This window comes from Mya arenaria, chromosome 13, assembly GCF_026914265.1.
Source record: "Mya arenaria isolate MELC-2E11 chromosome 13, ASM2691426v1".
NCBI classification, from domain to species: Eukaryota; Metazoa; Mollusca; class Bivalvia; order Myida; family Myidae; genus Mya; species Mya arenaria.
The window spans coordinates 37,563,559-37,707,737 of NC_069134.1; the positions used below are offsets into that span (position 1 = coordinate 37,563,559).

The following is a 144,179-nucleotide window of genomic DNA, read 5'->3' on the forward strand; positions in this document are numbered from 1 at the left end:
ATCCCTGGTATACCCCCGGACATGGGGGCCGTGGCTACAATTGACTGGGGCATTACAATATAAGAAAGGAATTGATCAAACCATTTGATATTTTAAACCAAAGTATGTACAAGTTTATTGAATTAATGATATCGCAACACATCGTCATAACAAGAAATATGTAAAGATAATCTATAAACCAATCATTTCTTCTAAGAAATTCTATGACAAATACTATCATTTAGACTATAAAGTAATATAAAATATTAGGCTCCAAAACTCCCTTTTATATTGTTATTTCAGATATCTACCATTAAATTTTATGTTTTGACTTCGATATTCATTTGTATTTTTTATTCATTTTTTCTGTGTCTATACTTTTTTCCTTGCAGTATGCCATGTATCACTGTGACCATATTAATTACTTTCTGATGCATATCACTTTTAAGAGATTGTTATTAACACGTTTGACATTACAGAATTCTGTCTGTCTGTCATAATTAAGATTCGCATAACAAGGGCCATAATTAAAGCTGCACTCTCACAGATTGAACGTTTTGACAACTTTTTATTATTTTTTTGTCTTGGAACGAGCCAATTTTTGCGAAAATCCATGGAAACCAGTTATATAAGACTGCTGACAAAAAAATAGATCGCAGATTTTTATATTTATGTTCAAAAATTGATGTTTTATGCATTTTTCTTAAACCGTTAGTAAACGGTTTAAGCCATAAAACACTAATTTCCGAACGGATATATGAAAATCTACGATCGGATTTTTTGTCAGCAATCTTAAATCATTGGTTTGCAGAATTTTATGCAAAAAATTGCTCTTTCAAAGACAAAAAATAACAAGTTGTAAAAACGGCATATCTGTGAGAGTGCAGCTTTAAGCTTTGCATAACATTCGGCCAGAACAGGACATAAAATGTATTTTGACTTCAGCATGAACAGATGAACGTCACATAACACTACTACAAAATACACATACGCATACAATAAACGCATGCATAATTACATTATTATTCGTATTTAATGTGTTTTTTATACGATGTATTTTCGGGATTTTTTTAAACATAATATCAATGCAATTATTAATCCATCAACAAAACATATAATTACAATAAGATACGAAACACAGCAAACGTGGCGGATATGTGTTCTTGTGGAAACATACTTGACTGCCAATCCAGGGGTAGCAAGTTCGATTCGCACCACTAAAACTACTGATCGTCTTTTAGGAGGGACGTTAAGGGGGGGGGGTACATTCTCTGTTCACTATGGTCCCAAAAACCTAAAATGACTAACAATCTTATCGGTACATTCTCTGTTCACTATGGTCCACAAAACCTAAAATTACTAACAATCTTATCGGTACATTCTCTGTTCACTATGGTCCACAAAACCTAAAATGACTAACAATCTTATCGGTACATTCTCTGTTCACTATGGTCCACAAAACCTAAAATGACTAACAATCTTATCGGTACATTCTCTGTTCACTATGGTCCCAAAAACCTAAAATGACTAACAATCTTATCGGTACATTCTCTGTTCACTATGGTCCCAAAAACCTAAAATGACTAAAAATCTTATCGGACCACTCGCCAAATGGGAAAGGCCCGAGTGAGAGTATAAATTAGCTTACACTACACCATCCTCATCCCGTAAATAATGCAATTATTATATGGACACTTAAAGGGACATGTCAGTTTTGAGCCACAACATTAACAGGCATCCGAGTGACACAAAATGTCACATGATAAATACACAGATAACTTGAAAAGTAAAAGATGCACTCTTACTCCGAAATAAGATTACCACAATTAATAATATTGTTTTAATATTTCAAACAGGATGAATAGATGTCGAAAACAACAGTTCTTTTGAAGGATACCGAGTTGAATTTGAAAGAAATGAGCATAAAACACAGTATTTCTACCTTTTGAGACTATAGTAGATCACAGTAAATCTTTTAGCATTCACCAATCATTTAATATTTTTGCGCTTTCTGCTTTTAAATATACAGTTACAATCTTGTTTTCAGTAATTAATATGTTCCATAAATGTATTATTTAGTTAAGTAGTAAAAGGTTTATCAGTTAAAATTTCTGTTTGTTATACATGTGTTATGTATTGATTTTGAATAAGAGAGTCTCTTTAAAGCAAGTATAATAATCACTGTTACCGCCTAGTCCTGGCAAAAGATCTATATAGTTCATTTGCTTCTTTTCCTGGGCCGGTATTTATAAAAAATGGTAAGTCCCTTCTTAACTCAATTCACGTTCTTAAGGTAAGTATCTCGCTGGTTTTAATAATATCATAACCTAATAATGTCTGAAATATCTTATATTCATTTATTTTATCGAAATTACATTTTTTATGTTAAAACAACTATAAACTTTTCTTTTAAAATGACTTCGGACATGTTAAAAAAATGGTCTGAAGTTAAGCTGCACCCTACCAGATTAACCAATATGACACTTTTTTCATTTTTTTTTATCTCAGAATCAGCTGATTTTGGCAACAATGCTTTTAAAACAGTCATATTAGATCACTCATAATAGAGCAGATATCAATTGTTTGGAAAACTGTCGATTTTTTTAAAAGCGTAAGTAACCCTTTTAGCCATAAAACATCAAATTTCGAGCGTAAATATTAAAAACTGCGATATGAATTTTTATCAGCATTCTTATATTACTGGTTTTCAGACATTTACGCAAAATTTGGTTCATTTCAAGACAACAAAATAATGAGTTGTCAAGACGGTAAACCTATGAGAGTGCAGCTTTAAGAAATGACCTAAGAAGTTTTATTGATACTGCCCCAGCTGATCTGTCCAAACACGTATCTTACAATATAACCTTAATTACCCCTGACTTAACAAGGGTTGTATGACACCATATCAAACAACAAGGCAATATGCATTTAATGATATTCACGTGAGGGAAGGTAATGTGTTCAGTATTCATGGTTGAAATCTCACCGCGACAGACTAAAGGCGACACTCCATTCTTTATCCACCTGTCATTTGCATACATATCGCATATATATAAGCGATCCCACTGTCTGCAGAAGGATTTTGTCAACATAACTTTGTACGGTTAACGGTGCGTCATTAGTTTTTCAACTGAATTTTTCGGACATTATCTTATACGTACATAAACACATGTTCAGTTTAAGTTGTTGGTGTAAATAAGACAGGAGGACATTCGGTGAATGAACATTATTTTTGTATTTTCATTGTTATAATGGAAAATGGACGTTACGCTAGGCGTGTAGATGGAAAACTTTATTGTATACACATACTTGGGTTCAGATATTTGGGATAAAAACACTTTGTGAATACATTTTGACACTTTTATAACATCGTAGTGGGACTTCTGATGAAAATGAGAGCCCGAAACAAAATCCAATTTTCTACTGTGAAATTAGTATTCTTCACAGTCTTGTGTATGGAGATTATAACACCAATCCTAGGAATGAACATGTGGACTTCGTTAGAGAATAGGCCATCCAAAAAACAGTGTGTTTCCCCGTGTAAAATATTCCACACTTGGTGCAAGAACAATGGCAGATGTAGGGAGAAGGGTGCAGATTGTACGTGGTACTGTGAATGTCCAGAAAATTGTAATGGATTTTTCTGTGAAAAGATTCTTACTAATGGGACTGACTCGGGTGTCCCCGCGGGCGGGGAGACATTTGAAGTAAACGTGCTCGTCGAAAAGGAGAAGAAGAAAAAGGTGTCCACATTTGACAAATCAAAATTAGCGCAGGCGCTAGCAGGAATCATACTTGACAGAGATGCACCGCCAAGTAAGTCTGGAGAGTCGAAGGCGGAATCGCCGACAATTGACAGAATTGACACTGGCGGTGAAATTTCGGTGAAGGAAAATATAACTAAAACTATTATCGTTAACTGCACACCAAGCAACGACACAAATATAATGACTGACAAATCAGGGGACAAACAAAATGTCAACACGTCAACTGTCTTACCGCCGACGTTAATTGAAACTACACAAGCGTCTAACGGTTCAAAAAGCACCCTGTTAACAACAACACTTGCGTCATCTACGGCTTCTATGACGTCAGACACGTCAACTGATGCAACAGTTATGTCAGAAGGATCAAACAACAATAACCCAATCACTGCACATGGCATAAGTGCGGGTAAAACGTCTGAGCTCCTTGAAATTATAGAAAAGGCTTTGCAAGTGGAAAAAATTACGACTCCACCTAGTTCTTCATCGACACCAACAACATTAACTCCATCTCAATCATCAGACACAACAACAACAACAACCATAACAACCGCTTCCTCAGAACAAGTGACAACAACAACAGCAACCACAAAGACGACGGCATCTTCCGGTGAAAAAATCAGTTCAGCCTTGAACACAGAAAACAATAAAAACAAATCGCCATCAATGGGCACTTCGCCGAGTGAAAGTATGTCCTCTAGTGTCATAAATAATGATAATCTTGCACGATCGGCCATAAATATGACAGCCGGTGCAAATGAGAGTCACGGGCATGTGTCAAAATTAGCAACATCGTTATCTAAGATGGACGGCAAAATTCGGACAGCTGAGTCCGAACCACATCTAGAAGTGTCATCGGCTCCTATTATCGTAGACAAAGTTCCAAAACAAAACACAGAGAAAAAGGAACAAGCAATCGTTAGCACAAAAACAGATAGCGAAAAAACGCCGACCAGTAAACAGACTTCGACAGAAGGTCTAGACGTTGCGAAAAATGACATTGCAATGAAAGACACTGAAAAAAGCGATACAAATGTGCGCGAAACTCACACTGAAGGATCGGGTTTTCCACCAAAAGATATTGAGAGTCCCTCTGCCCCATCAACACCTTTAACATCGCCAGATACTCTGGTCTCATCTACGTCAACGCAAAAACATGAATCTTCCACTCAACAAGCGACAAGTAAGCCTAAGGAAACAATGGTAAAATCTCAACCGAAATCTAACGCCGTTCAAGATGAAATTCGGAAACTTTCTGAAACGTCGACATCACAGATGATATCATCAACAACGTTACTGCAAAAACCTGATGCAGATATCACAAAGGAACCACAAACGACCACACATTCAGCATCAATACCAACAACCAAAGCATCAATTTCAACTTCTACACAAAAGCTAACGACACCTACTACGTCGGCAGAAAGTACATCTTCGGCCATGAGTAGCTCGCCATCATCAACAACAGCAACGGTCGTTGCGATACAAACAACACCAGCATCAACTAGTGCTTTAGATATCCCGGATGTAGAAAAAGCAAATTCAAATAAGATATCTCAAATCCAGCATGGAGCATCCGATTCGGCCCCGACAGACATAATCTCATCGCTGAAACCCGAACAAAGCGCTTCCACTACACAAACCGAATCAACAATTACAACCACAGCTACAACATCTCCTACAGAATTATCTACTACCACGGCGAAAAATACAGAAACATCAACGAACACCCTAAAACCAAGTTCTGCTGCAACAACTACGCTAGAAACGCAAAAGTCGACCACTGCTACATCTACTACCGAAACAACACAGAAATTGAATTCAACATCTACTGCAACAACAGCAACGTCGAGCGCTACCGAATCTGAACGATCTGTACCAAGAAATGCTGGCTCTGGAGTAGATATGGGCATTAAGCCAATCGTTGCTGGCGCTGCTGATCTAAGCGCTGGGAGTGCAGAGCATTTCAAGGACTTTCACGAACTCAGTGGTCTTACAAATAAACTAAGTGAGTCTGTAAAGGATATAAAGTTAGACCAAATTAAACAAGAACTTCTTCACAAAAACATTCCTTTAAATGAGCTGAACAATATTTTGTGACAGTGAACACGTTGGTTATTGTAATGTAAAGACAATGCGTTATTCACGGACAATGTCACAAAAACGATGAATAAAACCGCAATGTGGCAATTTAAACCTTTTCAAAGGAAAACTTGAATAAAATTGACATAATGCTTGGAGAAAGTGATGCCTTTATTGAAGTTTTCTGACTGTTATTTATGGCTTATACATTATATTAAGCCATAAATATATAGGAAATGGGTGTATCCAAAAATAAGCGAAACATTGACAGCTAGTTAGCTAATCATGAATACTTCCAGTGTGTTAAGACAATGAAGTGATTTAGATTCAACGACAAGTGCGGGATGATTAAGAATGTAGAAACATTTGGCATGCCATAAAGCTTAGCAGGAAACGCTCAAACGGGACATCTAACACTCGCACAAGTAAATCAGCGTTTATAACCATTTATGTGCATATGAATGGTTAATGGTTTTCAGAGGTATGCAGATGAATCAAAAGGAATCTGCGACTATTTCGAATTATGAAGATTAAGTAACATTGTGTATGGAAGAATGTTTTATCTTGTGAACAGATTTTAGTGTAATTGTTCACTTTTTGTACCAAATATTAGTCGTGACTAGTAAGTCATAAATTTTAAGGCCACAACGGGCGAACTTTGCAATTAATTGTGTGTTAATGTCCGTCGGTGATAAGTTTATTATTTAAAGTAGACATTTTGACAAAAATAGTAATGAGAGCGACGAAATGGGACACAAAATAATTATTGTGTTGCTTAATTTGCATAATATAACATGCCTGTGTTTACAAGTATGTTGCTATAGTAATATATTGCTGTATATATTTGTGGGCAAATTATTCATAATTTCTCTAACAAGTTGTTGTTGTTGTTGAGAAATAAATTCTTTGCGCGTGTGTCAAAGGTAGCCGAAAATTAAACACTTATGTCATGCTTTCAAATACGAAGTGTACTGTAAAAGGAATAAATACTATTTTTTATCTTATACATAATCAGTTATACTGCATGGTATTTCATATCTGTTAAATATACGTCTAAAATACTGTATGACTTAAACAGATAACATGGAAACCGTGTTTTACTGTGTGATTATTCCGTATCACATTGTAGCCTAGTGCGCACGCGCAAACGTACTTCCGCAAATCTACTCGAAATAAATTTAAATACTTTTATACAGGAAACTCATTCGGAGCTCCTCGGCCATTTTATCGAAAACAACCTCGGATGTATTTGGACGGTTTACATACTCAAAAAGTGGTACGTTTAAGTCCGCTGCAAGTAGATCGCGTAGTAATTTTATTTAGCAGTTAAACTTTGTGACATTACTCTTGGGATTCTTCAGTATGTTTGCAATAATACAATTCAATGGCAATCAATTTAAACTTAGATCAATAAATACAACTCTAAAACACTACATTTAATAAATGATATAATTCAAAATTTTACGAACTACTTCAACTGATGTACCTGCATACATCCGAGGTTGTTTTTAAAAAAAATGGCCGAGAAGTTCCGAATGACAGGAAACTATAATTATTTTCATTTCAAAAGCGTCACTTTGCATAGATTGATTATTTTGACCTTTTTTTAGTTTTTGTCTAAGAATCAGCTGTTTGAATCAATGCCTTTAGTTCAGCCATATAAGATATCTCACAAAAGCACAGATTTTAATTGTTTGAAAAAAACTGCTGAAAAAATCATTTTTCTTAAAGCGTTGGAAAGACTTTGGGCCAAAAAACATCTCATTTCGAACGTAAATATGAAAAACTGTGATTTGATCTTTTGTCAGCAGTCTTGTATCACAAGTGTCCAGACATTTATGCTCCAACTGGCTCATTTGAAGACAAAAATAAAAACGGTGTAAAAACGGTCAATCTATGAGAGTGCAGCTTTAAGATATATCACACTGAACCTTCGGTGGTCGGAACATTACGCAGGCAAGTCGAAGTTATTCAAGTCCATAGATCAACCGACAACCATCCTTCTTTAAAGCTGCACTCTCACAGATTTAGCGTTTTGACACCTTTTTTTAGTTTTTGTCTTGGAATTAGCCAATTTTTGCGTAAATATCAGCAAACCAATGATATAAGACTGCTGACAAAATATCAGATCGCAGATTTTCCGTTCGAAAATTGATGTTTTATGGCTAAAAGCGTTACTAACGGTTTAAGAAAAATGCATAAAACATTAATATTTGAAATTAGATATGAAAATCTGCAATCTGAATTTTTGTCAGCAGTCTTATATGACTGGTTTACGTGCATTTTCGCATAAATTGGCTATTCCATGACGATTTTTTTAAAGTTGTCAAAACGTTCAATCTGTGAGAATGCAGCTTAAAGACAGAATATAAACAAAGCGTACCTCGCTGAGTTTGTGGTTTGCCGAATTATATTAAATTGTTGTTGTTGTTGTTGTTTTAGATGATGTGCCATTATATATAACTATTTTAGATTATAATTATTTGAATAATTTCAATGGAACTTTAGGGATATTTTTTTATAAATATAGCTTTGCATTTGAAATAAACGTTATAAATTGTTATAGTATCTGATGTTCATGGATAATCTTTTAAAAAGGCGTTTTTTTAGTATTTGATTGATTAAAATGCTTTAAAATGCTTTAAATAAAACACTTTTTTGCTACAATTTTGCACGGCTGAATGTTAATTTTAACCGCAGCAGCGAATCATATAAAATTACCATTATTTATTAACTATGTCTATATATATCTTACCACTTTGAATGTTTTCGAATTAATGTTTAAAATGTAGCATTATCATATATCTTTTTCTCATGAAGGCAAATTAAAAATAAAAAACACACACCATTGTTTTGAACGATGATGAATATATTTGACGGTAAAAAGCTACCATAGCGTGATTGTACAACAGAAATCCAGTCATTAAAATTGTTAAAAACAACGATACATTGTTTGTGCTGTGTTTTTATAAGTTATAAGTTACTTTTGAAAACGCGCGGTATAATGATAATCTATCTTTCAATAAATTAAGTTTAATAATATCTAAATACTTTTATGTTAATTTGATTAAATTTAATTATAAACGACCGAATTTTACAACCAGTTAAGTCCGTTTAATTCATGGTATGTCGAATGACAATGTTCAGGATTTATGAGTTTAATTTAAAAAAAAATCGCATGATTTGCAGTTAAATAACAGTTAACTTATTCATTGCGACATGGTGAAACTTTAACTATATATGCGTACAAGCCTAAATTTCAGACGAGTATGTTTAGGGCTTGTTTAATTGCCAAGAACAAGTAATGAACAAAAAAAAATGTGAATAGTTTATTTCATTATTATTTCAAGTAGGATATCATGGTCATCGATCAATCTTTTTTTGCGTGTGGTTACAAGCATAAAGCGTTGCATCTTATATTTTTTTAGATAGTTGTATTAAAAAAATGCAAGTTTGCTAAACAATTGATATATTTTCGCAAACTTAATTGTTTGGTATATTTGCGAGTAATTATAGATGTATTTCGTAGCTCTATTTCGAAATGTATTGCATCTTAAATTTGCGTTGTAGATAGACGTTTTGTTAAGTTTGTCAAACATTTCGTATTTATGTTATCTTATTAGAGGGTAGACATTTTATGTTTTCCTTTGTTATGTATACTACTGAGTATTTGCTCATTAAAGTTACAAAAATTATCTTCTGTCTTCGATACATACTATTCTTCGTTCCTATACTTAATTGTTTGTCTTAGAAATGAAAAAAAAATACGACAAAAGATGGCGTAGTACTTAGAACTGTGTGTTCAATATTCGGTAATGTACTGACATGGATATCGCAATTCGAAGCTTACTCGATATTTGCCTTGGGTACTTGGCCCTCACACGCCCACGGATGTCTGATGGCTGTACATTGCCAAATAATGAACTCCCGGCTCGATATTCGCAGCTAGCTCGATATTCACATTGGGTACTAAGCCCCCACAAGCCCACGGATGTCTGATAACTGTACATTGCCGAACAATGAACTCACGGCTCGATATTCGCCTTGGCTACTTAGCCCTCACAAGCCCATGGATGTCTGGTTTCTGTACATTGCCGAATATTGATCTCACGGCTCGATATTGAACTTGGGTACTAGGCCCTCACAAGCCTATGTATGTATGATTTCTCTACATTGCCGAATATTGAACCCACAGCGCGATATTCACGTTGGGTACTATGACCTCAAAAGCCCATGGATGTCTGGTTCCTTTCACATTGCCGAAAATTGAACTCACGGCTCGATATTCACCTTGAATACTAACCCACACAATCCCATGGATGTCTGGTGGCTGTACATTGCCGACTATTGAACTCACGGCTCGATTTTGGCCTTGGGTACTAGGCCCTCACAAACCCATGGATGTCTGGTGGCTGTACATTGCCGAATATTGAACTCACGGCTCCATATTCACATTGAATACTAACCCCCACAAGCCCATGGATGTCTTGTTTCTGTACATTGCCGAATATTGAAATCACGGCTCGATTTTGGCCTTGGGTACTAGGCCCTCACACACCCATGGATGTCTGGTGGCTGTGCATTGCCGAATATTGAACTCATGGCTCGATATTCACCTTGAATACTAACCCCCACAAACCCATTGATGTCTGGTGGCTGTACATTGCCGAATATTAAACTCACGGCTCGATTTTGGCCTTGGGTACTAGGCCCTCACAAACCCATGGATGTCTGATTGTTGTACATTGTCGAATATTGAACTCACTGCTCGATATTTATCTTTGGTACTAAGCCCTAACACGCCCATGGATGTCTGGTGGCTGTACATTGCCGAATATAGAACTCACGGCTCGATATTCACATCATTAAAAGCACTCAGCCTCACGGATAACGATTTCAGCGTTGACACTGTGTGGAAAGTCATTAAGTTTGATTGCTAAACTGAATTTATTACTCGATCTACTTGCAGCGTAGTTATTTGTAAAGATTTCTGACATTGTTAACCGTCCATATATATCCGACGTTGTTGAAGATGGAAGATGGCGTTCCCAATGCATACTCTTTGATGATTACGTTAGTGAGCGATTAACAAGGGAAACAAATACGTATGTCTTAAATGAACCTTATACTGAGACTGAGGTGTCGGATAGTATTAAAAGTTTGAACGGAAATTGTGCATCAGGGGCCGATGGACTGAGTATGGAGATGTTTAAAATCACTTCAAATAAAACTGTGCCATTTTTGACAAAACTGTTTAATGCTATTTTTGAAAAGGGTATATATCCTGATGGGTGGGGAGAGAGTCTTATATGCCCCATTCACAAAAAAGGATCAAAACTAGAGCCAAATAAATATAGGGCTATATCATTATCGAGTAGCCTTAGTAAAATATTCTTGCAAATTCTTTCCAAAAGACTCATGAACTGGTCCGATGATAACTCGATTATCGACGAATCGCAAGCAGGCTTCAGAAAAGGATACTCGACGTTTGACAATATTTTCAATTTACAGTCTGTTATTCAGAAATATACTACTCGCCAACGTGGGCGGTTTTATGTATTTTACGTGGACCTGTTCAAGGCTTTTGACAGCTGTAAACACCAAAAGATCTTCGAATGTTTGTCCAGGAACACTATAAATGGCCCGTTCTTGCAAATATTTCGCTCAATGTATAGTAAACTGAAAGCAACTGTTAAACTCAAACATGGACTGACAGATATCTTCCAGTGTGAATTAGGAACAAAGCAGGGCTGTTTGAGTTCACCAATAATTTTTGCCCTCTTCATAAGCGATCTTATTGGTTACTTAAGACTAAAAATGAACAATGGTGTGGTAATAGCAAATGATATTGATCAAGTATATGCCTTTATGTACGCAGATGACGTGTCTGGGTTTTCAGAAACCGCCATAGGCTTACAGAGACTTATAAACAATATATCCCAATTTTGTGACGAAGTAGGTATGCAAGTTAATACAGATAAATCAAAGGTGATGGTTTTTAGAAACGGTGGGCCACTAAGAGCTTATGAACCATGGTATTATAAGGGGAAATTACTTGAAGTTGTGTCCTTTTATAAGTATTTGGCTGCATACTTCACTCCAAAACTAAGTTGGTCAATGACAAAAGATATGCTGTGTAAACAAGCTTCAAAAGCACTCATTACAATATATAAATATGAAAAATACTTTGGACGTTTCAAACCCTCGCAATCTTTTAAATTATTTGATGCAATGGTTGTGCCGATCCTTTGTTATTCATCCGAAATATGGGGCTATGAACTTTCCATAAACACAGAAAGAGTGCAAATAAACTTTTGTAAGAGAATATGTGCAGTGCATACAAATACAGCAAACTTCTTCGCACTTAGCGAATGTGGACGATTACCGTTATTTGTCAATTATATGACAAGATGTATTAAGTACTGGACGAGACTTCTACAGATGTCACCACAACGATACCCACGCCAATGTTACCTGATGTTGCGTAGACAGTCAGAAGCAGGAAGAACCAACTGGACGTCCCATGTTAAACAGCTACTGTTTCAACATGGTTTCGGTTACGCGTATTGCAGACGAAATCGGGGATGTTAAGACATTTATGGCTGCATTCACTCGAAGACTGAAAGACTATGCTTTACAGAAACTTAATGCTGACATAAACTCATCGGCAAAAGCAATATATTATTAAATTATTATTTAAATCATTACTTGACATTGAAAAATATCTAACACTTAATATGCCATATTCACATAGAAAGGCCCTTTCGAACTTTCGATGCTCGTGCCATAAATTGATGGTAGAAAAGGGGAGACATGTGAATATAGAACGACAGTATAGATTTTGCCCATTTTGCTGAAGTCGAAATGTGTACACTGTCGAAGATGAATTACATATGCTGTTAATTTGTCCACTTTATAACGACTTGAGAAATGAACATTTTATGCCACAATGGCTAAATACATTTGTGAGTGTTACTCTATTTAATGCTATCACGTCGTGTGATCAGGAAGAACATATACGTTGTTTGGCAAACTTTTTACTAAATGCATTTTCTTTAAGAAATGCAACTATTCAAGTTTAAACAACGTTCAATTACGAACATAATTATATGTTACAAACATGTTTAAATATTGCCTATATACTTATTTATGCACCAATGTTATCGTTTCATAACCATTATATGTGTCACTGTACATACATGTGCATGTCTATTTATTATTTAAATTATGAATATGTCATCTATATAACAAATGTGATACTGTGTATTTTGGGCTGGAGACCTTGTAGTACGTAATAAACTATTCAATTCAATTCAATTCTTAGTGTTCGAAAATATAGTTTGTCCAATTGGGTGTTTGTATTATTCAAATCTGCCGTAAAATTATGTAGGTAAATCAGCCGTTATTTAATTTAATTAGTAGAATCGGTAGATTTAAACAGAGGCTAACTAATACATCAAACGATAAGTCGGGTAATCTTTGTCTATATGCATTAAATCATGTACAGTTGTCGCCCAGCACTGCCAGGCCGGATCGAAATAAACAGCGCTGAAAGCGTTACAAGGCTGAAGGCGCGACAAGCGTGATTTTTCTTGTAAACAATTACATGTTCACAGGCAATACAAATCCAATCCAAAAATTATTTTGGGTGACCCCAAACTGTAACCGATACCAAAGAACACATAATTTTAATTGATGAATTATTGATACAATTAGCGAGTTTCACAACAGGGAAATACTGATAAGCCTATACGTACTGGACTATACGAATATAGCTTTAATTTCGCAGGTATAATGCTAGTGTCACATATTAAAGCGACTCGCTCATGGTTTGTAAAATGCACTTTTTTGTAATTACGAAATAAAGTGGTGGCAAATCATAAGGAGTGTTAAAACAAACATGCCAAAAGCTGGAACCCTTCAGCAAATGTTGATATTTGCTCAAATATCGTCTTTTAAGACCACAATTTTCATTAATATTTATAATTACGACAGGTAAACATATCCAAAACTTTTGTTAAAGTCGCGGTGGCCGTGAAAACTAACCGGGGTTTTTTTCTCGACTCTACCGGCGTGGGCTCGAACTCCACGAAAACCAAAATACTTGATATGCTGCAACTACATATAGTACACTAGGGTAAGACGTACATTTAGTGCACTTTAGTGCACTTGGGTGCACTAGTGCTATTTATTTAAAGGAGTATTTGCTTCTAAATGTTTAAATCGTATATATGTGTGTATAATTTATGTACGGCAACTTACTGGCGATTGGTGCTGGTCTGCGCGTATTGTCAGTCTGCAAGAGACGACGACAATGCCATTTGGTTATACGGGGGAAAAGTTCACTGCACTCATTTATTTTATAGCATTGCGCCGTATCTAAAATGAAATACGACAATTTTACTGAAAACTAGTCTTTGGTTTGATTTTGAACTTTGTCATTGATCATGCAATGTAAAATGACACTTCATATTTCATATTTGGAGAGTTTACCAGTAAAATAACTTTCTTGGACAAAAAAACAGTGAGAAATAGCAAAATGCACTGCACTTTACAATGTATTTTATAGCACAGCGCCGTACCAAAAATGAAATACGACAATTTTACTGAAAACTAGTCTTTTATTTGATTTTGGACAAAAAGGAGTGAGAAATAGCAAAATGCACTGCACTTTACCCTGTCAAATCGAGTCATATCACGTCCATTCAATTTCCCATGCACATGTAAATTTTGTTATAAAATGAGTTTCTACCCGACGTATAGGTACCGGAATAAGTTGAAAAGTGAGGAGCAGGTTCATAACTTTATTTCTGCATCAAAGCTATTCTTAAAACGGAGAAATAGTTAAAAACTTACCTTTTTACCTCCAAGATGGCCGGTTTTTGTTTACATTTGGAATGGTACGGTGCAGGACGATTACCCGCCCTGGAAGTTGCGTCCATATTTAAACATCCGCAAGTTCTCTTTTTTTAAGGCAACGAGAGAACAATTATCAGTTTGGGCGAGGAGGACAACATGGAGAACTTCAAGACACACGGCTTTCCGGATGGCATGACAATCGACACGGAGGGGAAACTGTGGGTGGCATGCTTCTTTTCGAGCAGCGTCATGCGGTACGATCTGGAAACAGATACGCGGATTTTTTCAAATCGAGGGATGAAAGTGAATACATTCTTAATGCTGTTTGTTTTGGTTATTTACTGTCTATAAATAGCCGAGGAGTTCCGAATGAGGTTGTTTTCTATAAAAATAACCGAGGAGTTCCGAATGAGGCTGTTTTTCTATAAAAGGTTACACACCACCATTGTTATTCCCTATATAATTCAATGTAAAATTATAATTTTTAGACAACATTTAAAGGCATTTCGAGCGAATGCAGGGTATGATAACCACATATATTCTTAAAGTACAAGCTTTAAATTACCTTTTAAGCCAATAAAAAAGGGGGGTCAAGTTATTCCTAAGAAAAATCACTCCACTTGAAAAACAAACTCTAAAAATTGCACCGTCCGCCATGACAGATCTTCCAAAATGACCTTTCAACTATAGGGCAGCGGTTTATGCTTTAATCTCTACTCTAAAAGATAGATCAAGCAAGAATAGATACTTATATAAGGTATAAAAGTTTCAGGAATAATGATAGTTTTGATTTACAGTGTATTGAGCATGTGAAAACATGTCTATCAATCATAAGAACATTTTTTTTATTGAGAATTTTCCACACAACGGAAGTACATTTGACGTAATGGTGACGTCATTCCTAAAAATGGCATTCTGAACTCTTCGGCCATTTTTATCGAAAGCAACCTCGAATGAATTTGGACGGTTTACATACTCAAAAAGTGGTACGCTTAAGTCCGCTGCAAGTAGATCGTGTAGTAATTTTATTTAGCAATTAAACAATATGACTTAACATTTGGGAATCTTAATTATGTTTGCAATATTACACTTCACTGGCGATCAATTTAAACTTAGATCAATAAATACATCTACATTTAATTAGTGATATTCTTCAAAAAATTACGAACTACTTCAACTGATGTACCGGCACACATCCGAGGTTGATTTCGATAAAAATGGCCGAGGATCTCCGAATGATAAAAATGGCCGAGGAGTCCCGAATGGGGTTGTTTTCGATAAAAATGGCCGAGGAGTTCCAAACGACTGTCTATTTTCAAGGTATTCGGAAATCCTCGGCCATTTTCTACTTAAACAACATCGGATGTATAGGACGGTTTAGAATGTCAGAAATCGGTACTCTTTAACTACGCTGCAAGTAGATTTAGCAGTTAACAGTGTGTGTATACCACGTGATAAATTGCGTCATAAATGCTACGTCGGAAGACAATATTTTGATTTAAAAAGACTTTAAACAAAGATAACTTCACTATTTCTTTACCATTTTAAATGAAATATAGCGCAGTCTACGCCGCTTACGGAGCCCCACCTTCGGTCTTTTACCAGAATTTGATTGCGAGTTTAGTTTCTTAAAACACTTCGACAAACCTTTTCACTATACGGCCGTCTGACGGAGCACTGTCAAAACATTATTTTGGAAACAGGTTGTCGAAGTGTTTGATGAAACTAATGACGTCATCAAATTTCGGAAATGATACAAATGCGGGGCTCTTTAAGCGGCATAGACTGCCCTTTGTTTCATTTAAAATGGTGTTGTATATGAAAAGTTATCTTTGATATAAGTCTTCATTTTAAGCAAATTTATGCCTTCCGACGTAGCATATATGACGTAATTTATCACGTGGTATACACACACTGGTTAAACTTAATGACTTATCTCTTCCGAATTATAATTATTTTTGCAATGATACACATCACTGGCAATAGATTTCATCTTTGATCTACAAATACAAGCTAAGAAACTACATTTAATGAATAATTTAATTCAAAATTTTATGAACTACTTTTACTGATGTACCGGTATACATTCGGGTTGATTTCGTAGAAAATGGCCAAGTAGCTTCGAATGGGGATCAAGGCTGCGATATTATTTGTATGTTTATCTTTTTCGTATAGATTACCTACACGTAGACATAGGCGTGCCTCTGTGCCGTGGCACTTAAAAATCCTCGCCACGTGCAAGTTCAAGTGTATACACGTATATAAGTTATTAACGTACAACTTGTGTTCCGTAACCCTGTTATTTCCAAAAGTTCGGAAAACATACATGTTATAAGAGAGTGTATTTTGAAAAGATTGGAAAAGCTGCAAGAATTGAATCAATTTCCGAAATGAAGTATGAGCACTCAGAATAAAAACAAACACACTTTATTATGGAGTATTGATATAAAATGAAAGCTTGAGGAAATACGATTACACAAAAAAAATTGTATCAAACATTATGCTTAATACGTTATTAATTTGTTTTCAGGAAAGGAACTATTCCGCGTTCCGATTCCAGCAGAACGCTGCACTTCGTGCTGTTTTGGCGGGAAAAAAATACACGAACTCTTTATCACGTGCTCCGCATACGGGATTACAGACGAAGAGTAAAAAAAGACGCCCTTGGCGGGGTCGGTGTTCCGGGCTACTGGGTTAGGAGCCCGTGGAAAGCTCGCCGCTGTATATGAGGAATAACACGCCCGTTCAGATGCACAATCTTTGTAAAGCAAATATTAGCTTTATTAAGTATATACATATTTTTAGAAAGTGTTCGTGCAAACCAGTATTCACAATTATATTTTTAAGCATTCCATAACAAACTATGCAAATTCAAGCTAATGGAATACTTTTTAAGTATTAATATGTGACGTAGACTTTCAGTATTAAAAACCTTGCACATTGTTAGCCTGAAACAGTCATTTTTAATTCATGTTTCATGACATTCGGCCTCATTTAAAGTTCCGAATTCTGAATGTTTTCGCTAAATAAATTGAAATGATTGTAAAGTCGTTCCGTCCTCATTTTCCCGTCATGCACAGATACGGTTCCAAGAATTGACGTAAGAGGGGGCGTAAATTGGGGGCGCAACCTTTTGACATGCTCCACTCCCTCAGCACCAAAAGTATATGGCATAAACTGTTTGCATAGGGAGTTGGGGTTACTTCCTCAAGAAAATTTTAACAATTTGCAGTCGGAAATGGTGCATAATGAGCGTATTTTATTGCTTTTATCCCCCATACTGTAATATAAAGTAAACTTGGACCGTTTAAGAGGGGGCGCGCGTGCATCCGCTAGTGATGAATTAAACCTAGAATACTTGATCCTCAATGGAACAATACATACCGAAATGATAACGGACAACGAATCAAGCAACACATTCTTGAAAGGTTAATTGCGTGCCAAAACAGGTTTCAATGCAGTTATACAAAGTGTTGCTCCCTGACCTTTTGGGTAAAATCCTTCAAGCACCCTGGAGACTATCAATTGGACCCTTCTGCCCGAATGGAGACCATCATTTGCGCCCTTCTGTCCAAATGGAGTTCATCCGTAGCACCCTTCTGTCAAAATGGAGACCATCCATGGCACCCTTTTGCCGAATGGAGACCATCCATGGCAATCTTCTGCCCGCATGGAGACCATCCATGACACCCTTCTGTCCGAATGGAGACCATCCGTTTAACCCTTCTGTCCGAATGGAGACCATCCGTAGCACCCTTCTGTCCAAATGGAGACCATCCATGGCACCCTTTTGCCGAATGGAGACCATCCATGGCATCCTTCTGCCCGACTGGAGACCATCCATGGCACACTTCTGCCCGACTGGAGACGATCCATGGCACCCTTCTGTCCGCATGGAGACCATCCATCGCACCCTTCTGTCCGTATGTAGACCATTCATTACACCCTTCTGCCCGACTGGAAACCATCCATGGCAACATTCTGTCCGCATGGAGACCATCCATCATCCATTGCACCCTTCTGTCCGCGTGGAGATCAATCATGGAACCCTTTTGTCCGACTGGAGACCATCCATGGCACCCTTCTGTCCACATGGAGACCATCCATGGCACCCTTCTGCCCGCATGGAGACCAATCATTGCACCCTTCTGTCCGACTGGAGACCATCTATAGCAAACTTTTGGCAGCATGATAACAAACAGTTTCACCCTTCTGCCCCCATGGAGACCATCTGTCCTCGTCGAGGCCATCATTTGCGCCCTTCTGTCCGCATGGAGACCATCATTTTAACCCTTCTGCCCGCATGGAAACCATCATTTAAAACCTTCTGTCCGCATGGAGACCATCATTTGCACCCTTCTGTCCATATGTAGACCATCCATTGCGCTATTCTGTCCGCTTGGAGACCATCCATTTCGCCCTTTTGCCCGCATGGAAACCATCACTTTACGCCCTTCTGTCCGAATGGAGACCATCCATGACACCCTTCTTACCGCATGGAGACCATCCATGGCACCCTTCTGCCCGCACGGAGACCATCCATGACACCCTTCTGTCCGCTTGGAGACCATCCAAGGCACCCTTCTGTCCGAATTGAAACTATCCATTGCACCCTTCTGCCCGCAAGGAAACCATTCATGGCACCTTTCTGTCCAAATGGAGACCATCCCTAGCACCCTTCCATCCGAATGGAGATAATCCATTGCACCCATCAGCTCGAATGGAGACCATCCGTAGCACCCTTCTGTCCGAATGGAGACCATCCGTAGCACCCTTCCGTCCGAATGGAGACCATCCATTGCACCCTTTTGTCCGAATGGAAACCATCCATAGCACCCGTCTGCCCGCATGGAGACCATTATGTTCACCCTCGGCCCGAAAAGAGACCATCATTTGCATCCTTTGCACGAATAAAGCCATCCAAGATCCCTTCTATCCGAATGGAAATCATCATTTTAACCCTTCTGCCCGCATAAAGACAACCATTGCACCCTTCTTCCCGCATTGAGACCATCCAATGCACCCTTCTGCCCGAATGGAGACCATCCAATGCACCCTTCTGTCCGAATGGAGACCATCATTTGTGCCCTTCTGTCCGAATGGAGACCATCATTTGCGCCCTTCTGTCCGAATGGAGACCATCATTTGCACCCTTCTGTCCGAATAGAGACCATCATTTGCGCCTTTCTGTCCGCATGGAGACCATCATTTGCGCCCTTCTGTCCGAATTGAGACCATCATTTGAGCCCTTCTGTCCGAATGGAGACCACCATTTGCGCTCTTCTGTCCGCATGGAGACCATCATTGCGCCCTTCTGTCCGAATAGAGACCATTCTTTATAACCTTCTGCCTTTACACATTTGTCTGCCTATGACAATAAAATACATTTGTATTACAATTCTTTTGTTTAAAAAACGCTTTGCATAAGTTTAAATACATACGAACTTATTTGCTAGTTGAGACTTAAAACTAACTTGACAAAACACAAGCTTAGCAAGCTTAGCAAATACGGTTCCGGGGGAGAGAACGCTCGTCCCTAGTTGCGCCTTACGGCTAATGTGAACTTCTGGTTCAACACCAGATTATGAAACACTTCGGCCCATATGGTGTCAAATATGCCAACGTATAGCACTTCAATATTTGAAAATTTGGATATCTTATTAGCTTTACTGTTACTAGCGTATTATTAAGATGTTAAATTCGGCGGTTATATTACGAAGTTTCGTCAGTGTACTAGTATATCATAGGTAGAGCAAGTTGGTACCTATTTCGGTATGACCCACGATTTGCCGTGAGTTGTGGCGAAACCTGAGAGGGAGGGGGGACCGACAAATACTGGCCGTATATTAATGTGGTAAGAGGGGCAGATGGGCAAGAGAAAAACATTGCTAATTAATTATTAACACCGTATTTCGCTTGAGCCGACGTAAATTAATATACTGTATAATATATATTCGTTCGTCCCTGTGCATGTACAAACTCCTCGCTGATTTTAAGACCGGTGGCATATAGAATTATGGGTGTTATGATACGTTTAAATCCGAAAGGGAGGCTACACACGTAAACAAATAAATTGTGTTTCCCTTCTTATTATTTCCGTTTTGTTTTATTCCGCAATTTCCTTCAGTATTTACGGTGTAAGATTTTGTAACGAGCTTTACTATAATCTTATGACGTCATATAATATACATGAAGTATTTCCGTCATGCGCAAAGAATAAAATCAACAATGGCATCGGGAGAAAGAGAATCAATCCTTGCGGACTTTCAGGTATGATTTCTCAGAGAAATTACAATTACTAATGTAAAGAAATTGTCTTTTGAATCACAAATATATAATGAAAATTGCGAGACACTAAAATACGCTGATTCTCCTTCCAGTTTTACGTGACAGACATTTACGCAACAACAACCTACTGTTTTTGTTTTGACATGTCAACCATGAATCAGCTGTTCCCCACTACGCAGGCCCATATTTGGCAAACACAAAAAGTTCGGAAACGGCATGAAATTAAATTCGTCAACTATGGTCTCTTGAACTGTCCTGGACAGACCAGACAATTATAATTGTGTATTTGGTGCAAAGACAGATATCATCAACTGATCAAGAAAATTTTGGAAAAAAAATCAAAATCATGTAAATGTTGAATACAGTAGTCGGTTAATTTAATAAAGAACTTTTTGGTCAGGTACCAAGTTGCGCAATGACACCCCGAACCATCATGTTTTTATGGGATACTTGTTCAATCAGGTGATATTGCTTAAACGGGCAATATGTCCTGATTGCGCAATATTTCAAGTCGGGACAAAGTGACTTAATTAGTCTTTTAAGTTATTAAAGCTTTATCTTGCTTTTAAAAAATGAATAATACCAGACATTTTGTCTAAAGGGGTTGGGTATAAAAGACTGGCCGGAGAGGACCAAATCTGGACAAACTGAAATCTCCGAACTGTTACGGAAAACGTTCGGAAGTTTACCTAATTTTGGGACCAAATTAATATACGCATTGCTATGTGTCATAGATATTTTATTTATTAATTAATATATTTTATTATGTCAGCAGTGTTCCCGCTGGTGATGGCCATTGTCGCCATTTGCGACAAAATCGCAAAAGTGGCAACAACTTTTCAATTTTGGCGAATTTATGGCGACAACGATTTTTTGAAAATATTTTCTTGAAATGACATAAGCGGTGCCCTTGCGGTCTGTATGATAATCGATTCTGTCACTCTCATAAATCAAGCGCATCTGCTGGTGCGACAACAAAAATTAATCAGATAATTAGGGTAAGCAGTCATGGCCCAGTCAACACCTCGCTAATTATTGCAGAATTTTATTGCTTTCACGGATAAACAATGACATCCTTTAACTGTTATGTCTCTTATTAGCAAACAATTTTAATATTTAGCTCAACGGCTTTGTTGCGTAATTATTGTGTTAGTTTTAAAAATGCAAATCATATAATTTTAGGTTGTCGGAAAGTCATGTGATATGCAAATTTCGTAATGACGTGTACGCGCTAAAAATAGATTTGCTTTCGGTTTTGTCGCAATTTGTAATTGATAAAAATGCAGCATTCTAAGGGTTCAAAAAGGTTAACAGAAATCATTGGGTATGCTTACAAATAAATTACACCCAATTTAATAAGGCTTCCAATAAGTTGGCTGGAGTAAAGAGTTGGTAGACAAATTTCTATTAGGAAAGTTATGGCCCTAGTTTGACAATGTATATTTCCTTGAGTTTCCATTTATTTTAAATTTATCTCATAATTTCATAATGGTATTCTTTAATGCTATGACACTTTTGTATGCAGGCATTAGAATGAAATCAACATATTGATGTTTGTCACATTTTTTGCAATATTTTCATATTTTTTTATTTATATACTAGTCATTTTGTCAATATGAAGTGCAGTCAAAAGGTTCCCGGACTGCCTTTGTACTGTTGTCATTTTTGGGATTTGAAAAAATAGAATGGCATCAAACTAAAGCAGAAACTATATTCTACATGACTGTACATATATCAACTTTTAATCACACATAAAACAATCATTTTTTACATCGCAAATAAACATAACTCACACTGTACGGATCACTTCGTACGGAAATGACATACTGTTGACGTTCACTAATGAAAATAAGTCAATGTAGGCGCTTGTATGCTAGTCAATGTGTATCAAAGTATATTGCCCTTGAAATTTTTGGGATTTGAAAAAATAGAATGGCATCAAACTAAAGCAGAAACTATATTCTACATGACTGTACATATATCAACTTTTAATCACACATAAAACAATCATTTTTTACATCGCAAATAAACATAACTCACACTGTACGGATCACTTCGTACGGAAATGACATACTGTTGACGTTCACTAATGATAATAAGTCAATGTAGGCGCTTGTATGCTAGTCAATGTGTATCAAAGTATATTGCCCTTGAAATTCAATAAATTTTCTGTGCCAATCTACCCACTTATCAAAAATGTCTGCATACCACCCCTTTTCGCAGTTGCTTACCGACCTGACGCCAAATTCCATTTTTTCTGCCGATTCAAATCTGCAACCTCGTAAGTCGGCTTTTAATCTTGGAAATACACAGTAGTCCAAAGGCGCTAGGTCAACACTATTAGTCGGATAATGCAGTCTTGGAAAATCTATTGTTAGTAATAAGTCTTCAGCCAGAAGTGCAGGAGGGTTGTCTTGATGAAAGATCCATTTTCCGGACGTTTCTTTCTCAATGAGTTTGTGTGATGACTCTGCACGTCTTAAATGTCACAAACATATGTTAACTCAATGTGAACCCAATTCATATCATAAGAAATGCCTGGAATCAATTATAAATAAATAATTGTCAAGATGTTGTGTATATTCCCGTGGCTAAATCCGACACATCAGCTATTTCATCGATCGATATCTGCCGATCTACGGAAATGACATGCTGCATTTTGTCGAAACTGCCACTATCCTGTTCCATTATTGTCAGTTATGTTGTTACGGCCGTCCCGGAAATGGTTGTGCCAATCCAATATGAGTGTCCGGGAACATATACGTGAAACATCTACCAGATTTATAAATTACAATGCTTCCTTTGATGTCATTCCGCTCTCGCAGAGTTGTTAATGACTGTCCATTGCTCGGTTCGCTCAAATGACGTTGACGTTTCTTCACCGGCGATATCTTCCATGGCTTCAGACAATGCATACTAATTCAATATTTTTGCGATGATGTTTGTTTTGGACGTGTGTTTAGAAATGACATTAATGAGACGTCATGAAATTAACATGATAAAACGGCGCCAAAATATTGCATATCTAGCGTTAATAACAGTGAAAACAATTTCGTAATCGTTAATAATTCAAAGTGATCCGTAGCGTAGGTTATATACTACAATGAACACATTTTTCTATCAAAATATGGATGCTATGTAATTAATTCTGCTTACAAAATGTAAACATGTTGTTAGGATTTATGTGTGACAAGTATTGTCATAGTCAGACGTCAAAAGTGTGCAATATATAACCAGTCCATGAACTTTTTGACTGCACCTCTTGGAATAACAATTTGCTAATATCTTGTGCTTCATGTACAACAAAATGTTATGTTTTTGCACGACAATGTGCTAAGTAAATTCAATTTAAGGCTCTTAAAATTCTAAAACCCCATGAGCTTCAGGGGGCCCCCACAAGGGCGCTGCCCTGGACCCGTAAGGGGGCCTTTCGCGACCCCCCCGCGTAAAAGTGGCGACAACTTTTTAGAACCCAGGGGAAACCCTGTGTCAGGTTACAATAATAATAATAATAATAATAATAATAATAACATTATTAATAATTATAACAACAACAAAAATTAACAGCTTGTTACATAGTATTTTTAAATACATACATGATACATAAGTGAATTTAATCTTAGAAAATGATTCCGTGTGAACAATATACTCATATGCATACATACAAACAGACAGACAAACATACATACAGACGCACAAACAGACAGACGTACATACATACCGACAGCCATTCAGACAGACATACATACAGACAGACATATATAAACAGACAAACATACAGACGCACATACTGACCCACATAAAGCCACACATACAGATGCACGTACAGGCGCACAAACAGGCGCACAGACAGACATAATAAAATATAATTTTAATAAATAAAATATCTATAAAACATAGCAGGAAAATTCCGAACGAATTCCGTAACAGTTCGGAGATTTCCCTTGGTCTGGATTTGGTCCGGTCCGGCCAGTCTTAAACCCAACCTCTAAAGCTGTCTATGCCACTTGACTGAATGGGTGCTACTCCAGTACAACACCAAATGATGGTTTCTTGAGTTTGAAGTCAAATTCTGCTTGTACAATGTGAATAAACTGCATAGTTTGTCTGTGTGAAAACAGGAGACATTGTATAACATATTATATAGATATTATACATGATATATAATATCTGCCTTCTTAAATGTGAACTATGGAAACCTATTTAGAACAAAAAGGGCTGCCACTAAAAAGACAACACATGTGGGTATTTGCTGAAAGAAAATTTCATAAAAGACAGAGACAGTTGATAATATTTGGAGCCATTGGTCTTCACCCTGACTTATCTTCTTTGTTGCTGTCTTTTCAATAAGTTTACAATATGCAATTGAGACAAACATTGCCAGTGATCGAAATTAGCACAAGCCCGCAAGCCCTGCACTGGTAAAATGTCTTTCGGGCTTGCTCAAATTCTGAATTTTATATAGCAGGCCGAGGGCTTGTTCTAAAATTTGAGGCTGAAGCAATAGTATAAGAATTCGGGCTTGTTCATCCAAAAGTCTAATTTCGATGACTGCATTGCGAGTTAATACCTTGGTACTTGGTATACATGAGTACTTGTAATTTAACAAAATGTGTACCAGACATGGTGACAGTCATATTTACAAAGTGAAAAACACAGAAAATAAATAAACATAATTTTGATTAATATTGACATACCAAAGTAAATAATAACTAATAAAGTATATCATGAAATAATGTTGTTGTTTTTTATCATTTCAGGCATGCACGCAATTAGATGATATTGAAACATCAATTGCAATTTTGGACCAAAATGATTGGAACCTTATGGTAAAAAAATGTTATTATACTCTGCTATAATGGAATGGACCTAATTTATGATCTAGTTATACTTATATTGTTTTTTTTTCTTTACGAAACAAACAATTTATTTTTCAGTAGTGCTGACTGCTAAGCCCCCCAAAATGGATTATTTATTCTATATTCTTATGGTAATCCCTTCCAGTATAGAGATACTTCTAAGCAGTAATCCGATAACTCTAAACCACTGCACTGGGCTACCATTAAGTATAAACTTCCTTACCATCAATATTGGAAGTTTTTCACTGAAATGTGGAAGTTTAGTCTCTTGAACACAGCAATTTTGTCCACTATTTTAAAAAACAACTATAAATAAATTATCTTGCCAACTTCACAATTTTTATATTATAATGATTCATGTTACTTCAAGACTGATTTTAAATGTCACCATAAAAGTAACATTGACACCAGGCTTTGATATTATGACTTTCCAAACCTAACTTATTATAGAATAGAATAAATTATAGAAGTTTTTGTACCAAACTTCCAAGGCATCAATTATGGAAGTTTTAGCCCATTTCTAGGGAGTAAAATACTTCCAAATCTCCTTTATCGGAAGCCCTGCTGCAATGAATCTTAATAATGAAGGTTAACTAAGGCATTAGACGTTTAACATCGGTAGTGGAAAAAAGCCCAAGCCCGCAAGCCCTGCACTGGTAAAATGTCATCCAGGCTTGCTTAAATTCTGAATTTTATAAAGCAGCAGCCAGCAGGGCTTGTTAAAAAAATTGATGCCAAACAATAGTAAAACAATTCGGGCTTGTTCATCCAAAAGTCTAATTTTGATGACTGTAACTTATATACATGTACTAATCCAAGTTTATATTTTTGCTTTTTGCACAGCAAGCAGTACAGAGTGTGCTCAGTAGTGCAGACTCCCCAACAGGTCCTGGGTTTGCCACACCACCTCAAGCTAAACCCCCGGGGGAGGACCAGTTCTTCAGCTCTGGTATATTTAGCGACCCAGTTCCCTGGAGATCTGAGGCCAACGTTATGGACTCAGCCTCGAGTTACGACCCAGGGTCAGCCTCTGGCGCTGGGCTTGGAACTTCCTCCGGGGCGGGGCTAAGTTCCAGGGGGACGGACAAGAGGATGCTGCATTTCAATGTGGAGTACAGGAACAGAAATGTGGACGTATTTATGCAAGACACAGACACAGTTGGTATGCTATGTTTATTTCTGTCTATTTGATAAATCCTATTTCTCAATATACAAAAACCTGTTTCCCAAAATACAATCTCATCTTGTTGAACAGGTCAAGCTAGTTCATTAAGTGATGCTAATCTTTTGTAAAGTTGTTTTGCAAGTTGAGAAGTTATTAAGTTTTGAGCATCTTAAGAAATAGTAAAGTGTGACCTTGTACATCGTCGGATATCCCGATACGCTATGCTTCATTGTGTACCGTTGGCAATTTGGCCAGGAAAATCTCGTAATCATGAATAATTAATGAGGCAGTTTCATTGATTCCGCAAAGTACCAGATGCTTTACGTCTGAAAAATATTCTGGCGATTGCCGGAATTGAACCAGGTCTGCCTTCTCAGTACAGTAATATTTGACGGTAGTCAAGACCACAAGTCAACGGAAGCTACTGACACCAAACAGTTATTGAACAATATTTGAGTATATCATGCGAATTCATTGGAAGAAGAATGGTCTGTCCTGCCCCATGCATATTCATTAAAACGAGATTTTGTCAGTCAATTGTCCCACGGTATGTGTGAAGTGTAACGGAAGAAAGTACCTAGGTTGCTGACAATGGACCTTGCTATACTTCAATTGACTATCCATTGATAAGAAATCATGGTAGGCTGATTAAGGTCTAAAAAAGGAGGTTTGCTTGTGGTCACACAACTGATCGTTTTTTTACTGCCAAAAGAATGTTTTTTTCACCAAAAACGTGATTCAGACGAATCCAAAGAGATATGCAGCCTATAATCTAAATAAGATTGTGAAGGTTGCCTGAAATGAGACAAACTATAAAGTAAGAAATTCCTTACTGACCTATTTTTTTCCCACAAACATTAAGATGCTTTTTACCTGCGTCAAGTGTGTTGTCATGGATACCAGAAATCTAGATGTAGCAGTTGAGAAAATATGCCAATGTTCACCCATCAATTGTAGATTGCATTAAACATCATTTGTACTATTGTCCAGTTTATAAACATTTTAAACAACATTTATTATTTTCTGCTAACTTTCCTAAAAACTCTCAGACATTGCCTGTTTTTTCCTTGCAGCCCAGATCAAAGAGGCACTGAGTCAAGACTTAGGAATACCTGTCGGCAAACAGGAACTGAAAGGCTGGGCCAACCGGAAAGTTACAGACAATGTAAGGACTGAATACATGTTGTAATAAAACAGTTGATGTCCATTTTAAAGATTTTGCAAACTTCATGTAAATATATCTGGTGAATCCCTTATTGTTATAATGTAACAATATGCAAATTAGGAAAACTATGAACTCTTTTTATTAAATTTACAAAGCTTATTTTTTGTTAGTATACAATGAATTGATATAACAAATGGGGTTATTTTAGCTTAAGTTTGCAATATATAGTGGCTCTTAAACAAGAATCCAGTTATTGGCCTTGTGCCACCCTTGATGAAAAGGGGGATATTCAATATGGCGTCCAAAATGTCCGCCAGTAGATTCAAATGTACAATAACTGGCTGTTCAGTAAGCGCAGTGGTTAGTGCACTCGCTTGTCACCAAGGCGACCCGGGTTAGATTTCCAGCCCTGTTCCGAGTTTTTGAGTTTTGTCAGTGATCACCAAGCCAGACAAGTGGGTTTTCTCTGGGTACACTAATATCCCCCACATCACAAGACCTTATTCTTGCGCAACATTGTGCCAACAGGTGTGACTTTTAGTATAGGTTATCATAACTTTTTTCGTTGGTAAATATATAATGTTTAAACTAAATGTACAATATTATGTACAAATACATGTATATGTATGTTCATGAACCTTTACATTAGTAAATAGTCATTCCTTTTTAAGAACTTTTTAAATGAAAAGCTTGAAGGCTGGACACTTTCTGTGCCAGACTTTTATAATTTAATAGCAATACAAGATACTGTTAATACAGAATATTTTTGCTTTTAGTTCATATTAAAACTAATTTATATCGAAGAATTATTGTGAAGAAAGCATAAAGCTAATATGAACCACACTTGATATGATTTCCTTGGTAGAAAGCAGTACTTGTATCCCTTTTTGAAATGACAAGATAACATGCCTTTGGTGGGGCTTTAAAGCTTCACTCTCAGATTGATAACTTTTTTATCTTGGAATGAGCCATCTTTTGCGTAAATGTCTGAAAAGCATTGATATAAGACTGCTTTCAAAAGATCAAATCGCAGACTTTCATAATTCCGTACCAAAATTAATGTTTTATGGCTACTAACTGTTTAAGAAAAATGCATAAAACATCAATTTTTTTTAACATAAATATGAAAATCTGCAATCTGATTTTTTGTCAGCAGTCTTATATCACTGGTTTCCATGCGTTTTCGCAAAAATTGGCCCGTTCCAAGACTAAAAATAAAAAGTTGTTGAAACGTTTAATATGTGAGAGTGCAGCTTTATCCATTGGTGTAACATTTACTTATCATATACTATACATGTATAAGATGCGTAATGTAGTTGTAGGCAATACAGCAGCACAAATGCTTTTACATATTTTCCCCACCCCCAGGCCGTATTACGAGACCTTCATCTGCCAAAAGAGAACACCCTATTCCTGTTGACACCAGATCTCAACAGCCCAGAAACATCTGCAGGCCCATCTGCTAGGTAAGTCCACCTGAATACTTGAAGTTACAGCATACCAAGTCATAAGCTGAGATTAAGTGGTTGTTTGTTCTTCATATGAAATTGGTATATTGCGATTGCCTTTAATAATTGCCTTTTTATTTGACAAAAGAATATACTGGTATTGAATCCATGTCTGCATGCATTTGTTTGTCCAGATTTGTTACATAACTAGTTAATCTTAAAGCTGCACTCTCACAGATTGACCGTTTTAACAACTTTTTATTTTTTGTCTTGGAATGAACCATTTTTTGCGCAAATGTTTGGAAACCAGTGATATAAGAGTTTGATTGCTGACTAAAGATCTGATCACAGTTTTTCTTATTTACGTTCGAAAATTGATCTTTTATAGCTAAAAGCAAATTACTAACATTTTAAGAAAAATGAAATTTTCGGCGGTTTTCTCAACAATTGAGATTTATTCTATTGTGAGTTATCTTAGGTGACTGAATCAAAGTTATTGATGCCAATATTTGTTGATTCTGAGACAAAAACTAAAAGAATGTCAAAACTGTCAACCTGCTGTCAGAGAATGCAGCTTTAAGATTGGTTTTAATATCAAAATTGAGGTAGTATTGGGTTGTCAAAATAGTAAAATGTTTTAGCTGAAGGGTCATTGGAGGGTGTTGCACACTGTCCTTTTTTGGTAGCACCCTTCTGCCCTCATGGATACCAGCATAGGCATCCTTCTGCCTTCATAGAATTAAATGCTCACCAGGCTTTCAAATATTCCTTTTGTTTTGTTAAAACATTTATTCCGATTATGAATACATACACACTTAACATATCTGGCAGTTGATACCTAATATTACAATGTACCTCAATTTAACTCAATTTCTAACATTTCCTGCCATTTTCCAGCCTCATTCAATGTGCCCTTTTTACCCTTAGCACCTGGTCCCTTTTCTGCAGCACCCTGACCTTTTTAAACCCTAAAGTGTATCACATCAGTATGAGACTGTGCGTTACTTATGCCCAGTACAGGCCTTTCTCTGCCCATTTTACGGAAAAAGGCTCTAGACACTATGGGAAAATTTGCCTCGTGAAATATGCCGTTTTGAGAAAAAATAATTGCTTTACATAAAAAATGGGAAATTAACTGTTAAAAGAACAAGATATTTGCCTCCTGAAAATGAGGAAATAATTATAATATTAGTTTCTTTTTTCTTTCAAAAGATCTGAAATGGCTGAAATATGAATCTGTCTGAGTATAAATATCTGTTGTAATCTCAACTATTTCTGAATTCAATAATCCCCAAAGCTTTACACCAAACAATTCATTAGGATGTTGAATGAACCATTACAGGTAAAAAGGCTTTCATAAAAGATTTTTTTTAATACTTTTGATTGTTTTTTTTCCCAAACTGGGAAAAATATCATATAATTTGCCAGGGTAATGGGTTCGATAGTCTGACCCGTGGGAATTTAGAAAAAGGCCTGCATTGAGTCCAGTAAAGTTGTTCGAGGCGAGCATTTGCTGTTTGGTTCCCTGTTTGCAGTTTATGTGCTGCATTGAAACAGGGGTACAAAACAAAATGTTTGCGATCATTTTGTTAACGCTCGCCTAACTGAATGCACTGCTGACATATGATCAGAAACTGATTTGCGTGTTGTCAGGCCAACCATGATCTTTAATTTTGTGATTTTTACTTCAGCATGGTAGACAACCTCAATCGCACCTACAATCTCAAGATCACTAATCGTGACAATGGTCAATACAACCAGATCACCCTGAAGTTTTCCGGCACAAAGACGGTAAAGGAGGTTAAACAGGACGTGTTTAGCATCTGTGATATCCCAGTACGACACCAGGTCTGGACAGGGTGGCCAGAGAATGCTACAGATCCTGTAAGGAACACTCAGACATGTTTTTGTTTCTTTATTCAAATACTCTTTGCAAGATAAAGAGGATATTTGTTTGATTCGGTGTATGATCGCAATATATTTCACAGAGTGAGCACCAGAATCTTTATTAACATTTGGTGTTCACGAGGTGAAATATTTTGCGATGGTACACTGAAACAATCAATTTTTCATTTTATTATCTGTTAGAAAGGACAGATTTTTGTCTGTGAAAGTTCCTCCAGAGCTTCAGCAACCAGGCTGGCTATAGAAAAAAGAAACGATACATTTGTGTTTTTACATAATGTTAAGATGTATTTAGGTGTATTGAGAGAAAAGGTAGTACTCTTAATGGAAAACAAAAACAAAAAAAAACTTAATAAATGATTGAAAATGAATGAATGAGTGAGTAAGGTGAGTGAATGAGTGAGTTGTAGTATTACTTTAGAATAGGATTATACTTTTATTTTGTTGCAATGATTGTTGAAGTAGATGTTTTCTTGTTCACTAGCTGAACTCACTAAAATAAATCTGCATCAGAAATGAAGAAGTTTTGTTTAACAGCTTGTCAAAATCTGTGAGAGTGCAGCTTTAAGTGAAAAACACACACAAAAAAATCTTTCTAGTTAAAACATGATAATTTTATGCTCACTAACAGAATATTCTCTGTTTGTTTTACAGAAGCAGATAGGAGTGATCGGCCTGTCATACCCCAGTCACATGTTGGAGCTCACACGATCCAACTTGGCCAGTAAACCAAGAACTGCTCAGGTCAGTTCACTTACTTTTTTAATAATTTTGAGTCTGTTTTCAAAGTACAATAAGATATTTCATATAAGATATTTACATGAAATTTGGTACATATGTTAATATGACATTAAACTTTTAAGTTGAGCAAGTCCAATGGCAAAATAATTTTTCAAGCCATGTACCTTGATCCCTTAAAAGTTATAATATCTGTCAGGTGTTTCCAGTCCAGATAAATAAATCCGACCTGAGGGCACCTGTGTTGCCAGGTAACGAGGCTTGCCGAGTTACCGGCTGAGCAGCATGTCCAAGGGTTAGATTTTTCTTTCAGGACGAGACAAACATGATTGATATTTTTTCTAGCATATCTTAAATTACTTTTTTGTGAAGAAATTGACTGAGCATTTTTGTACATTTCTTGAAAAAGCATGTGGTATGATGTTTACTCAATTACTCACAGTAATTTTATTCACTGCTGACATGAAGAATTTCCTTTTTAAGGGTAATTTTGTTATGTTTTCAAGCTATTCGTTTGGTTAATAATTAATTTTTATGGAAATCATGTATTAAAATATCATAATTATGCTTATTTTAAAAGAAATAAAAAGTATTGCGTCATAGTGCATGAATCATCTAGCATGGGGGTGCCAGATAGAGTTTTCCAGCACGGCTAAAATCTCTGGAAATGCCTTTCCAATTTGCTAAAAAACTGATAAATGTTTGGGGTGCTCTTGTTTTCAGCTTGCAGTGTTTTTAATCTTTGTGCCTTTCCAATTTGCTAAAAAAACTGATATGAGTTAAGGGTGCTCTTGTTTTCAGCTTGCAGTGTTTTTAATCTTCGTAAGGCATTACAATTTTGTGGAATTATCGATTTTGCATTTCCATGCTGTATTAGTCACCTGATCATAGCATTGTATATGTGAACAATATTTTGTCTTGTAGTTAATGGCCATAGTCTGTTGAAAATTGGAATATCAATATTTGTTTTCCATCCTAGCAACCCTGATAATAAAAGTGCTGCTGCTTTTCCCCAAAGATAAATAACATCTGCATATAGAAACAGGAACAATATACCATACACACTATAAAGAAATAAACAAGTTTGAAAATCCATGTCTAATGGGCTGCTTTTGTATATTATCCATTTTATTGAAGATAGAAAAGCATAAAGTTTAATTACAGAAAATTGCCATAGAAATTTAAGTGAGGAAATTAAATTCAGGAAAGATCTGATAAATTTGAAGAATACAATTAACTTAATTTTTATCAACTTTCGGATAAGATATTTATATTTTTTAGCTCATGCTTTTAGCTTCATAATTTTGCCAGTCTCTTGATGAATAAATCTACAATTTACCCAGAAGTTTTCAAATTAGTTTTGATTTCGATATTCATTGAAAAAAAAATGCACAGAAGAAATAGAAATGCATGAAATTTAGATTATAATTTTCCCAAAAAATCTCCAATTAAATTAGAGCCTATTTTTTTTCTCCTGCGGGGAGTGTTATCCAAATTTTGCGTCCCCTATAATACCAAAACCTGCTTTGGCCCCTTGAATTAGCTCATCAAGTTTGAGGAAAATTGACAGAGCCATGAAAAGAAACTATGTTGATAAAAGGCATCCCTTTTATTTGAATACAGCTGCATTTCTATATTTTTTTAAAAACTGGCAAATAAAAATGACCAATAATGCCTGTATCTTTTCGTGCTCATTTTGTCTTACATTTATGTATAAACTTCCATGAAATAAAGAAAGAAACAAATATTATTTTTGCTATTAAATATTGCATGGTTTATATTGACCTTTGGCATTTTCACGATGCAAAAATAAATCATTAAAACAAATATGATCGCTGCTGATTTTTCATCTCTGATTTTGACATTTTTCCACTGCGTCTTACATGCATCTATCAGGTATTAAGGGTTTTTACCTGTTTTTTTCACCATGTTTTTTGTCTGCGTTCTATCTATGCTAGTGTCCTATACACAGTATAATACAGTAAATTAAAATGACCAATCATACCTGTTGCAGGAGGTTGCTATGGAGATAGAAGTAAGCGAGAGTGAAGAAGAAGATGGTAGTCATGACTGGCATGACAGCGATGGCGAGATTTTCTCAATAAACGATGAACACGTTGCAACCAGTCGGAAGCAGACACCCCTTAGTATGTACAATACTGTACATGTAGAACTAATAATAGTTACCAGACACCAAATGTTACAGTTGCAAGACTAAAACGAAACATTTTTGACAATATTTGGGTATCCATAACAAAGATTAGTATTGAAAGTAGTCACAACACATACATGATATGAATTGTATTAATCATTGACACATCCTCCCCCCCATATTAGAAATATTAGGTTTTAATTATAAATATGTATTTAGTTTGTTCGAATTCATAATCATATTTCAAGTATTAACTAAAAAACAAAGAAATATTTGATAATCTTAAGCATTAAATTCTATGAAGGCAGGAGGATGCACATTCTGGTCACCATGAAGGCAGATGGGTGCCTTCCAAAACCGAACAGGGTGCAGCACCCTCCAATTACCCTCTAGCTAAAAAACTATAATAGTTTTTATGCCCCCACAAAGTGGCGGCATATAGGGTTGCCCTTGTCCGTACGTACGTCTGTCTGTCTGTACGTACGTACGTCCCGAAGATTGTTTCCGATCTAATTCTTGAAAACTGTTTGTCCAATCCTCACCAAACTTTAAACACATGTTTGTGACCATAATATCTTGATCAAGTTCGATAGTCATGGAAATCGCTTTAGTCATTTAGGAGTTACGGCCATTTTTTGCCAAAAATACTTCAAAAATATATGTTTCCAATCTAATTCTTGAAAAGTATGTGTCCAATCCTCACCAAACTTTACATACATGATTGTGACCATAATATCTTGATCAAGTTCGATAGCCATGGAAATCGCTTTTGTCATTTAGGAGTTACGGCCCTTTATTTGCAAAAAAAGACTTGAAAAATACGTCCCGAAGATTGTTTCCGATCTAATTCTTAAAAACTGTTTGTCCAATCCTCACCAAACTTTTAACACATGTTTGTGACCATAATACCTTGATCAAGTTCGATAGCCATGGAAATCGCTTTAATCATTTAGGAGTTAGGGCCCTTTATTTCCCAACAATACTTAAAAATATCTTATCCGATCTAATTTTTGAAAAGGATTTGCCCTTGTGCAGATTATCCTGAATAATCATTATGGCTTATTTTCTGTGACAAAAAATCGAAGTGGGGGCATCCGTGTCCTATGGACACATTTCTAGTTATCTTTACCTCTTTAGTGGAGCGCTTAAATGTTCCATGTTATATCTATTTCCAGTGCCAGAATCAGTAAAAGATGAAACAGAGGCTTTGGAGCACTTCACACGAGAGTTCAGAGAAAGGTAGGTCTATACCTAATATTAATTGAAGATTAATTGCTTTATTTTATATTCGAAATATATAATTATTTTTGTGAAATGATTACTTTCCCTTTCTCTTCATATTTGCCGCTGGAAAGTGTTAAGGGTCACTGATTTGGCTGCTCCTTTGGGGTTTGGAGTTTGGGAAATATAAACTATATTTCGCGGTTCTTCATTTGAACTTATTGCGTCAAGTTGCAATTTTGTGATTGAAAATTGAAAAGTAAACAAGAAGAACAATAACAACCATAATTTTATGGACTATCATTAATTGCATGTGGAAGCAGAGGCTTCAATGGAAAACTATCGCAAAACAAGTAATTGTTAGTTTTGTTTGGTTTTGTGAAAATAATTCCTTTCTTGTCCTTTCTCAGATATGGAGAATGTCACCCTGTGTTCTACGTAGGGTCATTAGATAACACAATCAAAGATGCCCTGCTGTGCAAAGCTACAGAGGTAACAACTGTTACACTTATTTATAAGGTGTAAACCGTTAAGGATTGAAAATCTAACCATAATCAATTATCGTCAATAGGTGGAGAGGTCATTACGATCAATCATCAATGTCATAATCGAGAATAAATCATGTAGAACGTATGGAATAGCTCATGCAAATGCAAACTTAGATGTTACTGACAGATGTAAATGCATGGATGTATGGAAAAATGCAAAAATGGGCTTATTCCAAGACAAAATAATAAAAAGAGTTGTCAAAACGGTCAATCTGTGAGAGTATGTCCTATAGAACACAATTTCTTTCACTGAGTTCAGGAAATCAGGTTAGTAAACAAGCCTTTTGTAAAAAAATGTATGAAAACAGGAACATGGTTTAGCTTATGAAATACATGTGATCCTTGCTCTAATTCAGGGATGCCAATGTTCTTTTCAGCTGATTTTCATTTTTTGGCCACAAATATTCAAAATCAAAATTTTTGCCTTTTTCCTGATCTACACAAAAATTGATTCTTTCTATATATAATGTGATAGAGATACTCCTATTTTACGATGGTTTCCTATTTTTCTTTTAAAGATTTGTATTGGCATTCCTGACCTATGAAAAATACTGAAATGACTGATGTTCCATTTCAGCGGAAATTACTAGCCATCTACCTTCACCACGATAACAGTATCCTGGCCAATGTGTTTTGCTCACAAATCTTGTGTAGTGAGGGAATAGTTAACTTTATGACCACCAATTTCATTACCTGGGCGTGGGATATGACCCTGGAAACTAATGCTTCAAGGTAATGCCATTCAATATCTCAGGGTTCACAAAGACTTGAAAAGTATTTGTATTTTAGGCTGCTGGATGAAAAGTCCTTGAATTTGCAAAAAAACTCCTTAACACTACTTGAATTTTTATTTTTGCCTTGAAAACTGCTTGAAAAGTGATTGTTTATTCAGAAATAATCCTTAAATTTTCTTGTCCTGCTCCAAATGAAGTGTCTGTAGTAAAAGTTCCATCTTTACAAAAAGATTTTGATCTTTGTCAACCCTTCGCTTGAGGCTTTTTTATCCCCCGCCGAATCCAAGATTTTGGGAAGGGGATATTGTTTTGGCGTTGTCCGTCCGTCATTTCGTCTGTCCGGTACCATATCTTGTTAGGCATTGATCAGAAAATGTTCAAACTTGGTCAGAATGTTCCCCCTGATCATATCTCGACCTATTTTAAAAGTGGGTCACATGGGGTCAAAAACTAGGTCACTAGGTCAAATCTTAGAAAATATTTTGAACATACTAGAGGCATTATACATGGTCAAATATTCATGAAACTTTATCAGAATGTTTTCCTTGTTGAACTCTTGGTCGTAAGTAAAACTGGGTCACATATGATCGGAAAATAGGTCACTAGGTCAAATCTTAGAAAAATCTTGTCCAGAACCATATCATGGTAATGATTGGTCAAGTTATGTTCAAAATTAGTCATGATGTACCCCTTGAACAAATATGGACCACTAAAAAAAGTGGGTCACATGGGGTCAAAAATTAGGTCACTAGGTCAAATCTTAGAAAAATCTTTGAAACACATTAGAGGCAATATGTATGGTCTTATATTCATTAAACTTGATCAGAATGTTTTCCTTGATGAACTCTTCGACATATTTTAAACTGGTTCACATGTGATAAGAAATTAGGTCACCAGGTCAAATCTTTCAAAAATCTTGTCTGAAACTATTTTATGGTGGTGATTGGTCTGATGAAGTTCAAACATGGTCAGAATGTTCACTTGGGTTAAATTTTGACTGCACTTTAAAAGTGGGGAATATGGGTCTAAAACTAGGTCACTAGGTCATATCTTACAGAAATCTTGGGAACACTCTAGAGGCAATACATCTGCTCTAATTTCCATGAAACTTAATCAAAATGCCTCAATGAAATCTTGGAATAGTTTGAAACTATTAGGTCATGTGGGGTCAAAAATGAGGTCACTGAGTCAAATCTTAAAAAAAACGTGTGGACACTCTTGAGGCTATATGTTTTGCAATATATCTGGACCAATCTTCATGAAACTTGATCAGAATGTTTGCCTTGATGAAATCTTAGATTAGTTTGGAACTGGGTAACATGGAGTCATAAACTAGGTTTCTTGGTCAATTCTAAATGTTACATTATATACAATTTTTTTTTTTTTATTTCAAACAGTTGCAATCAAATTCAAACTCATATATATATATTTCATCAACAATTGATTTCCATTCCTTGACTTAGCCCAGGCAGGGGATATCAATTCAACGAATTTGCTTGTTGCAACTCTTTATTGGCTGGTTGACCTCGAACATAAACACAAAAATATGTGTAAACAACAAGTCTGCCCAGAAATCTGGTGCAAATTTGGAAAAAGGCAAGCTGAATCCCCCTACCAGTATCACGAGTTATATCGTGAAAATTGAATAAAGGTCCTTAAAATCTCCTTGAAAACTCCTTGATTATTTTGCCAGTCTGGCTGTTTGAACTCTGTATCAACACTGTAACATTACATGTATATTTATCCAAATAACTAAATAATTTACTGCAAAATTCTTATAATTTTAATTGTATTGTTAACTTATCTTAATTATTGCGATGTGTCAGACTACTGTTGTTATGGCATTAGGATTTGGTAGGCTTGAATTTTCAAAAGAGGATATTGCAGTTGAATTAAAAAAGTCCAGAAAAAGTGCTCATTCTACTACTTATCAGTAAATCCATCTATGAACAGCAATTTTACTGATCCCTCAATTAGGAATTTTACTGATTCACGTTTTATTCGCAAAGTCTTTAAGATAGCAACAAATTTGGTATGAACCCTCAGATATGTTTTATGGTTATATATAGTAATGATATAAACATTTCAATAAGTGATCTGTAAATTAACTAATTAACAATAAACAGCACTTTCCTGGACCTGCATTGTCAGCTATGGTTCATCATGCCATTACATACCGTGGGAAAACTGACTCAATATGCATGAGGCAGAGGAGACAACTCTTCTTCTAATGAAATCGCATGTTTACAATTAAATACTCTTCAATAACCCTGTATTGTCATTTGTCTCTACAGGCCTTAGTCTAAGTAGCAGTTTTAAAATTTGCATTGACAAAGCGGACCTAGTTCATATCAAGCTCTGCCAGAATGCTTTTTCTATGGGAAAACATAAGTATGACTGTATGTGCTTATTTCTGCATTGGTACCTTGCTGAACCAATCAAACTGCCTCATTTTGAGATTTTCCCTCAACCCAAATGCGCAAGGTACACAATGAAGCATAGCGCAGTTGTGTATAAGTTTTTTGACGATGTTGGACCTGTTGATTACGTAATTGTTTGTCAACTCTGGAAAAATGCAATCAATTAAACTGTTTTGAATATTCATTTCAAGGTATTTAGCTTTTTTGCAATGCAATTAACACATGTTGCATTGGATTTCTTTCACAGGTTAATCACTATGGCAACCCGTCATTTCGGCAGTGTTGCAGCCAATCAGATACGGTCTTACAAACCAGACAATCTCCCAGTACTGCTCATCATATCTCGTGCTAGGGCTACAAATGAAGTTGTGGATGTTATCAGAGGTTTGTGGGAAGGTTATATAGCCTTTAGGTTTATGGAATAACTACTTTTTTGGCATCATTCAATGAACATTTGAATGGATAGGTCTTTAAAATTTCACATTACTTAAAGCAATGGTCGAAATTAACACAAGCCCGCAAGTCGTGCACTGGTAGAATGTCTTCCGGGATTGGTCAAATTCTGAATTGTATATAGCAGGGCTTGTTAAAAAATGTAATGCCGAGTGATAGGATAAGAATTTGGGCTTGTACATCCAAAAGTCTAATTTCAATGGCTGTACTTAAATAAAATTAATAAACTCTTTAGAAATAAGTGTTGCAGCTTTTTAAAGTTTGTTGCTGGTTTGTTGTTGGCAAATATATGGTAAAAAATCATAGGGGAAGAATAAGGTTTATTTTAAAAAATTTAGGCAAAACTTTATTGCCACATTGACAATATGCTGTGAATAACCCATATCTCTGGCTTTGATAATTTTTTTTAGATAAGCTTTTATAAATCGAAAAAAACACATAAATTAGATAAGCTTTTATAAGTCGAAAAAAACACATGAAGGTCGATGCACTTATTATTTCTATGCTTTTAAAAATACATTAAATGCAACAAAATTTTAGTCCCTTTTTATATGGTTGTGCACAGGAGATGTTACTGTAGATGAGCTGATGTCTAAACTCCTTAGTTGCCATGATGGTTTCACTCAGCAGCAACAGAAAGACATCGTTGAGGAGGTATGGGAATAATTATATCTGTCATGTGTTTCTGGTTCGGATAGAAAAATCCGACCCGAGGGCCCTGCGTTGCCAGGGAATGAAGCTTAGTTTTTACAATGTAATTTCTACTATTTCAATCTTAGTAAGATTATTAATAATGACCTGTAGATGTCACCTATTGAAGTTCAGGTCAAAGGTCAAGGTCATGATGTTGGAATTGCTATTAAATTAGGTCCAGTGACATTCTGTGCTGTCGACAGGTGACCCGTCCAATTCTGGTCTCCAAAAAATGTAATAGATCACATGATAGTCTAATAGTGAGTTAATGCTAGTGACGTCATTTAAATATGTATACCAGATGAAATAAATTTATGACATCAAACATGATACTATGATTGTTGATAAATTGATTAATATGACTGTTCAGAGATCCCTGTTGATACCGAATAATAGATAAAAAAAATGCTTTAATTTCGTTGGTTGTTTAGGCTGAACGAGATGCACGGGAAAGTATTCGAACACAGCAGGATGTAGCGTACCAGGAGTCATTGGAGGTTGACAGGAAAAAGGTACGCTTAAGTGTAACATTGAACATTCCTGAAAGTTATCTGTCCTGGTACACAAAACTGTGGATTATTCTAAAATATACTTTGACAATGCTCCGTCTTGTAATGCTGTCGTAAAACTGGTTGTCCATTATGTTTTTAGTTTTTATACAACCTCTTTATACTAGCATTTACATTAAGTTTGATGAAACTCTGGTTATTTGAAGCTTTGGTGAAAATTAAAGTTAACATTCTAAAATCTAGCAAGATCTAAGTAGGGGTTGACACTTTAACCATTTTTCCAAGGGATCCGGAAGGGACATCAACTTTTGAAATCGAGTGTCCCTTTCTGAAATCAGTAGTTTCTTCCACTTTTTACAAGTTTACAACTCAAAGGTCGTATCATTAATTTGTCAAAGTTGGTAAGAATTGATATAATTAGGCAACTTTTTAGGGCGGTTCTGACACATAAGCAAGATAATTCCACATATTTTATGGATAAAAAATCTCAACTTCATACTGCAATGTCATCCTTCAGGGATGCCAATTTTCCTCTTTTCAGCTGATTTCCTCTTTTTTGGTCACATTTATTACACTTTAAATGAAAAAAGTGTGATGAGTATACTCCTATTTCGTACTAGTTTCCACTTTTGTTACAAATATGTGTTGGCATCCCTGATCCTTCTTTCTAAAACCTTCAATATTTGTGGTGCCAAGGAAAGAGAAGAGTGTTAACTTCAATTTCTTGTTTTTTAACAATTACTCAAGTATATTTTTTGCTCTTGAATTAAATTTCTTTGAGATATTGACAAAATAACTTTATCAACAAATTACGTGAGAAAAAAACATTTTTAAAAAGTATAAGACATGCAAGATTTAAAATCATACCATGCTTTTATATAGTAAATTGAGTTGAGATTGAGAATGAGATTTGACTTGAGTATTTTTGTGAGGCCTTGACATACTGCAGCAAGAATTGATCATAGAAGCTAACAAGCCTTGATCTTTCTCTTCTTATCTGATGTTTATTTCTTTGCTTTCCCCCCACAGTGCGAGGCCAAGGAGACTGAAGAGCGTGGACTTGCGGAGATACAGCAGCGCAAACTAAACATAGAAGCTAACAAACCTTGAATTTCTCTTCGTATCTGATGTTGATTTCTTTGCTTTTCCCTTCAGCGCGAGGCCAAGGAGGCTGAAGAGCGTGAACTTGCGGAGATACAGCAGCGAGAACTGATGAGACAGGCTGAGGAGGAGAGCAAGCGTATGGAGGAAGAGGCACTCAAGCAGGTTAGTTCAGTCTGTTGCTGGGCCTTCATGAGGATTGGCGCTAGGACAGGTTGGTAAGAAAGAGGCTCTGAAACATGTTGCTTAAGAGTGTTCAAACTTGTATGAATGAGGGAAGTACTGTCATAGCCTTGGTGTCAGTGTGGGTCATGCAAAAAAATAAAATAACCAAGCCTTTAATGGCTTTTATAATTGTTAAGTTATACCCCTTTTTTATAAAAAAAACAACAACATTGGCTTCGACTTCGCAACACTCTTGTTAATAAAAAGATTTACTCCTGCATCTGTTTATAGCTGGAAACAGAGATAGAGTCAATAAAGAATGGCAATGACAGAGCGTTGATGCTTTCATGCTCCTTGCTTATCTTTTGCAAAATTAATATGTTCCTTTTCCTTTAAACTATAATAACATTTCAATAACATTTAACATGATGGCTATAATAATTGGACAAAAACGTTCCTCGGTATTAGTCATTAACAGGGGTTTTAAAGAGCTTTTAAACTGAAGACTATTGTACTGTTAAAAAGACTGCTGTTTTGATTGGACATTTGCAACATCAATATTAAAGTGATACTCATATTTGAAATCAATACATACACATATATAACAAACATAAATTTTGAGTGATAAACCTTTAACTACTAACTAAATAATGCATTTAAAAAAATATTAGTTATTATGAACAAGATTGTAACCGTTTTATTAATAGCTGGAAGCGCTCAAATATTAAATGACTGGTGGGTCCTGAAAGCTTATCATCTCATAAGGTAGAAAAAGGTGATTTCTGCACCTTTCTTTAAAATTAAACACGGTATCCCTCGAAAGAACCATTGTTCATCATTTTTGGTAAATTAAAGCAATTTCATTAATCATGGTACATCTTATTTGGGCGTTAGAGTGCATCTTTAAGAAGTACTTTGAAATGAAAATAATTGACTTTGGAAACAACTTTATAAGGGGTCTAAGCCCTTCTACCCTTCTTCAGGTGTGAATCCCTCATACCTAAACAGACCCCCGCTATATTTTTCAGGATTGACATTTATCAGCTGTAAGAACCTCTGGCCCCAATATCACAAAAAGCCCAATCTCATTATCTACTCATTTTACCACATAAAAGCAATCTAAAATCTTGCCAATTTTTATACTGTTTTAAAACATATTTTCTCATAGAATTTGTTGATAAAAAGATTTTGTCAATATTTCTAAGAAACTTAATTCCACAGCAAAAAATAAACTTGAGTATTTGTTGGCTGTAGAATATTATTCCCTTGGAATCTTGACCAAAGGCCTTAATCAACATAATCTTTAATAGAATGCCTTTTCAAAGGTGTAAAATCATATGTTACTTTTAATAACTGTTGATGCTTTGTGGAAAAATGAGTTGAGACTGCGATTGAGATTTGACTTAAGTATTTTTGTGAAATCAGGGCCTGGTTACAGCTGTGAACTTCAAAGCTACAAACTGTCATTACCACACTTATACATGTTTTAAGGATAATGCGTTTTTTATTTTATATATATATATAGTTACATATATTTTCTATTTGTCAGGCAATAGAAGAATCTTTGGCACGAGAAATTCCTGATGAACCCCCAGAGGGCTGTAAAGAGGTCACGTGCATGCTGAGAATACGTGCACCTGAGCAAGAAATGTTGATGCGCAAGTTCTATGGCAAAAACAAGCTACAAGTGGTCATAAACTACATCACATCGAAAGGTTTCCATCTATCAGAGTATAAGCTGTTGACAACATTTCCACGTAGAGATGTAAGTAAAATACCTTTTATTTCTATTAATGGAAAGATATCAACACATTACAGGAGGATTTAATTATACTGGAGTAAAAATTACAACATTGTACATAATTGTCAGGGATGCGATTTGTCCGCGGATTCGCGGAATTCCGCGGATCATATTGCCCCAGGAACCCCCCCCCCCTTTTTTTTTTAAATTAAATATTTTTTTATTTTTTTTAATTGATTTAAAAAGTTACTAGAGTGCTTTTGGTTGTTGAGTTGATATATCAGTTTTCTTCAAATTTTAAGTCAGAAGAACCCTCAAAGGAGCTTCTAAAAAGCCAGTTTTTCTTCTTCGGCAGTGTGCTTTTGACCCCAATAGTGCCCCAAGAACCCATGACCGAAATGGTTTCAGCCCTCCAGCTGCCAGGTCAATCACATCTTTGAATTGTGTTCAGCACTTCTCAAGCAAAAAGTAACATTCAATTTAATAGGATAATAGTTTTTATATTTTTTTTTTGGTCTAAATGCATTTCATTGTAATGTTTCGAAGTATGAAATAGTCTACTTATAGCTACAGATAGATAATTTTTAGGGGCTACGTATATATGAGCTGCTTATGTCTCTTCCCATACTGCCACAAATTCTTGTCGCATAGAGCTCCACTACTCAAGTATTGCACTTACACTTATGAAACTTTATAGGAATGTTGGACAGCATATGTAACTTCATAGGAATATTGGTCAGAATGGAATATTGTGCATCCATCATTATTATGACATTTCACTCCGACTAACAAGAGTTATGGTCCTTTAATCAGTAGCAAATAGTCAAATAGTAAATTGTCACTTTAGCTCCAAATGTACTGCAACTACACTTAATTTTTCATAGGAATATTGGTCAGCATGAATCTGTTGTGCATCCGTCATTTTTTTCACATTTCGTTTTGTCCCAAAAAGAGTTATGGCCCTTGACTTAGTAAATAGTGGACTGAAAGATATTTTGTCCCATGTATAACCTAAAGTATTCCACCTTCAATCACAAAAGTCAAAGGAATGTTGGTCAATATAGGTTGTTGTGCATCTGTCATTTTTTTCACATTTAGTTTTGTCCAAAAAGAGTTATGGCCCTGGACTTAGTTAACAGTCATCTGAAAGATGTTGTGTCTCATGTATAACCTAAAGTATTCCACCTTCACTCATGAAATGTCAAAGGAATGTTTGTCAGCGTAGGCCATTTTTTTCACATTTCACTTGTTAATTTCACATCTTGGCGTTTAACCATTTCTGTGTCCAAGCAGTGTCTGTGGTAAATCATCTCAATCCTGATAGCTTTAGTTTTTTTATATGTAATTCACCAAACCAATGAACCAAAATTCCAAAGATTGAGTACCGGTATGTTGCCTGCTTGCGCCCTCTTCTTAAAATGAAAAAAATATTTTCTATCACAGAAGTAATGAATATTCCCTGACACCACCTAAAAATTAAGAACTATGTTTGTTTTCACATGTCCTTGCTATTTATTTCAGTTATCAAGTGAAGATATCACAAGAACTTTAGAAGACCTGAGATTGTGTCCACAAGAGACTTTGATCTTGGAAGAGAGAACATAAAAATTGTAGAATTAGTTAGTGTTTGTGTCACTGAGTATCATTGTAAATCATTAGGTGTGTTTAGAGGTCTGCTAATGTTTACCATTGCTCAGTATGGTGCCCCGGTGGTACCAATATTCCCTTAAGTCTGGCTTCAATGCTGTAGATTGTTAAAACTTTGTCAGGGTTTTATTTTCTGGTGCTACCAATAATCCGATAAGTGATGGCTTCAAAGCTGTAGATTGTTAAAACTTTGTGAGGGTTTTATTTTTCCGGTTGTTCTACCGATAATATTCCAGTGAGTCGTGGCTTCAGAGCTGTATATTGTTAAATTTTTGTGAGGGTTTATTTTTTCCGGATCTACCAATACGACAAGTCATGGCTTAAGTGCTGTAGATCGTGTAAACTTTTGTGAGCGTTTAAAGCTGCACTCTCACAGTTTGAACGATTTGACATTTTTTTTTATTTTTTTGTCTAGGAACGAGCCAATTTTTGCGAAAACCAATGGAATCCAGCTTCTTAAGACTGCTGACAAAAATTAAGATCACAGATTTTTATATTTAAGTTAAGAAACTGATGTTTTATGCATTTTTCTTACACCGTTAGTAACGGTTAATTCTAACTTAATTTTTGATCAGAAATATAAGAATCTGTGATCTGATCTTTTTTCAGCAATCTTTTATCAATATTTGCAAATATTAACGCAAAAAATTGCTCGTTCCAAGACAAAAATAAAAAAGTTGTAAAAATGATAAAACTGTGAGAGTGCAGCTTTAAGTCTTCAATGAAGTTCATGGATAAAAATCTAGCAAATATTTATTTATTGATGATTGCCCATGACTAATGTCATTGAGAATTTTAAATGTTACAATGGAAACGGAGGGACAAGCCTTGATTAAAAGAATGAGGCAACTTAAAAAGATCTACGGTTTTAAAATGTGGTGAATTAGATTATCCCTTATAACCCATGGTAAGGAATGGCAGAACTCTGAACACATCAATTAAATGTGATTGTGTCGTAAAAATGATTAAGTATACAGCATAGACTGTCTAAACAATCACAATGTCATTGAGGGAGAGATAATGTGTTACATTACACTCATTGGTGAAAATTTATTATGGACGATCGTGGCTATTTACATGCTCGTACATTACATTGTTTTGTTAAGCTCTGATATTAATTCTATGTTTAAAAAGTGATAATGTCGAGTATGGAAAATAGAATGTCAGTTCTCTTTCATGTTGAATTAAAATAATGTAGATTGTTTTCATTTTGTTTGGTCCTTTTTACGAATTAAGTTCAGTTTAAAGATACATTCTCACAGATTGGCCATTTTGACATTTTTTTTATTTTTTTCTTGAAATGAGCAACATTTGGGGTAAATGTCTAAATAACCAGTAATACAAGATTGCTGACAAAAGATCTGATCGTTTTTCATATTTACATTCAGAAATTGATGTTTAATAGCTATAAGCGTTACTATCGCTTTAAGAAGAATCATTTTTTGGCACTGTTTTCTAAACAATTGAGATCTGTTCTATTGTGAGTTATCTTATATGACTGAATTAAAAACATTGATACCAAAATTAGAGACAAAAACTAAAAAAAATGTCAAAACTGTCAATCTGCTAGAGTGCAGCTTTAAAATCAAAAGTCCCAAAGCCATTGTTTTATGTTGGCAAATTTCTGAAAAATGACCTTTTAACTTAATTTGAATTTGTGGCCTTAATTGATTTGTAAAAATCATGATTATTAAACTCACCATTCACAAAATTCAACCAATGTACAATTGTTTAAATGATGTTTTCTTTTCTGTAAATCTATGGCCAGTTAAAATCGACAAATTCATTTCTGTTTGTTTTGAATCTTCAACTCCGACATAGAAAAGATATTTTCACAATTCTTTCAATTTTCTGAAAGAAATCATCAGGGTTGAACAAATACCTTGATTATTCACATGGAAAGCAAACTAACTACTTTCCCATGTTCTTGTACATAAAAATCAGTGATGATCTTTATTATGTGAAATTTGTAATATTTCAATGCAATTATTATGAAATGAAATAGTCTCGTTTTTTCATAAACAAATAGTTCAAATGTTAAGACCACTTAAATCCACAATAGCATTAGATTAGCTAGTTATTGGGCAGTTTGTTCAAAATTTTGTTAAAGTTAACAACATGATTTATGACATCGTTGTTAACTTGTTAAATGTAAAATATTTTATGGTGTGCTCATATTTTTAAATAAAACTTGTACTGCTAAAACAGTTATCTTCAGTATTGCGAATCAGAAGTTGATCCATGAGAATCACGGAGCTTCGAAAGGTTTGAAAGTTAACGACGATGATGTTAACAAAGTTGTGAACAGTCATCCCATTGAGTGATAACGGATAATTTATTTTGTTGTATTTTTTGTTGTGTTACCTTGTTATCCAATATTGGATTTGTTAGTTATTAACAGTGCCCTGTAAATAGAACCCATAAGCTATGGAGACCCCCGTTATGATAGCCAAGTTCCATGCATTTAACAATTGTCATGATGCTTATTCCGATTAAAGCTGCACTTTCACAGATTGACAGTTTTGACTTCTTTTTGTCTTATCTGATTTTTGTATCATTGCCTTCAATTCAGTCATTTATGATAACTCGCAATAGAGCAGACCGCAATAGTTCAGAAAACTGCCGAAAAACTCTTCTTAAAACCTTAGACACAAAACATCAATTTTCGATTGTAATTATAAAAAACTGCAATCTGATATTTTGTCAGCAGTCTTATATCACGTTTTTAGATATTTGCACTAAAATTGGCTCTTTCCAAGACAAAAAAATAAAAGTTGTCAAAACGGTCAATCTGTGAAAAAGCGGCTTTAAAACCGTACTTGATAATATCCTATTTTGTTTAACACAAATATACTGAATCTAACTCCAGGCTTCACTTTTTGTTCAAGTTTATCACATGACCATAAATCTCTCAATCAGTTTAAAAGTTATGAATATTTATGGTGGCTTTGGCGTCATGTCGTGTCAGGTCAGTTTGACTTGTTGGAACTCACTTTAAGATCCCCATTTGCCAGTATTTTGTTACAGCTCTAAGTGAATACTTTTTTAGCATTTATGCATGCAAATAGTAAAATACATTCGCATGGTATTGTTGAAAACTTCCCTAGACTAATGGCTGTTTTTTTACTCAATGCTGCGCCATATCTCAGGACTTGAATGCAAATACAACTTATCTTAGATCCTCGTTTTATGATAAGTATGTGATGTTGTGATGACAGAGGTTACCGCATAAGCGCCTTTCTTAAAGCTGCACTCTCACAGATTGACTATTAAGACTATTTTGACAACTTGTTATTTCTTTATTGTGGAATTAGCCAATTTTTGCGTAAATGTCTGGTGATAAAAGATTGTTGACAATTAATATCATATTGCAGTGTTTCATATTTATGTTCAAAAAATTAATATTTAATTACTTACGCAGCTTTCCAAAAATTGAGATCTGTTCTGTTGTGAATTATCCTATATGAATGCATTGAAGGCATTGATGCCCAAAACAGCTGATACAAAAACTAAAAAAATTGTCAAAACTTTCAATCTGTTAGAGTGCAGCTTTAAGCAATGGCTTGATTTTCAATAGCTCTTTGGTTAAAAATATAATAAGTTAACAAATAGAAAAAGAGCAGCAGCAATTGTATAATAGTTGGATAAGTTGTCCACAGGTTATGTTTTCACTAGTTGATTCATTAAAACAATCTGATTGGTTAGTAGTTATCATTGGATAAATATTGACCAATCAATCATTTTTTGGATAACTTTGACCAAACCAAACATTTAACCAGTTTTATACAAATGACTGCAGGGAAGTTAATGCTTGGGTCCAGAATGTCCATAAGGCTTACTAGTAAAGTAGCTGGCTATAATTGTACCTAGTCAAGAAAGAAAGTAATGAAACTTGGTCTACTCATTGAGATTTCACTTCTTAAAATGCTTAGTTTGAAGTCACTAAATTGATGATGTTATTTCTTGATGAATATGTGATTTGTATGTGTGTTTCATTCAATGCAGATCTTTTATATGTCTCCTTTCATTTACGAAAATGTAAACGCCATGAAATGTGTATTAATACTAGACCTTTTTTATAATAAAATTGTTGAAGCACTTTGGTTTTTTTTTTTTATGAACGTGGCCCCATTTTTTTGAAACAGCTTAAACCCCTTATAACAGGTTTAAGCTAAACACACTATTTATTGTGTTAAGGATTGCACAATAATGATATTCTTAAGAGTTTTGGACTTAAAATGAAAATTGTCTTGATGATAATCACGATCAACTATTTTTTTTTATTTAGTAAAAGCGAAACTAAGTAAGAAATTTTGCGGAATAAAATAAGCCACTAAAATAATAAGCTTGTTGTGCTTAAGAATTTTTGAGAATTGAGGGCCTGAGGAAGTGTATTACAGACAATGGAGTCTGGATAAAAGGTCAAGGTTGCAGTGACACTCACTGTGAAGTGCTATTATTGCTCACGAGTTAAAGGGGCTAGACACCAGATGGTCTCAAAGTTGGCAAATACGGTAGTTTCTCAAAACAATTCTAGGATTGTCAATGCAAGCAAGTAGAAGGCCGGTAATACGTCAAGTTACATGAATAAAATAATAAACATATCAGTCATGTTGCTGTCTATACATGGTAGACAACCCCGGTAAATTTCAAACAGGAAAAAGGCGCAAAAATCTGCGAAAGATGTAAGTGTCGTAAGCGTTGTGATACATCAGTAAGTAAGATTTAATGTTTTGTACAAGACGATGTAATTTTTATGTTAGTTTTTGACAATTTTCTTTTTCTTACAATTGTATCATCTGGTGTCTAGTCCCTTTAAATTCATGATCGTCATATGCATAGCATATATAAGCAATATGTACAACGAGAGATTTTTGTTAAACATGCACACCGAGTGCCGCATTGTCAGAAAGATATGCTAGACTACGTATTTAGGGTTTAAAGAGATCAAATGAATTGACCATATTAGTCATGTTTTGGTGGAGTACAATATTCTGTGAAGCCATTCTCAATCAGTCAACTGTCAATGTTGTCCAAACAGCATTTGCCTTGACCTTTGACCAAACACTGAAATCTGGTCACAACAATCTACCAATGAAGTTTCATGGCTTTGGGTGAAAGCATTCTAAAAAAGTTCTCAAACTTGTTGTGGGACAGAGTTAACATAACACTGTTGACCATGATCTTGACCTGAGCCCATAATCAACAGGGGTCATGTTCTGGTCAAGGGCAAACCTACATGTTGTACCACTGAAGTTCCATGGTCTTTGGACTAATGTGGTATTGTTTTCCAGTTATGCTTAAAAAATGTTCATAACATTGTTCACTGTGACCTTGACCATCTGACCCTTGAACAAATGGAGTAATTCACTGGTTAAAGGCAACCAAATATTCCTATATCAAACTGTTCACAAGTTTTTGTTTGCTGGTCCAAACAAGATGTAGTCGAAATGCCTGACAAACCTCAGTTACCAACATGCCTGTTTAAGGAGGCCAATATTGAATTATTGCTGATGCAACAAGAGAATGGTTATATAGTATCATGGCAAATTATTTGGTTGACCATCATAGTCAATTACCAATTTGTTTGTTATGTCTCCCTTATAAATGGGGAGACTTTGCTTTTATCGATTTGTCTGTCCGCCACATACCGTGTCCACTCCATATCTCTTAAACCACAAAGGTTTTTGAAATAGCTCAGTCTCTAAAAATGAGATGCGCCGAGCACATGTTAAAACCACCTCTGCTCAAGATCAAGGTCGCACTTAGAGGTCAAAGGTTAATTTTTAAATGACTTCATTTAGTGCCCGCTTCATATCTCTTGAGCCTATTGGTGGATTTGAAATAACTTGCCACAAATGTTCACCATATTGAGATGATGTGCAGAGGGAAAGACATCAGGTTTTTGATTACTAAAATAACCGTTAAGTGTCTAATTGAATTTGGTGTTGACAGAGACAGATTACGGCCACCATTATTTGAATTAACATAATTGCATTGTAAAATGGAAAGGAAACTTAGCACATGTATTTATGTTGTCAATCATTAGCAGATCTATATATTTAAATTGAGAAACTTAGCCTAAAGTCAAGGTCACCTCCATTACCATAATGAAAATACTGACCATATATCTATGGAACGGTAGGTCATAGGCTCATGAAACTTAGAGGGTAGGAACCCCTTGCAGCAAAACTTAGCCTAAAGTCAAGGTCACCTCCATTACCATAATGAAAATACTGACCATATATCTATGGAACGGTAGGTCATAGGCTCATGAAACTTAGAGGGTAGGAACCCCTTGCAGCATATCTATGGAACGGTAGGTCATAGGCTCATGAAACTTAGAGGGTAGGAACCCCTTGCAGCTGTAACCTTGAAATAGGACAGCTACGGGTCATGTTGATGTTAATCAAGGAATATGACATAATAACAGTAGATCATTATCTTGAAGAATAATGAGTGCAAAACATATATATGTTTTCTTTATTTTTCTATTTCAATGGACTACCGTACTTGTTATAAAAACTAGAGTGTCTGTGTAAAAAATACATGTTATGACATCAAAGATATCAAAAACAATTTCTATTCTACTAGAAATATCACAGTTTTTTTATTTGGTCATCATACACGTATAGCAGGCCATAATACCGTAAACAAGATATGATATTGACAAAGTGGATTATCATGAAACAATATATTATTTTTGCAAACAGAGCATTGACGCAAACATTTTCACCACACAACCTGCAACTTACTGCCTATGGTAAACAGTACCAAAATCATCACTGTTCAAAGCTTTTGTATACAACAGCCTGACACTCACATTCTTGCCTTCAAAACAAAAAAGCAGACGATTTAACTACAGATAAATAACTTTAGCCTTATAAATGTGTTTTTTTGAAGTAATAGCTACTTGACACAAATCCCCAGTAAAAAAAGAACCAAGACATTGCTAATATATTTTATAACTGTACCTTAATCATATGCATTTTTTTGTTTTCAACATAAAAGTCAAATCAGTAGAACACACTAATGCATTAAAATTTGAAAAAAATGTTTTGGGCATCAGCCTATATTGTGCGCCTTTAAAAAACACACAGCAAACACAGGAAAAACAAACCTTTCAAGTAAAATCAAGGTGATATAATACCATTACACCAGGACTCTTACACCAGACAGATTGCATAAGCTGCGAGTCTAAAGCTGACAGAATTGAATATAACTAGACAGCTTTTTCCATACAGGTATATAAGTATCTATCATGTGTTTCCGTTACGGATAGAAAAATCCAACCCGAGGGCACGCGCGTAAGCCGGTAACGAGGCTTGCCAATTTACTGGTCATGCAGCATGCCCAAGGGTCGGATTTTTTTTTATCCGGACCGGAAAAACATGATTGATATTTTTTCTTGCATACCTAAAATTATGAATTTGTGGAAAAATTGACGTAGAAAACGCACTTTTGTACATTTCACTAAAAAGCGCGTGCGATGTTGTGTACTGACGTCATAAAGCGCAGTAATTTTAAATCACTATCACCGTCAAATAGTTCCTTTAAAATCACGCTTTTATGAGTATTTATTTTCAATTTTAATTAAAAGTATTGTATACTTATATTTTTGATCCCGCTTTATTGAAATTGCATAATATACTTTTCATAAAATACACAATAAAAGAAATAAGAAGTGGCGCGTTGTTGCGTGACTCATCTTACATGGGGGGTGTAAGATGAGTTTTTCCAGCACCGGTCACATGACCGGAAACACACGTCCGGTATGCAAGAATGTCCATTATAGGAGTGTGAATGCTACTTCATCATCCTAGCCTATAACAAAATAAATCAAAATTTGAATCCATTTCAATGACTTTGAGAGACATCAGGATCGCTTGCCTTGCCGTGCTGTGTCCATATCCACAAGTCTGAGGGCTTCTTTAAAGGAAAGCTTCTTTTTCTTGTGCTGTTTGATATACTGAAATGAAACAAAGGACTTGGAATTGACTAGAAAGTTCAAGTGTAACAGAATAATATAAAACAGCAAGTGGTTCTGTTAGCCCGCTTGCTTCTCAACAAGGCCACCCGGGCTCGATTCCCAGCCTGAGTTTGGCTAGTGGACACCAAGCCAGACAAGTGGGTTTTTTACGGGCACTCCAGTTTCCCCAACAATACATTTTAGACCACACTCTTGCGCAACATTGAGCCAATGACAGTGTCTTAGTATAAATCATGACTTACTTCACAATTGTTGTATAATATATAATGTTTAAAGTTTAAACTAAAAGCAAGTCACGTAGTGATCTGTAAGCAGATGCAAACGCTCACTGTTGTTGTTTTATTCGTCAAATAGTGGCATCACACCTCAATAATTAAAGCAAGAGTTAAGGGCCTTTTTACTCATTTGAGTCGTGTCACTGGCAACATGCATACAAAGTTTCATGGGAATTTTGTAAACAGCTTTTGTGTTTAAACCAAGGTAAAAACAAAATCATATTGCAGATGGAAAGACACCACAACTTTCAAAATACATCAACCTTTTGGCTTCCAAGAACAAATGAAAAAAATACAAATGATAAATTACGTCTACCATGCGGAAAGCAATATTTTGCTTCAAATGAAGACTTTAAACAAAAATAACTACTATTTATTCAGCCCCGCCTTCATTCTTTTACTAGAGTTTGATTGAATGTTTAGTTATCTTAAAATGCTTCAAGAAACCTTTTCACAAAACCGCCAGTTATTTTGTAAACAGGTTTCTCAAAGTGTTTGAGGAAACTAATCACCTAATCAAACTTCGGTAATAAAACGAATGCAGGGCTCTCTGAGCAGCATAGACCCTTTGTTTGATTTAAATGGTGAAGAAAAAGAAAAGTTATCTTTGTTTGAAGTCATCATTCAAAGCACAATGTTGCCATCCGATTTAGCATTTATGACATTATTTATCACGTGGTATACACACATGGAAGGTCTCAATTTAAACCACTATAACAAGCCTAAATATTGGTGACTACCAGTATTTCAATCACAATCTTGGATCCCGGTACAACTGTACTTATTTTTGACAGGCAAACATGAAACTTCACTATGAAAACATAACAACTACTTTATTTAAAGTGACAAAAATAATCAGAACACAACAAATTACGTTTTATAAATAGTTTTGAGTATCGTACACAATGGTCGAATGTTCGGAACTTTGTTTAAGTTAACAACGTGAATACCTGTAACAAGACTATTGTTAACTTTTATATGTGAATAATTTCATGATAAGCTCATTAATTAAATAAAACAGGTACAGCTGTCAGAAATAGTTGTCTAAAGTTTTGTTAGAAATACTTCAGATCACAAGTGTATCCATTAACTTCCAGAACAGTAAAAAAATTAAAGTTAACATCAATGACGTTAACAATGATGTCAACTTTAACAAAGTTTTGAACAATTAGCCCTGTGACAAGTATGTATGCATTTTCAATTCAAAACTGAATAATAATTTTTTATGGCATTGTCATTCAATAGATCTAAGATTTAAAATCATGGACATCATGTAAATGTATATATTATTTCTTATAAATTATAAAAACAAAATTCAATCACAATTAGTCTATGTATTTCTACCTCGTTGTCCAGTTAGCGCATTTGTTAGCGCACTCGCTTCTCACCTAGGCGATTGGGTTCTATTCCCGACCTGGGCGCATGAAAGTTTGGTTTGTGGTTTCCAAGCAGGACAAGTGGGTTACCTCCGGGTACTCCAGTTTCCCCCACAACACAAGACCACACTCTCACATTACATAGTGCCAGCAAGAATGATTAATAAAATGTTGTAATAACTTGTTTCACAATTGTTTAAAAAATATTTCTACCTTTTTAGTATCTTCGAGTGTAGTATACTGGTACCGAGGCTGGATTTTTTCTGTCGTCTGGGTTTGTATGTGTTTCTGCATGGCAATAAATTCCCTCGTTAGGTCCAGCTGTGACTTTAACATGTCATGGAGGGCTAACATGGCTGGGCTATATGACGTCATGGCTGTAACAGAAGGATTTCAAATACTTTAACCACAGCTTCTGAAAATCAACAATTTGCTGGTCTAGACCGATTTGACTTTGCTGGACAAATTTTGGTAACAGAAAAGTTCATAAATTATTACCATACATTAAGTTATATTTCAACATACTTTTAAACAAAATGTTTTTTTTTTCTGATTTATTTTTATAACTAAAATCACAAAGCCTTGTGATTTTAAACACGTATCTATGTTCATAAATTATTATGTATACATTTGGGTATATTTCAACATACTTTTAAACAAAATGTTATTTTTTTCTGATTTTTTTATAATAAAAATCAAACAGCCTTATGCCTTTTAATCTTTTAAAACTTACTTTAAACCTTTACTAAACTTTAAATCTTTGCTAAATCCACTCACCTTCAAGTGCATCGGCTGAGACCATGTGTGCTGCTATGGGTGTGGGGTCTACGAAGCCAAGCCCATAGGGCGCACCTGGAAATGACAGCCCAGTCCCTTGCGGGTTCCAAGAGAACAATAGCCCCTCTAGAGAGGTCTGGACTCCCTCTGTGGCCATCCCATGAGGTGGTCTGGGGGTGACGTCAGATCGTGTGGTGTTCGAGGGCACCAGGCTTAAAAAAACAACCACATAAGTTAGAAAATGTTAGCTTGATCAATGATAGTGTAGTTTAATGCTAAAGGAACATGTATATATATATATATATATATGAAATGCAAGTTTTACTATCAATTGATCATGTTTTGACATATTCATCTATACCTACTGTTAACCATCCGCTTTTAAGTCTGTTATACCAGGATTAAGCTTAGCTCACTATTTTTGTTCTTCTTCAATTCGTGAAATATTTACTTTTTTTGAATTTTTTATGACTGTTTATTAAAGTTATCTGTCTGATAATCATAAAGAACATAAAGCTTTATTTATCAAAATCAGGTAAAAGATAGAAATTTCACTGAATAGAATAAGCCACTTAAGTCTGTTAGGCTTAATTTTTTTTGAGGAATCAGGGCCTTGGGGTTTCTGTCTGAAATTTCATAAGGCATGTAGGGAGTGGAGGGTTTGAAGGGATGTCCACTCATGCCAGCTATTATTTTTTCAATTTAAGCTAACGCTATCAAAGTGGTGAAATTTCCTGTATTTTAAACAAGTTTGCAGTTCTGTTGCTTTGATTAAGAATTACCCACTAAAATCTGATTAAAATAAAAAATATTTGCGAAAAGGTTTAATCTCTACTCATTTATTTTTTGTATTCCTCAAGTATTCTGACAATCAAATATGAACAATCTTATTGACTCACCTTTAAAACTTATAGCATGTACATTGGTTTCTTTGACATCAGCAATATTTGATGCCAATAGTACCCGGTAGACGTTTTTTACAAAACATGTGTAAGACAGATAAAAGATCAGTCTTATATTTAGCCTACAAGTTTTAAATGAAGCTAACCTTTTAGTAAAGTCCTCAGAATATGAATCATATTCTGACTGCTCTGATTTTGACCTTGTCTCTGTGTAGGTCTCGGTATCTGATTCCGTACTGTACTCCGTATAACTGGCCACCGAATCCTCCCCACTGTATCGAGTTTTCACTTCCGACGCCGAAGAGTAACGCCTATCACTGCTGTAACCTATCCGTTCAGAGACACTGTCAAAATCATCAGTGTATGTTGCCACAGTTGGTCGAACATCTTCGATTTCTGACGGTATTTCAGTTGCACTGTCATCATATCTGATGTTAGTTTTAGTATGCTCAGTGTGTATTTCAGAAATTTCACTCGGCACTTCTTCAATTTCACTTTTAACATAGTCATCATATTCACTGTCTTTTCCTGACTGATGACCAAGCAAGTCATCAACGGTCTGAAGATTAAATGTACCGAAAAAGTCATCATCTTTACCACTGTCTTTCTTTTTACCAGACTTTTCCGACTTTTTCCCCTTCTTTTTCGACCTACCATCAGACCTTTCTGACTTTTCACTTCTATCTTTTCCTTTCTTCAAACTTTTGCCTGATTTAAAAGGAGAATTCTCTACATGCGAAGATTTAAACACTGACCCTTCGTTACTCGCTCTAAATGGTGAATCATCTGACCTTGCCCTGAAGGGACTCGCATTTTCAGCCGCACGGAAAGGAGATTTATTTTCCATATTCGCTTTAAATGGGGAATCTCTGTCATTTGCTTTAAACGGTGATTGGCTAGGTTCATTCGCTCTAAATGGTGATTTGTCCTTTTTCCCACTAGCCTTAAACGGGGAAGTATCTTTTTCAACAGATTTCTTCCCTTTATCTTTTTTCTTTCCTTGACTCGGTGATTTGGCCCCTGATCTGGATGATTTTCTTGCAGTAGAGCGTACAGGCGAGTCACTGCGGGAGAGCGGGGTCTCGGGTCTTGGTGGGAGGTCTTCCTCGACTGTAGGTCCCAAATCATCAAGGTCCATTATCACTGTGAATGGAAAAAAGTTTTATAATAATATCTTGACTACCTGGTACTGCCTTAATCACGAGAAAAACACAATTTTTTTCACAAGAAAAATGGGATGTTCATCATTATATAAATTTGCTTTTCACGTGAAATTACGGAGATACTATTCTCTGTTAAATGTAAAATATCACCAAGAATGTGATATATTAAAGTATTATCAAATCAATTTATAAGAAAGAGCACAAAAAACAAAACATATGGTGTCAGCTACAAAACCTTTAACATACCAAAATAAGGTAGTGCCTCTTATAGTTTACTGATATCATACTATTTTAGTAGTTCTTTATTTTTCTTTCTTTCAAAATATCATTTGAAACTAGAATTCTGCATAACGAATGTCAATGCTTGCCTGTTTTTTCTCAGTCTAACATGAGGGAAAAAACTCTAATTGAAAGCTGCACTCTCACAGATTAACAGTTTTGACAACTTTTTTTTATTTTTTGTCTTAAAATGAGCCAATTTTTCTGTAAATGTCTGAGATGATATAGTGATACAGTGATATAAGACTGCTGACAAAGGATCAGATCGCAGTTTCTCATGTATTTACATGTACATTCTAACATTGTTGTTTTATTCCGACAAACTCATTTTTCACAAAGCATAAGTAACGCTTTTAGCAATAAAATAGCAATTTTCAAACGTGAATATGAGTAACTGCGATCTGATATTTTGTCAGCAGTCTTGTATCACTTGTCTCCAGATATCTACACCAAATTTTGACTCATTCCAAGACAAAAAATAAAGAAGTTGTCAAAACGGTCAATCTGTGAGATTGCAGCTTTAAATCTGAGTTATGGCCCTTGCTATACATATGTGTATTATTTCTGGCAACATGTGTACCAAATTTCATTAAAATATCTGGAATGTTTTTAAGAAATGGCTTAAAATTAAATAGTTTTTGCATGCTGCAGAAAACCACACTACTCTCCTACGCACAGGGTAAAGAAGGTAGAAAAAACAGCTCTATATATGCTTAACAAATATTGCTCTCCCTGAGCCAATTTCTGACCACTAGGCACAAGAATTAAGGCTACCACAATATTTCGACTTTTTTCTTCGAAAAAAAGAGATGTTAAATAAAACAGTGAACTCAAATTAAGTCATTTCACACGAACTTAATATAATCTACCATGATGTTTGAATCTTACGTGTCAACTACTTAAAGAAAATAATTGTTTTGGTAGACAGACCCTGGCTGATCAGCTATACAATTGAAGTTTGATACTCTGTTGAAATTAATAACTTTTTAGATACAGGAAAATTTTCTTACTATATTTTATTTAAATTTAACACGAACACATTTTAAACTGCAATACTGTTAACAAAAACACCCTATAAAGTATCATTACAATACCGTTATCGCTTGAAACATAATTATAAAATATTGTACACTATTTTCTTCGAAGGTAATAAATGATTATGACTATATCTCGGCTAGTAAAAAAAGGACAGGCTGAGGCTATGTAAACATTAGAACCATATCTGATCAGCAAGGGTTGTCGTGTTTGACAGCTATAAACTCCCACCCGAGTGCAGTGATCTTACCAACATGTTTTCTTGGAGATTGCATGGAGTCTGATAGGATTATGAGCAATATAGCAATACATGTACATGTAGTTAGATAAACAACAGAATAGAATGATTTATATCTGACATGTACTTGATGCGCTTGCTCAAATCTGATATGTTTAGAGCCAGTTCTCCAAAATGGTAGCCTCTGTAGAATTATGAGCAGACCTGTTAACAAATCATGTTATTTAAAATACTAAAACGTAACTATTTGTCAAAAAATCCCTAAATAATATATATTATAGACTGGTGAAGAGGTGTATATTTAGTTTTGCTGATATATGCTATCAATTAAATATACTCTTTTTCACCAGTCTATAGCTGTTTATTATACCATACCATTCATTCCGAAGTCAAACTCCTCCGCCACTTCGTCAATGATTGAGTCTGCTACATTGGAATCATCTGAATATGACCTCAACACTCTTGGGGAGGGGGACCTTCTCCTTAACCCTGGGGAGTTCCTGTCCCCTGCCCTGGGGCTCGGGGAGGGGGTACGGCGAATCATGGGAGGCTTACTCTGGGGTGAGGGGGAGCGATGCTTGCTTGGGGTCTTAGCTGAGGGCTTTGGTTGACCAGTAGGGGAGGGGCTTCGGTGGCCACGTCCAACTTTCAGTGGTGGGGAGGGGGTGTGCCGAGCTGGACGACGTTTGTGCTGGAATAAGATATGAACACATTAAGTGATTTACAGCTTACACATATACCATGATGCACAGTTAACATGGCCAGAAAGTCAACAGTGATATGCTTGTAAATAAATCTGACATTTTATGAACAATTTAAAATCAAGATGGAGAAACTGGATTATCCATGCATTTTGTAATACCATGAAATAGTTGTAAGATTAAAAATAGTTTATACAACAATTTTTTAGTTTTGTTTATTGTAAGTCACATCCTCTTATTACTGTTTATAGATATATATCGATTGATATAGGGCATTTTTTTCAGTTATAAAACATAAAACTAAACCTGTTGCTTTGGTTTATCCATGCTGTCAGAGGAGGAAGGGAGACCACCCACAAACTCTGCCAGGCTCTCCTCTTCGGAGGTAAGAATAACATCGGTTGAGTACTTCATAGAGCTCTTCAGTTGGAAGGGGGAAGCTGAACGGAAGGAAAACTGTCAACAATCTTTTGAAAGCCAGAGTGTAGAAATGTAGGTATACAGGGATTTGGATTTTAGCCATCAACTTGTGACATATTTGGTCTGATGTTTGGCCGAGGGGGCATTCAACTTAAGATATGTACGATATCTGATTGGCTGTTGTGGGATTTTCAGGATTTCCGGTTTGCAGGCATTCTGATTTTGACAGCCCGCTGATGTCACCCAAGTTGAAAGTGGGAGTTCTGCAACTCATTTCTAAATGTCAGGCTAGGTCACTCACATCTAAGTAGGGAGAAATCTATTCCATCCATCTCCAACACTAACGACCCAAGGGTAGGACACCAGGTGACCTGAACAGCTCAAAGTCATGGTGCGAGATAAAAGGAGGACGGAGAAAGATCAATATCTATTGATAGTCAGAATATTTGAATACTGATATCATGCATTCAGAGCATATAGCAAATAAACATGACCGCCATAAAAAAAAGAATATTGAAAACAAATTAAAAGAATTAATGGCCATCAATTATTTGCCTTTCTCTTCCAATTTTAAATATGAATAGCCATAAATGATTATTTCACAAACCATAAGTGATTATTTCACAAAACGCATTCTAAATTTCTTCAAATTCAGAAAATTCCAAACTTAAATTTAGGACAAGTTTAAAATCTGAAATTATTTCATAATGTTTGAATATTTATTTCGAAGTTGTTCACAATAACCTTTCTTTTGTGGTGTTGTAGCACTCTGTCCTGGCCGCCAGCCCGAACCTGGCTGTGTTGGTTTTGTTGCCTCATTTTGTTTAGTTGTCTCCCTTGCCGGAGTGGGTGTGGCTGCTGCCAGGGAGGGAGTGGCTTTCTTCAGGAACTTCCCACCATCTCGTCCAATCTTCGCACTCTCAGTTGTGACTGAGTCTGACAGCTGGAATTGAGAGTGAAATAGTGCCTTTAAACTGATGTTAGGTGGAAATTGTTACAACGGAATATTTCTAAGAAAAGTGTTTAATTATCTTGAAACTGAAAATACAATTATTCACGTTTTGAAAAATATATACATTATTGATTTCAGGAGATTGGTTCAAATACCCGTGGTACTTCAGTATTCAGGTGGATTAGTTTGGCGGGACACGAGTAACATGATTTCCTTGTGTTTTTGTTGGTATATGGGGAAAACTATTCTGTTTTCGTCACTCGAGGTTTGTATTTGGTGACATTAGAAGGGTTTTTACAATGTCTGAAAGTGAAGATATAAATTTGATCATATTTCCCGCACATCCCATCCCTATTTTCAGGTTCATTTTGCTGTATCATGTGTTCTATTAATGTGTTTATTTATTTCATTTACAGAGTTCCCACTGTGAGTCCCTAACATAAGTTACGTTTATGATTTCAGATTCACCTTATATTCAGTTTTGTTCCAGGTGCTTCATGATTTTTACCAAGATACTAGCTGTTAAAGTTGCTGCTGACTCTAAGGGCGACGTGTCCATGATTGACTTAGGTTACGATCCAGATGTGCTAAGACGCTATATAACCAATCTTCCAGCATCCTAATACTGTCTTTTCCTGTGTACATGTTCACCAAATACATTGCCAATTCCTAAACTGTTTGTGTTTTTGTATTTTAAGATTAGTGAATAAATAGTTTACTCACGTATTGAGTGAGTAAAAAGTATTTAATTACTTAACACAAAGTCCTCTTCTTAGCAACATTTTTATATTTCAAGAGGCAATTTTTAAATTACATAATAAAGCCACACCAAATTGATGATTCATTTAACAGATTAACTGTACCTATTTTTCAAAAAATGCCAAACAAATGTTTAATTTTTTATTCAACCACTCCTATTTTACGCTTAAAATAAGCCAAACAATGCATTCTTATGAAGCAAGATGTTTCTGTTATGACATCCAAAGAGTGAAACCGGTACATAAAATTAATAATATGCTTGTCTATTCCTTTAATCTACACTTAATGGATGCATAATGTAATTAAATCAGGATTATCATTATACATTTATAAGTTTTATCAATTAAATAGGATCAAAATTATTTTGTATTTGCTTGTTCATCTTTTTAAAAAAAAATGTATTTTATTGCGTGAGCTTGCTCCTATTTTTCATGACCCAAACCTGTCGAATTAAAACTGAAAAATAAAAAAAATACTACCGGTATGCCAATGTCTTTGAAATGAGCAAGAATAGGAAGGCCTAATCAGATTATCTTCAATATTGTTAAGTAATCAGTGAATGTAACAACTGTAACAACCTGGCAATTTATACAATACCTGATCACCAACAGCTGACAGCTTCAAGTTGCCATAACTCTCATCACTCTCCGAGTCCAGAGTGTACGACTTCCTGACAGCAGATTTCTGTTGGAACTTGCCGGTCAAGGCTGAAGCCTTGTCCAGGGCGCTTGACACCTGCCGTCCACCTGACTGCTGACTGCCTGGGCGACCAAACGACTGACCTGAACTGGCTGCAGACTGACCACCATACCTGTAAAATTTAATAGCTTTTTATTTTATTCGTAGAAAATTGAGAGAAATAACCCACCAAAAAACAGCCAGAGAAATGAGACATACGCTTTACATATGTACTGATATGTTGATGGCACTATAATGTGCACAAAACAATTATAACTTATAAGAATTTGTTGAATAGTTGAAAGGTTAGAAATTTTGCATGACTCTACCATCAACTTTATATCTTTAACAATACAACTTTAGCCTTTTTCTTCATAAAATAGAAACACTAAAAATGTCAATCAAAACTTCTGTAAAAATTGTCTCACTCTGTACATACCTGGGTTTTACTGTTGAAGCCGCTGGACTTGGAGACACAGCAGATGTTTGGGGATTCTTCAAAAACTTGCTGCCAGCTGTATTGTTATTTCCTGCTGGGCTTGAGTCTGTTGTATCTTGGCCAGGCTTCTTTTTCAAGAACTTGCTTCCAACTGATGCAACTGCCTGGGGTTTAACTTCTTCAATATCACTGCTTATAGAGATGCTTTCCCCAAGGTCTTCAAAGTTGACAGACTTTTGAGATTTCACTGTCTTCTGTGTTAATGAGCTGATGTAGGCCTACAAAGTATTTGAAGATCTAACAGAGTGAATGAACCATACATGCTCTATATAAAGTACTTATTAGAAAGTATTGCTTAACTTGATGTTACACATTTGTTTCATCTTGTTTAAACCTATCAATAATAATTCACACATCAATGTGTGGCACAAGTTTAATGAGATTGAAATAGTCCTAGACCATATACAGTAATTTTTAACACACAATAAAGGCAAGTAGTGGATTGCCAAAAAAAATAATTTAAAAAAAAATTAAAACTATAGACGCAAAAGATCATTTAAAGTCTGGTGAAAGTACTAAAATTTTACAAACAATGAAATGTTGTTTTTACATTCAACTCATCTTCAGGTTTTTCTATTTTCTCTCCACGTAGCTGGCTGTTCGCTTTCTGGAGAAGCGCCGCTGTCGCTCCGGCATTCCGTCTCATGGTTGGTATTATTCTCCACAGTGGTCACACCTAAGTCTACGACAGAGTGAATACAGCTAAAATTAAACAAAAGTATAAATATATAATGAAAAAGTGTTATTTGAGTGCATATCTCTCAATGATTAATCGCAGAATAACTGAAAAATCATAAAAATCATGAAACGACTTGCCCACTGACAATCTAGTAACAATTTTGAAGTGAAATTCATTACACAGCAGCAAGATGCAACACATTTTTAAAAGGTATGAATATTATTGATTTATTGTGATCTGTGTATCCAATTTTGTGAATGGAGGATGCAAACAACTTTATTTTTTTTACTGATAAAAAAAGAAAACAAACCGTCATTTGTAAACGTCAAGAGACGCTTTACCTTACTTAATTTTCCAAGCGTCTCAATTCAAACCCATACCCTACAGACATGATGTGATTCCCGTAGTTAATCCGTACCATACTTTACAATTATTCTCGCTGTAATTGTTAATTTTACAGAGGTACCAGTTTACAGTATAACGTAATGCAGATATTCCTAAGACTAAGACCAAATCCGACATGAGTGGAGGCGATGAAAGGAAATAATACAAATACATCTAAAAAATTATGTATTATGGACGGGTAACAGGTTTGCTTTGATATTTGAAGGGCTGGGTGAGGTCGGGTGCTCACCAATTTCACCCCTTTTCCAACAAGAAAAACAACAACATATATTACAACTCGCATTACCAGTAAATCAGCCTATTAAAACAAGTCTCTGCTTTAAGTTTAGGATAAGACTTACCTGTACGATATGAATTTTTTATTTTTATTTCAGTACATATTAAATTATGCATGCTAATTATATTTAGGAATTAGGCCTAACCAGGGAGTAGGAATTTTGGTCCAAGGTCTAACGTATGATACAGTTCCTTAAATTTGTACTTTCGTATCGTTAACACGTTTAAAGAATATCCAATATTGAACGTACATGTATGAACATGCATTATTATAAATACAAATAACATGCATACTTTATATGTTTTGGAGACACTACATGCATATCATGACAATATAATAGTGGAGCTTCTTAAGAAATTGAAGAAGAATACTCGTGTCGTGTCACCAAAAAACGCCATAAAACGTTTGTCTATGGACTCAATCGTGTTGAACATTTGCAACCTAAATTAAACAAATAAATGGAAAAAAAACAACCTCATATGCGTTCAATACAATACTTATCCAGTATTAAGCTTAACAACATGGTATATTAGATGGAAACCAAATTTAAAAAAGTCATCATTTAAGAAGTTATCACACATAAGAACTATATTAAGTTCCTATATTAAGGTCAAACTATTTTAATGCTTTATTCGACGGATTTTGACCGAAATATACTGATGCCCTAGTGAGTGGATGAAAGAACAATCATGGACATACATTTTTACCCTTTAATTTAAAGGGCAGCGGCCAAACTAAAACCATTTTTAACTATAATTAGTATCTTCAATGAAAATCATGAACAGTTATAACTTCATCCTCCCTTCTTAGTGTCATTTAAGTAACCTACAACCTATTCAATTATTAAACTGCTTAAGTCTTCCTGAAATTGTCAGAGACATATTATTACATTTCGAGGTTTGTTTGACGCACCATTACCCCACAACATGGCGCATATGGTATTTAACTGCTCAGTTTTAGATATTCTAATTGACATTTTTTTCAAAAATGGGAGCGGTCGCTTACAGAAAAATACATTTTGTTCCGATGCTACTTTTGAAGAAAAACAACAGGTGCGATTAATCTGACGAACGAAATATCAATTCCGTGTTACCTTAATTTATCAAAATTATACTCCTCTAATTGATTTAACTTGAATATTTTTCTAGAAAAATGACTCTTTAAAAAAAAAAAAAATTCTTCTAAGAAAAACACCCAACCAAAAATGCTTATTTACTAAGAAAATCCCCCTTCCCTACCCAAGTCATAGAACACTTACAAAACTGGACAGATCAATGACTATGGGAAAAGATGGCGATCAATAGTGCTTTATTGGTAAACGACCGTGCCGCGAACATGTGAAGGCAATAAATGTTGAAAAATGGTGGAATAACATTTTACAGATATTCAGCGGAGTCCTCCGCAAGTCGGTACTGTGATTTCTTGGATTGACATGTGACAGATACGTTGTATGAGATATTAAATTACACTCACTGAGGTAGGAATTTATGTTGTTCTTATTACTTTTGCACTTTTTATTTTATACATAAGTGTAGAGGTGCATTGCATGATCATAATTTTTTTTACGCATTGACAATTTATAGCTATATTTTATAAAAACGCCAAAATATAATGATGTATTTCTAGCATTACATTTTAAACTTATTGATGTCATTGATTGAATTTAACCAATTTTCTAATTATTGAGCGTGTATAATGTTGCTTTCAAATGTCTAAATACAAACGTTATAAGTCAGTTATAAAAGCAGGTTTTTATAACTGTTCATGTCTTTACAAACATAATCCCAAGAGAAATTGAAACTCAAAAGTTACGCATTATTTTATTCGCACAATTATGTAACATGATTACAAAATGATATTACTTTTATCATGATATAATTCAAGTGGTTTGTTTGTACCGCTTACTAAATATTAGATAATATATTACTATGATGGTGATAAATGATGCTGATCATGATGGTGTTTTTGTTGTTTTTGTTGTATATGATGATGATGATGATGATGATGATGATGATGATGATGATGATGATTTTCAACAACCAACTTAGATCTTGATTGAACTGTAAATATAACCGACCAATAGACTGAATGGAATCAATGAGGCATATCTACGGATAATTGAGCCATCTTAAAAACGAGCGTACGACAAAAATTGTAAGACCAGGAAATTGAGATGACTACTGGGCGAGTGTGAGAAATTGAATTAATATTTTAACTTTCAAATTTAAAAAATTAGCCCAGTGTACAAATAAGTATAAAGATTTGTAATATCGGTCGTACGATTGTTGATAAGGTGACCCATATGCTCGGTTGAATAGACAAGAAGCTTATAAATATAAAATGCATGCGCCAAACGGACCGTGGTCAATCATAACACTGAAAGCCTGAGTTGGAGACAACTGGAGACTGTTGCATATTAAAAGTCTAAATGTCTGTGTTTGCAGTTGTGAGTTTTTTTAAAGCTTGCGTCTTTTCGCCATAGCATCTGAGCATATCAACTACAAAAGTGTTTGAGAACATGGAAATATAGAAAAAAGTCAGAAAAACACAATGGGAACCTAGTTATTCTATTCAAGCTTGTGTCCTTTAACCTCGTATATTTAACCAAAAAAGTGCCTGATTTGTTAACAGCAAACCTAAACTGGTTTCAAATTCGGAATTTCTAGCATTCTCACAATTTAAATTCGTTTTTATTACATTTTAACCCTTTCAAAGACCTCAGTCTTGCGAGATAAAAGAAGTTATGTAAATTCAAACGAGATACATCTTACAGCCTGCTGCCTCCTACTAGGTTCGTTAAGTATTGTTTGTAATCAATTATTTACCATATCGTCTGCAAATTACGTAAATGGAATAGATAGACCAAGCTATCAGATCCAATTCCTCAGATCTATGTTCTTAGAGACCTTACCAAGACACGCACGCTGGTTTGTGCTTCGTCTCAAAGTTTCAACCCATATATCAAGGACCTCATCATTTTTGTACAGTAGAAACATTACACTCCTTAAAGTCCCATTATGTTTAAGTAATGCAAACTTATTTTTTGACGTACAGTATATCCAAATGGCTTCTCTTATTTTTTAATAACTAAGTGCAACAAAACCGAAGGTATAATCTAAATTTAGCGCGCACAACGTCACAACGTCATTACGAAATTTGCATATCGCGTGACTTTCTGAATTCCTAAACTTCTGTGTTGCTTTATACACAAATGATTTGCATTTTTTAATAATTTTCCCTGTAATGCATCTGAAAACACTTTTCATTATTATTATTATTTTACACTATGATATCGGAATTGCATTTTTTTTTTACAATTTTAGTGTTTTGGTGTTAGTGAAGTGCGAACCCACTCCGGTTAAGTCAAGAAAACCGACCCATTCACTACTAGGTCACCAGGGATGGATAATTTGAATTTTTAACAATACATTGATAACATCACAAGATAATGTCAATTAACTAATCGCACACCATCAAAGCCGTAATAAGGTAACCTTTAGCGTTATTAACGCGAATTGAAAGACACTGTTTGAGCAAATATCAACATTTGCTGAAGCCTTGAAGGGTTCCAACTTTTAGCACCTTAGTTTTAACACTCCTAATGATTTGCAACATTTTATTTTGTCATACAAAAATGAGCGATTTACAAAAAAAAACATGAGCAAGTCCCTTTAATACTGACAATCAGATTTGTATGTTAAAGAAAATAAAGATACCAAAGAGCATTTATATTTGATATATACTAAACGAGAAACTCATAAAGTCACATCACAACAAAGGCAGAACACACTTACATAAAAATACCTTAGAATACAACCTACATCTTTAGCTTGGGGGCTTAATCATAAAGAATCTGAACTCTCGCGGGTGTTTAAAGGTCCGCCTACTGTCACTTATCCGACACACACTCCCTGCCTGTGTATGTCAATGAGGCTGTAATCTTGATAAGAGTTAGATGACGTTATTTATAATGATTAATAACAAGCCCTTCTTAATTACTCAGATTTTAATTGAGGTCGTCTACCTGACTAAGAAAATAACCTCATACAAAAAACATTTAATGCCTATAATGATTTATGTAAATTCATATTATTTTTATTAATTCTTTTTTCTCAAGGCAAACAAGGAAAATATATGCGAATCCTTTCCATCCCACGGGAACTGCATGGAATTGTTTGCGAAACATGAGCGAGTCCCTTTAATACTAACAATCAGATTTGTATGTAAAATAAAATAAAGATAACAAAGAGCATCACGTATATATTTGATATTTATATATTGTATATGTAAACTTAGCTCAAAACTGTCGTCATCAGTTTGTAATTCATTCTCCTGTAAATAGACTTTACAGAAACCTCATACTGTCATTACGTGATTATATAGTTACTGTGCCAATCGAAACATTAAAGAACATTAAACGAAATTTGTCCCAAATTCATCAAACTTAAAAGCATGATAATGCCAGTTGCGACCCAACTTGGCAGCGTTATTGTTACTATCGATTCAACGAAGCATGTTAGGGGTAGACATCGACCATTCCATTAAAGACTTCAGAAACCTGGTCTTACCATGACCTTGTTAGAACAACTATTCATTATTCCAACAATTTCTTTAAGCCAAGATCAATAGTTGCACACCTTAATTAAGAGCAAAGCTACCGGCACTCCGTGTTTCACTTCACATATTAATCGTCTTAGATCAGAACTTTACTCGTAATTACTCTTGTTCCTTTCTGAAAACAGTAATAAAGTTGTTAATGAACAACATCCTTTAATTGTTGTTGAGACGGCATTCAGTGTAAAGCAACCCATTTACAAAATTGGCAGGTTTGAAAAGTTAGTGTTTAGATTCTAGAAGTACTTTTCAGGTTGATCAAACTTGACATATACATTTTGTATGATCATAACATTATACTACATTAAACATCACACTTAAAAGATACATAATAATAGTTAAATTGATACATATTGATTTTCACTCACAGAGCCCAATCAGAGCAAGTTTTCTCTTGCATACCGGAGCATTAAAGTAGGCAATACTTTTAAATCGAAATGTAAAAATAAAATTGGTCAAAAACGCGATTTTTTTTAGGAATTCCTATTTGACGTCAATTGTGATTAAAAAAAACTACGCGTCATGATGTCAGTAAACAAAATGCTCTCGGGAAACATGAAATAGTTTCTGAACGATTTTGAACATGAATAAATGTCCTTGTGGAGAGTGAGAGTAATGTTGTTTTCTGTAACGAAACGATTTAATGACTATGACAGCATGAAGAGCCCAGATTGTGCTTGCTACAAGAAACTATCAGGTCCTTTATGTAACAAATTAATCCCTGATGAACCATAAATAAGATCATATTTATTTGTCACTGGACAACGAATTGCATCAGCTGTCATCCTAGTAATTATCCAAATAGGATGCTTTATTAAGCTTGGTGTCTTGTTTGGCAGTTTAATTTTGAATATGCTACATGAACTATCGACATTTGTTTATTTTGTCGAATTTAATGAAGTATAAAAAGACTTTCACGAGTATTTTCTTATGTATTGCCAATGCTGGCAAAAGTATCAAGATCGTGTTTTGCCAGTGAGTTGCTGAACATCTTAAGTATACGTCTGTCTATATGCAAGAACCACTGGGCACTAAAGAAATATATAGTAGTTGACAAAAAGACACCACTATGTAATGGTTAAAGATTGGATGTACTTAAACAAATAAATGGTGCAGCTCAGTCACATACTTTGAAAAGTACATACTAACAATCTTAAGTATTTTAGTGATCTACATACTATTGTGTAAACTACCCACTAACACTTTATATCCACCGCTTTAACTGATTAAAATCTGATTGTATTTCAAAGCATTACAATAATTTTAACTCTCTGCGCGAAGAAGATGTGAACTAATTTGTAATTTGCTTTGCCCAGAACTAATACGGTATGCTTATTTGCATTTCGTTTTATACCGGAGGGCAGAATTTCAATCTTGGTAGTGAAAGCTCATTCAATTCTAACCACGGCTATCCGACATTTGGTCTAACGTTAACAGACAACTGTATTGAACAAGTTTCAAATTATGACACTCTGGGAAATGGTTGAAGCCAATTTATCAGAAGGAAACTGCAGATTGTTGCATTTTAAATTTCTATTATACTTAGCATGACGCTGTGTGGACTCGTTATTTTATTTTGGTGTTTGTTGCAAGAACTTTAACAACGTCCTTGTTTAGAGCCACAACGTCAATGCCTAACATATACTTATTGAGAAACCCACAACGTCACATCACAACAAAGGCAGAACACATTTACATCAAAATACCTTAGAATTCAACTTACATTTTGAGCTCGGGGGCTTCATCATTAAGAATCTGAACTCTCGCGGGTGTTTAAAGGCCCGCCTATTATCACTTATCCGACACACACTTCCTGCTTTAGATTTTGCGTTGACAATGTGTTAGTCAATAAGGTTGTATTCTAGATAAGATTGACATGACGTTAATAAACACTTTAATGATTAATAACGAGCCCTTCTTAATCACTAAGATTTTTATTCAGGTCATCTACCTGACTAAGAAAACAACAATCATTTAATGCTTATACTGATCTATGTAAATTCATATTGTTTTAAAGAATTCTATTTTACTCAAGGAATCCGTCTTGAAAAAAAAGGAATGTTATTTTTTTCCATCCCAAGAGAACTGCATAGCCCTTCAGGAATTGTTTGTAATCAGTTGTTTACCATATCGTCTAAAACTTACGTTAATGGAATAGATCCCATTGTGCAAAGAGGACAATTGTTGGTTACAGTGTAAAAGGGTAGCACATTTCACCGAGTGAGCACCTAAAATGTATTTTACAAGTGGCGTATTCCCTTTATTAAACACATAAAGCGTTTATTAAATTCTAACTGTTTCATATCTCATTCTTACTCTTTTAAAAAGTCAATCAGCCGGATCCGTGTGTATCAATAGTAAAATGAGGGTGGTGAAAATGTTCATATACAAGCAGGGTTCGTTAGGGCCTATCTAGAATAACATGATATCTTTTATAGTATAAGTATTCTTTACATATTTATTTACAACCAAGAGAAACAAATTGGTATATCAAATCCAAAGCAATCTTTCCACATTCAATATTTTATTGCTTAACATGTTTCATTTATCTTAACGTGGTGAATTACAGAAAAAATAATCAAAAAGTTATTGTTTCTGTATTTCCCGTTTTAAAACATATTTTGACAGGAAAACAACAACAATCAAACTCGTATATACATTTGGAAACTTTCCTTCCTAGCATGATTTAGGATGTCTTATATGTCTATATCGGATTCAAATTCGGGATTTCTAACATTCTGTATAAATTAATACCGTTTTTATTATATCTTAACCCTTTTAAAGACCTCAGTCTTGCTAAATAAAAGAAGTTATGTAAATTCAAACGAGATACATCTTACAGACTGCTTCCTCCTACTAGGTTCGTTAAGTATTGTTTGTAACCAATTATTTACCATATCGTCTGCAAATTACGTAAATTGAATAGATATACCAAGCTATCAGATCCAATTCCTCAGATCTTTGTTCTTAGAGACCTTACCAAGACACGCACGCTTGTTTGTGCTTCGTCTCAAAGTTTCAACCCATATATCAAGGACCTCATCATTTTTTGTACAGTTTAAACAAGCACATACACACTCCTTAAAGTCCCATTATGTTTAAGTCATGCAAACTTATTATTTTGTATGTATATCCAAATGGCTTCTCTTATTTTTTTTAAACTTTTTAACCCCAAGAAAAATAAGAAATGCAATAACAAAGTGCAACAAAATCGAAAGTATAATCTAAAAAAGTATAATCTAAATTTAGCGCGAACAACGTCATTACGAAATTTGCATATCGCGTGACTTTCTGAATTTCTAAACTTCTGTGTTGCTTTATATACAAATGATTTGCATTTTTAACAAAGAAGTTTTTGGTTTATAATAATATATATAATATATAATAATTTTCCCGGTAATGCATCTGAAAACACTTAAATTTCATAATTATTTTACACTATGATATCGGAATTGCAGAAAAAATACAATTATAGTATTTTCGTGTTAGTGGAGTGCGAACCCACTCCGGTTAAGTCAAGAAAACCGACGCCTTCACGGTCACCACGATTTATAAAACAAGGATGGATATTTTAAATTTTTAACAATACATTGATAACATCACAAGATAATGCCAATCAACCAATCGTACAACATCAAAGCCGTAATAAGGTAACCTTTAGCATTATTAACGCGAATTCAAGACAATGTTTGAGCAATTATTAACATTTGCTGAAGCCTTGAAGGGTTCCAACTTTTGGCACCTTAGTTGTAACATTCCTAATGATTTGGCACATTTTATTTCGTCATACAAAACAGAGCGATTTACAAAAAAGCATGAGCGAATCCCTTTAATAATAACAATCAGATTTGTATGTAAAAGAAAATAAATCTATCACGAAGCCTGTCATCAATTTGTAATTCATTCTCCTGTAAATAGACTATACAGAAAGCGGATTACAATACAAGTCATACTGTCATTACGTGAATATATGGTTACGATGGCAATGGAAACATTAAAGAACATTAAGCGAAATGTGACCCAAATCCGTCACACTTAAAAGCATGATAATGCCAGTTGCGACCCAACCTGGCAGCGTAATTGTACCTATCAATCCAAAGAAGCATGTTAAGGGTGGCTATCGACCATGTCATTAAATACATCTGGTCAGAAACCTGGTCTAACCATGACCTTGTTAGGACAATTATTCATTTATTCATTCCTTTAAGCCAAGATCAATAGTTGCACACCTTAATTAACAGCAAAGCTACCGGCACTCCATGTTTCTCTTTACAAATTAATCGTCTTAGCTCAGAACTAAACTCGTAATTACTGTTTGTTTCCTTCTGAAAATAGTAATAAAACTGTTAATTAACAACATTCTTTAATGGTTGTTGAGGCGGCATTCAGTGTAAAGCAACCGATTTACAAAATTGGCAGGTTTGAAAAGTTAGTGTCTAGTCCATTAAAGATTTTTTCAGGTTAACCAAACTTGACATATACATTTTGTATGACCATAACATTATACTACATTAAACATCACACTTAAAAGTAACAGTTTTATTGATACATATTGATTTTCACTCATATTGCCTAATCACAGAAAGTTTTCTTTTGAACATCGGAGCATTAAAGTAACATGAAAAAGTTTCTGCTATTTTGAACATTATTAAATGTCGTTATGGTGAGTGAGAATAATGTAGTTTGTGTAACGTTACGATTTTAATGATGATGACAGGCATACAGAGTTAACAAACAAAATGCAATAATAAAATTGAATTACGAATTCTCCTCAACACTACTACAAGATATATGTGCAATGAACAATGGCAAACTATTTTTCATAAGAAGAAAAAAAAGAAAAAAATGTAGGTGGAGTTGAAACTTAAATAGAATGTATCTCTTAAATTTAAACAAAATATTTTTTTTATGAATTGAGCGTATCTAATTATAGTAGAGGTGTCAGTGCTACACATTAATTTCTGAAACATTAGTGTGAAAAGGCTTACACAAGTGTTATCTTATGTATTGCCAATGCTAGCGAAAGTATCAAGTTCGTGTTTTGCCAGTGAGTTTTGTTGCTGAATATCGAAAGTTTACGTCTTTCAATATGCAAGAACCACTTGGCACCAAAAATATTAAGTAGCTGACAAATATACACCACTATGTAATGGTTAATGGTTTTTAGTATGTACTTACAAAAATAAATGGTTTGATGCGACTCAGTCAAGATAAAAGATACAAGAATCTTTATTTAAAGTCGGGTATGTGTTAACAAGAAACATTAGCTCAATATGCTATTTTCCGACATGAATAACAAACATACATACCATATCAAAAGAATATCCCATGACCTTGCGACCTGGAAATAAAAGCATATAGGGTAAAATGAACAAATATTGGAACAAGTACAAAAACTGTTCGTTATCATATTCATGCATACAATTACAAATAGTAAATTGGATTAGAGCATTGAAAACAGTGTAAGTACATACTTACAATCTTTAACATTTTAGTGGTCTACATAATCGTATGTAAACTACCTCACACCGCCTAATCTAATTAAACTCTGATTGTATTCCAAATTCCCTTTATGCCAATAATTTTAACTCTCTGCGCCAAGAAGATGTGCATTAATTTGTAATTTGCTTTGCCCAGAACTAATACGGTGAGCTTATTTTCATTTTGTTTTATTCTCAGAGGGCAGAATTTCAATCTTGGTAGTGAAAGCGTTTCAATTCTAACCACGGCTATCCGACATTTGGTCTAACATTAAAAGACAACTGTATTGAACAAGTTTCCAATTATGACACTATGGGATATAGTTGAAGCCAATTTATCAGAAGAAAACTGCAGACTGTTGCATTTTGAATTTCTAATTTATTGAGCAAGCGGTTGTGTGGACTTGTTATTTTATTTTGGTGTATGTTGCCAGAACTTTAAGTCCCAGTTCCAGTTAAGAGTAACAAGGTTAAGGTCTTACACACACAGTGTGTGTGAATACCACGTGATAAAATGCGTCACAAATGCTACGTCGACACTATTTTGCTTCCAATAAAGGCTTTAATCAAAGATAACTATCTTATTTATTCATCATTTTAAATGAAACATAGCGCAGTCTACGCCACCCTAATTCGGCCTTTTACCAGAGTTTGATTGAGAGTGTCGTTTCGTAAAACACTTCGACGAACGTTTTCACAATACGGCCGTCTGACTGAGCACTGTGAAAACATTATATTGGAAACAGGTTTGTCGAAGTGTTTTATGAAATTAATCACCTTATCAAACTCCGGGAATACAACGAAGGCTTGGTTATTTAAGTGGCATAGACTGCCCTTTGTTTCTTTTAAAATGGTGTAGTAAAAGAAAACTTATCTATAATTTAAGTCTCCATTTAAGCCAAATGTTGCCTTCTGATGTAGCATATATGACGTAATTCAGCACGTGATATACACACACTGACACACTAAACGAGAAACTCACAAAGTCACAACACAACAGAGGCTGAACACATTTACATCAAAATACTTTAGAATATAACCTTCATTTTCATCTAGGGGCCTAATCATAAAGAATCTGAACTCTCGCTGGTGTTTAAAGGTCCGCCTACTGTCACTTATCCGACACACACTCCTTCCTAGCATGATTTTGGATATCTTTTTTTATGTATTTGTTTAGTTTCATGTTAATAATATCTGTCACGTGTTCCCGTTCCGGATAGAAAAATCCGACCCGAGGGCACCTGCGTTGCCAGGTAACGAGGCTTGCCGAGTTACCGGCTACGCAGCGTGCCCGAGGGTCGGATTTTTCTATCCGGAACGGGAACACATGACAGATATTTTTTCTAGCATACCTTAAATTACACTTTTATGTGAAGAAAATAAGAAAGCACGTTTTGTACATTTCACCAAAAAGCGCGTGCGATGATGTTTACTGACGTCATGACGCGCAGTAATTTGTATTCATTGCATACGTCAATAGGTTCCTTCGCTATCACGTCTTTTAAGGGTTATTTTGTTTTGTTTTTAAGGAATATTTTTGTAAAATTAATGTTAATGGAACTCATCTATTTAAATCTCATAACTATGGTTACAATAAGTGTTTAATAAAAGAAATTGAAAGTATTACGTCACAGCGCGTGACTCATCTGGCATGGGGAGATGCCAGATGGAGTTTTCCAGCACGGCTGAATTTACCAGAAATGCCCATCCGGTGTGCTAGAAATATATATATATATAATCTCAAGGTAAAATAGATCTTTCAATTTGTGGTGTTTTCTGGAATGGCTCGATTTCTGTGATCTTTAATGACCGGCAACTGTATGAACAATAACGTATGTGCGGTTGATAATCGCAAAATGGCGAACATAATGGCGTGTTCATGTCCTTTTGAAACACCATTATCATTTCTAGGTAATATTTGAGCTCGCGGCTTATCGACAATGTTTGTTACTGAATTTCATGCTGTATTAATATGCGTTTTTGAATAATTGTTTTGTTCCACATCTTATTTTGTTTGAAAATAATCTCAACACCTCTTACACAATTAAATCTGATCCACAAATTACCAAGCACGTGGTTTTCAACTAATGAAACCAAACCACTATAATTAATGAAGCCTGTCGTCAATTTGTTTTCATGTTTCTCTTGCGAACCTTCTGAAAGCTGATTACAAAACTTATCATAAAGACACATGTCATCATATACAAATAAGCTTATAATACCGATGGGCATGAACACTTTTTAAACCTAAGTATGAACAAGTTTTTCGCAAATTAAGTGATCAATATGAATGGTTGATTTATATGTAAGGATTACTTAAGAAACTGAGATGCTTGTCATCAACTGCATAATGTTAACAGATAATACAATGCAAAATACAGGGGCAAGCCCAGTAGTCCAGAATACAAAAAACAAATATGTTTAGGGGCACAAAGCAAGGACCCGAACGACAATACAAACCAAAGACCACAACCCAAACTATAGACACACATATATAAACACCAAAAACAAGTTTTCCTGATATTGATACATAAGTTTTTCTAATTCTAAGAGAAGTAAGTTTTTCTGGAATGGCTCCATTTCTGTCATCGTCTATGACAGGCAGCTGTATGAACCATAGCGTGTGTGTTGGCGATAATCGCAAAATGGCGAACAGAATGGCGTGTTCATGTCGTTTTGTGAAACACCATTATCACTTCTAGGTTATACTAGCTCGCGGTTTATGGTTATGGACAAGAAGATTTTCATGCTGTATTAATATGTGTTTAAAAAGGACAGGACAATCATTGCCATTGGCATGAGTTATACAAACATGGAATACAACACCATTGTCAAAATTACCTATCCAAAAGTTTTCATTATTAAATATTTTCTCGAGATTTTTCTGCTCTTTGACTCGATCCAAATCATTCCTATTTATTAAACGGAACCTTACAATTCTCAATCTTTATATTTGGAATTTATTATGTGTACATATTTATAATCTTATTGAATGAATCTCGCTTTTGGTAACTTCCAAGCATTCCGATTTTTTTTCAGTAGAGCGATTTTTTTGCGGGTGTGGTTTGTTTGTGGTGTTTGTACGTTTGTGTTTCCCGTTAAGTGTCGTTTGGGCCCTTATTGTGTTCCTTTTAACAGGGTGTATCTTTGAATTTTGACCAGGGTGTATGTTTGAATTTTGACCAGGGTGTATGTTTGAATTTTGACCAGGGTGTATGTTTGAATTTTGACCAGGATGTATGTTTGAATTTTGACCAGGGTGTATGTTTGAATTTTGACCAGGGTGTATGTTTGAATTTTGACCAGGGTGTATGTTTGGATTTTGACCAGGGTGTATGTTTGAATTTTGACCAGGGTGTATGTTTGAATTTTGACCAGGATGTATGTTTGAATTTTGACCAGGGTGTATGTTTGAATTTTGACCAGGGTGTATGTTTGAATTTTGACCAGGGTGTATGTTTGAATTTTGACTGTTTGAATGCTGACCAGGGTGTATGTTTGAATTGCTGACCAGGGTTTATGTTTGAATTCTTGACCAGGTGTATGTTTGAATTGCTTACCCGGGTGTATGTTTGAATGCTTGACCAGGGTGTATGTTTGAATTGTTGACCAGGGTGTATATTTCAATTGCTGGCCAGGGCATATATTTGAATTGCTGACCAGGGTGTATGTTTGAATTGTGAATCAGGGTATATGTTTGAATTGTTGACCAGGGTGTATGTTTGAATGCTTGACCAGGGTGTTTGTTTGAATTGCTGACCAGGGTGTATGTTCGAATTGCTGTTGCTGACCAGGGTGTATGTTTAAATCGCTGACAAGTCTGGCCTATTGCGAGAGAAGAAATATATATATAACACATTTTTTAGCCTGCACAATCGCGTGGGAACCGCTTGGTCGTTTAGGTATTTCTCTTATCAATTATTTACTATAGCGTCTGCAAATTACGTAAATTGAAAATAAAGACAACAGGATGGGGATCTATTTACTTAGAAACCTCGCAAAGTGAAGCTCCTTAAGTTACACCTCTTTACAGCAACTTTATTATCTAAAGAAAAACACACGTCTTGTTTTATAGACATATGGAACTTTGTACATAATCACCCCATAACAAATAAACAACATTAATAGGTACATGTATAATTATGTAATATATTGTAAACTGTACCTCCATGCTGTCAATGTTATATATTTTTCCCATATGACCAATAGCTCACTACACAGAACTTAGGTTTTGGGTCTCCTTAGCTCCCAGTACAGTTTTCACTTTATCCATCAACCGTTTAATGCTTTTTGATGACCATGCCATTAGTTTTCTCGTTGAAATTTGGTCATTGTTTTTGTGACTGGCAAAATTGGCTTATTAACGTTTATTGTTCATTTATTATTAACGCAGTCTATTGTGTTTTCATGGTGTGTGAACATAGGAGGGTACGAATACAAATTCACACACGACGTACTTTATATCACTCCTTACTGATAAACTTAAGCATACTGCGGTTGAAATTTTCGATAAAAAATAGGATCGGACCACAAAGAACGCAAAGGTTTTGTGAAAAAACAATCAAATTAAAAGCCGTATATTATCAGTTGCTGTATTCGACATTACTCTCCATCCAGAGAAGCACGTTTACTATTGCTATCGTCCATATTATTGTAGGTTCAAATTCATACCATTTCCTTGTTAGGTCAGTTGAAACAGCCGGACTTTAATTAGCAAAGATCGATACAGTAATTTCATAGTTACACCCCTTTATAATTAAACCGATGTATTATTACGGAAGTTACTCTAGGGCAACTGGAAATAAGTCTTTACCAAGTTATGTTCAGCTATAATTAAAACTGAATAATCAAACGACTTACAACTCGATTTTTATTCATTGCATTTCATCATAATGATAACATAAAATAGTTTCATGTTATAATACACGAATCATAAATCTGCAATCAATACACAGGCACTTGTTTGCCCTCTCCCCCCCCCATTCCGTCATAGAAATGAAATTTAGAAAACGTATCTTTTAAATCAGAAATGTATATAAAAGAAGGATAGAGCTCCGTTAAATTCAAATATGCAAACTCGACTCGAATGTTTTCATCAGCAATATTTATTACCATATTTTATCAAAATGTCCTTATGGATGGACATTATGCCGTATTTACTCCATATAACATATATTCAAGTAAGCCTGCACGCCATCAAAACAGTCTGGTCTGCTTAATATAAATAAATCAGCCTTTTGAAATTCGTCTTGATTTAATTTGAAATCCCAGATTACTTATCCTTATTGGATTGATTGTACTGTTAGCATGATTTGAACGAGATCAAATCTTGATTTCTGAACTGGTGATACTCGTATGATTGTGAAACCGAATTCATTTTGGAATTTAGTACTGGTTGAAAATGGCACTATATAGCGCGCACATTTGTAACGCTATGTGTCTAGTTCACTTAAGGAATGAATTGCGGGGTTGATGTCATTATCGGGGTATGAACGCAATTGGGTTGGTCAATGTGTGTGGAGTCCGAAGGACTCCACGTGCGTTCATATCCCCGATAATGACATCAACCCCGCAATTCACTCCTTATATTTACACCAATAGTTCATTATTTCTTTCAAGAATTGTTAAAAAAATAATACTTGATTTCATTTAAGAAAACCTTTCAGTTATCCGTTCTTACCCATTCTGTAAATAGAACGACCCGACAATAACCGCAATCATTTTTTTCAAATGACGTCACAATAACGCGGGAAAAGATCAACCGCTTGAAATCACTTTAAAACGTAAAATTGAAACACTTCTGGTACCAATATATTTAAAATATAATAAACTAACACTTTTAAAAATGTTGATCTATATTTTACGGGACCTGCAGAAACAATACAACCAATAACAAGATCAATAGCTTTCATGTATATTGTTATGCAATGAATTACGATCCGAACATATCCGAAGATGTTGGGTTCATCGATTGATGAACACAATTGCCGAAAGGCAGTTCATTTAAGGAATGGAAGTTGAGGTGTAAATATTGGATATAAACACAAATATGCAATGATAGCGACGTTATTAATGATCCTAATAAAACAATCATTGAAAAAATACTGAACATTAAATCGATAAACATCGATAATATCTCAAGAGTTCTAATATACTATCACAGAAAGATTATGTTTTTTCCAATCAAGAAGCTACTTATTTCCGGCGATGTCAACGTTTGTAATGTGACTGTATTCCTGGGATGATAAGGGCAAAATTAAAAACCTTATACCGCTGTGTTAAAAACATATTATATTCAGTTAGTTTGAGGACGAATAGCTACAATTTATTAAAAATAAATAAATTTGAGTCGCCCCCTAAAACTGCTTTTTTGAAACTGCTATTTTGAGACTTCCCCTAAAGCGTCCCGTCGTTAAGCCACGCTGTGGAATTAGGCGTCAGTCGCCACTTGCAAAACAAACAAGAGCGCGTGACAAAGAACGGCCGCTGAATACCCAGCTGGCAGTGTTGTATTTTACCCAACTTTATTAATAGCTGTACTTTATAATTTGGTACAATATTTGGCAATTTTATTTTCGTCATTTAAGTCTAAAAACTGACATTTCCACTTTGAATTCGGCTTGCCTTTGATTCAGACTTGATACAGATGAAAGATCAACCAAATGACTCGATATGTGTTTACACTCGTATGATCATGATATCTGTAGTAAATCGATTTTACCGAGAGAGGACAAAAAAGGCAAAGTGAACGAAAACATGGCTGATCATCAATATTAATGCCTGGACATCGAAAACAATTGAACATCGAAATCACTTATGCCTGGACATCGAAAACAATTGAAAATCGAAATCAATTAAAATGATGCATTTTGAAATAATCTTAAAAAGATGAACACAAAATCACATGTTTGCACGACAAGCTCTGATAAGAATTGTAAAAAACAAGACCTAAAACATTAAATCATTTAAAGTTTGTAGTGTAGGTGGATGGTAAATGCCGACCAGTGTCATTATGATTATGACGTAGATGAATATGCCAAAGAAACGTGCCAGCAAACTTTGTACTTTTATGTATAGATAGTAAAAGTTACAATTGCCTGCTCACAGCGTAATTTCGGGATATCTGACCCGGCGTCTGAGAACATAATCCCAGATGCTTCTTGTTTCGTACCATATTACTTCTTATTTCAGATCCCAGATACGATACTCACACAATTTCACCGCTTTGATCTCACTAATGATGTGCATAGAAGTGCATAGAAATTTATTAAGCTAGTAGTAATGACTATGTTCATGCCAAAAATTGACACTGCTTATGGACTGTTTATTTTATAATTAAAGAGATTTTGATACAATTGCAACGTCAAGATTTCTTGACTCTAGTAATTTTGAATACATATTTTACTTCTTTAAAACACAAAAACTTTTAGATTAATTTCCCATCAACTTCAAAACAATGAAGAATAGCGCAAAAATAACATATAAACTGATAAATCAAAACCTGATAAATATCAGATTTTATTATAGGTTTAAAATATACTTTCAGACGAGCTAGAACGTACGACACGGTTATTCTGCAAGAGTTGTGTCAGCTTATTATAAATTAAATATAAAACTATCATAGAAAACAAACAACAGCACTAAGTTAGATCGATACGTATCGATTGTATTCCAATAGGACATTCACAATATCCTACCAGAGAAAAGTCTTATTCTATTTTTGCTCATCAAGAAAATACTGACTTCCGGCGATGTAACGCAACTCTTTAAAGTGTTTGGCTGATGAAATGGAACTGTGTTCCTGAGATGATAAGGACAAAAAATGGAATCATTATACCATTAGGACAATGCCACATTTAATTAGTTTGAGCACGAACAAATACGACTGAGAGAGGACCAATAGGCAAAGTGAAATCAACACTTGACTGATCATTAATATGCATGTAAAAATCGAAATTAATCAACATGTTTTTGTAACGACCTGGAAAAAAAGAACACCCATCTCATTTATCAACCTTATCATGTTTATCCCAGTGTTATATATCAAGAAAAAATGAAGAGGAACACTTAAACATCATTTAAAGTTTGGGTGTGGCTAATTAAAGTGATATCTTTTTTTAAAATCAATACATACACATGTATAACACACATAAATGTTGAGTGATAAACCTTTAACACTTGCCATATAATGCATTTATGAAAAATGTATATTACTGACAACAATATTGAAACCGTGTATGTAATAGCTAAACCGCACAAATATTAAATGACTGTTGGGTCCTAAAAGATTTACAGTGATCAACTATCGTCTTATTAGGGAGAAATATCTTGTTTTCTGCACTTTTCTTTCAAATTAAACACAGTATCCTTCATAAGAACCATTGTTTTCAATATTTAATAATCCTTTTCGGTAAATGAAAAGCATTGTTTTAATTGTAATTCCTATTTGGGAGTAAGATTGCATTTTAATATTTGCCTGGTTACAAGTGTTATAATGATCATACTGTAGAATAACATGATAAAGAAACGTGCCAGTAGACGTTATTCTATCTATGAAGCAATGTTAGTAAAGTCTTTATCAGTAATACCTTCTCGCTACGTATTGTTTAGAATTTCTGAGTTGGCGTATGAGACCATGATCCTTAATAAACTATAAATACGTATCATGCTGCTTATGGTTTGACCTTAATGCCATATATCCTATCTCGAAGTCATCAAGGCTACTGCAATTTTGTCCACAGAAATGATTTGCATAGAAGTGTATTTTGCTGATAGTTATGGCAATACTTAGGGATTATTTATTTATTAAAGAGACATTGATAGAGATGTATGTAATAAATGTCAAAATGCCACCAGCAAGATTTCTTGACACTAAGCAAGAGTTACTATTTTAGGAAACGGCTCAATATTATTTTTGAATACATATTTTACTACTTTAAAAAAAACAAAAACGTTTAGATCAATTAGTCATTCTATTTTGTAATATAGCTAATAAATAAGCTATCACGAAGCTTGTCATCAATTTGTAATTCATTCTCATGTAGATGACCTATGCAGAAAGCGGATAACAATACAACTCATACTGTCATTTGTAAGTTGAATATATGGTTACTCTGACAATGGAAACATTAAAGAACATTAAGCGAAATGTGCTCCAAATCCATCAAACTTAAAAGCATGATAATGCCAGTTGCGACCCAACTTGGCAGCCTCATTGTTACTATCAACCCAAAGAAGCATGTTAAGGGTAGTTATCGGCCATTCCATTAAATCTGGTCAGAAGTCTGGTCTTACCATGACCCTGTTAGTACAACTATTCATTATTCCAACAATTCCTTTAAGTCAAGATCAATACATCGTAGTTGCACACCTTCTTAATTAACAGCAATGCTACCGACACTCCGTGTTCCACTTCACAAATTATTCGTCTTAGCTTAGAACTTTACTCGTAATTACTGTTGCTTTTCTTCTGAAAATAGTAATAAAGCTGTTAACAGCCTTTAACACTTAAATGTTTGTTGACACAGCATTCAGCGTAAAGCAGCGTAAAGCAACCGATTTTCAAAATTGGCAGGATTGAAAGGACGACAATACGGAGAAACATATCAAGCCAGCGTAATACATCCTACTGTTTAGAATATAATTTAGCATTTCAAGATTTTGAAACATTGAATAATCGTGGCTTTAACTCCTCCCATATACAAGTGAATTTAAACTCAATTTCATCATTTAACAGTTATAACCCGTGGATCGACACATTAATGAAACTGACTTTTCACAATTTTGTTCTTTTCTTGCAATTGTATCATCTGGAATCTAAGCCAGTACTTTTCAGGTTGCTCAAACTTGACGATCATGCCATGACATTTACAAACAGTTTGTATGACCATAACGTTAAACAAAATTAAACCACACACTTTAAACATAAATAACAAAAAATGAATTTAAACATCTTGATTTTCACTCATGGAGTTTTTTGTGCACATCAGATGGTTATGTAGGTATGCAGGATTTTTTCTTAAAATGAATATAAAACTTGTCAAAAATTCGATTTTTAGAGGAACTCTTTATCGTCAACAGTGATATTAAATAACTACGAGTCATAGGACGTCAGTAAACAAAATGCCCTCGGGAAACATGAACAAGTTTTTACGATTTTGAACATGAATAAATGTCGTTGTGGAAAGTGAGAATAATGTAGTTTCTGTAACGATACAATTTTAATGCTGATGACAGCATGAGAGCCTAGATATGATGCCTGCTACAAGAAACAATCAGCTCCTTTATGCGACAAATTAATCCCTTATGAACCGTAGATAAGGAAATATTTTTTGTCACTGGTCAACGAATTGCATCAGATGTCATCCTAGTAATTATCTTAATAGTATGCTTTATTTGGTTTCGTATCTTGTCTGGCAGTTTTATTTTGAAAATGTTGCATGAACTATCGACATGGGTTTATTTTTTCAAAAGTACGAAAAGGGTTTCACGCGTGTCATCTTATAGTGGCAAAAGTACCAAGTTCGTTTTTTGCCAGTGAGTTTTGTTGCTGAATATTGAAAGTAAAGGTCTGTCAATATGCAAGAACCACTTGGCACCAAAAATATTTAGTAGCTGACAAATATACATCACTATGTAATAGTTAATGGTTTTTAGTGTGTACTTAAAAATAAATGGTTTGATGCGACTCGGTCGAGATACAAGATACAATAATCTTTATTTAACGTCGGGTATGTGTTAACAAGACACATAAGCTCAATGAGCTATTTTCCAACATGAATAACATACATACTTAACAAAATATTCCATGAGCTTGTGACCTGGAAATAAAAAACATATAGGGTAAAATGAACACATATTGGAACAAGTACTTACAAAGGCCTTTCGTTATCATATTCATGCATACAATTACAAATAGTAAATTGGATTAGAGCATTGAAAACAGTGTAAGTGCATACTTACAATATTTAACATTTTAGTGGTCTACATTATCGTATGCAAACTATCCACTAACACCGCTTAACCTAATCAAAATCTGATTATATTTCAAATCCTTTTATGCCAATAATTTTAACTCTCTGTGTCAAGAAGATGTGCATTAATTTGTAATTTGCTTTGCCCAGAACTAAAACGGTGAGTTTATTTTAATTTCGCTTTATAACAGAGGGCAGAATTTCAATCTTGGTAGTGAAAGCGTATTCAATTCTTAGCATTGCTATCCAACATTTGGTCTAACCTTAATAGACAACTGTATTGAACAAGTTTCCAATTATGACACTCTGGGATATAGTTGAAGCCAATTTATCAGAAGAAAACTGCAGACTGTTGCATTTTGAATTTCTAATTTATTGAGCTAGCGGTTGTATGGACTTGTTATTTTATTTTGGTGTATGTTGCCAGAACTTTTAAAAAGTCCCAGTTAAGAGTCACAAGGTTAAGGCCTAAGATATACTAAATGAGAAACACACAGCAAACACGTGTGAGTGGGTGTGTAAGCTTATTTATACTCGCCCATTCGGCGAGTGCTCCGATAAGATTGTTAGCTATTTTAGGTTTTAGGAGCATAGTGTACAGACAGAATGATATCATGGTTAGCCAACCCTGGTTTCATATAATAAACCATTATTTCAAGAAACATTTGCAAAAGTATTAGGGGCATTTGATTAAGTGTCCAATGAGTCAATATTTATATATAGACTGTCAGTCCCTACCTTGTGAGAATCAACCACACATATCGCTGGCTAATGCCCCAATAGCCATAGCAAGCACAAGTGGCGGATCCGTGGTCTAGTGATAATACACTTGACTGTCAATCCAGGGGTTGCAGGTCGATTTCCCGCCGCTCCACTAACAAATACTAATCGTCTTTCGGGAGGGACGTTAAATGGGTTCCCGTGTGACAGTACTATAGAATAAATTGATAGTTAAAGAACCAGCCTGAATGGTAGCTCTAGGGTTACATTCTATCTCTGCACTATGACTGATATCTTATCGGAGCACTCGCCGAATGGGCAAGGCCCGAGTACGTGTATAGATAAGCTTACACACCCACCGCAAGCACAAGTAATTAAGTTGTTATCGCACCTGTTTTTAAGAACATATCGAATGATTTAAGATGCTCTAATGATGTGGTCTATATTAACCATTTTGGCTATCCTGGTACTTTGGCGATTTCAAAATACTCTTTTTTTCTCAAGGAATTCGTCAGGAAAAAAGGGAAATATATGCTAATCTTTTCCATCCCACGGGAATCGCATAGCCCGTAAGGAATTGTTTGTAATCAGTTGTTTAACATATCGTCTGCAAATTACGTAAATGGAATAGATGGACAATGAAGAGGATAATTGTTTCTTAGAGTGTGAATTGGTAGCACATTTCACCGAGTGAGCACCTAAAAATGTGTTAAACGAGTGGCGTATTGCCTCTATTAAGCACATTTCTCATTTCTTAAAATCCAACAGTTACATATCTCATTCTAACTCCTTAATAAAGTCAATCAGGCGGATCCGTGTGTATCAATAGTAAAACAGGGGTGGTGAAAACATTCATATACAAGCAGGGTTCATTAGGGTCTATCTAGGATAGAATGAACTCTTTGTATTTAATTTTTAACATATTCATGCACAATTTGAGAAAATATTACTTTTTCCGGAAATTAACTTATTCCAATTATCAAGGGAAACAATCTGTAAATCAAATCCAAAATTGTCTTTCAACATTCAAAAACCATCAATATCTAAAATTCTGAGTTATTTTGGATAACAATCAAACCATAATTCCTTTACATGTTTTATTTATCTAAACGTGGTAGGGTACGAAAAAAGCTCAAAAAAGAATTTTGTTTAGTGTTTCTCGTTTTAACCATATTTGGACAGAAATCAACAACAAAGAAACTGTCATATACATCTGACTACTTTCCTTCCTGGCATGATTTCGGATGTCTTATATGTATTTTTTAATATAATTGTTTTGTTCGATATTTATATATTCTTGAGGTAAAACCGATCTTTTAATTTGTGGTGTTTTAACCGCGAAACACGAATATCTTAAAAATATTTTTTGTCATCAAAAATCTTATTTTATTATCTTATTTTGTTTGAACAAAAGTTTCAACACCTTTTACTTAATCCGATCCACGCATTACCTTTATTCAGGTGGTTTTCAACTAATGAAACCAAACCACTATAATGATAGAAGTCTGTCATAAATTGTATTTCATTTTTCTCTTTCTAATGCAATCCTTCTGAATGCTGATTACAAAACTGATAATAATGACACATGTCATCATGTACAAATAAGCTCATATTACCGATGGCCGTGAACATTTCATAAACCTTTAGCATTTTATTGGCAAATTAAGTGATCATTATAAATGGTTTAATTGTAAAGATAACATTAATATCTGAGACGTTTGTCATCAACTGCAAAATGTCAACAGATAATACAATGAAGAATACAGGGACAAACCCAGTAGTTTAAAATACAAAAATAAGTTTAGGGGCACAAAGTATGGGCCCGAATGACAGCACAAACCAAAGAACATAACCAAAACTATAGACACAAATACCAAAAACAAGTTTCCTGGTATTGAGGCATAAGTTTCTCTACATCTAAGAGAATTAGGTTTTTCTGGAATTTCTATGATCTTCTATGACTTGCGGCTGTATGAACCATAACGTATGTGTGGGTGATAAAATGGCGAACAGATTGGCGTGTTCGTGTCCTTTTGTAAGACACCATTATCACTTCTAGATAATATATGAGCCTGCGGCTTATGGTTATGGACAAGAAGGTGTTTGTTACAGAATGTCATGTTGTATTAATTTATGTGTTTAAAAAGGACATGTCAATCATAACCAAGCCCCGTATATACATGTAACATGTAACGAATACCCCGTTCAAGGCTCAAAGCTTAGGCCTTATTGACACCAAAAAGAGTGACACAGAACATGTCTAGTTCAAGAGTACTAAACCTCACCCGTGACCGTCACAAAAATCTTTCTCAACAACCACATAACACAATGAAAAACAAAATCAATATTACATTAATTGTACAGTTAATATTAAAATAACAAGCTGATAGTTGATAAATATTGCGAAAGTCGTCAGTCTTGAAACGGAAATCCAAAGTGTTTTAGCAGTTAGTTGTTGACTGCGGACGGTATGATTCATAGCTCGTGCTCATGTAAGCTGAACTATCATTTGACTCGATCTGAATCAGACCTGTTTGTTAAACGGAACCTTATAAATTTCAAATCTTTATATTTGTAAGTTATTATGTCTATGTTACTATTATCTATTTGATTCAATCTCGCTTTAGGTAACTTCCAAGTATTCCAAAAACAATATAAATATTTCGGAAAAGCGATTTTGATGCGTGTGTTGTTTGTTTGTGGTGATGTACGTTTGTGTCCCTCGTTTAGAGTGGTTTGTTTGTGGTGATGTACGTTTGTGTCCCTCGTTCAGTGTTGTTTGTTTGTGGTGATGTACGTTTGTGTCCCTCGTTCAGTGTGGTTTGTTTGTGGTGATGTACGTTTGTGTCCCTCGTTCAGTGTAGTTTGTTTGTGGTGATGTACGTTTGTGTCCCTCGTTCAGTGTTGTTTATTTGTGGTGATGTACGTTTGTGTCCCTCGTTCAGTGTGGTTTGTTTGTGGTGATGTACGTTTGTGTCCCTTATTCAGTGTGGTTTGTTTGTGGTGATGTACGTTTGTGTCCCTCGTTCAGTGTCGTGTGTTGTTTGTTTGTGGTGATGTACGTTTGTGCCCCTCGTTCAGTGTTGTTTGTTTGTGGTGATGTACGTTTGTGTCCCTCGTTCAGTGTCGTGTGTTGTTTGTGGTGATGTACGTTTGTGTCCTCGTTCAGTGTGGTTTGTTTGTGGTGATGTACGTTTGTGTCCCTCGTTCAGTGTCGTGTGTTGTTTGTTTGTGGTGATGTTCGTTTGTGTCTCCTCGTTCAGTGTCGTTTGGGCCTTATTGTGTTCCTCTAAACAGGATGTATGTTTGAATTGCTGACCAGGGTGTATGTTTGAATTGCTGACCAGGGTGTATGTTTGAATTATTGACCAGGGTGTATGTTTGAATTGCTGACCAGGGTGTATGTTTGAATTTTGACCAGGGTGTATGTTTGAATTGCTGACCAGGGTGTATGTTTGAATTATTGACCTGGGTGTATGTTTGAATTGTTGGCCAGGGTGTATGTTTGAATTTTGACCAGGGTGTATGTTTGAATTGCTGACCAGGGTGTATGTTTGAAGCACTGACAAGTCTAGCCCATTGCGAGAGAAGAATATATATATATATATATACAAACACATTTTATAGCCTGCACATTCCCGTGGGAACCGCTTGGTCGTTTAGGTATTTCTCTTATCAAATATTTACTATAGCGTCTGCAAATTACGTAAATGGAAAATATAGACAACAGGATGGGGATCTATTTGCTTAGAAACCTCGCAAAGTGAAGCTCCTTAAGTTACACCTCTTTACAGCAACTTTATTATCCTTAGCCAGACACACTTCTTATTTTATAGACACATGAAGCTTGGTGCATAATCACCACATAACAAATAAACAGCATTAATAGGTAAATGTTATATATTGTAAAATGTACCTTCATACTGTCAATGGCATATAGTTTTCCAATATGACCAAGAGCTCACTACACAGAACTTAGGTTTTAGGTGTCCTTAAATTCCAGTACAGTTATTTTTATCCATCTACCGTTTAGTGCTTTTTGATGACCATGCCATTAGTTTTCTCGCTGAAATTAGGTCATTGTTTTTGTGACTGGCAAAATTGGCTTATTTACGTTTATTGTTCATTTATTATTAACGCATTATATTGTGTGTTCATGCTGTGTGAACATAGGAGGGTACAAACACAAATTTACAAACAGCGCACTTCATATCACTTTTTTCTGATAAACTTAAGCATACTGCGGTTGAAATTTTCGATAAAAAATAGGATCCGACCACGAAAAAAGCAACGGTCTTGTGAAAAATCAATCGAATTAAAATCCGTATATTATCAGTTGCTGTATTCGACGTTACTCTCCTTCCAGAGAAGCACGTTTACTGTTACTAATGTTTTCACGAAAAAAATACATAAACAAACAGAGCCCCTGGTGTTTTATACCGCCGTCTAAATAACAGTTGACAAGCTGTGATACTGCTCCATTTTGTAGACGGGATAAAACAACAGTGGCCCTGCTAAGCTTTTATACACGTACATGTATAGATGATTATTGTTGTATGTACTATTAATCAGTTATTTCGAATTCCTGTACCCGATTACCAATAATTTAACATGCGTTTTATATACGAGATTAAGTCATTGTATTTCATCATAATGATAAAATAACTATGTTCATGTTATAATACACGAATCATAAATATGCAAGCAATACACATGCACTAGTTTGCCCCCCCCCCCACCACCACCCCCAGTGCGTCATAGAAATGAAATTTAGAAAACGTGCCTTTTAAATCAGAAATGTATATAAAAAAAGGATAGAGCTCCGTTAAATTCAGATATGCAAAATCCACTCGAATGCTTACAACAGCAATATTTATTACCATATTCTATCAAAATGTCCTTATATGGATGGACATTATGCCGTTCTTACTTCATATAACATATATTTAAGTAAGCCTGAACGCCACCAAAACAGTCTGGTTTGCTTAATATAAATAAATCAGACTTTTGAAATTCGTCTTGATTTAATTTGGAAGTCCAGATTACTTATCCTTATTGGATTGATTGTACTGTTAGCATGATTTGAACGAGATCAAATCTTTATTTCGGAACTCGTGATACTCGTCTGATTGTGAAACCTAATTCATTTCGGAATTTAGTACTAGTTGAAAATGGCACTATATAGCGCGCACATTTTCAACGTTATGTGTCTAGTTCACTGGCTATAAACACAAATATGCTATGATAGCGACGTCATTAATGATCTGAATAAAACAATTATTAAAAACATACTAAACATTAAATCGATAAACATTGATAATATCCCAAGAGATCAAATATTCTATCACATAAAGATTATATTTTTTTCCAATCAAGAAGCTACTTATTTCCGGCGATGTCATGCAACGTTCGTAATGTGACTGTATTCCTGGGATGATAAGGGCAAGCTTGAAAACCTTATACCACTATGATAAAGAATATTAGATTCAGTAAGTTTGAGGACGAATAGATACAATTGATTAAGATTAAATATATTTGAGGCGCCCCCTGAAACTGCTTTTTTGAAACTGCTATCTTGAGACTTCCCCTAAAGCGTCCCGTCGTTAAGACACGCTGTGGAATTAGGCGTCATTCGCCACTTGCATAACAAACAAGAGTGCGTGAAAACGAACGGCCGCTGAATACCCAGCCTGGCGGTGTTGTATTACCCAACCTTATTAAGAGCTGTACTTTATATTTTGGTACAATATTTGGCTTTTTTTTCTTCATTTAAACAAAAACTGACATTTCCACTTTGAATTCGGCTTGCCTTTGATTCAGACTTGATACAGATGAAAGATCAAACAAATAAACTCGATAACGCATGTGCATGATCATAATATCTGTAGTATATCGATTTTACTGAGAGAGGACCAAAAAAGGAAAAGTGAACGAAAACTTGGTTGATCGAAAACATCGAAAACAATTGAACATCGAAAACACTTATGCCTGGACATCGAAAACAATTGGACATCGAAAACATTTGAAAGGATCCATTTTAAAACATTGTGAAAATGATGAACGCAAAATCACTTGTTTTCACGACAAGCTTTGATATGAATTCTCATAAGGAAGACATAAAACATTATATCATTTAAAGTGTGTACGTGGATGGTTAAAACATTATATCATTTAAAGTGTGTACGTGGATGGTTAATTCCAACCATTGTTGTAATGGTTATGATATATTAAGAAAATGTTCAAGAAATGTGCCAACAAACGTTGTTCTTTAATGCATCGTTAGTCAAAGTTACAATCGCCTACTCACAGTATAATTTTAGAATATCTGACCCGGCTGCTGAAAAAATAATCCCAGATGTAGTATATATAAGGAGCATGCTGCTTGTTTCGTACCATATTACTACTTATTTCAGATCCCAGATACGATAATCACGCAATTTTACCGCTTTGATCACACCAATGATGTGCATATAAGTACATAGAAGTTTATTAAAGGTAGTAGTAATGACAATGTTCATGCCAAAATTGGACACTGCTTACGGACTGTTTATTTTATAATTAAAGAGATTTTGATACAATTGCAACGTCAAAATGCCATCAGCAAGATTGCTTGACTCTAGTATTTTTGGAATACAAATTTTACTACTTAAAAAACAACAATAACTTTTAGATCAATTAGTCATTTGCATCAACTTGAAAACAATGAAGAATAACGCCAATAAATAACAAATATGAACTGATAAATCAAAACCTGTTAAATATCAGAGTTTATTACAGGTTAAAAAAATACTCTCAGACGAGCTGGAACGTACACAATGCTATTTTGCAAGAGTTATGTCAGCTTATTTTGTTTATAAATTAAACATAAAACCATCATATAAAACAAACAACAGCACTAAGTTAAATCGATACGTATCGATTGTATTTTAAGAGCACAGTTACAATATCCTACCAGAGAAAGTTCTTATTCTATTTTTGCTCATCAAGAAACTACTCACTTCCGGCGATGTCACGCAACCCTTTATAGCGTTTGGCTGATGTAATGGAACTGTGTTTCTGAGATGATAACGACAAAAATGGAATCATTATACCATTAGGACAATGTCACATTTAATTAGTTTGAGCACGAACAAATACGACTGAGAGAGGACCAATAGGCAAAGTGAAATCAACACTTGACTGATCATTAATGTGCATGTAAAAATCGCAATCAATCAACGTGTTGTTTTGCAACGAGCTGTTTATAATCAACTATTAAACAGTCTCATTTAGCAATCAAGAAATATGAAGAGGAAACTCGTAAACATCATTTAAAGTTTAGATTTAAAGTGTGGCTAATCAAAGCAACACTTTAAAAAAGTCAATACATACACAGGTATAACACACATAAACCTTTGACCATTACCATATAATGCATTAATGAGAAGTACAAATTACTGACAACAAGATTGTAACCGTGTATCTAATAGCTCAATCGCACAAATATTATTTGACTGGTAGAATTACAGTGATCAACTATCGTCTTATAAGGGATGAATACCGATTTTTTCTGCACCTTTCTTTCAAATTAAACACCATATCCTTCATAAGAACCAATGTTTTGGATAATTAGTTATCCTTTACGGTAAATGAAAACAATTGTTTTAATTGTGGTACATCTTATTTGGGAGTAAAAGTGCATCTTTAATGTTTGCCTGATTATCAGTGCTATAATGATCATACTGTATAATTACATGATAAAGAAACGTGCCAGCAGACGTTATTCTATGAAGCAATGTTAGTAAAGTCTTTATCAGTACTACTTTTTCACTACGTATTGTTTGGAATTTCTGAGTCGGTATATGAGACCATGATCCTTAATAAACTATAAATGCGTATCATGCTGCTTATGGTCTGACCTTAATGCCATATTTCCAATTTCGAAGTCATCAAAGCTACTGCAATTTCAATGCTTTGTCCACAGAAATGAATTGCATAGAAGTGTATTTTGCTGATAGCAACAACTTACGGCTTGTTTATTTAATAAAAATTGATACAGATGTATGTCATAAACGTAAAAATTCCACCAGCAAGATTGCTTGATACTAGATAAGAGTCGCTCTTATAGGATTATAATGTTTGGATACATATTTTACTATTTATAAAAAAAAGTTTAGATCAATTAGTCATTCTATTATATTCACGCGTCCCTGAATTATGATAATTTCTTCATAAAGACGTGAACAGATACCTTTTTGACTTTTAATTACGTTTTCTCTATTCGTCAAGCATTGCTTATGACAGCATGAATATAATATATATATATATATATATATATATATATATATATATATATATATATATATATATATATATATATATATATATATATATATATATATATATATAACCTTTGAACTATAAGTCATTGTCTAGTAAACATACCTAGTTTTTAACATATAGTATGTATGCCCTGTGCTGTTTGTGGAGTTTTGTGCTGTTCTTCCATATTTTTCTTGTTTGTGATTTTTGTTTTTGTGTTCTATGTCTTTGGCGTTTACCCAGTGCCGTTAAACCGTGTTTATGTCTAAAAAATTTGCTTCTGATCTTGTTTCTGTAGTTTTTCACATCAGTATTGAACTAGTGACCGTATGCTTTAAAAATCTAATGAATTCGATGATCAAACTAATTATCTTAAACTCGTTAAATATTTTGATTTATTATGTGTTACAAACGACAGTTTTGAAAAAGATTAGCGATCAAGCTATGACGTACAAAAAGTTCATTTTCAAGCATTTCCCCCCAGCTCATTATGTTACACATTACCTCACATTATACAAAAAACTATCATAGGCACCATTGAAAATAAAAGCTAAATCGATAGTATCGATTACACTTCTATATCCCGGGTCTAAAATCCTTTCAGAAAAAGTAATTACCAGTCCGGAAGCTACTAACTTCCGGTAGTGTCATACAGCGCTTTCAAGGGGTTCTCTGATGCAATTGATTTGGATCCCGGGAGGGACAGGGGCAAAATTAAAAGAAAATTGAATCAGTATGGACATCGATAATATTGAATTTTATTACATTGTTTGAGCACCAATTGATATTAACAACGGAGTGGATTAAAGAGCGAAGATACTCATAAACTATGCTCATCATAGCTATTTGGTCAAAAGAGCAAAAGCAAATCAACAACACTTATCTATCTAACTATCTATCTTCTATCTATCTTCTGGATCTGATGTGTGTGAAGCGAGTGTTGGCTTGCATAAAATAAGTTATTTTTTTTAAAAAGCTTCTGTTTTTGCACGAATTCCTAAGCTTAAATGTCCAATGCATTAGCAGAAATTTCTTAATATTATATTTATCACACGTTGGAACTCACATGTATGGTTTTGTACTTGATATATGTTGTATTCTATGTAAATATGGTTTACTGTAAACTGAATACCGGTGGATGTGAAATAAAAGGCTTATTTTTTCAACAAATTATTATATAAAAAAAATATAATTGGTGTTTTAGCCAGGTTTTAAAAAGGACAGGGTGCTACAGAAAAAGGACAGGGTGCTACAGGAAAGGCACAGGGTGCTACAGGAAATTTGGCAGTGAATATTTAAAGCATTATGGTTTCCATAGAATGTGTTAGAAACTGTGCATTTTTGAAGTAATATTAGGTTTAACTACAAACTATGTAAAGATCACAGTCATATTTTTAATCAAAACAAAAGAAATTAGTTGATAATGCCTAGAACTAAATGATTACCTACCTGCAATTCCATTGGCTGAAAAGGAAGGTTGTATTTTAAAAAAAACATTTGTCTGAAGTAAATGCAAGCCTGTTGATACTTAAAAAGTAAAAAAAGTATCAGGAAACATAGAGCCTCACATGACTGTTATGCACTTTTAGTAAAAGTCCCCAGTGCCTACTCCTGGCGTATGTAAACACAATCTGACACGACGTCTGAAACTTGATCCCAGACGGGCAATTAATAAAGATCACGGTGCTTGTTTTAGACCGTTAGGCTACATAATTCTCCCTTTTCTTAGATCTCAGCTAATCACACGACAGGAGTCGCCAATACGTATGCAGTTTCTATATTATATTGATTTCCTTAAATCGAAGTATTTTGTCCATTCATTTCGTAAATGATGTATGCCGCTCTAGATGCACTTTTGTTTGATATTGTTATACAAACATAAGATATAAAAAAGACCAAAAAAGACATATAACTAAAATTACATTACAATTCTTGAATTGTCTATATTCAAAATAACAGGCAATACATACACATGTATTACAAACATAAATTTGGAGTGATAAACCTTTAATTACTTACTTAATGGAAAATATTAATTACTGATAACAATATTGTAACCGTGTATTAATAGCTGAAAATGCACACATATTAAATTACTTGATGGTCCTAAAAGATTTACAGAAATACCGTGTTTTTGGCACCTTTCGTTCAAATTAAACACGGTATCCTTCATAAGAACAATTGTTTTTGATATTTATTCATCCTTTTGATGAATTAAAACAATTATATTAATTGTGGTACATCTTATTTGGGAGTAAGAGCGCAGCTCTAATTCGTTGTACTAGGAATGACCAGAAGTTGCAAGACTTCAAAGTGTAACCTGTTTAATGGATCAGGCGGAGCATACAAAAGATGGGTTTCGACTAGACAATATGGCATTCGGAACACCTCGGCCATTTGCCATCGAAAACAATAATCGGATGTATATTGTAAATCATTCGAAGTAGTTCGTAAAATTTTAAATAATAGTTATAATTTATTGTAGTGTTTAAACTTGTATTTTTGTACTACTAAGCTTAAATTCATTGCATGTGAAGTGTATTATTGCATAAATAATTAATATTTCCAAGAGAAAATTATTAGGATTTCTGACATTGTAAACCGTCCATATACATCTAAGATTGATTTCTATTTTGCCGAAATGACCTCCTTAGACCAACAATCAATCAACCAGTGGATATGATTTGGTTCTAATTGAAAGTCGGTTTAGATTTATCATTACAGTATAATTCTTTCTGTAACTCAGGATGCAGGAAGATTATCGTCACACATTACACTTATTTCAATCCGCAAAATGTTTCTCTTTAAGGTTCTAAAATAGCATGATGGTTATCGACCAGAGAATCAGGGAGGCCAGTAAAAGGCTGTCTTTGACCGTGACCTCGTTAGCCACACCATCCATCACTTTTTCCTTCTTGTTTTCTTAACTCCGCGATCGATGCGTGCAAACGGTCCTAATTAGGTCCTAGTTTACCTAACAAATGATGGATTTTAGGCTTTACCCGCCTATATTACTGTAATACTAAGCATTCAACTGGGGAATGGTTGATATATTTGGAAATATAGGTCAGATATGGACATTTAACAAAATGCATTTAATTACAATAAGGTTGTCTTTAACATGGAATCAAATAAAAAACAAAAACAAACAAATACAGTTAAGCTACTAATTTTACTTATTGCCTAAATAATTAATATTTTTAAGAAAAAGTTATTAAGCTTAAATGCTAAATTGAAATAATAACTCCGCAATCTACTTGCAGCGTACTAGTTAGATTTTAAAATTTCTGACATGGTATACCGTCCATATACATCCAAGATTGTTTTCGATTTTGCACATGACCTCCTTAGACCAACAATCAATCAACCAGTGGATATGATTTGGTTCTAATTGAAAGTCGGTTTAGATTTACCATTACAGTATAATTCTTTCTGTAACTCAGGATGAAGGAAGATTATCGTCACACATTACACTTATTTCAATCCGCAAAATGTTTCTCTTTAAGGTTCTAAAATAGCATGATGGTTATCGACCAGAGAATCAGGGAGGCCAGTAAAAGGCTGTCTTTGACCGTGACCTCGTTAGCCACACCATCCATCACTTTTTCCTTCTTGTTTTCTAAACTCCGCGATCGATGCGTGAAAACGGTCCTAATTAAGTCCTAGTTTACCTAACAAATGATGGATTTTAGGCTCTACCCGCCTATATTACTTTAATGCGAATTATTCAACTGGAGAATGGTTAATTTATTTGGAAATATAGGTCAGATATGGACATTTAACAAAATGCATTTAATTACAATAAAGTTGTCTTTAACATGAGATCAAATAAAAACAAAACAAAAAACAGCTAAGCTACTAATATTACGGAGTGTACCAGCACCCTTGTTCGATCGAAATGCATCTGTGTTTTAATAGTTAAGGGTTTACATTCATGCCCCCGTAAGTGGGATCGCCAGAAGGATTCTTATTTAATCATCTATAGAACCTTTGGCGGAATATATTGCCAAATTTCCCTTAAGTTGTAAACTGTTTTTGTTAAGCGGATTTCTTAGCGTTTCACGTATGCATACTGGTAGAATGTAGACCATCGCATTACCTTTGCAAAACTAAACGATTATTAAGAAAGCCGGGCAGTGCCTGGATTGAGCAGAATTAGTGTCGAATTAATGGTCTTGTAATTCAAACATAAACACGTTAAATATTACTTAGTTTATAATAAAATAATCCAACGTGTATTATATAAGTTATTCATTGCGTAAACCGTGTGTAGTGTGTCACGAAAATGATATTAATTCAAGGTATGCAAGATTCAACTTAAGTTTATCTTAAGGTCATACATCATTGACTTCATTCAATCTGTTGGTCGGTTATTAATAAAACGTAACCCGATTAGCTACATATTTCTTAGATCCAATGAAGACCAATATTGAATACCAGCCCAGAATATTACGGATATTTGAGTACCATTTTATTCAACAGAAATACCAGTTGCTCAATACAAATAAGTCCCTTGATACACTGTGAACATTTGAGAGAGAACATTGCATATTAGGCTTTTGGCAAATATAGATTTTTAAACATTAGTAACAATATCAAATAATTACAGATGTACCAAGTTAAAACCTCTTTTCAAAGGTATCACGACATGTCTGCATTGGGGAAAAAAGACAAAATAACGCATGTCACTTTCAATATCCAAGTTCCACGTATGAGATGTGTACTCACGAATAGAAAACCCCCATATATTTTGTCCCTCGTTTTTAAAGATAAATCATTTTGAGTGCAGCCCAGGGCTGGTATTCTATATTGGTCTTAATTGGATCTAAGAACGATGTAGTCGGATTACGTGTTATTCATACCTGACAAAGTGACTGAAGTAAATGATATATAGCCATAAGGTTGACATAAGTTGATTACTGAATACCACCCCAGAGACCACTTGTCCATATCATGTTCATGATCAGCAAATATCACTTTCAAAAGTTTAAACTGCTGTAATAATTTTCATGCATTGGCATTACTCATTACGGCAACCAGATGCGTTTAACTTAATAAGTATGCATAATGTCGAATAAAGTATGAAACATAAAAGTGTAATTGAAACGTGAATTCTTTAAATAATTCATGATGACAATCAGAAAACTTTTCTGTATTTTGTTGCTCAATTGTAGAAAATCATCGAATTCCCATATTTCTGTCCTCTTTAGAAGGTTTTGTTTTCATTATTTTTAAGTGATAGTCGTATCTAAAATCTATACATACGTATGTATCACAAACTTAAATTTTGAGTGATAAGCCATTAACTATTTACTAAATAATACATTTATGGATACTATTAATTACTTACAACAACATTGTAACCGTGTATTTAAAAGCTGTAAACGCACAAATATAAAAATGACTGGTGGGTCCTTAAAGATTTACAGCGATCAATTGTCGTCTCATAAGGTAGAAATACCGTGTTTTCTGCACCTTTCTTTCTAATTAAACACGGTATCCTCCATAAACATATTGTTTTCGATATGTATTCATCCTATTCAGTAAATTAAATCAATTGTATTAATTGTGGTACATCTTATTTGGGAGTTAGAGTGCATCATTTGAATGTACTGGGGTGCTTTGCTGTGTTTAGCACATCATAGAATGCTTTTGGGCAACGTATAGGCCAAATAATAGGAACGATAAGAATAACATAATTTTATATACTGCAATTTAATGATAAAACAGACCAAAACAGTGATCAACCAGAAAATCATATACTCTTGTTGCCGAAAATTGTACAAAAAGACAATAAATAAATAAATAAATAAATACAAACATTTAATCTTTTTTTTTTAATAAATCGAAATTACAAGCAAAAAATACAAAACAAAATAATATATATATATCTATTAGTTAATTATATGTAAAAATGCGTGTCTCATTTATTTGTGAATTTGACCAAAATATATAATAGACTGAACATGGTAACATTCCATATATAAAGATACAACTGTTTTCAAGTGCTTTAGTAAGAAGATTGATAACAAAGAACTACCATAGAAATAATATGACTTTAGTCTTACTGAAAAAATTGACTTGTTCTCAACCTGAAAAATACTGACACAACCCTATCCAATTAAAACAAAATGTTTTTAAGATAAACGATAGACAAATAATGTTTTAACAATAAAACTAAAGTGCCACTCTTATTAAAATTATATTATTTATTTCAAACTAAACTAGGTATCCTTCATAAGAACAATTGTTTTCGACATGTATTCATCCTTTTTTGGATTATCAAAACGATATTCTTAAATGTGGTCAATCTTATATGAGAGTAAGAGTGCATCTTTAAGTTCGCATTCATATTTATCAATAAATCGAATCGTTTAAATGAGCAAACTAGTCAAACTTGCACAACATAAATATCTTTTTTTTTAATTTTCACAGATACGACCCTTTAGACTGATTAAAGCACAGACGATTAGTAAGTAAAACTGGCTTTTATCTATTGACACAATTTTATCATAAAATGAAAACTGGATGTGTTATTCTTATCTTCGAGATCAGAAAAAAAGAATGTCAATCAAATACGTTTTCGTTCATTGTTCATCAGGGATTACTTTCTCGGACGTCGGTGAATGACTGTCTGAAACACGCAATACATATACGGCTCAAAGGCAGGACTTCCAATATCCCACTCAACGGAATGTCCTAGTATAGTGAATACTGTATCAATGAATATCTCTTTAATACATGTTCTTTTCTTTTAATTATATGCCATTAAGAGGTATTTACTGGTATAATATACATACACATGTTTAACAAACATAAATGTTGAGTGATAAAACATTCATTACTTACTAAAATGCATTTATGGAAAATATTAATTACTGATGACAAGATTGTAACCGTGTATTTAATAGTTGAAAACGCATCAAATATTAAATGACTGGTGGGTCCTTAAAAAATTTCAGTGGTCAACTTTCGTTTAATAAGGTAGAAATACCATGTTTTCTGCACCTTTCTTTCAAATTAAACACGGTATCCTTCATAAGAACCATTGTTTTCGATATTTAGTCATCCTTTCCGGTAAATTTAGATAATTTTATTAATTGTGGCACATCTTAGTTGGGAGTAAATGTGCATGATCTTTAAGTTAATGTACCATGCCAGAACCAGGAGGAAGTGTCTGGAACCAAACGTTGAGAGGTCCCCTATGTATTCTAAATTTGTGAGAGAAAACGAATTCGCATTAAACAACATTAGTTATATCACCGAAAGCAATAAATGGTCTGGAGTGTGTGGTTTCTTGATCGCGGTGAATTGACAGTTACAGCACGCGTATAACATCCATCATTTTCGAGCTTTCATTACAAATATGTATAAAACTGACTGGGTTTAATACGTGCAACCGTTTAAAGCTGCTCTCGCACAGATGGACTATATCGAGAACTTTCTTTTGTCAGCCATTTGTTTGCGTAAATGTCTAAGACTCGGTGATATAAGACTGCTGACAAAGGATGAGATTGCAGTTTTTCATTTTTTCGTTCGAAAATTGACATTTTATGCCAAAAAACTCATATATTTAGCCACAAAACTTCAATTTTCCAGACCTGGCCTGACTCCAAATGCTGCGTAAGCCAGGTTTCAGAACATTGCTTTAAAATAGTGAATCCCTAATTTTACTGATCAACGCAAGACTATTAGCCCAGTCAGCATAATAGTTTTCGGACATTTATGAAGTATAAGTATGTTGACATATTCTGACTTAAAAATGATTTTGTTTGTATTTTGCGATATGTTCGAAATAACGTGCGCTTAGTTTTGATTGAATATTACAAATGTCTTACTATGGCCATTCATCATTAATGTTTGAAATGGTGTCATGTTTTTGTGTATCAAGGTTGCGTATGCGTACGGACATCCTTAAGGTCTCAAAATAAAAGCTTTGTCAATTCACGTCAAGATAGATTAAAGTAAAACTTATTAGATTCCTTTTTAAAATACCATCATATCTTTTTGATTTTATTTCATTTGAGGTCATAATCCTATAATATTATCAATAAATTGTTTTCGTTGCAATGAGCATTTGAAGTCAGAGCCTCATATCTAATCAGCAGTTTTGATGAACAAAGCTGACAGTCCCATTCGACAGCTGCTGAATACAAATAAGCCTCCACACTAATCATGGAAACGAATTAGAACTTTAGGACATTCAAAGCCATAACAACATTAATCTCAATACTCTGTGGACATTAGGTTAGACCGTTGCAAATTAGATAATACTAATTTTATTATGACATAGCCTGTACAGCGGATCAGCTTGCCAGAGATACAAAGCAATGCGCCATGCCATCATTACTTAATGTTAACAAGTTATACTCAACGTGAACTTAAAGACTATGCAAATTATTATAAGCATAAAATCATAGTTTAAACTTGGAAACAAAATTTCATCATGAAAACAGTTCCTTTCGAAGGGCAACAAACGCTGTAATTGCGTATGTCAAAAAGTTATTAAGGTAGCAAAACAGGCTGACACGCAGATACGTTCTCGTTTATTATCCCAGCAGGAGTTGCTTTCGTATATTCTATTAACATGAATGATGAATAACGAATTACTATTTGCTGCTTGGAGTATGCACTTGAACTATCACACAAAGCACTAATACGTATTGCATTTTGCAGGCAAATTCTTTATCAGAATTATTATATTCATGAGATAAAGCGATGTAATATACAGCAAAAGCCCAGAAGACATATGCAAAACAAAAAGAAAACCCTGTTAGAGGCACAATGTTAAAGCTGCACTCTCACAGATTCACCGTTTTTCCAACTTTTTTTATTTTTTTTGTCACGGAATTAGCAGATTTTTGCGTAAATATCTGCAAACCAGTGATGAAAGACTGTTGACAAAAGATCAGGTCGCTGATTTTCATATTTCCATTCCAAATTTAATGTTTTATGGCTTAAACCGTTACTAACGATTTTAGAAACATGCATAAAACATCCATTTTGGAGAGGACATATGAAAATCTGCGATCTGATCTTTTGTCATTAGTCTTTTATTACTGATATACAGATATTTGCGCAAAAATCTGCTAATTTTGAAATAATTTTGACATGAAAATGCCATGACACAGAGTCATGCTGAAGAGTAAACTTATTTTAAACGCCAACAATGGATAAAGAGGTATATCCACATATAATGCCCCAATATGATAAAAGAGATAGATCCACACATTATGCCCCCATATGATAATGAGATATGTCCACACATTACCCTCCAACAAGATAAGGAGATGGATTCACACATAATGCCCCAATTGTATAAAGAGATATGTCCACACATTACACCCCAATATGATAAAGAAGTATATCCACTCATTACACCCTAATATGGTAAAGAGATTTATCCACCAATTACGTCCCAATTCGATGAAGAGGTTAATCCACACATTATGCCCCAAATACGATAGAGGCATGTCCATACACTACGCCACAATATGATAAAAAGTATAGCCAAAGTTTACGCTCCAATATAACAAAGAAGTATATCCACACATTACACCCAAATACGATAAAGAGATATATCAACACATAGCTAGTATTTTATTTTCATTGTGATACAATATTATTTTTTATAATAACTTTAAAAGGGTGGCTTTTTCATTCCAGTTTCAAACTAATTTTACTGTTCTAAATTCTTGTTAATAAAGACAATGATGATCAAACTTATTAAATTAAATTTGCAATTTCTCTTAAGATCATCAACTATCTACATTATTTGAATCTTTAACTTCTGCTGAAAATAACGAACGCCTTTTAAATATATAAATGGTAAGTAAACTAGAAATCAGATTTTTGAAATTGCTGTCTAAACAAATTGATTTCGGACTAGCAATGTAAATTTATTCTTTACGGAACTAGATCATTTTGATCATACACACCAAACATAGTCAAAATCGTGAGCTAAGTTTTTCCCCCATTTATTTATAGTAGGCGGATATTGCATGTTTTGACTAAATACGCATATTACAAAATTATTGAAAAATAAGTCTTATAAGAAAGAGTATTCAGTCATATTTATTATAAATATTTTTTGTCTGAGAATGTAAATGAACACAAGCAAGAACCTGACAAAAATGTCTAGAATCAGTCGTGTATAGGTCCCTGGCGTACTCTTACTGTGAATAGATACAATTTTACATTAGACGGCATTAGTTCTATCACCTAAGCATTGGAATTGGATACCTAGATACAGGCTTTTGGTTGACAAGGATTGCCAAGGCGAACGTTAAACATCCAACACATCAGAGTTTCAAGATTCAGATTTAAATATATTGAATTTTGGCAAGCGCTAAGATGAGCCATTCGAATGATATTCAAAGGTTGATCGATATGAATTGATTGCACGTGTATTGTGCCTAGTTCCAATAACCTTTCGGAAAAAGTTATTCTCAATCAGGAAGCTACTAGCATCCGGTAATATCATGCAGCGCTTTCAAGAGTTTCACTGGTGAAATGACATTTATTGTAATTGTGGCTATAAACGCGACACAGCCGGTCTCGGAATAAATGAAAAACATTATTTTACATCGAAATGATATTCGAGTTTGAGCATGAATAAATACAAATGAAAATTGATTATTAAAGACCAACACTTAAAATTGAAACGTGACAACAGATTTTACTCATTAGACACAGGCAAAGCATACAATGTAATGTCTGTCAGTTTTGCAGCCAATTTCCTTTAGACTATTGTATGAACATTGTTTCGCAATGAAGTTGGCCAAGATCGGTTTACGGAATATCAAGGATGAAATAATATTTAGACCTGACTGTTAACAGCCCCGAAGACTAATAAGTAATACTGGCTTTTATCTATTTTCACAATTCTTTCATAAAATGAAAACAGGATGTGTTATTCCTATCTTCGAGATCAGAGAACTAGCTTGTCAATCAAACACGTTCTCAGTTATTGTTTATCATCGATTTCTTACGTCGTTGATATTGTATACATGTCCTGTACGCGCTGACGTTTGATTTGAAATACAGGACGGGCTAAAATTTCACAACAGTGAACAATGCACAGTGTGAAACTATGTTCATATTTCGTAATGTTTTATGACTTAATAAAGCTTTAAGAAAAATGAAAAAAACAAACACAATATCATTTTTTCAACATAAATATGATAACCAGCGATCTTACTTTTTTCAGTAGTCTAATATTACTGGTTCCCTTGCCTTTTCACAGACAAAATAATGTCAAAACGTACAATCTGTTAAAGTGCAGCTTTAAGTTTATGTACCATGCCAGAACCAGAAGACATTAAAGCAGACGTTGAGAGGTCCCCTGCGTATTCTAAATTTGTGAGAGAAAACGATTTCGCATTAAACAACATTAGTTATATCACCTAAAGCAATGCATGGTCTGGAGTGTGTTGCAGCTTGTTCGCACAGTTAACAGGGGGTTAAAGCAAACGTATAACATCCAAATCATTTTCGAGCTTTCATTCTAAATATGTAACAAAAACTGACTGGGTAAAATATGTGCAACCGTTTAAAGCTCTATCAGGAACCGACTGCAGTTTTTCATATTTACGTTCGAAAAACGACGTTTTATGCCGAAAAACATCTTCTTTCTTAAAACGTTAGTAACGCGTTTTGCCTCAATTTTCAAACGTTGATATTAAAAACTGTGATCTGATCTTTTGTCACTAGTCTTAAATCAATGGTTTTCAGATATTTTATCAAATATTGGTTCATTCCAAGACAAAAAAAAGTTGTCAAACGGTAAGCTGTGAGAGTGAAGCTTGAAAGGATCCAAATATCATTCGAAGTTAATCGATATGTATCGACTTCATGTGTTACTATTCCCAGCGTTAAATATGAAAGATTGTTACAATCAGGAATAATAAATTTCAGAAGTTTCAGGCATAGCTTGAAGAGTTTTTCAAATGCAATGGCTTTGTACTTCGTGAATGACAAAGGCAAAATGAATGAAAATCAAAGGACTGAGAGTCCTAACGTCGCGCAAAGTATTTAGAAAGGAACAGGGGAAAATACAAATGGAAGAGTTTTGATGATTTGTGATGATGATCTTGTGATATAGAAGAACATGTCATCGAAACGAACCAGAAAATGTAGTGCTATATGAGGTGTTGTTGGTGAAACTCTCCACGGCCTTCTTATTGTGTATTTATATAGAATACTTGACCCGTTATCTGAGAGCATAACATCAGAAGGGCAATATATAAGGGTCATGCTGCCTGTAAAATATATCTGCTACTTTTGTTAATGCACGTTTTAAAACTTATGGTGTAGCTTCCAGTCACAGCCACTTTCTTTCCAAAAATCGAAAAAATAAGAATGTCAGACATATAAATTGTTCTCATGTAAAATGTAAGGAAGTCGGTGCCCTTATAAATAGATAAATCGACATGCGCCAATTGCTTGTCCAACAATAAAGCTGAATATTGTCATCCAGGGGACATGTACCCGACCCCATGTAGAAATAGGTCACATCTCACACCAGTTTAGCGAAACTTTGCCTATGAAACGTGTTGAAAAGGTGAAATATGAAAGTATATTTAAGAAACAATTCGCTGGTAACATAAACCGCCCTTAATGCGCTTTGGTTTCATTTTGAAGTATTAATACTGATATGTAGTTTTGCTTCTGAAACAAAATTTAAGGTATAACCTGCTGTTTGACCCATTAGGGTTGTACAGCCGGTTATCCTCTAGAAAATCAGAACGGCAAGTCTAAGTCTTGTCCTAACTGTAACCTTGTTGGCTTAAGTAAACCATCGTCAGCAAAGTACATGAAGACATAAAACATTAAAACATTATTGTTTTAATGACTCTGGAAGAGCAAGCATGATGATTATCGACAAGACAATCACGGAGGTCAGTCAATGGCCAAAATCTTGACCGTTACCGCGTTATACCAACCATCATTCGTCAATGCTTGTAACTCTAATTGATGGATACAAACGGTCTTAGTAAATAAATTACTGTTTTTACTTAACAACACATGACTATGCATATTGGTGTTTGGACATTAAGGAAGTTAAAGTATGCTGACACATTTTGAGGTAAAAATGTTTTTGTTTGTATTTTGCATTATGTACGAAATAATTTCATTACGTGCAGTTAATATTGGTGGAATATGACAAATGTCTTTAAATGGTCATTCATCATTTATGCTTGAAACGGTGTATGCTATTTGTGTTTCACGAGCACAGACCGAGCCAAATTTACACATGCGTACGGACTTCCACGAGATTTCACAAACATCAGCTAATCAATTCACGTCAAGATAAATTAAAGTCAAACTTCCTGGATTCCTTTTAAACATACCATCATATCTTTTTAGATTTTATTTGAAATCATGATATTATATTATTTTTCAATAAATTGTTTTCATTGCAACGATCATTCGAAGTCAGAGCCTCCTATCTAATCAAAGTTTTGCCGATCGGAGCTGACAGTCCCATTCGACAGCTGCTGAATACAAATAAGCCTCCACACTAATCATGTAAACGAATTAGAACTTTAGGACATTCAAAGCCATAATTACATTAATCTCAATACTCTGTGGACATTGGATTAGAACGTTGCAAATAAGATAATATTAATTTTATTGAGACAGCGGATCTCTTTGCCAGAGATACAAAGCAAAATAAAACAAAACGCTATGTTTAAAAACTTGATAGACAATCCACAAAGTTATAAAACTATGATTCGTCATGACCATGACAAACGTCCGCACTAGCAATATATACTATATTATCGCAGTATGCTATCAAAATTTCAAAGGTTTGATTAAACATGAACTTAAAGACTATGCAAATTATTATAAAATTATTATTGATATGTGTGTACATAAGTTCTGACTTACACTATCATGGCAAATACAAGTATCTAAATGCATAATCGAAATATGAATTACTCATAATGAAAAACTATAACTAAACTGCATTTTGGCGATCAAATGTAGATAGCTAAAGCACTATCAATCAGCCTAGCAATCAATATTTATTTGTTTGGACAATCTTAGTAGTCAAGCAATGAACGAATACTCAGTTTAGAGGGACAAGGTTCAGGCCTAATAGACACTAACCAGAGACACGGAACGTTACAAAACAACAAATAAAGACAACTGACAATTTACATAATCATTTTTTTTTAAATGAAAACTGGTTAAAATTGAGTAATTTCTAATAACTATTGGGAATCTGAAAAAATACGCGTGACAAGCAGATACGTTCTCCTTTATAATCCAAACAGGGATTGCTTTCTAGAACATTGATTGATATCGTCTAGAAACATGAAATAAATTAGAATTAGGTGCTACGTGTATGGACTTGAAATATCACACATAACACTAATACGTAGAATACTCTTCGCTTGAGATTTCTTCATTAGAATTATTCCATTAATGGGCAGATACAAATGCATTTAAATATTTAATTAATACATGTTGCATTCATATTTACATCCAAAAATATTATTAGAAGCTAGTACCTTAATAGTAAGTCTAATGTATTTAAGCACTAAATATGGAGTACTAATTGAAATAATCTAATGAACATATACAAAAAAAACGATAGATTTACTTTATTTTACATAGAATTAATACCACATGGTTCTTAAATATTTTATTGTCGGAAGCACTTTTCTTGACCCCGGCTCCTCTTTTCGCTCGATGCTGTTATGAGGTAACACTACATCAGAACATATTACAAAACATAACAATATATATCTCATTAATCAAATGTTTTTGTCCTCCGCTGCAGTGTCCACAAGTGAATCTCTTATTTTCTTGTCAGAATCAGATCAATGCATGACAACCATCATAAAACCATTTGTACCTTTTTATAGACAGACACTATAACATGCAAAACGACTGTAAATCATCAGCATCATCAGTCGACACGGAGACGGAAAACAGTAATGACACTATATTGCCTTCCATGGTTACATGATGTAGCCTTTGGTTGTCAAAGCAAATGCTATTTGAAGAAAGGGTAAATAATTAACGTGTCTATATGAAAAGTATATCATCATAATATTGCCGTGGCATATAGACAAAACCTATTATTAAACGCCCCACTATGACAAAGAAGTATATTCACGCATTATGTCCCAATAAGATAAAGATGTATATCCACATGATAAAGAAGTTGTTTTTTTTCCACACATTATGCCAGAATGTGATTAAGAGGTAAATCTTCACATTGCTTGATTTTTTTTCATTGTGATACACTATTGTTGTTTGAATTTTGAAAAAGGTCGCCTTTTCACTCCGTTTTAAAACTAATTTTACTCTTCTAAATTCTCATAAATAAAGCCAACGATGATTAAAATTACTTAATTAAATTTGCAATTTCTCTGAAATTCTTCAGCTTAATTTGAATCTTTAACCTCTGCTAAAAGTAACGAGCATCAATTAAATATTTAAATAGTTAGTAAACTATAAGTCGGCTTCCTGACAATGCTGTTTTTAAAATCGAATCGACTTTGGACTAGCAATGTCAATTTATTCTTAACGGATCCTGATCATACACACCAGATATTGTCAAATTCGTAAGCTTATTGTTGTTTTTTTCGTTTTATTTATAGTAAACCGATATTGTATGGTGTTAACTTAATACACATATTACAAAATTATTATGAATTTTGATGAGAAAGGGTGTCCAGCCATATGTACTATTACTATTTTTGTCTGAGAATGTTAATAAACACATGCAAGAACCTGGCGATAGTGTCTAGAACCAGTCGTTTATAAGTCTCTTGCGTGTTCTTACTGTGAATAAATACAATTTTTCATTAGACGGCATTAGTTCTATCACCTAGGGAATTGAGTTATATGCCTAGTTACATGCTTTTGGATAAGAAAGACTGTTAAGGCAAGCATTAAACGTCCATCTCATCACAGTTTCATAATTCAGTATTATATTTATAGAATCGAATACGTTACATCCGTGCAAACGCTAAGGTGATCCTTATAAATGATATTCAAAGGTTGGTCGATATTGATTGATAGCACGTGTTTTGTGCCTAGATCCAATAACCTTTCGGAAAAAGTTATTCACCATCCGGAAGCTACTAGCATCCGGTGGTGTCATGCAGCGCTTTCAAGAGTTTCACTGGTGTACTGACATTTATTCTATGGCTGTATCCCGGACACAGCATGTCTCGGAATAAATGAAAGCCATAATGTACCAACGAAACATACGAAATGAGATTCAATTATTTTGATCATGAATAAATACTATTATGATGAAAATTGATTAAAGACAAACATTTAGAATTGAATCGTGCTTTTATTCATGAGACAGAAGCATGCCATACAATGGAATGTTTGTCAGTTGTGCATCCAAGTACGTTTTCTTAAACATTTGTATGGACATTGTTACTCATTGAAGTTGGTCAAGATCTGTTCTCGGAATATCTAGGATCAAATAATATTTACACGAAATTAAGTAATCGGTTGATTGTTATCATTACTGTCCCAACATTTGATAGCGTCTATTACTATTATTATTATTATTATTATTATTATTATTATTATTATTATTATTATTATTATTATTATTATTTCAGTCCCTTGCAATGTGAAGGCTACACCCTATAATCAACCATGGGGGACCGTTTCTTCCTGGTAGTAGCGGTGTCCACATTTGCCCTGGGCGTTACCTTGTTTCTGGTTTCCATATCAAGGTATTTAAAATGTTACAGTATACTTTGTCAAAATCGACCTAGTATGTAATTTGTCAATTCTTATTAAAATATTACAGCGAACTATCAGGATCTCCTGTTGAATTTCCTATTATCTTTCATAAGAATGATTAAACTCAAGTTATTCAAGCTGATACATTATAAAGTTTCTTAAAATGTCTCCAACTGAACTCACATCCTAACATTTCTTTTCAGTACATCTTGGCAGGGTCTTGAAGATGCCGTGTCCATCTCTTTGTGGAAAGTCTGTTTCCAGATGCATATTGCAAAGACGTGGGCATGCAATTCTTGGCATGAAATACCAGGTAATTACAACTTAGGGTTTGATTTTCATGTTGAAGTATTACACATATAAGATTTGAACACAGTAGCAACGGTCTTCGCTGGTAATGTATGTATTGCACAGACAACTCAACATGTTGTTTATGGCCAATACTCAATATCGTTGAACATCTTTTATTATAATTGCTCTACTTTACATGCTTTTATTTACAGTCTGTACATTAATGTACGACTTTTATATTAGCCTATAGGGTTTTGCGTATTATCATTTCCTGAGGCATATAGTGTTCAGCGCCAAGCATAACTGATATATTGATGCTATTTAAAATGCTGTCTTCTATTTGCTTTCAATCCAATTTCTCCTTAGTTGTATCGTGCGCATCGCCAAACATAACTGATATATGATCAATTTTCATAAATGTGAATGTGAAGTATTTAAAAATCCTATACGCCGTTTTCTTGTTCAGTTGATTGTGCGATCAGCCCATCTGTATAATTTGATGTCGGATAAATTATCATATGCCATCTTCTATTTAAAGCTGCACTCTCACAGATATACCATTTTTACAACTTTTTTTTGTCTTGGTAAGAGCATTTGTTTGCGTAAATATCTGCAACCCAATGATTTAAGATTGCTGACAACAAATCAGATCGTAGATTTTCATAATTCCGTTCGAAAATTAATATTTAAGAAAAATGCATAAATCATCATTTTTTAACTAAATATAAAAATCTGCGATTTTTTTTTCAGCAGTCTTATATAACTTGTTTCCGTGGATTGTCGCAGAAATTGGCTCATTCCAAGACAAAAAAAGTTGTCAAAACGTTCAATCTGTGGGAGTGCAGCTTTAAGCTTTTGTACAGACATTGGAGGTGATTTATATGTTTACTCAGAATGATGACAGATGAATGATAGAAGCTCACCTTTTTCTCTCTCAGACTATTTTTTTGCCCTCCAAAGTGTCCTGTACCATTTTTTTTAATCTCTTTTATATAATGTAAAGCGCCATATACAACTGATGCATGATAATAACTTTGATTTTATTTCAGACAATGAACAGACCTTCCAAGTGTCGTGTAGCATCTTCATTTCCGCTTTGTCATTTGCAGCGCCAAATATAACTGATGTATGATAAATCATGATAAATCCTCATATGTTGTGGTATATTGCAGACTTTGTGCGGTCCTCCCAAGTGTTTTGTATTATCTGTCTTCTCTGCTACATCGTGTGCAGTGTCATCTTGATCGCAGCCTTTGTCCTTCGCTGTCTTCATCGCTCACGGGTCGCTCTGATAATTCTCTCTCTGCTCACGTTTACATCTGGTGCGTATTTTCAACAATGCAATTTTAATAACGCAGACATGAAAACTGCTTCCAAAATAAATACAAGTATAGCAATGGTATATGAGATGTAGAGCAACTCTCTAGAAAACTCTAATTGGAGATAAGTTCTGTCACTGGCAAACTTTCCGTCAAGAAAAAGCGCTTCCACAATTTCGACAAGACAACGATAGTTTTGTTCGTTTTTATTCTGATCAAAATTTAACATTAACTGAACAGATGATGTTTCAGTATCAAACTGTTCCAACACAAAATAGCTCTCGTTTGTGTATATATAATGTAGGTCAAGACTCCAAAAGGAGTGGGTCCATTTTGTATTTTTGCATGTTACAAAAAGCCTTTTTAAAAACTGTATAAGTGTCCAAGCTAATGTTTAAAATACATTAATGATACAGCAATATGAAACGATGACGTGGATTGTACTGTGTTTTCCCTTTCAAACGTCTAAATATCGCAATGGAAACCACAGACCCAACAGAAACTTAACGAGAAACACACAACTTCATTATACAAAAAAATACAAACAATATAGGTATGCTTTAACAATAACTGTTAAGGTAACCGCCTTAGAAGGGTCCACGAAACAATGCTCACTTGTGGTTTAAACTAGTATATGCCTGAAATCGTGAAAGGAAAAAGGAACGGTTGACGGTTCCCCTTATCCCCTGTGCTGAAATTAAAACCTTATACTTTGAATTTTGTTAGAATCCATTGTTTCATGTCATTAAACTTTCCAAAAGCGAATGGTTAATTCTATCACCGTGCAGATCTTTATATGCCAGACAGTCGTAATACATTTTTTCTCGAAGAATTTTAAGGCATTTTCAGTGAAATGTAAAATTAAGTTTCCAGTTTAAAGATTTGTTGATTTAATAAGATTGGCAAAAAACGTTTATATTTGGGAATGAAATTCTTGTTATACGTGAGCTTAATATTATATTTTCTGTAATTCCAAGAAACAACAACATCAAAACATAGCATAGAAATGCAACAATTATTTTTTGCAAAACAGAAGGTTAGAAAATCTGTCAAGCCTTCCCCTTTCTTACTCTGTCCCTAGTAATCTCGTCAATCTTTCAAATCAATGGTTCATTACAACATATTCAATGTATTTCATTCACTGCTTATTGCATTTCTTTTGTTCAGCTACGTTCGTTTTCGATGAACTTCCTCTCATTGATTCACATTGTCAATATTGAAAGGAAGTGTTAATGTAATTCCACGACTTGGGAGTGTAATAGAACTGAATCAAAGAAAAGCATTAATTCCTATGGTATTTGAGTCACGAACAATACGTTGTATCACGCAACAGCAGACTAAGGCAAACAATATATTCTGTTTATACGTTTGAATGAAGAAAGCGTTAAATTAGTTCGGTAAATGTAATAACCAAATTATAGAAATTACATTTAGGGATTGTACGTTTTATGATGGGTTATGTAAACTGTATAAGGTTTTGTTCATACCCATGTCGCGCTTGATTAATTTTATACTGACAAGGAAATGGTGTTACTATGTTTATTAAAAATCACTATCTATAAACTGGAGCGACTTTACACGGATTTCTCTCTGTATTTCTTTAGCACAGTACATTTTGATGTGATATGATGGAACGAGAAACAAAGCACGACTGTCAACCCTCAAGGCAATATTTTCCTCAAAGATATCTTACTTTTATAGACAACACTATCCACTGGAAAAGAATTATTATTAAATCATTAAGGATGATCTAGAGTCTTCAGATATTGATCGCACGTTTCACGCCCAAAGTGTTTATTTAGGACGAGCCATATTACTGCCACTGTCGGTTTTCCTAGCGTTGATTGATACGCAAGGAATTAAAAGAAGACCGTTCTCCCTGTCCTATTAGTTCATGATGCCCCGGAAAATGCCCCGAGACATAATTCTGCCAATCTTCTTCCAGCTGATTTGTATCTGTTCTGATGGCTATGTTAGGAAAGATTTTAGTGACACAGTTCTTCTTATAAATTAAAGGCACTATACTTATGCAAGTGTTAACCGTCGAGTATATGTAAGTTTCTGTGTATACTGTTTTTGCAAAACAAAGCTTTTTAAGGTCTGTCTGATAGTTTACGTGTTGATCTTTAACATTTGTGAAAATAGTCTTTAACTTTATTATAAAGTAAAATAAGCTAGCGTGCATGAACAAAAAGCATCCTTAAATTATTGACATTTAAATGATTTACAAGCGTTTAACAACAAATATTTCCATTAGAGTGTGTCAAGAAAACACCCATGCTTGAAATGATTGCTACTTCGAAAAGTACCAATTTACTAAATGAATTATTCTGCCCATAATTATGTCTCAATGATGTTTAAGACTGTTTCATCGTGAAAACCACGCGATCAGTGCAAAGCTTAACAGGACATGAAATCTGTAAAATGACACCAAACTCGCCATAAAATGATAAAGAAGAAAACTCGGAGAACTGTGAGTTTTTCTCTTTCTATCAGACCAAGAATGACTCAGCCGTCTATGGCCAAGCTAATGCTCTTAATATTTTGTCTGGTTGTTCAAAGCAAAACAGGCAACACTTATAAACATACAACATCGAAACATATGTGATTTTACCACAAAATTGTCATTATAGCAGTTATAAGACGAGTCCAATAATAGTAAGCAAATATATTACATGTGTAGAAGCAGAAATAGGCTGAGATACATTTTCATATCGTTTCTGTCAAAAAAGTTATTTAGAAATTAAAGCAACTGTGCACCAGATTATCAATTTGCAACAAAAAGTGTCGAAAACTGACATAAGCTTGGTATTAATGTATACAATGCATTGAAACTTACTAACTGAAGTACCACATAGTTTGCAATTTATTTAAGTTTAGCAGTTATTTCGTATTTTTCCATTAAAAAAGATTACTGGGTATGTCTACCTAGTAGAATTCATTCCTTATGGGTGATTGGCTTGTCGATATTATCACGTGACATTACCAAGTATATAGCTTAAATATACCACTCTATTGGAGTAAGCCTTCGTAGCACAGTGGATACAACACTGGACTGCAATTTTGGCGACACGGGTTCGAACCAAGTCTCCGACAATTTTATTTTTTTACATTTTGGTACCTTTTTTACAATTATGATATCAAAGCGGAACTATCAAATATTCTATTAAATAATTGTCTTGAGATTCGTTACAGATTTTTTTTTTGTTTGGTGCAAATCTTGTGTACAGTCCCTTTAAAGCTACACTCTTAAACAGATTTACCGTTTTTACAACTTTTTTTTATTTTTTGTCTTGGAAAGAGCAAATTTTTGCGTAAATATCTGCAAACCAATGATATGAGTTTGCTGACAAAAGATCAGATCGCAGATTTTCATATTTCCGTTCGAAAATTAATGTTTTATGGCTTAAATCGTTACTAACGGTTTAAGAAAAATGTATAAAACATCAATTTTTGAACTTAAATATAAAAATCTATGATCTTATTTTTTTGTCAGCAGTCTTATATAACTGGTTTCCATGCATTTTAGCTAAAATTGGCTCGTTCCAAGACAAAAAATAATAAAAAGTTGTCAAAACGTTCAATCTGTGAGAGTGCAGCTTTAATGTCACGTACTTGAATGTTTACATCGGTTGTGACCCCTGGTGACCCATGCGAAAACCCATTTAAGTCACGTGATTCCTCAACCTGATATACTCGTATGAAGTGTTAACAAGAACACATTCTAATGAGTCAAACAACGACTTTTTAATGTGAGACAAACATTTTGAAACTTAGTGGTTACATATATCTCATTCCAAGCCGTTACCCTTTATGGCTAATGCATCGGTTTCTTGACGAGAGCTGTATTCAACCAGAATATTTTTATGTTCTTTAACAGAACTTGCATCCCGTTTCATATATTAAACTAACATCATCGATTTCATGAAAACCCCCACAAATCTATCATTGTTTATTTAAGCTCTTAAACTTTGATAACGAGAGAAATGAACAAGTTGACTTATTCTATTACCCGTCGGGTGTTTTATTCCTTGCTAACTATTATTTTGCTATTATAGTGTAACATTCTCATTTATGAATACTAACAGAATCAATGTACATTTGAACAGACCGTAACAACATGTGTAAAATATATAGTGGTATTTTTAGAAATTTTGTAAATAAAATAGTTTGTGTTTGCTGCAGCATGTATGATAGCAATGGCAGTGGTTGTCATGGGGATGAAAGGCCGGGACTATTTACTGTCGATGAAAGAGGATCCAGATAAGATATACAGGTAACGTCTTTGTAGAGCCTGACAACGAACACGACCATATGCGGTTCTAAGTATTATATTTTTCATAAATGTTTGTAAATAATTAGAACTAGAAAGGGAACAAACTAACAGAAAGCTTACTCTGCATTGGACATGTGCTTGGCAGTTGTTTAAATATCAGTCAGTCAGGTTATTGAATTCATGGTGATACTCTTACTATTATTTAAGGCAGTCATTTTTGGGAGAAAACAATATTGTATAACGATTCTCTTACAACACCCTTAATAACTGACATTATAATTGTATTTTTATAGTATACAACATAATTAGAGACTTTCATCAAACTGTATACATTTCAAAATAATTATGTATGAAAATCTTGTTTATTTCTTAATTTCAAATGTATATGCACTATTGTTTTCTTTATTTCAGGTATTTCTTAAACGGGATCAAGATAAACGGATACTACCAAATCGGCTGGGCCCTAATCTTGGCAATTGTCGCCTCTCTGGTCAACTATATCAGTTTTGCATTCTTCTTGCTGGAGTACAAAGACATGACTGATGAACCACGGCCAACAAAAGTGTAGTTCTGAAATATAAATGAAAAGTTGTGTATAACTACATGAATAGGAATAATGCACTGGCATTTAAGTTTGTCGACAAGAAACTCACATGTAAACGTGGTCAGTTTATTTTGACCCCACGGTGATATAACGTGTACTGATAATTATGTACAATACAAGGAATAGTGCAATAGAAATTTAAGTTTGTCTGCTAAAAACTCGCATATGAACGTGGTCAGTTAGTTTTGACCAAAAGGTGATATACGTGTACTAGTCATGTTTAATTTACGAGTTATATAAAGAAAAAAGGATGCTAAAATTGGGGCATAAACTACATCCAATGGAATGTTGAAGACTATAAATAGGAAATCTTTTGCACACAATATGCTCCCATGTTAATAGTTCAGAACCATAACGTACATGTGCTTTCATGATACAAAACATGGCCGTAGGTTCAAACGTAACAGAAACGAGCTCTTTGTCTGGTAGTTGTTCAGTTCTGAATAGGCAATAGCAAGAAGAAAACTATGGCATCTTCACTCTGCGTTGCATTTTTTTTAAAGTGGACCATTTGAAGGCCCGAGCGCGAGTATAAATCATCTTACACACCACCACCATTTTATCAATATATGTTAATTTAAGCATCGACGTGTGCTATCCATTTAGTGCATAGGGATTTGACACCAGATGATACCATTGCAAGAAAAAAAGATAATTATCAACAACTTACATAAAGTTGATATCGCTGTGTACAACGCATTTAATTTAACTTACTGGTGTATCACATCGCTTACGTCAGTTTTTGTATCTGTACTAATCATGGGAACGTCACCTGCTAAATATACACACAATAAACTTGGAAACCAGTACGCGTAAAATGTAATTTAATGAATTATGAAACATGAAACATTTTAGTTTGATTAAACGCCTATTTTAACATAAATACGTATTCAAAGGCGTTGTACAAATAAATAAAATAAATGCAAAAGCAAGTTAATAGAAGAAATGCACATTATTCTGCTAAACTGTTACAAGTTAAAAAGTAAAAAACAATCTGAAATAATTCTAATAAATTTCTTATAAAGTCCTAAAAAAGTCATTTATTAAACTCACCATGATGCAGGTTCGTAATAAAATAATGCATTCATGACTTAGGAAAATGTAAACAGTATTTTAAGACCAATGATGCACGTAAAGTTATACAAAGTATAAATAAAATCAGTTCTTTTATACACTTTCGTTACTATCACAGTCACTACAGTCTCTAAAATAATGCATAAAAGTCTCGAAAGTAATGTGTTTTCAGTTTCTTCTTAAAAGTTTCTACAGTTTCTGAGTTTCTGATACTAAGAGGCAACTCATTTCACAATTTTGGTCCTAATGGCACAACTTTACACCCGCTAACCGGATCGTAAGTTCCTTGTAGGGGTCTGTTTTGTTAGAATCTCTGTAAGGTAGTCAGGAGAATTACCAACAGAGCAGTTGTACATGAAGGTTAACATTTTGAATGTAATTCTGGCTTTGATTGGTAGCCAATGCAGGTCAAAAAGACCTTGTTTGGAGCTGTTAAATTTCTTCCGATTCAGAACTAGTTTGGCACACATATTTTGAATACGGTGCATTTTGCTAATCTCACTCTGTGCGATTCCGTAGAGGATTACATCACATTAGTCATATAAAATAGTGAATAATCGACTTTAAACTAGCCGTATTTATAATTCTATGCTTATATTGGCGATTTTGGAACCACCTGGTGTCTAGTCCCTTATAGCATTTTTTATTTGAAACCCGGAGCGATGATAAATATAGCCATGTGGAGCGAATGCTCGGATTTTGTTATTTTTCACTTATTTTTTCGTCGTCAAAATAAGTTGTTTTGTTTAACGTTTGTTAAAAAAGTATTTTTTGAGTAAAAAACGTGCGAATAGAAACGGAGAAGGAAGTTTGCTCATATAATTGGTGAAAAATAAGACTTTTGTGAATAAATACTTCCTGCAGGACCAAGAAAAACCTAATATTTTGTACTTGGACATAAAATAAATGGAATTTTTAAAAACGGTGTTGCTTTGTGAGCTTGTTGCACGAGATTTATTCATGGTTGTAAGATATAGTTTTAAATTTTATTTGCCGGAAGTGGAAACGTACTCTGCCATGGACTGCAGCTAAGGGGATGTAATGCTTTATACGGGAGAACAAAATTAGCCGTTGGTCCCACAAGCGTGTTCGGCACTTGCAGCAATTGAATTACAGAGAGCCGTTACTTTAAAGATTCTTTGGCTTGCTTTTAAATTAACATTAGCGTTGCAATCTTATGAAAGTATTTAAAAAATATTGTTTTTAAATTCGTACCCTTTAATATAATAGAGGTGATTCACTGCAAACAAATGAAACTGACAAGCCTAGAGCCTGGTCGGCCATCATTTGACTGGGGCTTATCCCTCATTCTTCTCTTCAATCGGTTGTGCAATTTTCCAGATATCATTTATCGATGTCAAAAACATTCTTTGGGTCTACATTATATTCTCTGGCTTAAAAAATTAAAGTTCATGTTCGTATTAATTACACAATGTAAACTACAGGAACACGCCCAGTAGTAAAACAATTACAAACCCCCTGCTTAGCGGTACAAGGTTTAGGCCCAACACACACGTACTAAACAAGAGACACACGACGTCATAAACAACAAAGGAAGACTCATGACAGATAACTCACATATGCAATCCTTTTTAAATTGAAAACGTGCATCAACATATCTCTATCTATACATTTCTTTTTCGTTGCCAGGTAAATAGGCTTGCCGAGTTACCGGCTACGCAGCGTGCCCGAGGGTTGGATTTTTCTATCCGGAACGGACACACATGATAGATATTTTTTCTTGCATACATTAAATTACATTTTTTGTGAAGAAAGTACATAAAAAAGCGCATTTTGTACATATCACCAAAAAGCGCGTGCGATGATGTTTACTGACGTCATGACGCGCAGTCATTTTTATTCACTGCAGACGTCAATAAGTTCCTTCGAAATTACGTCTTTATAGGGTTATTTTTTTTTTATTTTTTTTAAAGTTCATTTTTGTTAAGTTAATGTTAATGGAACTCATCTATTTAAATCTCATAATTATGATTACATAAAGTGTATTATAAAAGAAATTGAAAGTATTACGTCACAGCGCGTGACTCATCTGGCATGGGGGGATGCCAGATGGAGTTTTCCAGCACGGCTGAATTCACCGGAAATGCCTATCCGGTGTGCTAGAATACTATATCTTGTATGTGATGGAATAAGTATTATATAATTCGATTTCGCTCAAATGTTATATCAGCAGTACTCTTCTTGGCCATGGATGCTGTTTTCACACCATGTATTGTTGCTTCGCTCGATCCTGCTATGTGGTACGACAAAATCTGAAACTAATATTGCAATATGTAACGCATTTAACAAATTAAATAGTCATTCAATGCAGTGTCAGCACTTTGTCCGTACTTCTCTCACAAGTTAATCTCTCATACTTGTCAGAATCAGATCAATAGAAGAGCGCCAGTGGTAATTAGCTCACAAGATCCATTTGTACCTGTTCATACACAGGCAATAGTACATGCAAAACAAATGCAATTCATCAGAAGCAGCATCAGTCACCATGGTGACAGTAAAATCCAATTACATGAGGTTGCCTTCCATTGGTACATGATGTAAATAGGGTTTGGCAACTCTGAATAAACTTGAACTTAATGTCAAAGCAATTACTATTAAACAGGGTAAATGATGAAGGCGTCTACATTGAAAGTAGTTTAACCTAACATTGCCATGACACAAAGACATGCTGAAGTCTTCAACCTATAATAATGTTAAATGTGATACAATTGAAGAAACAATCAGCGTCTATGTGCCCTCATGTACTTGGAAGTAAACACTTTTGGGAAATGTTTGATACATTTTCAAATAAATGAAACTATTCCATAAAGTTCCCACAAGAAAGCAAACTATGCTAAACCTTATTTCATTGATATACGTTAAAATTTAAATGTCTGTTTGGAAAATACGTTTTATTTGAATATTTCACTTCAACTAAAATAACGAACGTCAGATAAATATTTATATTGATACCTTCAGTAAATTATCAAACAGCTTCTTTACATTTCGCTTAATATAATCGATTTTGGAGAGACAAATTTATATTTTACGAAACCACATCATTTTGCGTAACATATCGCACATGATCAAAGTCGTAAGCTAAATTTATTTTTCGATTCAGATCTATTAAGTCGGCGGATTTTGGCTTTTTAAGCAGACGAATGAAAACCTAAGTATCAAAATGGAAAGGTTATAATATATTGCCTAATTTAATATGCACAAATTGTGAAATAACTGGAATATTCAGATTATGAAGATAATTCAATAACATTGGCCATTAATATTGTCGTCTGAAAAATTACATGTACACATGCAAGAGCCAGGTGAAAATGTTTTAAAGCAGTCGTTTATTTGTCCCTTACGTAATCTAACTTTGCGAGAAAATACAAATTTACATTAGACAGCATTAGTTATATCACCAATGGGAATGACTTAGAAACCCTACATTCATGCTTATGCACAACAGTGACTGCCAAATATAATGTTAAAGATTTAAAACATCATAAATGCAAGATTCAGTTTCAAATAGTTATAGAACCGATAAGATTACATCCGTTCTCACATTTCGATGAAAGAAACTTATACTGTTCAAAGGTAAATCGATAAGGATTGTTTGCACATGTTTTGTGCCTAGTTCCAAAATCCTTTCAGAGAAAGTTATTTCTAGTCAGGAAGCTACTAACTTCCGCTGATATCATGCAGCGCTTTTAAGAGCTTCACTTGTGTCATGACATTTATTCAATGGATGTATCTTAAAGCAAAACACAGCCAGACTCTATATAAATGGGAACCAGTTTAAAGCCAAAAAATAAGAGTCGATTATTACGATCATAAATAAATAATATATTGATGGAAATTGATTAAAGTCAAACATGGATTACAAGGATCAATGTTTATCTATTTGTTTTCAATTGATTTTGAAACTACACAACGTCGCTATTTTAATGTATACGGAAAACCCTAGTGAAACATATTCACATTTTAAAATGTTTCAAAAACACTTTTATTATATCTATGTATATAAATGTCTTATTTTATGGCTTTTTTCTTTATGACATTAATTTCAGCCTTTAGTATTGAGAGCAATATTAGATGAACCATGCATTAATTAATTTCCATCATTAACATTCTCAGTTTAAAAATTCGAGAATGATCAAAGTCGCATTCCCATCGACATATTTTGTCATCTATTTCAGAATTCTGGCGGTCCATCCAAGTGTTGGGTATATTTCATCCTGTATTATATTGTGTGCAGCGCCAAACTTACAGATGTATGATTTTTATTAAATTTGTCATCTTTGGCAGTTTCTTTGTGATCAGCCCAAGGATCGTGTTTTATTTTTCCTCTAATTTATTGTGTACAGCGCCAAACATAACTAATGTATGATAAGTTACCATATGCATGCCGTCTTTTAGCGTGTTCTGCTTTCATGCGATCAGCCCAAGTATTGTGTTTTATTCTTCTCTGCTCTATCGTGTGCAGCGCTGGTATATTGTAATTCACATATGCTGTCAACTTTCAACTTAGATCGATGAGCCCTTTTTGTCATTTTTTTTTCGCCTTTGTCGCAGTGCAGCGCCAAACATAGCTGATGTATTTTACATTCTTATCTTTTTGCAGTTCTCAAAAATGATTTATGTTTTGTGTTTTTTTCTCCTCGTGTGCAGTGTTAAATATAACACTGATTAATGACATATTCACATTACCTTGTAGTACGGATCTGATTTGATCAACAAACGTGTTTTGTTATAAATGTCTTGTTAAATCGAGTGAAACACATAACTGGTGTTTGATATTATTTGTTATTTGTTCTTCTAATTAAGTCTTTGTGTGGTTCTTCAAAGTCACTTGTTTTATTTCTCAAACCTTTTACACATTATAGAGCTCCAACTATAAATGTTATATGCTAAATGCTCCTATTTTGTCGTCTATTCCACCCATTGTGTGGCCGTTCCCAGTGGTTTGTTTATCTCTTCTCTGCAATATCGTGGGCAACGTCATCTGTTTTTATCGCTCCAGGGTCTAATGATTCTCACTCTGCTCACGTTTACATCCGGTGAGTATTATCATCAATGCAACAGTAAGAACATAGATAGGAAATTTGCTTCCATTATACTCATATTAAAGTGCTAAGGTACAAGCTACAGGGATAAGCCCAGAAACCAAATATTTGACGATTGCCCTATTTCAGAGGCACAATGTCTAATGCATCAAAGAGACTCAACGAGACACACCTAACGTCACAATACAATAAAGTCAGATAACACATATGTTTTTTAATAATTAACAGTTGGTTTAGACAATTATCTGTTTTGATAAATCATTTACATTTTCTAAAATATTTACGCATAATTAGAAAAAAATAAGAGTGGTAATTAAATAAGTGAAAATGGACAAGGTTTATATCCACAATACAAAATAAAAACGACGGAACTGAGGAGGAAATTTAAACTTTGCAGCTTTGCAGCTTATACATTGTCTCTCCAATAACTGTTTGGACTACCGCCTTGGAACGGTCAGTGAAACAAGATGTAAACTGTTGGTTTGAACAACGTGTAGGCTGTGATCTTGGCTGACAAAACGAACGCTTGACTTCTTACCTAATTTTCTGTTCTGAATCCTTATACCTAAGGTTTCCTATAAAGAAGTACCGTCAAACCAAACGCGTCATGTCATTAAACTTTCCGAATTCCAATAGTAAATTATATATGAGTATAAATTTAAATCCCCATACAGATCTGCATTTGCCAGACATTCGTAATTCCTTTCTTGCTTTGCATAACATTGCTTGAGAATATCATCTTAAATCAAACATCTGTAGTCAAAAGTGTTTAAGCTGGGGGGGGGGGGGGGGGGGGTAAAATTAACAATTTTCTGAACTGGAAAAAGTTAGCACGTGTTTCTCACACAGAATGTGAAAGGATGAAACGAGAAACAAACAAAGGCACGAGGGCTATGGGCAATATTCTTTTCGAACGTTTATTTTGGAAGCAAATCGGTCTGCTGGAAAATAGTGATTTAATCATTAGCTTTGATATAATGTCTTCTAATGATATTGAGAGCAAATTTCACGTAAAACAAGTTCATTTAGGACAAGTAACATTACCGCCACCACAGATTGCCCTAGCGTTGATTGATAAGCAAGGAATTAAAAGAAGACCGTTTTTCCTGCCATATTAGTTCGCGATGCCCCGGGACATTCTGCTGGCAATCTTCTACCGACTTAATTGCATCTGTTTTTAGGGAAATTTTGAAAAAGATGTTTGCGCCGTAGTGGCTTCATTGCGAAGCATTACGATAAATAAACGACGCAATCTTTATAAGAGTATTACCAAGTTTTGCATTTGTCAGTTTATGTGTATAGTGTAATTTGGAAAGAAAGCTTATGTACGTTTGTCTGTCATATAATTATAGAAAGCTGAATAATGTAATGTATGTCATTTAATAACATACCATGACTGTTTTCTAAATTACATGTTCATTTTAGGCATTCGTTTCAACGTTTGATGTAAATAAAATCCCAGACCTTGCATGAACATAAAAAAAATTCCTAAATTATTAAACATTTAAATAATTTACTAGCTTTTAACAACATATATTTCGATTACATAATGACAGGAAGACATAAATAACTTAAATTTTGATGGCTACTTCGAGAAATACCAGCTTCCTAAATGGACCAAATTGGGGAAGACGAGATCTAGCGAAAATTTTACTAAATTAATTAAATTAACAATAATTATATCCAGCTGGCACGCGAGCAGTACAAAGCTTAACAGGACGTCATATCTGTAAAATGACACGCAACTCGCCATAAAATATTCAAGACGAGCACTCGGAGTTCTTCAGATCTGCGTTATTGTAAGATTTACTCCTTCGACAATACAGTATGACTCAGCATTCAATTAAAGCGCTAATGTTCTTTAAACATGTTCTGGTTATTCGGGGATAATAGGCAAATGATAAAATACAAAAAGCATCAAAGCGTAGTTGATTTTACCACGGGCAAACTCGTCTAAAATTAACATTGCAGAGAGGCGACATCGGCAACACTTTATTTATATTGTTGCCACAACTTAGCAATATTTTTGCCATTAAGAACATTTTTTTTTCGATCTCATTTCAAATGAGTTAATTAAAATATATGCTTATCTACAAACGGTTTTCATTGCAATGATCATTAGAGCGTCATATCTGCTGAACGTGTTAACCTTCAAAATAAAAGAGCATCGGTGGTAATAATTTTATTTAGCAGCCAAGCTTCTACACTCTTCATGAAAACGCAATCGGATTTTAGGATTGTCACAGCCATAATTAATTCAATCTCTTTATGCTTTGTGCATTAGGTTGGAGCATTATAAGTTAGTCATACAAATACAATTTGTCACGACAAACGCATGTGTCCTTGTAATATGTAATGAAATAAAGCACCATCCTATTATTATCTATTTCTACAACTTATGCAACTTATTGAAAGCATAACCATTAGTATAAGTTTTACCACTGAACCAAGTTAATATCCGACAGACACATTCTTTCGAGGGTAATAACTGTTCATTATATCGCTCATGAATATACGATTTTAAAAATACTTAATTTACTAAGACGCAAACTATGCATTCCAATTGCTCGTTTTGTCTATATATTCTAGCAAACACTATAGTAACAGATCCAAGTATCAAAGCGCATTATAAAAGTATTACTTACTCATAGCGGCACATGGAAAACTACTCAATGGTAAATATATGAAGATAAGCAGCAAAAATGCGTTTATTATTATTTAAAAGTTATTCTATGAACCAGTACTCAGACGGCGCCTCTGAGGCTCCGATTGTTAGCAGAAATGAAAATATCAATAATTCATCATGGCAAACAGAAAGCCTAACTGTTTTTCGGGGCTCAAACGTAGAGATTCGCTGAAAGTCAATAAGTGTCAATTTATAAATACGAGGGATTCACTGCATCAAAATCCAGTTGTCGCGCCCCGAAACTGGTCGGCCTTCATTTGACTGCGCCTTATCCCTCTTTCTTCTCTTCTCTCGGTTGCGCAACTGTCATTCATCGTTGTTAAAGAACCACACTTTTGGGCTATATTGTTCCTTTTGGCTGTATACCGCATTCAAGGTTGAGTGTTATATCAAAAGGAAACATATGGACAACGCTAAGGCCTAAATTAATAAAAAAATGTTTGGCCTTTACCGACCCTAAATTTAACAGGTGGGTCGGTAGGTAGGAAAAATATTTTATTTTTTTCTGGAAAATGAGACCTATCAGGTAAATTAAAAGAAAAGACTTGGGACAAATATTTGACATATTTCATAAACCACCATATTGTAAACCTATCTATTGAACACCATGAACTCTGGGGTTTTTTTGCTTGCAAATTTTATTGACAAATTGATCATTTCTGTAAAAAATGTCTGATACTATCATACAAATTATAGCCAAACGAACAAAAAATGGTTGTACAGAATTAACATTTATTTAAGTATCTATAAAAAAAGTTTTTCATAGAATAAAACATTATGATGCACATTGTAAATATAAAACATACTTAAAGTACAAGGACATATAAAATATTTAGTTATATATATTAATATGATTTAAATGGCAGTCAAACATTCAACAAACACCGTGTTAAAAGACACCGAATTTGGGCCCAACATACACTAAACAAGGGACACACGACGTAATAAAACAACAAAAGAAGACTTGTGATAATTTACTTACATATTATATTCTTTTTAAATTGAATACTTGTAGACATTGTGTTATTTCGTGTATTCGAAAAATAGAAATAACATGCATGACAAGCAGATACGTGTTCCCGTATATTATCCCTAAATGGATTGCTTTCTTGGTCATTGGTAAATATCTTCTGGAAGCACGTTCACAATGAGTCTTAGGTTCAAGGCGAATGAACTTTAAATACCACTCCAAAACACAAATATATAGTGTTCTTTGCTTGAGGTTTCTTCGTCAAGATTATTATTTCCATGAAATAAAACAATTGAAACAAGAGGGGCAATCCGAGCAGCTAACACATGAAAGAATTTCCTGTTTAATTGCACAAGGTTAAGGCTTAACATACACTAGACAAGATAATCAAAACGTCAAAATCAGCGCGTACAGATTAAACATGCTTTTAAATACATTTATTTCCGACACATAATTCGGAGTGTAGACCGTGCGCATGTAATATAATTGCTCTATAAACCTGGACTAAAGATGATTTTTATGTTTTGATGCGGAATAAATATTGCATGGCTGGTTTTAGCTCCTATGTTTTATTGGCTCGTGGTACTTATTGGCACTAGGTGCTGTTTTCACACTTTGTAATTTTGCTTCGCTCGATCCTGCTATATGCTACGATCAATTTTGTAACTAATACTGCAATATATAACGCATTTAACAATTGCAATAGTCATTCAATACAGTGTCAGCCCTTTATCCGTACGTCTTTCCACAAGTCAATCTCTAATACTTGTCAGAATCAGACCACTACAAGAGCGCCAGTGATAATTAACTCACAAGATCCATTTGTACCTGTTCATACACAGGCAATAGTACATGCAAAACAAATGTAAATCAGCAGTAGCAGCAGCATCAGTCGCCATGGAGACAGTGAAATTCAATTACATGAGGTTGCCTTCCATTGGTAAATGATGTAAATAGGGTTTGGCAAATCTGATTCAACTTGAACTTTATGTCAAAGCAATTACTATTTAAACAGGGTAAATGATGAAGGCGTCTACATTGAAAGTAGTTAAACCTAACATTGACATGACACAGAGACATGCTGAAGTCTTAAAACTTATAATAATGTTAAATGTGATACAATTCGAGAAACGATCAGAGTCAATGTGTCTTCATGTACTTGGAAATAAACAATCTTGGGAAATGTTTTCTACATTTTCAAACAAATGCTACTATTCCATAAAACCCTCTAAATAAAGCCAAATATGCTCCAATTTATTTCATTGATATACGTTGAGTTAACAATGTCTGTCTTAAAATCTTTCAACTTAAATAACAAACGTCAAATAATAATTTAAATTGATACCTTCAGTAAATTATAAAACAGCTTCTTTACATTTCTCGTAATGAAATCGATTTCGGAGAGATAATGTCAGTTTATTCTTCACGAAACCTGATCATTTTGGCGTAGCATAAACATCGCTCATAATCAATACAGTAAGCATAATTTATTTTCAATTCAGGGGCCGTATTCAATAAGCATCTTAGTGAATATTTTCAACTTAGTCGTAATTTCGTAATTTTTGACATTGATTATTTTAAATACCCGCTACTTTTCATCAGGTTTATTTATATGCATATATTGTTCAGACCATATTCTTGCTTATTTTCATATTTTTGGTGTACAAACATTGTTCGTTTTCTTAAAATTCAAATTAGAAAAAAGGCTATTTTTCACTAAGTTGAAAATTGTTACTAAGATGCTTATTGAATACGGCCCCAGATCTATCAAGTTGGCGGATTTTGGCTTTTTATATAAGCAAACAAATGTATTCTTTAGTATAAACAAGGACAGGTTATAATATATTGCCTAATACAATATGCAAAATATGAAATTACTCGAATATTCAGATTATGAAGAAAGTTCAGTCATATTGGTCATTAATGTTGTCGTCTGGGAATTAACATGTACATATGCTAGAGTCAGATGAAAATGTCTTAATCAGTCGTTTATTTGTACCTGACGTAATCTTACTTTGTAAGAAAATACAATTTTACATTAGACGGCATAAGTTATATCACCAATGGGAATGGCATAGAACTCCTAAACACATGCTTTTGGACGAAAATGGCTATCAAATCAAACGTTAAACATTCCAAACATCATAATTTCAAGATATAGTTACATGTTGTAATAGAACTAACTGGGTAACATCCGTGAAATAATTTTCGATGAACGAACCTTTACTATATAAAAGTTAATCGAAACGGATTGATAGCACATGTTTTGTATGTTTTGTGCCTAGTTCCAATATTCTTTCGGGGAAAGTTATTTCCAATAAGGAAGCTACTAACTTCCGGTGGTATCATGCAGCGCTTTCAAGAGTTGTACTTGTGAAATGGCATGTATTCAGTGAGATGTATCACCGGGTCATGAAGCAAAACACAGCTAGACTCTAAATAAATGGAGGCCAGAGTATAGCATAGAAATAAAATTCAATTATTTGAATGATGAATAAATACTATTATGATGAAAGCTGATTGAAGAAAAAACGTGTCTTAGCGTACAATTCAATATATAACATGCTGTAAACAAATATGGAACAGCATCCCAACATATGATGCCTGGTTTTATAAAAAAAATTGAAATATTAAGATATTTTGTGTCTTGTTAAACAAAGGTTGAAAGATAATTTTATGCTAGATTGGCAAAATAGATTAGACATGTCCAGTAGGGCTTGATTTTACAAAAATGTGTGGATTTAGATTTCAACCATATTTCACCATCATAAATATTACTAAATTTTGAATGTCGGTGTCCAAACTGCGGCTATCGTCACATAGATTAAGCATTGAAACGGGTCGATGGAATAGACCGCATTCGAAGCCCCTAAATGATCGTAAATGCACTGTTTGTTCTTTATTAGAAGATGAATACTACTTTCTTCTAGAGTGCACATTGTTTTATGAACTAAGAATGAGATTTATACCTAGGTATTATAGACAATATCCTAGTATGTATAAATTAATTGCGTTGATCAAGACAGAAATTGAAATATCTTTAAAAAATCTGAGTATGTTTATACAAGGCTTTCGAACTTATTGAGAAATATTGCATTATATCCAACATAAGTATGTGTGTTATATGTGGATATGTCTGTGTTTATATTTGTGTGTATGTATATGAATATAAAAATATAATCATATATACCAAATATATACCATTCATTGTATTGTTATAATTTTGATTATTGTAAGTTTTCGAATGTTATATGTTGTTTGTAGTGCACGAAACTGCATATATATATATATATATATATATATATATATATATATATATATATATATATATATATATATATATATATATATATATATATACACAATATACACTTTTATTTTTTAATGGAAAAACAGGCAGAACTCTCGAGTTACTCGGACAATTGATTCACTCCATGATGGAACTTGCCTGGAACTTGCACACAAATGCTGTGACTGAGTTGCATCATAATTGAATAATAATTATAACTTAAGTAGCTGCGTACATGATATATACACCTACTATTTTTAATGTAAAAGGGGCATAACTCTGGATAAACTGGGGCGAATAGCCCCAAGATCAAACTTCACCGAAACCTGAAACCCACAAACAAGCACTGTGACAGAGTGGCTCATAACTGGATAATAATTATATAGGTTTTGAAAATAATGCAGTTGAACTTAGTTGATATATGACTTGTAAATAGCTCATTGAAATTGAAACAGTCAAAAAGGTTTATCACCGCATGTTAAATACATACATGCAAATAATAGAAAGCTGGTTGGGTTTTGTTGCAGATTATAATCAAATTTCAAAAATTAATAATTTAGATACATAAACCCATAAGAAGATGGCTAAAAATTAAATTCATTTATTAGTTAAAGGTTAATACAGAAATCAAGTCGCACAATACTACAAAATTGTTGTGAAAGTAATTACAGCCAAGAATCCCTTGTAAGGAATATACGGTTATTTTCATTATAAGTCTAAATTAAGACAGGTTACATACATTGTCAATAACAATACAATAACATTCAGTAGGCAAACGTCCAAAGAAGATAAACTGAGATCTAAAGACATGTTTGTCATTTTTAAGAGATTTTTCATTTATACTATTCCTATGGAATATTCACGCGGAAATTTCCATTTAAAATATTCTTCATAGTAACTTTGCAATGGTTTGCATAAACGTAAAATGTAGTCCTATTTTATGCATGTCAGGTTTAACACAGTCATTTAAAATTATTCTAATATATGATTTGAATAAGAACATTCATCCAAAATCCTGTAACTTAGTTCATTATTGTACTGATCGTTTTATAATTAAGTAATTGTCTCTGCAAGTAATTATGCTATTCTATATTTCACTATAAAAGGGGGCATGACTATCAGCTACTGAGGCGATTCACCCAATAACAGAACCTGACAGAGACAGCAAGCCCATAACCAATGAGAGTTACTGGTGTGATTCTCCCCAAGACAGTATGCCCATAACCAATGAGAGTTACTGGAGCGATTTACGCCGAGACATAATGCCCACAAACACAGTCACCAAGTTCCATCATGATCGGACAATACAAGTTAGTAATTTCCTGTCGGATGCTTAAAATACCAATTTCCTATTGATATAGAGGAATAACTCCGGATCTATTGACATGTTTAACTCCACGATGGAACTTGACGGAGACTTGCCCACAAATGCTGTAACCGAGTTTCATCATTATTGGATAGTAAAAAACTTAACTTACTGCCTTCATAATATATAAACATATTATTGTTTAATGTTAAAGGGGCATAACTCTGAAATTACTGACATGATTCACTTCACAATTGAACTTGACTGAGACTTGCCCACCGTTGAAATGCTGACTGAGTTTCATTAACATATGATAATGAAAACCTACTAAATTTCTCTTTACTGAAAGTCAAACACCTTATTTTAACTTCAAAACCATAAAAAGTATACATCTGTTTAAATAATTATTTTTATATAAGTTAATCATTTTGTAAAATCAAAGATCTATATAAAGAACATAAAAAAACAAAAGTAGTAAACACCAAAATATGATTGAATAAGTGTTTAATAGTATAACAATATTTACACTAATTCGTTATCCTAGTGTTTTGCAAAATAAAACTGCAAAATACCCTTAATATTTATTAAATACATGACTGTTATAAAGCATCAATGGCTTTTCTGACTAATTACCAAACTTCTGAGACTGATACAACATTATTTTAGTATTTCCATTCTTGATTTATATAATTAGCTATGTTCATTCAGTTTGATAGAACTCGGTTACAACGAATAAATAAGCGTAAACTATGTTGAACATTAAATATGATTGTTATTACTATTCACTTGCTCAAACAGCATTGAATACATGGTAATTTCCGCCAAAGAGAGCAAAATCACGACTGATAAAGAAAAGGTGTCACTTTGCATTAAAGACCTTCAGTGAGTCATTATTGTTCATTCCGACAACTATGGCACGTGTGTGAGGACAGAAGGACACGGAGCAGGGGTCGGTCAGTCCGTTCTTCTCTCCCAGTATTTCCGCCATCTTGCCGTCCCTCTCCGTTAGCAGCATCACGTTGTGGCTGTATAATCCACACACGAGCAGCTGGCCGGGCCCTACCTTCACCACGGCCCCGGGATTGGTGAGCCGAATATCTTGGTACTCCCGCAGGACCTTCCCGTCAAGGGTCAGCTGGAGAACGATGTGGGCAGTTAGGTCAGACACGTGAAGGGTCGGCGGTGTTGAAGCTGACACAGTCAGGTAATATGGTGCTTTGAAAAGTTGTCTTCTATCATCTGTTTGGAATGTACTTATGATATGCCCATCCAATGTCATCACTTCAACACGCGGGGTTTGTGTATACGAAACGTATAATCTATTGTTGTTAAACGCAATACCAAAACAACTAGATGATACTTTAATTTCCTTTCCGCACGACAGCTGTCCTCCCTTCGTAGACAGCAGCTGAATCATGGACTTGTTCTTGACTGTAACGGCGGCCTGGTCACCGGGGAGCACACACACGTCCCATGGCTGGCCTGGTAGCTGGAGGCGGGACGTGACGGTGCAGGTGCTGATGTCTACCAGTTTGACACAGTTGTTACCGCAGTCAGCCAGGAGGAAGAAACCAGGCGAGAGCAGGGATGAGCCCGTGATCCAGCAGGTTTCCTTGTCCTGAGACGTTCTGACCAGGATATCCGCTTCCTTCTTCCACGTCATAGTAGCGAGGTCAATAACTGGAACTAAAATAATAAGGACTACATGTATATCTTTAGTCACTTTGATCTTATAAATGTAAGTGTAAATACTTGTATAAAGTCACAACTTCAATCGCCAGTTTGTTTAAGGTAAACCTACACGACAGACACCACGGAATAAACAGTAATTATAAATACATGTTATGATGAGGGTTTCGACTTAGAAACATGTTCGCTTCAACAATTTTCGTGTGCAGACTCAGAATTTAAATATAAAGCGTTAATAAAAATATTAAATAATATGAAATGAGTACTTTTTTTCATTGAAAAGGACAAAGAAGTTGTTAAAATCAAAGAAATATGTCAATGTTCCCATCACTATAAATGTCGTTATGTCAGCGAAACACACTATTTATCGAGTACAGTTGTCCTTGTATACATATTCATCAGGCTAATTAAAACGCTGTTTTTAACATAATTGGACTTCACTTCATAAAGGCATGGACGCAAGCACTCGCACGCTCGCACCTGAACAAACTGGCACCTGCACACACACTCCAGCCCGCACCCGCACATACTCGCACCTGCACATACTCTCAGGCGCACCTTCGCAAACTCAACCGCACCAGCACACACTTGCACATATTCTGTACCGCACCCGCACACACCCGCACAATCACACCTGCACACACACACACACACACACACACACACCCGTAACTGACCATACTCTCATTTGCACCCGCACACACTCTCATTCGCAACCGCACGCACTATCACCTGCACCGCACACACTCTCACCAGGGCACACTCTCACTCGCACCTACACACTATCTCAACCGCACCCGAACACACTAACCTTCACTCACTCGAACATGCGCAAAGTCTCAACCGAACCCGAAAAACCCTCATTAGCACCTACACACATTTTCACCCGCACACACTCTCACTCGCACACACTCACCCTCACTCGCACTCAACCTAACACGCACCCGCACAGAATCTCGCTCGCACCCGCACACACTCTCACTCGTACACTATCGCACCTGTACACACTCTCTACCCCACCCACTCGACCTCACTCGCACACACCCTCATCCTCAACCGCACCCGCACACATTCTCACTCGCGCACGCACACACTCTCACTCGCACGCAATCTCACTTGCATCCTTACACACTCGCAGCCGCACACCGTTGCCACCGCACCTGCACACACTCTCACCCGCACTCGCACACACTCTCACCTGCACCAGCCCACACTCTCACCCGTATCCGCACACACTCTCACTCGCCCCTACACATACTCTCATCCGCACCCGCACACAACCTCACCTGTACCCGCAAACACTCACCTGCACCCGCACAAACTCTCACCTGCACCCGCAGACACTCTAACCCTTACCTTCACACGTTCTAGCCCTCACTTGCACTCATTCTCACTCGCACCTGCACACACTCTCACTCGCACACACTCTCACTCGCACCCGCACACTCTCACTCGCACCCGCACACACTCGCTAAAGCACACCGGTGCACCTGCACACACTCTCACCCGCACCTGCATAAACTCTCAGCCGCACCGAACACACTCTCACCCGTATCCGCATACACCCTCACTTGCATCTGCACACACTCTCATCCGCAACCGCACAGACTCTCACCCGTACCTGCACACACTCACACCTGCACCCGCACTCACTCAACTCTAACCTGCATACACTCTAACTCAAACCTGCACACACTATCACTTGCACCTGCACACACTCTCACTCGCACACACTCACATCCGCCCCGACAAACACTCAAACCCGCACCCGCATACACTCGCACCTGCACACACGCTAACCCTCACCCGCACGCTCTCATCCGCACACACTCTCACCCGCACACACTCTTACTCGCACCCGCACAAACTCTCACCGGCACCCGCACCCATTCCCAATCGCACCCGCATACACTTTCACCCGCACCCGCCCACACTGTCATCCTCACCTGCACAAAATCTCAATCGCATCTGCACAAACTCTCACTCGCACCTGCACACATTCTCACTCGCAACCGCACACACTCTCATCATCACCCGCACAAAATTTCACCCGCATCTGCACAAACCCTCACTCCCACCTGCATACATTCTCACCCGCAACCGCACACTCTCAATCGCACCCGCACACACTCTCACCCGCATCTGCATAAACTCTTAGCCGCATCGAACACACTCTCACCCGTATCCTCATACACTCTCACTTGCACCTGCACATACTCTCATCCGTAACCGCACAAACTCTCACCCGTACCTGCACACACTCACACCTGCACCCGCACTCACTCAACTCAAACCTGCAAACACTCTTACTCAAACCTGCACACACTATCACTTGCACTTGCAAACACTCTCACTCGCACACACTCACATCCGTCCCGACAAACACTCAAACCCGCATCCGCATACACTCGCACCTGCACACACGCTAACCTTCAACCGCACACTCTCATCCGCACACACTCTCACCCGCACCCGCACAAACTCTCACCGGCACCCGCACACATTCCCAATCGCACCTGCATACACTTTTACCCGCACCCACACACACTCTCATCCTCGCCAGCACAAAATCTCACTTGCATCTGCACAAACTCTCACTCGCACCTGCACACATTCTCACCCGCAACCGCACACACTCTCATTCTCACCCGCACAAAATCTCACTCGCATCTGCACAAACTCTCACCCGCACCCGCACCCAATCTAAACCGCACCCGCACACACTCTTAATTAAACATGCATACACTCTCACTTGCACCTGCACACACTCTTGCTTGCACGCATACACACTAGCACCCGCAAACACCTGCACCGCACACTCTCTCACTCGAACTCGCACTTGCAAACAGTCTTACCCGCATCCGAACAAACTCTCAACCTCACCCACATATACTCTCAACCTCACCCACACACACTCTCACTCGCACTTGCATACATTCTCACCCGCTGCCACACACACTCTCATCCGCAACCGCACACACTCTCATCTGCACCTGCACTAACTCTCACTTGAACCCGCCCATCCCCTCACTCACACCCGCTCACACTCGCACCCACTCCACTATCACTCGCGCACTCTTTCACGCGCAACCGCTCACACTCTCACTCGCACCCGCACACACTCTCATCTGCATACACTCATACCAGGGCAAATTCTCACCCGCAACCGCACACACTCTCAACCGCAACCGCACACACTCTCCCCCGTGACCGCACACACTCTCACCTGCACCCGCACACATTCTCACCCCCACACACAATAACTCAAACCTGCACACACTCTCAGGTGCACCTGCATACACTCTCATTGGCATACACTCACACCCGCACCTACACACATTCTCATCCGCAACCGGACAAACTCTCACCCACACCCGCAAACATTCTTATCCGCCCTCGCTCACACTCTCATCCGCACCCACTCTCACCGTCACCCGCACACACTCTCACGCACCTGCACTCACTGTTACCTATACACAATATCACTCGCACACACACACACACACACACACACTCCCACCCTCACAATCTCACTCGCACCCGCTACTGCACACCGTCGCACCCGCATACACTCTCACCTGAACCCACTCTCACCCGCACCCCAAAAACCTCTCACCCGCAACCACACACACTCTCCCCCGCACCTACACACATTTTTACCCGCAACCGCACACACTCTCACCTACACACACTTTCACCTGCACACACTCTCACCCGCACACACTCTCACCCGCACCCACACACACTCTCACGGGCACCCGCACACACGCTCACCCGCACACACCCGAACCCGCACACACTCTCACCTGCACCCGCACACACTCTCACCCGCACACACTCTCATCTGCACACACTCTCACCTGCACACACTCTCACCTGCACCCGCACACACTCTCACCCGCACACACTCTCACCTGCACACACTCTCACCTGCACACACTCTCACTCGCACATACTCTCACCCGCACACACTCTCACCCGCACACACACACACACACACACACACTCTTACTCACACCCGCACACATTCTCACCCTAACACACTCTCAACCGCACACACTCTCATCCGCACCCAACCACACTCTCACCTCTACCCGCACACACTCTCACCTGCACCCGGACACACTCTCATCTGCACACACTCTCACCCGCACACACTCTCAACCGCACACACTCTCACCTGCACCCGCACACACTCTCACCTGCACACACTCTCACCCGCGCACACTCTCATCTTCACCCGCACGCACTCTCATACGCACCTGCTCACACTCTCACATGCACCTGCACACACACACACACACACACGCACTCTCGCACACGCGCGCGCGCACAAACGCATCCGCTCATGCAAACACCCATCCCCCACACATGCACCCACGCACGTGCGTCCGTGCACACACACACACACGCACGCACGCACGCACGCACGCACGCACCGACGCACGCACGCACGCACGCACGCACGCACACACACACGCACACACGCGCGCGCGCACCGACGCAGGCACGCACACACATACACTAATTGGATATATTGTGAACAATAGGTTAGTTTTTATCAACAAAATTACACTTTTAATGATGTCAAATGCATCTATGGTAAAAACGTTGTAGTCGTATGATATTCAACTTAAAATCTTCTCTGTTAAATCAATCAAATGTTTAAGCATGTCAAGGTGCTTGTTTATTGAGTTAAATTATTGCTGATCTTTAAAAGTACCAACAAGCATTATTTTTAATACGATACTAAGGCACAATTTGCTATTTTAAACCACGTTTTGTGACGAGATTTACCTCGGGGACAACTTTGCTACCGTGGCCAGATTTACCCCAGGTGCAAATATGTGCATATAAACGCTAAATCCCATGTCTGGAGGTTGAACAATTTTGCCCCCTGTCATATAATGCAAATATTGATTTGTCCCCAGTCGTATTTCTATTTTGGTAAGGTCGGTAAAGATTCAACATTACAAAAGATATTGATTTTCTCAATAGCCATAAAAACGCGTCCAAATCTTACCCCATGGACAAATTTGAATATATAAACGCATCACTTCAATGAAATCGGTGATAATTGTCTTTTAAATAGTATTTCGAACTGAAACTTAGTACTCAATGGTGCTACAGACAATAAGCATGTATTAAACAAGTTCAATTACTGTTATAATTAACGAGTTATAGCGAATGCGGAAAAACAGACGAGCGTTGTTGTTCGTTCAAAGGCCCTCTTTTGTTTATTTCCAGTGTACTTGAAACTAGACTGGTTTACCCAATTGACCAGTAGATACTTAATGAAGATCAATAAGCTTGTAATAAAACATTAAACCAAAGTATGAAACTGTATTTCATAATTTTAGCAATTACCTTGTATGACCGTTCTTAACAAGAACACAACATACTACACTAAGTCTAACTTATTGGGAGATAGTAATAATTAAGCATTCTATTCCTACCAAGCTCTCCCGCCATGTTCAGTGTTCCAAGGCCCATTTTCGATCCCAGCAGCCGTTTCGTGTCAGCGTCTTCAACAAATCGATACTTCCGGGCCTTCATCCTACCAGCCATCTTTTCCATCTTGTCATGAATCCCCCGTAGTTCCTTCTGGGCTCTCCTTGCCGTCACGTACCGCTGGTTCACCGAGTCGGTACCGGAAGTCAGTTCTGTCCTAGTGGCCGCAAGTCCGCATTTTGCCAACTCACAATCAGTCTTCAGTTCAGTCAGCACGCTTTCATCCTCGGTCTTCATTTTCTCGATGTCGCCGAGCAACTCCTTCTCGCGTCGGTCCAGGTAGGTATTGATTTCTGCACGGAACTTTCTCAGTCTGTCGATCTCATCCTTAGACTGGTGTTCGACCTCGTCAAAAAGCTCCTTTACTTTACTTATGCACCCAGATAGAAGATCTTCCGCTCGTTTAATAGATGGTTCCAGCTCCCTGAATTCTCTTCCATTGGTGAAATCCTTAGACACATCAGTAATGTAGTCGACTTTGCACGTGCGATGACCGATGACTACACAGTCACTACAACCAAGGTCGCTGTGGGTCGGACAGTAAAACTTGATCATCTCATTCGGATGTGTTCTACAATATTCAGTTACGCCCATGTCAGACTGCTTGGTTGACGGGTAGAAGGACGGCATCTTATCTTTGGACAACATAATGTGGTTCCTGGACACCTTGAATTTCTTATGGGCCATGATACAGGGATCACACATGTACTCTTGACAGGTCTGACAGAATCCCTGGGCTAAAGAGCGTTTGCCTTCCTCTTCACACGGCTGACAGTAGACAGTTGTGTCATCGGAGCCATTGTTAAGGTCAGGGTCACGTCTCTTTCCAGATACCTCCATCTATGAAGACAATTTTAATAAAGGACATACTAATAACAATGCGTTTTCTTAATGTATTTATACAGATAGACGTATACGTTATTGTGACAAGCTGAACAAATGTGCATCTTGTAGGAATGGCGCCAATGACACCTTGCCCAGCATGATCTACAAGCGGACACAGTCGCGTAGCTATAAACACAGCACAATCTTGACATAATTACCGCTAAATACATATCAATAACACGGTTATGTGGTCGAAAAAAGAAACTTTTATAATAAAGAAACATTTTGGCGCTTATGTATTTGAACGTAAAAAAGTTTTGTTTCCCAGAACAAACGAACACATATTCACAATAGTTTGTCCCATATTATATTACCATGTTTTTTCCGTTTCTTATTAATCCACGTTTGCTTCTAAGCGGTCTTTTCTAGTCTCCTTTTGACTTTAGCTGAGTATCCTCAATTGACCTAATACCGTTGATATCATTGACAGGTTTATCTCATTTATTCGTATATCAGAAGAGAAAAGATAATGAAGATACACATACAAATGTTTTGCTAATTTAGCGTTTATTAATCTATATACAATGCGTAAGAATATTGTTTAAAAGAAAAACATTTAAAAAACTTCATCAACATCATCATCATCATCATCAACATCATCATCATCATCATCATCACCACCCGTACCACCACCAATACCACCACCAATACCATCATCATCATCATCATCATCATCATCATCATCATCATCATCATCATCATCATCATCATCATCATCATTGTCGTCGTCTTCGTCGTCATCATCATCATCATCATCATCATCATCATCATCGTCATTTGAGATACCTAATAAAACTTTACACAGGTGTTTGCCAAAGCGCACGAGGAGTTAATTGTGCATAGCATTATACTTGTATCTCCCAAATTAATCACATATACATAAAAGCAAGCAGGGGCGTAGCTAGGCCTAAACAAACTTGTGGGCCCGATGGTTCTAGGTGAAGTCGGGGATACCCACCGCAAGTATTTTCTTCTAAATAAGAAGAAAAATAGTGCAATTTGGAGCATTTCAAGACAAAAACAAAAGGCAGAGTCATAGCCATTTAATATGCACATTACACAAACTTAAATACATAATTATTACAATAAAATCAAGCAACACACCAGCACATAGTTTCAATAAACAGCAGACTTGCTTTTGTTATAATAACGTTACATACAACTTTTGAGTTGTTATTAGTTTTTAGTGCATTTTGGGGTTATATAAATTTTGTCATTTTCTAAAGAAGTTGTAGGCCGAGGCCTACAAGGCTTATATGTAGTTACGCCACTGGCAAGATTTGTTTCCTATTCTTCTGTTTCAATATGGTACCTTCCAGTCTCTTTTTGCAACAGCTGAATGTCCCCAGTTTAGCTTTAACAATAACGTAAAAGAATACACTCGCATAAATGTGAATGCTTTCATTTTCCATATTTCATTTAAAGTTATCTAATTGATTCTTCTATCAGGTTATTATACATAATGACGGTTTATACTGATAGATAATATTAAGCGTATACCAATCGAAGGACACACGGGCATGTACATTGTTATAGAATAAAATAATACAAGAGTTTAATAATAATGATATCAAGAAAACCTGCCCACCATCCGCTTAACCATCCAACCACAACCGATTGTTGGCAGCCAGGCTATATTTTACGAATGGTAATTGAATGTATATGTTTTGTTTTGTTATAATTGTCGAATTATACCGAATATGGAAAAAAAGACGAACGTTGGCGTTCGCCCAGAGGCCCTTATTTGTTTTAGTTACAATGTATTTGAAACCAGACTGGTTTACCCAAGTGTGTTATCATAATGTTGATAGAGACAATAGACAACTATAAGCAAAGTCATTAACTGTTATAGTTGCCGATTTGGAAAAACAGACGAGCGTTGGTGTTCGTTCAGAGGCCCTCTTGTGTTTATTTACAATGTACTTGTTACCCTCTGACATCGCGAATGAATCTAGTAAAATAGAAGGTCCTGATGCACTGAAAACATTTATCTACATATATCAGGGTTATATTACATTTAGATACATAGGTTGATAAATGTTATCAAGATGGACAAAGTGGTCATATGAATCTCATACACATATACATAATTAAGATACCCCAATTACTATACGTTGATATGAGAATCAACAGAAGAATGCAATTTACAGGTAACCGATTTTTCTTTGTTATAGGCATACGTTATAAGTTTTTGATGAGCTATTTCAATGATTCCGCTGGCGAACGCCAACATCACCAATTGCGACATTTAGCGAAAGTAGTACTCCATCTTACACCGATTAGTCCTTTTTTGGAAACCTACATAAATGAGCTATTGATCAAAGCTTTGTTATTTTTACGTTGTTGTTGTTTTGGCAAATAAACATTTTGCAAATAAACATGATCATATTAACCGTGTTTGTACTTTTATTGACATATTTTTCTTCTACGATATGTGATCATAGTTAGTACCTTGTTTGTTGTGTGTTTACATCCCCGCATTAATTGCATAATCATGTTTTATCCTTCTACCATATTTGATCATAGAATGTACTCCATAACCGTTTTTATGTGCAGTTATGATTGCAGCGCCTCGTTAACCTAGTGGTTGCGCGTTCAATGTGATGCAGGAACGGTTGAAATATGGTTCCATTAGATCCATTGATTTGCGGTCCGTATTATAGGGTAGTTACGGGAATTTTAAATTAATTTTTGAGTACTCAGCACTGATTTAAACCAAGGAATCCCGTACATCGTTGCTTTACACATGGCAAATCAAAGAGCTTCTTTCTTTATAATCCTGGGATTTGCATTGTATTCTCCTTGTATGTAACCCTTGTATGTAATCAACTCTGCAAATATCTTGGTGTGACTGGGAATTGCAGTTACCTCTATGTACTGTCACTTATCGCTCTTGAAACTCTTTGGTTTTATGGCGCCCTGGTACAGTCAGGCTGTACTGCAGTCAATGAACGCATGCAAACATAAACTCAAATTTCAGGTTTGTGAACAATAATAACAACTTATGTCTACAAACATTGTCACTTAGTTCATTATTGTACTGACTGTATACTAATTAAGTAAGTAATTGTCTCCACAAGTAATAATGCTATACTATATTTGACTGTAAACAAGCATGACTATTGAGCTACTGGGCGATCACCAAGCCTGACAGAGACAGTATACCAATAACCAATGAGAGTCACTGGTGCGATTTACCCGAGACATAATACCCACAAACACCGTCACCAAGTTTCATCATGATCGGACAATACAACTTGGGATATTTTCTGCCCCATACTAAAATACATATTTCCTTATGTAAAAGGGGCCGAACTGGGGAGTTTACTGACATAATTCACTCCACGATGGAATTTGAC

The 144,179-nt window shown here is 35.2% G+C and overlaps 5 protein-coding genes across 9 annotated transcripts; 3 read left to right on the plus strand and 2 right to left on the minus strand.

Annotated features, from left to right (window-relative positions):
• The first annotated feature begins 3,467 nt into the window (after positions 1-3,467).
• LOC128215235 (uncharacterized) lies at positions 3,468-5,843 on the plus strand. Its single transcript, XM_052921944.1, has one exon. The coding sequence runs from the start codon at positions 3,468-3,470 to the stop codon at positions 5,841-5,843; it is 2,376 nt and encodes a 791-aa protein (XP_052777904.1).
• Positions 5,844-20,881: 15,038 nt separating this feature from the next.
• On the plus strand, positions 20,882-49,734 carry LOC128214045 (FAS-associated factor 1-like). The gene is made up of 17 exons (XM_052920278.1): positions 20,882-20,954; positions 25,733-25,801; positions 26,675-26,993; positions 28,070-28,161; positions 29,530-29,627; positions 31,301-31,493; positions 32,169-32,258; positions 34,267-34,399; positions 35,580-35,643; positions 36,036-36,117; positions 36,751-36,905; positions 39,575-39,711; positions 40,346-40,434; positions 40,905-40,985; positions 42,138-42,248; positions 43,798-44,013; positions 45,511-49,734. Exons 1-17 carry the CDS (start codon positions 20,913-20,915, stop codon positions 45,592-45,594), a joined length of 2,055 nt encoding a protein of 684 aa, XP_052776238.1. The 5' UTR covers positions 20,882-20,912; the 3' UTR covers positions 45,595-49,734.
• Positions 49,735-52,146: 2,412 nt separating this feature from the next.
• On the minus strand, positions 52,147-64,689 carry LOC128213090 (serine/arginine repetitive matrix protein 1-like). 3 transcript variants are annotated; one of them, XM_052918616.1, is made up of 12 exons: positions 64,670-64,689; positions 64,231-64,362; positions 63,621-63,898; positions 63,101-63,314; positions 61,537-61,735; positions 60,679-60,812; positions 60,047-60,362; positions 59,684-59,713; positions 57,103-58,099; positions 56,055-56,266; positions 55,491-55,654; positions 52,147-53,605 (listed from the first exon to the last, which is right to left on the minus strand). In XM_052918616.1, exons 2-12 carry the CDS (start codon positions 64,324-64,326, stop codon positions 53,513-53,515), a joined length of 2,733 nt encoding a protein of 910 aa, XP_052774576.1. In that variant the 5' UTR covers positions 64,327-64,362; positions 64,670-64,689; the 3' UTR covers positions 52,147-53,512. The 3 variants fall into 3 exon arrangements, with proteins under 3 accessions (XP_052774576.1, XP_052774575.1, XP_052774577.1); XM_052918615.1 differs by having other exon boundaries at positions 64,231-64,382; XM_052918617.1 differs by lacking the exon at positions 59,684-59,713 and having other exon boundaries at positions 64,231-64,382.
• A 1,693-nt stretch (positions 64,690-66,382) lies between these two features.
• On the plus strand, positions 66,383-120,302 carry LOC128214777 (uncharacterized). 3 transcript variants are annotated; one of them, XM_052921415.1, is made up of 6 exons: positions 66,383-66,518; positions 111,731-111,847; positions 112,061-112,170; positions 113,321-113,470; positions 117,653-117,743; positions 118,155-120,302. In XM_052921415.1, the coding sequence occupies exons 2-6, from the start codon at positions 111,768-111,770 to the stop codon at positions 118,309-118,311; spliced, it is 588 nt and encodes a 195-aa protein (XP_052777375.1). In that variant the 5' UTR covers positions 66,383-66,518; positions 111,731-111,767; the 3' UTR covers positions 118,312-120,302. The 3 variants fall into 3 exon arrangements, with proteins under 3 accessions (XP_052777375.1, XP_052777376.1, XP_052777377.1); XM_052921416.1 differs by lacking the exon at positions 66,383-66,518 and adding an exon at positions 101,573-101,601; XM_052921417.1 differs by lacking the exon at positions 66,383-66,518 and adding an exon at positions 111,551-111,609.
• Positions 120,303-133,281: 12,979 nt separating this feature from the next.
• LOC128213006 (uncharacterized) lies at positions 133,282-140,621 on the minus strand. Its single transcript, XM_052918461.1, has 2 exons — positions 139,881-140,621; positions 133,282-134,421 (listed from the first exon to the last, which is right to left on the minus strand). Exons 1-2 carry the CDS (start codon positions 140,581-140,583, stop codon positions 133,595-133,597), a joined length of 1,530 nt encoding a protein of 509 aa, XP_052774421.1. The 5' UTR covers positions 140,584-140,621; the 3' UTR covers positions 133,282-133,594.
• Positions 140,622-144,179: the final 3,558 nt, after the last annotated feature.

Excerpts from the sequence above, each read along its gene's own strand:
- LOC128213090 (XM_052918616.1), bottom strand. The coding sequence starts at position 64,326 with ATGAGACGGAATGCCGGAGCGACAGCGGCGCTTCTCCAGAAAGCGAAC. Across the intron at positions 60,363-60,678 it reads TGGATAAACCAAAGCAACAG|CACAAACGTCGTCCAGCTCG; the intron begins GTTTAGTTTTAT and ends ATCTTATTCCAG. Across the intron at positions 53,606-55,490 it reads CACTCGAAGATACTAAAAAG|TATATCAAACAGCACAAGAA; the intron begins GTAGAAATATTT and ends GTTTCATTTCAG.
- LOC128214777 (XM_052921415.1), top strand. The coding sequence starts at position 111,768 with ATGGGGGACCGTTTCTTCCTGGTAGTAGCGGTGTCCACATTTGCCCTG. Across the intron at positions 111,848-112,060 it reads TTTCTGGTTTCCATATCAAG|TACATCTTGGCAGGGTCTTG; the intron begins GTATTTAAAATG and ends ATTTCTTTTCAG. Across the intron at positions 113,471-117,652 it reads TCTGCTCACGTTTACATCTG|CATGTATGATAGCAATGGCA; the intron begins GTGCGTATTTTC and ends TGTTTGCTGCAG.
- LOC128215235 (XM_052921944.1), top strand. The coding sequence starts at position 3,468 with ATGTGGACTTCGTTAGAGAATAGGCCATCCAAAAAACAGTGTGTTTCC.
- LOC128213006 (XM_052918461.1), bottom strand. The coding sequence starts at position 140,583 with ATGTTGTCCAAAGATAAGATGCCGTCCTTCTACCCGTCAACCAAGCAG. Across the intron at positions 134,422-139,880 it reads GAACATGGCGGGAGAGCTTG|TTCCAGTTATTGACCTCGCT; the intron begins GTAGGAATAGAA and ends TTATTATTTTAG.
- LOC128214045 (XM_052920278.1), top strand. The coding sequence starts at position 20,913 with ATGGCATCGGGAGAAAGAGAATCAATCCTTGCGGACTTTCAG. Across the intron at positions 35,644-36,035 it reads ACACGAGAGTTCAGAGAAAG|ATATGGAGAATGTCACCCTG; the intron begins GTAGGTCTATAC and ends GTCCTTTCTCAG. Across the intron at positions 36,906-39,574 it reads CTGGAAACTAATGCTTCAAG|GTTAATCACTATGGCAACCC; the intron begins GTAATGCCATTC and ends TTTCTTTCACAG.